This window comes from Protopterus annectens, chromosome 2.part1 (genome assembly GCF_019279795.1).
Source record: "Protopterus annectens isolate FY-2018-M chromosome 2.part1, PAN1.0, whole genome shotgun sequence".
In the NCBI taxonomy this organism is placed as follows: Eukaryota; Metazoa; Chordata; order Ceratodontiformes; family Protopteridae; genus Protopterus; species Protopterus annectens.
In genome coordinates, this window is record NC_056729.1 from 1,374,083,168 (window position 1) to 1,374,227,346 (window position 144,179).

Sequence of the window (144,179 nt, forward strand, 5' to 3'; positions counted from 1 at the left end):
AAAATATTGGTCATACAGTGATTTGACATGGAAAATTGAATGTGCTGCAGTGGAACATGAACCGGAAATGATTGCTTGTAAGGCAAATGCTCTGCTCACTATACTATTAATATACTGTTTTGTTTGCATATATCCTGCTTTTTATCCTCTTGTGCCATTTAAGCTGCATTAACTGTAGCTAAGCGATGGGCAAACCCATGCACCTACGGTTAAATTTCACCTGCTTCATAAAAAAAAATATCTTTATTTTTGTTGTTTTAAGTATTGCTCTTGTACACGTGGGGGGATGTTGCTGGGGGTATGCATACACCTATGAGCAGTCTCGCTCATTCTTTTGGGACTTGTCTGCTGTTCTTCATTGCAGGGGCATGCATATTCTGAGAGCTTTGCTCTCAAACATGCCCCCTGCACTCTTACATGCTCAGTGTAAGATTAAGAGCTCAGGCAGCGTGCCTTCATTAATATACATGGCGTGCTGCCGTCATGCTCCTAAACTGTGGCTTCTGTGCAGGACTAAGCTAGTCCTGCATAGAAAGTTAGTAAATCCAGGGGAATATCTTTAAATTATTCCTTCTGATCTATTTTCAGTTATTCTATTATCAACAAGGTGTTTTGGTTAAGAAAAAATTCAATCTGATTTTCATCTTCATTAAGGTTTAATACCATTTAGTTGCTCCTTTTGTCATTGCAACATAGACCTCAGTCACTCAGTTTGTTTTGCTCAGTTCTTAGGAATAAAATCCAGGATTGAAGATACCACTTGCTGCATGCCTTTTATTAAGGAATGCACTGTTTGAAGAGGTGTGAATGATCTCATTGTTCTTCTGATGAAATCTTATATAAATGAAAAAAGTTAAAAAGATATAGAAAAATGTCAGTTTTTAATGCAAAAGAGCCTTGTAGAAAGTTTTATAATGATGATTAGAAAATTTCAAGCATTCCTTATAGAACTAATAGCATCAAACAGGGGCCTTTATTTTACATCAGTCTTAGATATGTATCTTCCTTCCATTTATAATAGTTAAACTAACTAGGAAGTTTGAGCCCACTAACCATCTTTCTTCAAGATTCTTCAAGATGCTTTATGCCTGATGTGTAAACACATTGTACTCTAACACAGACTGGCTATAGCTCTGGTCCAATGTTTCTTATGAATTGCTTTCGAGTTTTCTTTTTTTCTTTACACTTCCTATAGCACTAGCTCTCTGTACAGTATGTACTGTATGCTTTGTTTAGTTACTTTCTCCCTTAATCACCACTACAGAGTTTCAGTAGGACATACAATTTGATCAGCTCATATTTTTATGCTTTTACACATTTTAAGATAATTTTTGATTGCACTGTGAGTGATAGTCAAAAGTTGGAATTGTTTTTTTATTTATCCTCCAGCCTAGAAACAATTGATTACAAGTAACTCTAAAAAAGTAAAAAGAACCACGCAGCTGGGATGAAGTTGTCACACCAGTATGCATGAAGCAAAACCAGAATAAAAACTGAGTGAAAACAAACACAGCTATGTAAAATATACCAAAAAATCTTTTATTATACCTTAGTAAGCGCTTTCGTGTTGACCTCAGTGCTTCATCAGACTTTAAAAATACACAGATTAACACTCACTATTTAAAATCCAAAGAACAAATCAGAGACTGATTCAAATTATGAACTTCTAGTATAACTTAAATATGTATAAAAATCACTTATCTACTCATCACCTAGTTCTAACACTATGTATGTGCTTGGTAATAGCAGGATATGTAAGTCCAAAGCCATTAAAAATAGTTCCGTACGACTCAGAAAAGGATCATTAGACCAATCGATTGCCATAATTGCATAATAAACTGAATAAATATTTGATGTCTTGTCTATACTTCCTTAATTTAGCTGTCTACGTAAAGAAAACATATAAAAACTGTAGGTTCATATCTGTTAAATTGCTAGGCATTTTCAACATACAAAGCTTGCAAGTGGCTATAACGCAAAATTAATATAATAAATAAAATAATGTAATTGTACTTTTTAATGTATTCTGATGACGTCCTGTATTGGATGAATGCTCTAAACATTAAAGAGAATTTCAATTTCTCCTTCACAAATAACATAGTTTTGGGGTGATTTATAATTTGTTGAAGTCTAGGAGAAACATTATCTGTCTCTCCAACATGTCCTATTTATGTTGCAAGCAAATTTTGGGCCTTTTGATCTAGTAGTTATGATGCTGTTTGTTTTGCGGATATCCAGAACGCTCATCATAGCAGGGTCATATTTATCTTGTAGGTCAGGCAAAGATCAGCTCTCAGTAGTCTGAATAAGGTGATCAGTGCAGGGCATTTTGTCTACTCCTCCTATTCTTTTTGTAAAGAACCTTTTTGGATGTTCCAGTTGTTGAATATATGTGGTTAGGTGCATACCAAAGGGGGCATTATATTCTATGATGAGTCTGATGAAGACCAAGTATAGTGGTATGATAACCTCTCTGGACCTAGATACCATATCCTTACTTGCAAGTTGAGCAACACAGAAGGATTTTTTTACTATTTTGGACACACATTGATAAATGTCTAATTTATTATCTACATGAGTTCCCAGATCCCTGACTAGTGAATTAACTTTTAGGGGCATTTTATTGATGATGTATTTACCTGGTACAGTTGACTTCCCAAAAGGTACTATAATGCATTTCTTGGCATTGAGTTTTAAGCCATGGCTTTGGTACCAATTGTTTGCCTGTGTTAGACCCTCTTAAAAGGTGTTCTTTGGGGGGTTCAAAGATTGCTTCCAGTTTGCAATCATCTGCGAACATGGTCAGCCAGTGGCCTTTCACATATCTTTGACGTCTGAAAAGTAGATGCCAAAGAGAAGCAAGAACAGAAAAAAACCACGAAGGACTCCCCTGATGACTAGCCTCTTTGTGGAGATGGTGTATTGGATCCTATCCTCCTAGGTCCTATCCATGAGTCAGCTAGATATCTGGTGTGTTGTAAAGGGGTTTATGTCTAGTTCCATTAGTTTGTTGACAATGACAATGTGAGGTATTATATCAAATGCTTCAGCCAGAACTAGATAGACAATATACACAGTTTTCCCCTCATCCATTGCCTTACTAACCTTTTCAAATAAGTTTTCCGGATTCAGTACACATGACCTTCTTTTGACAAAGCCAAACTGGGATAGATCCAGTGTCTGCAGGTCTCCTATGTCCTTGTTTATAATTTCCATGTTAATTCTTTCCATAACTTTGCAAATAAGACTAGTCAGACTAATGGGGATCTGTTGAAGGTTCTCCCTTATGAAGAGGGATGACCATTACAGTCCTCCATTCTCATGGCACAAAGCCTGGTTTAAGATTATAAATAGTAACTCCAGGGTTCCCGATAAGTCATCTTTTAGACTTGTTCAGGAGCCATCCCGGAATGGTATCAGGGCCCATTGATTATGTGCTATTGGCTTTAGTAAGCACAACTATTACATGCTCTCTAGTTATAGCTGGAGGGGTTATGTTTGAGGGTGTCTCTTGGTGGATGGTTGATGGTGAATTTGTCCACTATCAGGTTTGCTATATCACCAGGTTCAGTGAAAATGGCACCATTAACCACCAGTTCTGCACATTGCTGTGTGCTGCCCTTAAGATTTCTGATATACCTGTAGAAATCCTTATGGTTATATTTCACCTGGGAGGCTGTTTTAACCTCAGTGTTGGCTTTGTTTAACCTAATAAGCACTCACATTTGCCCTTTTAGGTAGATGAGAGAGATTTTATCTTTATGAGAACTACCCTTACTAATTTTTGCCACATTTTGTTTCCTTTTGTTTCATATCCTGTTTTATTTGGCATGCCACCATAGGTTCATAGGTAGGTACTAGGCTATTGGCCCTAGGGCCTATATAAGCCTAGCCAAAAAGGTACCCTGGCTTTCGCCACCCAAGAAAATTATTTTCCTGTGCCCCTGTTGAGCAGAGCCACAGAGGTGATCCCTGGGGTGAATATCCTATTTCCCATCCAATTATCAAGGTTTTTCTTGAAGAGTGCTAATGAGGAGCTTTGTTTTATATAGATAGGTAGTTTATTCCAGAGTATGGGAAGTCTCTGGGACAGGAATCTGTCCCTCCAGCATGTTCTGTTTATTGTACTGACAAGGTTGAGGTCCCTAGAGCATGTAGCTTAGAGGGATTGGGATTTCTTTAAGTAGATCATGTCCAACAGCTCTGGGTTTGACATAGCTTTGTATGTTAGGCAGAGATCACCTCTGAGTAAGCGATATGTGATGGAGTAAAGATAGAGTTTTTTGAGATGGTCTGCTTAGGGCATCTGTTTGAGGCCAGTAATCCTCTTTGTGAGGTATTTCTGCAGCCTATCCAGTTGTTGTAGATGTCTTCTGAGGTACATACCAAAAGGGACGTTGTACTCTATAATGGGTCTAATGAGTGACGAGTGGAAGGGAACAATGACCTCTTTTTTCCTGGATGAGAAACCTTTTGTGATGAGGTGTGCCATGTAGAAGGATTTCCTGACTACTGTGGCGATGTGATTATCAAAGGAGACTACTGTCCAACTGTGTCCCAAGGTCTCATCACACTTTTGATGTTAAGTAGACTACCACCTATGTGGTAGCTCATGGTTACAGAGTTTTTAACAAAGGGGATGACAATGCACTTTTTGGCACTGAGCTTGGGGCCATGGCTTTGACACCAGGCATCTGTCACCATGAGGCCCTTTTGTAGGATGTCCACATTGTTAGGAGTTTTGATTATGGCTCCTAGTTTGCAGTCATCTGCAAACTTTGTTAGCCAAAGACCTTCTGTGTTAGCCTGTACTTCAGGAAAGTAGGTACCAACCAGGAGAGGACCCAGGACTGAACCCTGTGGTACTCCACTTGTCACTGGTCTGAAGTCGGATTTGGAGTCTGCTACTTTCACAATGTGGGTTCTGTCAGTGAGCCAGTTGGCAACCCATCTTGTGACATAGGGATGTATACCTAGTTTAATGAGTTTATCTATAACTCCAGAGTGGAGGATGGTGTCAAAAGCCTTGGCGAGATCTAGATAGGCTGTGTGAACCACCTTACCCTCTTCTACAGCTTTGGTGACTGCTTCAAAGAAGTCTATCTGGTTTAGGAGACATGATCTGCCTTTTACAAACCCAAACTGAGTGGGGTCCAGAGTTTGGAGATTACCAATGTCTTTGTGTACAAGATCCATGATGATAGGTTCCATGGCCTTGCAGACCAGGCTTGGTAGGCTAATGGGGCTGTAGTTCCCGGGGTCCGTGGTGGCTCCCCCTTTGTGGAGTGGGATAACCATTGCTGTGCACCATTCAGTGGGCACAATGCCTGAGGTGAGGCTATGATTGAACATGGTGCTTAGGTGTGGTGCCAGTTTATTCAGCAGTTCATGTAGAATGCAGCCTGGGATGTTGTCAGGTCCCATGGATGCTGTGTTCTTGGCTTTGGAGAGTGTAGTTTTTACCTGTGCAGCCATGATTACAGGAACTTTACATTCTTCCAGTATAGAGATGGGCCCTTTAGGGGGTGAGAGGGGGGGTAAAGTTAGCACTGAACCTATCTGCCAGGGTGTTTGCAATATCAGTTGGCTCTGTATATTTAGTGCCATTGTGCTGTAACTCAGAGCAGATCTGAATGTTGCCATTGAGATTCTTGACATAGCTATAGAATGCTTTGTGGTTGTCTTTAGAATCAGTGGTGATTTTGTTTTTGCAACTAACTTTGGTGGATTTTTATGAGGGATCTCAGCTTCTTACTGAGGCTGATCAGGGATTTCCTACAATCATGGGATTTTACTCATTTTTGCAACAGTTTCTTTCTTTTGTTGTAGAGTTTGTTTATGGCAGGGGACCACCAGATTGGCTTCCTTATTTTGGAGGATAGCATCTTGGTTCTGTTAGGGATAGCATGGTCCATGCACTCATGTAAGTGTTTATAAAGTGCATTTGTGTAGGATTCAGCAGTCGTACCTCTATTGTCCATCTGCAGGGGTGTCGTAAAGTTTGCCACTTCTGTCTTAAGAAGCATGACGTTGGCTTTGGAGAATTGTTTTATGGTGGTTTCCCTAATGGGGAGTGGGGTCAGGATGTGGATGTCTAGGGTGATTAACTTGTGGTCAGATCTAACCAACGAGGAATTGACCTCTGGTGTATCGCTCATGTTGGTAATGACCAAGTCTAGGATATTGCTGCCCCTGGTGGGGGTGTGGATAAGTTGATCCAAGGAATTGTCATTTATGAATTCCAGAAAACGTTGAGCAAAAGAGTTGGTGCATGAGTAGTTTTCCCAGTTAATGGTGGGGTAGTTGAAAACACCCATTATTAGGGTGTTGGGTTGTACCCTAATATTTTACAGTGTATCAAGGAATGAGGGGTGGGAATCCTGGGGCATGGTGGAGGATCTGTAGCAAGTTACAATTTAGATTGCTGTCTTGCCCAGAGTTAGTTGCACTTGGATAATCTCAGGTGCATTATGTTGAGCAACTAGCCTGGAGGTGTGGATGTCCATAATGAATATGGGGATGCCTCTGCCTTTAATGTTTTGGTCCAGGTTAGGTGGCTGAAAGGTGTGTTATGAATTATTAAATGGTAATGCAGGGGTGCTCTCTGGAGCCTTGAACCAGATCTCTGTCACTGCACAGATGTTGATGTTCTCCATTTTAAGGAGTGCCTCAAGTGAATGCATTTTGAGGTTTAGACTTCTACCATTGAGTAGCATTACCCTCAGATTTTGCTTGCTTGTACCAATTAAGCTGGTGAATTTGTCATTTGAACCTTGCCTACAAAAGGCACTTTAGGGGTGGCAAGAGCCTTAGCCAGTATCCAGAGGTGGTTTGTTTCTGGGGCTAGTTCTGGGTTTACTTTTGATAGGTATAGCAGCCTCCATGTAGCCACTGACATGGCTGTACAGAGTATCTGAGAGCAATTCAGCATAGGCTGGTGTGTTTTCCAAGTTTCCAGCGGCAATGAAGTTTGACAAACCATTACTTAATGAAAAGTAGTCTGCCTTGGAATAGTTCCTAACTGTTACTGATTTGCTGGGGTGACAAAGTTGATTTTGATTTCAAAGGAGACAATTTTATGGTCAGCTCTTACTAGGGAGAACAAAACATCGGGGGGGGGGGACTGCATCATTCTCACATATTTGTGAGTACAAGGTCCAGAATGTTAGAGTCTTTAATAGGTATATACAATATTTGCTTAAGGCTGTCTCTGTTCGTTTTTGAAGTTCAGGAATCTCTGTATTTGTAATTCTGAGGCCACCTAGGATACCCAGTCTATAGAAGGGTGATTAAAGTCTCCCATGAGTAGGGTGTTGGGTTGGATAGTAAGTGTCTCCAGTAGGTCCAAGTATGCATTGTGAACTTCTTGGGACATGGAGGGTGGCCTATATCTGGCTAGGATATAGTATGTCATTTTGTCTTTGGTGATCTATGGCATAGGTTCATAGGTTCATAGGTTGATACTAGGCTATCTGCCCTAGGGCATTTATAAGCCTAGCCAGAGTGTGTTTGGCTTTCGCCACCCTTTTAGATTAGTTGACTGTGCCTCTGTATAGTAGGTCACAGAAGATAGCCCTTTTAATGTTAGTTTACTATGCCTCTATCTAGTAGGGACACAGAAGAGATCCCAGGGGTAAACCTATGATCTCCCATCCACTCGTCAAACTTTCTCTTGAAAAGGGTAATTGAGGGGCTCTGCCTAACATGGATTGGAATTTTTTTCTAGAGTGAGGGGAGCCTCTGGGATATGAATCTGTCCCTCCAGCATGTCCTATTTATTTCTGTGCTGAGGTTTAAGTCCCTGGAGTGTGTAGCTCTAAGGGATTTGGATTTTCTGAGGTGGAGCATGTCCATTAATTCTGGGTTGGACATGGCTTTATACGTCAGGCACAGATCGCCTCTGAGTAGGTGGTAAGCAACTGAGTAGAGCTGGAGTTTCTTTAGCCTAACTGCATAGGGCATCTGTTTGAGTCCCTTGATCCTCTTGGTGAGGTAATTTTGGGGTCTTTCCAGTTGCTGCAGGTGTCGGGTAAGGTACATCCCAAATGGGGCATTGTATTCAATTATGGGCCTGATGAGTGATGAGTAGAGGGGCACAATGACCTCTCTTGATCTAGATGTGAACCCTTTCATGATAAGGTGGGCTATATAGAAGGTCTTTCTAACCACTTTGGCAACGTGATTGTCAAAGGAGAGATTGCTGTCTACTTGGGACCCCAAATCCCTAATTACTTCTTCCGTACTTAAAGGATTACCACCTATGTGGTAATTTGTGGGCACTTTGTTTTTCCCAAAGGGGATGACTATGCACTTTTTGGTATTTAGCTTTAGGCCATGGCTCTAGCACCAGTTATCCATCTCTGTGAGACCCTTTTGGAGAATGCTTGTGTCAGTCGGTGAGTCGATTATGGCACCCAGTTTGCAGTCATTTGTGAACTTGGTCAGCCATAGTCCTCCGTGTTAGCCTGTACCTCAGAGAAATATATACCAAACAAGAGAGGTCCCAGGACTGAGCCTTGAGGGACGCCACTTGTAACTGGTTTAGAGTCTGACATGGCACCTGCAATTCTAACCATGTGGGTTCTATCCCTGAGCCAGTTTGCAACCCATCTTGTGACATAGGGGTTGAGATTTAAGCTGGTGAGCTTATTTATGATGCCCGAGTGGGGTATTTTGTTGAAGGCTTTTGCGAGGTCCAGGTAGGCTGTGTGGACTACCTTCCCTTCATCTATGGCCTTGGTGACTGTTTCAAAGAAGTCGACCAGGTTCAAGAGGCAAGATCTGCCCTCAACAAAGCCGAATTGGGTAGGATCCAGTGTTTGGAGGTTCCCAATGTCTTTGTTTATGAGTTCCATGATGATACGCTCCACAGCTTTGCAGACCAGGGTAGTCAGACTTATAGGGCAATAGTTTCCAGGGTCCATTGTGGCACCGCCTTTGTGGAGTGGGACCACTGTTGCTGTACGCCATTCCTTGGGTACATATCCTGTAGTAAGGTTGAGATTGAACAGTGACTTTATGTGAGGGTTCAGTTCTTCTTGGAGCTCATGTAAGATGCAGCCTGGGACACCGTCTGGTCCCATTGATGCTGTGTTTTTTTTGCTTTGGAGAGGGCAGCTCTCACCTGTGCATCTGTGATGTCAGGGAGGCTACACTCTGTTGGGATAGACATTTGCTCTTTTGGGGGGAAGGGAGGGAGAAGTTCGCACTGAACCTGTCTGCCAGGATGTTGGCAATGTCTGTGGGTACAGTGTATTTTTTGTCATTTTGCACTAACTCAGAGCATATCTGGGAGTTGCCACCCAGGTTCCTGACATAACTAAAGAAGGCCTTGTGATTATCTTTAGTGTCTTGTGCAATTTTTCTTTTGAAGCTGGCCTTAGATGATTTTATGAGGGATCATAGTTTCTTGCTAGTACTGATCAGAGATGCCTTCCCTTTTTGGGATTTTGCTCTATCATGTAGTAGCTTCTTCCTTCTGTTGTATAGCTTATTTATGGCTGGGGTCCACCAGGCAGGTCTCCTGCCTTTGGAGGAGTGAGTCTTGGTTTTGTTTGGGATAGCACTACCCATGCATTCCTGTAGGTGTCCATAAAATGCGTTTGTAAAGGATTCTGCAGTTTGGGCCATATTTTCCACTGGCCTGGGGGCCAGCATGTCATCCTGTTTGACCACCCCTAGAGTTATGCTTGTTACTGATGTATATCAAGTCACCTCTACCTTTAATCCTTGTTTGTGCAGCTGCTTGTCTAAAACTGTGGAAGGTAGTGAAACTTTGCACTACCAGGGTACCCTCTGCTGCTTTAAGCCATGTCTCAGCAACTCCACAGATCTCTATATTCTTGAGTCCTTCAAGGGCTAGGAGGGAGTGTAGTTTATATATATATATATATATATGTGTGTGTGTGTGTGTGTGTGTGTGTGTGTGTGTGTGTGTGTGTGTGTGTGTGTGTGTGTATATATATATATATATATATATATATATATATATATATATATATATATATATATTTTCAAATCTAGGTGCTTAGGATTTCCTTCTCTCTTCCCCCCTTGGCTGACCTGGTGTGACTTAGTTTGAACTCTACATTTACCTACAAAACGGAGTCTACAGGACTGCAATTGGTCACCATAACAAAATCAGTTTCTCTCAGCATTTAAGCAGATTGAACTCTACATTTACCTACAAAACGGAGTCTACAGGACTGCAATTAGTCACCATAACAAAATCAGTTTCTCTCAGCATTTAAGCAGATTGAACTCTACATTTACCTACAAAACGGAGTCTACAGGACTGCAATTGGTCACCACAACAAAATCTGTTTTTCTCAGCATTTAAGCAGATTGAACTCTACATTTACCTATAAAAAGGAGTCTACAGGACTGCAATTGGTCACCATAACAAAATCAGTTTCTCTCAGCATTTAAGCAGATTGAACTCTACATTTACCTACAAAACGGAGTCTACAGGACTGCAATTGGTCACCATAACAAAATCAGTTTCTCTCAGCATTTAAGGAGATTGAACTCTACATTTACGTACAAAACAGAGTATACAGGACTGCAATTGGTCACCATAACAAAATCAGTTTCTCTCAGCATTTAAGCAGAGTAGGTTGCACACAAAAAGCATTTGTTAAGCTTTCACTTACAGTGCTGTGTAATTAAGCAGGTCACCATTTTGGTCAGCCATAGGGCTCTTTTTTCTACTTGAGTGTTTACTTCCTTCCCCTGTAACTTAAGCAAACTGACTCTTACATTAAGAGCTATAATACCTACCATATAGCTTTAGGACGCCTTAGGAAACCTTGTAAACTGCAATAGCCCCGCTACGTAGTACCTCTAAATTTAAAGTACTATAGCCACTCCCCCACTTTCTAGATCCTATCTGCTTTCATCTGGGATAATTCCTCCCACCCCCATTCTTCTACCTACATTTTAATAGCACCTATTAGCTTTCATCTGGCATTCTCCCATCCCCCTTCCAGTACCTTTACCTCACCACTCTATCTTCTGGTGTTGCATCACCAGGTAAAACAGTTCCTTAATTCACTAGCTGAATCACAAATAATGATGCACCCCTCTTTACTACCCCTCTTGTTCACACCATAACTCCTTACCTTGTATGAAAACCAGTTTCTCATGGGATTTCAGGTCCCGAAAGGTCATACTATCACCCCAGCTGTAAATCCTCTCACCTTCAACCATACTTACAGTACCAGGTCCTATCCAACATCTTGTTCAGTCTATCAACATCTCAACCCCAGGCATATTAGCTCTAGATCCAAACACTGCCACAAACTAATAAACAAATTCCTGAAGTTCATCACCAAGTATAGACTTAACCTAATACTTGGTGGTGATATTCACCCCAACCCTGGCCCACCCACTTCAGATACACATACCCCCTGCACTTGCAATCTAAGCTACAAACCTACAATTAGTAGGCCAACTAACTCTCTCCTAGCCTGTCATCTCAATATTAGAAGCATTAATAACAAGGTACATGAATTGCATGCACTTCTGGATGTCCACTCCCCTGAGATACTCTGTTTATCTGAAACCTGGTTAAAACCTAACACTACAGACAATGAAGTGTTACCACCTGGGTACAACATACACAGGCTGGATCGTGCTTCCAGGAAGGGGGGTGGGTAGCTGTACTCTATAAATCTGAGTTGAATGTCACCATAGATGTAATACAACCACCTCAGATTAATAACTCAGAGATTCTTGCCACCAAATTGCAACTTAATAAAAATAAATGCATTAATATCATCTGTATGTACATTCCCCCAGGTAACAATATATCTACACTTGAAGATATCCTGCACTGGCTATCATGTCACTACCCCCAAGAAACCCTACTACTTGGAGACTTTAATATAGACTGGGGCGCCTGTTCCTCAGAATCCCCACCCACCCATATTAACCTGCATGCATTTACACAAATCATATCTACCCCTACCAGGATAGGTAAAGCCAACCAAAAAGAAAGCATACTTGACTGGGTACTCATAAATAGTCACCCACAACTGTACACCTCTGGTACCCTCCTTGATGGCCTAAGCGATCACCTTCTCACATATGTAATTAAGCACAAAGCCATTAATTCCCAACAACCCTTACTCAGAAAGGTTAGAAACAATAAAAACTTTGACCCTGCCAAATTCCAACAAGAACTAAACTCATGTAATTGGTCTATTCTAAAACACCTCCCCTTAGAGGAAGCAGGAGCATACTTTAACAACAAATTCCTTGAGATCCTTGATTTGCATGTACCTGTTCTTTCAAAGAGAACCAAGGCAAAAACTGCACCATGGCTTTCTAAAAAGTCTAAACTCAAAATTACCATTAGAAACAAAGCATGGGCTTTATGGCATTCTTCTAAAGACCCCCAAGATCACATTAAATACAGGCAATCCAGGAACAAAACTAAAAAATCCATTTTACAAGACAAAAAACAATACTGCTGTAATTTACAGGCAGTAAATCAAAATAACCCTCAGAAGTTTTGGGCAGGTTTAAATAATCTACTACATCGTGGACAAACTTCAACCCCAATCCCTGCTGCTACTATTGATAAAACCCCTGAAGATGTTTCTGACAGTTTTAACCGATTCTTTACTGAGACAATTGAAGCCCTAGCTAGCCAAGTACCTCCTGGCTCCCCTGGTCCTGAATGTACCACCCCTAGAAACCTACTCACGTTCAGCTTCCAACCAGTCATCACTTCACTTATCCGTACCTTGATCAAAAAAATTAAAACCCACTACACTTTCTGCTGATCAGCCCCCTGCCGAGTACCTACAAAAATCAGCTGATGCTATTGCTTACCCCGTCTCAATACTAATCAATTGAACCATAGTAGAAGCTAAAATTCCCACCATCTGGAAAATATCCTATGTAATCCCACTTCACAAAGGAGGCAGCTCTACTGAATTATCCAATTATAGGCCAATAGCTATACTCTCTCCACTTGCAAAGATTATGGAAAAATGTATTCATAGACAACTCATGCAACATCTAATCCAGAATCACCTTATGGCAGACACTGAGCATGGCTTCCATCCTCATCACAGCACTCCTTCAGCCCTCCTAGTCTTTACCAACAACATAAACCATAATCACAACAATAATTGTATATCCTTAGCCCTCTTCTTGGATCTTTCCAAGGCATTCAATATGGTTGATCACCAATTTTTAATCCACACCCTGCAAACATTCTGTCTAGATACTAGAGCCCTTCAATGGTTTCAATCCTACCTGAATGGTCAACAGCAGGCTGTCCTCTGGCAGAACAAACTCTCTAATCTTCTACCCAACACCCTTGGAGTACCACAAGGCTCTATACTAGGGCCCTTGCTGTTCTCCATCTTCATTAACAACCTTTATACTGTCATCCCAAAAGTCAGCTGTATCCAATATGCTGATGACTCTACTCTGATTTGCTCGGCCACATCTCCAATAGATTTATGGTCAGCTACCCAGACCACCTTTAATACAATCGAAAACTGGCTTTCTGAACGTCGTCTGATCCTAAATCCCCAAAAAACTAAAATGCTGTTAATTTCACCAACATGTAGTTCTACCACTTTCACCTTTACCATAAATTCAAATGATGGCACAACCCCTCTACAAAACTATTAGGTGTCATCATAGATAATAATCTAAAATTCGACCTACATGTTAACCAAACTATCAAAACCATCAATAAAAAACTAGGGTCACTTTACAGAATAAAAGTCTTCCTAACCCCTCCAGCTAAAATTGCCATAGCTCGCTCTCACCTTTTTTCAACCCTTCTGTATGCATCCCCTCTACTCTCTAATTTAAACAAGACTGTCCTTAACAAACTCTCAATTTGCTACAACCACAATGCCAGGTTTGCCACTGGGCTGCCTTTTAGGACACATCATTGCATCAATCTAAATCAGCTTGGGTGGCTTGAACTACCCAGCCTAATCCAGTATAACCAACTGATTATGGCCTATAAAATCCTCTATAATCCAGATAATACTCCTGCACTTAAAAATATTATCACCCCCTATAACAATCCTAGACCGCTTTGATCCTCTAACAAACTACTAATTCAGATTAGCAAAATTAATAACACAGCCGGTGACTCTCTCTTTGCAAACTCTGTAAGTAGACCCTGGAACTCTCTTCCAGCTGATATTACCTTACTTTCTACCTTAGGTCAATTTAAAACTAGACTCAAACAACATTTGGTACTTAACTGGCTATGTTAATGTATCAAGCCTGGCTAAATCACTCTAGAATGTGTAAAAATCTGTTAACCAGCTTACTGTGTAAATTAATTTAATCCTGACTTATGCTCGAGATTAACTCTAACCTGTGGAACTTGTTTAACTTGCTTACTTATGTAATCACTGTAAATAGTCTGCTTGTATTATGTAATGCTGGTATTATGTAATGCTGTATCTGCTTACCCTTGGAGCTTTTCTCCCCAGGCTTCCGCTGAAAATGGACATGCATCCAATCGGACTATCCCGGTCAACAAATGCAAAATAAATAAATAAATAAATTAAAAAAAAATATATATATATATATATATATATATATATATATATATATATATATATATAGGTCTACTTTTATTAATTTTAAGTACAGTCTATCGAAACTCAAGAAGCCGACTCCATTTCAGTGAAAGTGCAGTTTCAAGAAAACGCACTTTTGTGAAACGTACTTTAATGAATTAGGTGTGGTGGTTTGAGGATCCTGTAGAACAACAGCTAAGGTATTATTTACTTGTTATCTACACTTCCAATGAGAATGGAAGATGTAGAGCATTTGCATCTTGGTTATGTAGATCCCAGTACAGTGTGGATAAGGAAATGTACCCTTTGTTTTCCCCACTGTAGTGCAATCTCGGCATTATTATATATAATTAGTGGGGGTGTGGGGGGCACATCCCCCCACATTGGAGGCGTGGGGATTGAAGCTCTCCACTTGGGTGGGATTGACATGGTTCAGAGTGTTTGTCTTTTTATATTGGTCCGGTCTGTGAGCCAGCTCACTATTCACTGGTGACCTAAAGGTTTATACTTAACTTGTTGAGTTTGTCAACAATGCCTAGTGGGTTATAGTGTCAAATCCTTTGGCCAGGTGAAGAAAGGCAGTGTGAATTGTTTTGCACTCTTCCATTGCTTTGGTGACTTGCTCAAAGAAGTCCAACAGGTTGAGTAGGCATGACCTACCCTTCTCAAAACTAAACTGGGTTGCGTCCAGTGTCTGGAGGTTTCCTATGTCATTATTGTTCATTTCCATGGTATTTCTTTCCATGGCTTTGCAGATGAGGCTAGTAAGATTCACAGGTCTGTAGTTTTCATTCATCAGGCCAATAATTGAGTACAATGCCCCTTTTGGAATGTAACCTGCAGCAATTGGAGAAACCACAAAGGTTCCTCACAAGGAATATTTAAGGTGTTCAGTATCTTTCCTATGTGGATCATCTAAAATCACTTTATTCTGTTTCATACAGACTACTCAGGGGTGATCTCTGCCTTGCATATAAGGCGATCTCTCACTCTGCTTTATTGGAAATTCTGCATATCCACAAGTCAAATGGTACAGAGGTTACTTGCTCTAAAGACCTTAACCTGGTATGTGAAATAACTAGAACCTGCTGGAGGGACGGATTTGTCTCCCAGAGGTTGCCAAACCTTTGAAACAGACTCCCACTTCATGTCAAACAGAATATCTCATTTGCACTCTTCAAGTGCAATCTGGATGATTGGATGGGTAACCAGAAATTCACCCCGGGGGTTCCACCTGTGTCCCTTTTGGACAGAGACAGTAGGTGCTGATCGTGGAAATAAGGGTAGAATTTGACAAGGTTTGTAAGGGCCCTAAGGCCATTAGGCTAGTAGCTTCCTATGATCCTGTGATCTTATAGTGTTTAGGAAGACTGCATTTAAGTACCTCAGCATATGTGGGTCTATGTGTCTGCTTTGAACTGTGTGTGATGGGCACAGTGTGTATACTACTGACAACTTGAGTTACATTAGGAATGCTTTTATGTGAGCTCATTGACTCCAATGACATTGTGTAAATACATATCACTCACATACTATATCAGTTTGTTTGAGAATTAGCTGGTTGTCAGTAAACACAAGGCAATTTCTGTATTGTCTCAGGATGCCTATATCCACCAAAAAGATAGTGGGAAAGTTCATATCCATGGCAACAGGCCTTTTTTATTGATTAGACAGTTGCAGTGAGAGAATAAAGTAATGTCAAGAGTAACTAGTTTGCAACTCTGAGGGCAGTGTTTGTCTCTGCAAGCTAGTTACCCTGTGTGCAAATTTGTGGTGAAATTGCAAGGGTGCTTTTACAGGAAAAAGTGTCATTTCCAGGTGTCTGTGTCTTATACAGGGCACTGCCAAACACTTGAAGAAAAACTAATAAGTAGACTTTGATGATTTTTGGATGAAATATTTAGGAAGATGTTCTGAAGTTAGGTTAGACAGCAGCTAATCAAGCAGTACTTACTGCTTTCTCAAGAATGATGAAAAGAGGGGATTCACCTGATTGACTATTGCCTGGCTACTACTAGTGGTGGTCTCACCAGAATTTCACACTGCTTGGGACAAAATGCTTCTTTGCTTCCTCTTTCAGAAGAAGCAAAACACTAGCAGCAATCCCAAGATGAGAAGCAGGCAACAGGCTATTTGGTGATCAACAGTCTTGTCCCAGATGTTGCAGGAGTCTCTAGGCTTTTTGTAGCATTTTCATGATAGATGCCTTGAATAGCAACTAGACCAATCAGGAAGGTCAAACACAGACACTCACTGACCAATCCGAAACAGTCAAGAATCAATGCACTCTTTTCCTGCTTTCACCAGGAGCAAAATATAAGCACACATTCCAAGTTGTCACCTGCTATGAAACAGTTATTAGGATTTCTGGTGGTCAGCAGTCTACAGGAAATATGCACCATCTTTCACCAGGAGTAAAAGAGAAATGTTAATTCTAAGATGACTACTGAGAGGCAGAATGTGGGCTCTTCAATAACTGGTGGTCTTGGACCAGATATTTCGGATTTTAAAGATAAGATGGAAAATGTGTTAATAGCCTAAGCATTGCAGTGTGCACTAATCAGTTAGATAAGAGAAGGAGTAACTTAAGCTTTAGCTACCTAACTGGAGAGCACCTACTTTTAAAAGAGCAAGATGGAGTGGAAGGGTGTGGGCAATTAGTATTCCGGCTTAATGGACTACAGTGAGATGGCCAATAAATGTAAATTTAAATAGCTGAAGGAGAGTTATTTTACAAAATGATAATTTTGTGCTTACTGACAATAGCCAATGAAAGGGGAGAGACTGAGAGAGAAGGAAATATGTGGTCAAATTAACATAAAAGGCAGGCAACTTGAAAAACAGTTGAGTTTAAAAATACAACCACCAGTGTGGGAGATTAGGGAAAAATTTACGTTCTGTGTGACTCACAAGTGACACAGTCTCTTTTCTAGTGTAAATATGCAATTAAAAGCAGAATAAAAGTAAAATACAATGTAAAGAAAATACACCACAACATCCAAAATAAAAGAAGACAGTGAAGCACTATGAATACAATAAAGCAAAAACAAAGTAACCTTTCCTTCACATCAGTTTATGGCAGAGTCTGAGTGAGCTTCTCCAGAAAAGCCAGATTTGAGAGGAACAATATCGACCAAGTTGAGACAGTAGGAGGAAGGATGGTTAAGACTGATACAGACATCAGAGAAGCTCTTAGAGAGCATTATAACATTAGGTATGCCAAACAAGGCATGGCTGTTCCATGCAATTAGGAGTTTGTTACAGCTAAGGAAAGATATTTAACAGAGGATTACAGAACCAGACTACATTGGAAGATCTCAGTAGTGAAATTAGGACAACTATACTAACACTGATGGTGCACATGGCAGCTGGAATTGATGGATTTTCAGCAAAATTAAATAAGCAGAGTAAGAACTAACTAAATGAGAAGTTGAGGGGTCTAGTTAACCAGACGGGGGATAATGAACTAATAATGGTGTAATTCAAGCTATAATTACAGTAATACCAAAAGGGAATAAAATACTATTTACAGTTATGGATTTTAGACCAATATTACTGGCAAATATGGACCTTAAAAACGTTAGCAAAAATTCTGGCTGGGCATCTGGACAGCCTGCTCTGGAGTAGTTATAAAAGGCCAAAATGGATCTATTATGGAGAGATCCATAGCTACTAGTTGGTGGAGGCTTTCTAACATTCTTGTTAAGTATGGAAAGGGACATACTATCACTGAATTGGTATTGTTTGATATTAGAATGGGGTTCAATAAAGTTAAGTGGGACTTCCTGTTTTTGTGCTTGATTGAAAGAGGTGTGGGTGAAAGGTTCATATAGTGGACAGGGGGACTATATACATTCCCACTTTTAGGGTATGTGTGAATGGTGGACTGTCAAAGGCAAGGAATATTGCAAGGAGAATGTGACAGGGATGTCCACTACCCCTGTAATTATTTATTCTTTTGATGGAAGACTTGGCTATCTGAGTCTGGTGGCTAATATCTGAGTTACACCAGAGCATGGTAGAAGAAGAGAGCTTCTTGATGTTTACTGATGACTGTATCTTGATGGGTAATAATTTAAGGATAATTATAGAAAAAGTGTTATGCAAAGTTTTTAGGAGATTTGGTGAGGTTTCAGGTCTGCAATACAATATGCATAAAATGGTTGTGGTTTACCTGGGGAAAGGGGGAGAAGTGATTCGGGCTATATTCCACAAAGAACATTTTTCTGAAATATCTAGGGCTAGTTTTAGGTCACTCATGGGGAGATGCTTTCCTGGAGAGTTGGAGTAAGTTAATAGCAAGGATGAAAGGAGAGTGGGAAGCCAAGATGTTAATGCTGCAATCAATATCTGGGAGGGGTAGAGCAATAATGGCAGTGGTCTTGCCTCACAATTTTTTATACTTTGCAGTGTCTCTCAACAGTCGTGATACAGCCAGAGGTTGCTTTGACCAAGCAGATGCTCATCTCATGGCTGACAGGGGTAGGGAGATCAAGAACTGCAATAGATAAGCTCCAGATACCTAGTTCTGTGGGGGGATGGGGGCTTACCCATATAGTGATGTATGCAGTGTCTTAGGATGTGCATACCTCACTATATGGGAAAGGGGTATACACTGTCTTTTGATGTTGTATATTTGCTACAGGAAATGGGTGTTTAACAAATTAATTCAGAGATAGTAGGGATGCAGAGTTGACAATGGATCCCAGATAAAAGGTTGAGCAGTTTGTTTGCAGATAATATGAGAGTGGAAGATTATTTCTGTGGTAAAATACCTCTTGACAAGATTTGACTACACCTAGAAGTATCTAAAATAATTTCTGAATAACATAGGGGATATTGGCAGAAGAAAGTAAATGAGCAGTGGTCACAACTGAGGGGATATGGAGGTGAGGGATGGAAGTCTTTTTAACAGCTTAAGGATGAATATGGACTCTGGGAAGGTAAATGGTTCATGCAGAACAACTACATAGTGTCTATAGAAAGGGATGGATGAGAAAGTGGTTTGAAGTTAAAAAAGGAAGACCTAGTCTAGTGTTCAAGGAGTTGTGGATCAAGAAAGCTGAGACATTACATTCTAAATTACAATAGAGTTAAGAGAACTAAAACAATAAGTGAGAAGGTCACTAAAAAACAATCAGTAAAAACAAAATGAAAACTCCAAAAAGGCTAGAACCTCCACTGAGTGACCTCCCAAACCTCTTTTATCAGAAGCACATGGGATATATACAAATGACCCTTATGAGCATCAGATGTTTCAGCTAATTGGCGATTTTGAATCCCCATGGCTTGTTTCATCATTTTAATAGACAAATTCAGGAAAAAAAAAAAACACTAGCTGTGGATATGCATATTTCGGCCTTATTATGACCTCATTAACAAAACACAAGCAGAGTGCTTGACTAAGTATAAGAAACACAGGGCTGTTATACCCAGCTGATGTCCGTTAACATTAGGGTCACTGCAAAAATATCACAAACAACAAATTACAACAATAAGTGAGAAGGTCACTAAAAAAAATCAGTAAAAACAAAATGAAAACTCCAAAAAAGCTAGAATCTCCACTGAGTGACTTCCCAATCTTCTTGTATCAGAGGCACGAGGGATATATGCAAATGACCCTTCTGAACATCAGGTGTTTCACCTAATTGGCGATTCTGAATGCCCATGAATTGTTTCGTCATTTTAATGGACAATTTCAGGCCAATAAAACCAAACCCCACTAGCTGTGGATATGCATATTTTGGCCTTGTTATGACCTCATCAGCACAGCACAAGTAGAGTGCTTGACTAAGCGTAAGAAACACAGGGCTGTTATAACCAGCTGATGTTGATTATCATTAGGGTCACTACAAAAATATCCCAAACAACAAACTAAAACAATAACTGAAAAGGTCACTAAAAAAAATTAGTAAAAACAAAATGAAAACTCCAAAAAAGCTAGAACCTCCACTGAGTGACCTCTCAAACCTCTTGTATCTGAGGCATATGTGATAGATGCAAATGACTCTTATGAACATCAGGTGTTGCAGCTAATTGGTGATACTGAATGCCCATGACTTGTTTCATCTTTTTAATGGACAATTTCAGGCTAATAAAACCAAACCCCACTAGCTGTGGATAAACATATTTTGGCTTTGTTATCACCTCATCAACACAGCACAAGCAGAGTGCTTGACTAAGCATAAGAAACACAGGGCTGTTATACCCAGCTGATGTCCATTACCATTAGGGTCACTGCAAAAAGATCCCAAACAACAAACTAAAACAATAAGTGAGAAGGTCACTAAAAAAAACAATCAGTAAAAACAAAATGAAAACTCCAAAAAAGCTAGAACCTCCACTGAGCGACCTCCCAAATCTCTTGTATCAGAAGCACATGGGATATATGCAAATGACCCTTATTAACATCAGATGTTTCAGCTAATTGGCGATTCTAATTTCCCATGACTTGTTTTGTCATCTTAATGGACAATTTCAGGCCAATAAAACCAAACCCCACTAGCTGTGGATATGCATATTTCGGCTTAGTTGTGACAAAGTCACAAACATCCACTGAGTGACCTCCCAAACCTCTTGTATCAGAGGCACATATCAGTTGGGGAGGTCACTCAGTGGAGGTTCTAGCTTTTTTGGAGGTTTCATTTTGTTTTCACTGATTGTTTTTTAGTGACCTTCTCACTTATTGTTTTAGTTTGTTATTTGGGATATTTTTGCAGTGACAGTAATGATAATGGACATCAGCTGTGTATAACAGCCCTGTGTTTCTTATGCTTAGTCAAGCACTCTGTGCTGTGCTGACAAGGTCATAACAAGGCTGAAATATGCATATCCACAGCTAATGGGGTTTGGTTTTATTGGCCTGAAATTGTCCATTAAAATGACAAAACAAGTCATGGGCATTCAGAATCAACAGTTAGCTGAAATACCTAATGTTCATAAGGGTCATTTGCATATATCTCATGTGGCTATGATACAAGAGGTTTGGGAGGTCACGCAGTGGAGGTTCTAGCTTTTTTGGAGTTTTCATTTTGTTTTTTCTGATTGTTTTTTTAGTAACCGTCTCACTTATTGTTTTAGTTTGTTGTTTGGGATATTTTTTCAGTGGCTCTAGTGGTAATGGACATCAGCTGGGTATAACAGCCCTGTGTTTCTTGTGCTTAGTCAAGCACTCTGCTTATGCTGTGCTGATGAGGTCATTACAAGGCTGAAATATACATATCCACAGCTAGTGGAGTATGGTTTTATTGGCCTGAAATTGTCCAGTGAAATGACATAACAAGTCATGGGCATTCTGAATCGCTAATTAGCTGAAACACCTGATGTTCATAAGGGTCATTTGCATATATCCAAAGTGCCTCTGATACAAGAGGTTTGGGAGGTCACTCAGTGGAGGTTCTAGCTTTTTTGGAGTTTTCATTTTGTTTTTACTGATTATTTTTTTTCGTGACCTTCTCACTTATTGTTTTAGTTTGTTGTTTGGGATCTTTATGCAGTGACCCTAATGGTAATGGACATCAGCTGGGTATAACAGTCCTGTGTTTCTTATGCTTAGTTAAGCACTACTGCTTGTGCTGTGTTGATGAGGTCATAACAAGGCTGAAATATGCATATCCACAGTTAGTGGGGTTTGGTTTTATTAGCCTGAAATTGTCTATTAAAACAACGAAACAAGTCATGGGCATTCAGAATCACCAATTAGCTGAAATACCTGATGTTCATAAGGGTCATTTACATATATGCACTGTCCCTCTGATACAAGAGGTTTGGGAAGTCACTCAGTGGAGGCTCTAGCTTTTTTGGAGTTTTCATTTTGTTTTTACTGATTTTTTTTGTGACCTTCTAACTTATTGTTTTAATTTGTTGTTTGGGATATTTTTGCAGTAACCCTAATGATAATGGACATCAGCTGAGTATAACAGCCCTGTGTTTCTTCTTCTTAGTCAAGCACTCTGTTTGTGCTGTGCTGTGGAGGTCATAACAAGGCCAAAATATCAATATCCACTGCTATTGTGGTTTAGTGTTATTGGCTTTAAATTGTCCAATAAAATGCCGAAACAAGTCATGGGCATTCAGAATCGCCAATTAGCTGAAACACCAGATGTTCATAAAGGTTATTTGCATATATCCCATGTGCCTCTAATACAAGAGGTTTGGGAGATCACTCAGTGGAGGTTCTAGCTTCTTTGGAGTTTTGTAGTGACCTTCTCACTTATTGTTTTAGTTTGTTGTTTGGGATATTTTTGCAGTGACCTTAATGATACTGGACATCAGCGGGTATAACAGCCTTGTGTTTCTTTTGCTTATTCAAGCACTCTGCTTGTTCTGTCAAGGTCATAACAAGGCCAAAATATGCATATCCACAGCTAGTGGGGTTTGATTTTATTGGCCTGAAATTGTTCATTAAAATGACAAAACAAGTCATGGGAATTCAAAATCACCAATTAGCTGAATCACCTGATGTTCATAAGGGTCATTTGCATATAGCCCATGTGCCTATGATACAAGAGGTTTGGAAGGTCACTCAGTGGACATTCTACTGATTTTGGAGTTGTCATTTTGTTTTTACGTATTGTTTATTTTGATGACCTTCTCACTTATTGTTTTAGTTTGTTGGACATCAGCTGGGTATAACAGCTTTGTATTTTTTATGGTTAGTCAAGCACTCTGCTTATGCTGTGCTGACGAGGTCATAACAAGGCTAAGATATGCATATCCACAGCTCCTGGGGTTTGGTTTTATTGGTGTGAAATTTTCCATTAAAACAATGAAACAAGTCATTGGCATTCAGAATCGCCAATTAGCTGAAACACTTGATGTTCATAAGGGTAATTTGCATATATCCCATGTGCCTCTGATACAAAAGGTTTGGGAGGTCACTCATTAAAGTTAAGAGAGGAAAGATGAGGTCAGGCTAAGCTTTAATGGATGGATTTGGGCTAGGTTTATAGTTCAACTGTTAAATAAGTGGAATAATATGAAGGACCAGCAAATGAGGATAATTTACAAATGGACCATACACCAAAACTTTATATACAGAGGAAGCTGCAGCATAGCAACCACTGGAGGTGTGGGATAGAGATGGGAGGGATTCTTCACATTTTTGGAGTGTGTGATATCCCAGGTATATCGGAGGCAACTGTTAAGTATAATAAAAAAATGTATTTGGGGAACTTCCTGACCAAGGCTTGGGCTTTTGACTCTTTAGTATAGTTGATGATGGTGACTTTAGGGGAGATCATAATATACATGTTATATGGATTATGGGGTATGTACTCAAAATGCAATTGTAAAAAGAATGTAAACAATTAGTTCCTTCTCCTTAAATGCCTAAATTACCTCTTGTGAGGAGGTTTGTTGGGAAAATTGTACCATCATACAATCATTTGGGCTATGGACAAAACTCCCTAATGGATGAAAATTATTTGTGTGGAAGCTGGGATGTAGTTTCAATTAATATTATTCTTGGAGCAACTATCTGAAGAGTTGAATGGAATGTGGGTTGACACTGCTATGTAAATATTGTAAACATTACATAGAGTTTTATATTTGTGATTTAATGTACAGTTATAGGGTCTTAATTATATTTATTTGTTGATGGATGTGGGTCGATAGCTGTTCCTTTAAAATGTTAATAAAGCATGCAATGAAAAAAATGGTGTGTAGTGGTATGGGTAGAGTGAATTCCTGTAATTTGTGTACAGTGATCACTGAAGGTGTTTTTGTTCTCTAAATCAGATACGCAGTGAATAGAGTTCAGATCATAATTGTTTTATTTCTTTTGTTAGCTTAGTTAGTTAGGGAGAGCAGGCAGCATGTCAGCAGAGGAGTATGGAAAGCTGACAAGGAGCGAGCTGGCTGAGATGTGCTAGGCTAGGGGACTGGTACATGGAAACCTGACTAAGGCAGGCCTGATTGCAGCCTTGGTCACAGCTGCATCAGAAAACAGCAACCAGAAGGACGATCAGATTGGCAGTGGAGATGTACCACTTTCAGAGAATGGATAGCTCAACCTTTCTGCAGAGGACTTAAAAATCCATCTGAAGCTAAAGAGACTTGAGTTGGATGCCAGGCATTTGGGAATAGAAACAGCTAAGAGACTGAGGTGTCTAGAGAGTGAGAACAATGAGAAACGGAGATGGTTGCAAGCTGAGGAGAATGAGAAACTGCTATGCCTGGAAGCTGAGGAAAAGGAGAGGCAGAGGCAGCATGAGAAGGAGATGCTGAATCTTCACCAAAGTCATGGAGGTAATGGGGAATGGAGTAACTGGACCCCAGAAGTACAAAAGGTCAGTAAATTTTTCAACAGTTTAAAGAGGGGCATAATTTTGATAGTTTCATTCATATGTTTGAGAGGGTATGTAAACAGTATGATGTTGACCAAAGCCTCTGGGTACGGTTCCTGACCCCCTTACTCCATGGTAAAGCTACAACTGTGTTGTCTAAACTTGCTGATTGTAAATATTTTGATTATACTACTGTTAAAAATCCCTTGTTAGAATGTTGTAAGCTAAACATGAAAAGTATAGAAAAATGTTTCGTGAGCATAGACGCAAGGCAGATGAAAGTGTGTGTGAATATGTCGCTGAACTGACAACTTATTTTCATAGGTGGGTGAGTCGATATCAGGTCACCACTTTTGAAGGGTTGGCAGACCTTTTGGTGTGGGAACAAGCCCTTAGCACTTTGCCTAAGGACATAAGGATCTGGTTAGCTGATAGACAATGTGCTACTTCAGATGAGTTGAGAAGAAGGGAGACCTATACCTAGCAAGCATCGCATCCCTGCACAGAAAAGGGGCTCCCAGTATTGCTCATGGGTCTAAAGAAACCCATGGTAGGCAGCACAGACTGCCCCAACAGAATCTGCCAGTAGCAAGGGAAGCCACTTGTCCAGTTACATATCCATGACCTAGGGTAGATGTTCTGAATGCAACCGATGGGGTCATGTGGCATACAGATGTCCATGGAGGCAAAGTGGGGGGCAAAAGGTGAGAGAGCCAGTAAGTGGGAAAGACAAAATGCCAATAAAGGTTGTCTTGAAACATTAGGATACCAAACTATCATCCTGCAAATGTCCTGATAGGGAAGGATTTGAATAAGGCAGTACCATGTGCTTATGCAGTTACACGCAGTCAGGCTAGGAGGCAAGCATGTGGGTCTGGTAGCCTGGGGGAGACCCAGACAGGCTGCATGCTTGCAACCAGGACTGGTGAGGTGGTTACTTCAGGGAGGGCGATACTCTGTAGCAGTGAAACTGAAGGTGAGCCACAGCTGCTTGTGGGTACTGATGATCCCTTGGATAGAGGGACTGCAAAGGCAGAGGTGAGTAGTAGTAGTACCCAGGCTGGCAGTGAGGCACCACTGTCAGAGGATGCCAGACTTCCTGTTGAAGGGGAGCTGGGAAGGGTCACAAAGAGAGAGATGAGACAGGCTCAGCTCTCAGGCCCTACATTGCAAGGCCTGAGGCAGGTAGCTAGTGAGGCACCTGATTATCAATGGAAGGGGGAATCTGTATACTGGGACATAGGGTTACTTTATAGAGAGAGTGGACCCCTGAGGGAGGGCTAGAAGGTGAAAGAATACAGCAGTTATTAGTACCTAGAGCCTACTGTCTGGCGTTTCTAGCCATAGCCCATGATATTCCCTTTGCAGGTCATATGGGCATAAAACGTACAAAGAGACATATTATGCAGAACATCTACTGGCCTGTAATTTCCAGAGATGTAACAGGGTACTGCAAGACATGTGAGCAGTACCAAAAGGTAGGCAAGAGACAAATTGAGAGCTCCTTTGAATCCTTTGCCTGTGATTAAGGAGCCATTTTAGAGGGTAGCTATGGATATTGTGGGGCCTCTGAGTACCCCAAGTTCCACAGGGAAAAATTATATCCTAGTGGTAGTGGATTATGCTACACGATACCCTGAGGCAGTGGCTTTGTCCTCCATTGAGGCAGAAAAGGTGGCAAATGCTTGTTAGAGATTTTCAGCAGGGTAGGTTTTCCAAAAGAAATACTGACTGACAGAGGTGCCAATTTCATGTCAGACCTGCTGGCTTGTCTGTGGAAGTCCTGTGGGGTGAAGCACCTGAATACCACCCCCTACCATCCTCAGACTAATCATCTTGTTGAGAGGTTAAATTCTAAAATCAAGTCCATGATACGGGCATTTGTAGACCAGTTTAAGAGGGAGTGGGACAAATATCTGCCCCATCTGTTGTTTGCTTACAGAGAGATTCCCCAGGAATTCATGGGTTTTTCACCCTTTGAGTTGCTGTATGGGCATAGGGTGAGGGGACCTCTAGATTTAATTTTGTTGCGTGGGAAGGTAAGTGCGAATCTCACAAGGAGTCTGTTGTGGCATATGTCCTAAACCTCAGGATAAGGCTCATGGAACTCATGGGCTTGGCCCAGGAGAACCTGGCAGAAGCCCAACAACAGAAAAAGGTGTGGTATGACAGGAATGCTCGAGCTAGAGAGTATGCTGTGGGGCAGCAGGTAATGGTTCTCATTCCTGTCAGATACAATAAGCTGCAAGCAGCTTGGGAGGGACCCTGAAAGGTGGTAGGAAAGGTAAGTGATGTTAACTACATGGTGGAACTGCTAGGCAGGAGACAGGGCACAAATTGTGCCATGTTAACATGATGACACCTTACCATGATAGGGTGGCCCTTGTATTGAGGATTTGCAGTGGATTGCAGGAGGAGTCTGAGGGAGATCTGGTGACTGATCTCCTCAGTGAGGCTCGAACTGACACCTTGGTGGAAGGGGTAGCGATGTCCCAGCAGCTATCTCCCACCCAGGTTTGAGAAATCCGAGCAGTGTTACAGGAGTTTGGGGACATGTTCACTGGGAAACCAGGGTGCACCCACCTGATGCAGCATCAGGTGGATATAGGAACCTAAAGGTATATTAGACAGGCCCCTTATAGGGTGCCTGAGAGAGGCAAACAGGCCCTGAGGGAGGAGATACAGGAGATGTTGGCACTAGGGATGATTCAAGAGTCCAACAGTCCCTGGGCCTCCACAGTGGTGCTGGTGCCATAGGAGAATGGCAGCACCAGATTCTGTGTGGACTACAGGAAATTAAATAGTCACACAGAGTCAGATGCTTACCCTATGCTTAGGACAGCTGATGCCCTAGAGCAGCTGGGTGGGGCTAAGTATCTTACAACCATTGATCTTACCAAGGGTTACTGGCAGGTGTCCTTGATCCTCAGTGCTAGAGAGAAGTCAGCCTTTGTAACTCCTTTGGCTTGTATGAGTTCACAAAGATGCCCTTTGGGATAAAAAATGCCCCAGGGTTTTCCAGAGGCTGGTAGATCATATCCTAGTAGGAGCAGGAGGGTTTGCCCTTGCATACCTGGATGATATTGCCATCTACAGCCATTCCTGGCAGGAGCACCTTCAACTTGTCTGGGAGGTGCTGGGCAGGCAACAGAGGGCAGGGTTGACCATTAAGCCCAGCAAATGACAGGTGGATATGGCAGAGTTCTCCTACCTAGGACATAGAGTGGGGAGTGGTAAGATCAGGTCAGAATCTTCCAAAGTAGAAGCCATTCAGGCATGGCCTGCACCTATTACCAAAAAGTAGGTAAGGGCATTCTTAGTGACAGCAGGGTACTACAAGAAAGTTTGTTTCCAGTTATAGTACCATAACTGCTCCCCTCACAGACCTGACAAGGAAGAACAGGCCAGATAAGGTAGCATGGACCATAGCATGTGAAAAGGCATTCCAGAAGCTTAAAGAAGCTTTGGGAGGACCCCCTGTGTTAGCCAGTCCAGATGATAGCAAAGAATATGTTGTGCAGGTGGATGCTTCAAACCATGGGGTGCGGGCTGTACTTAGCCAGATTTCTTCAGAGGGAGAAGAGCACCCAGTGGATTATCTCAGTTGTAGGCTCCAACCCAGGGAGGAATGCTATGCAGCTGTAGAAAAGGAATGAGTAGCCATAGTGTGGGCAGTGCAGAAACTTCAGCCTTATCTATATGGAAGAAAATTCACTGTAGTGACAGATCACAACCCCTTAACATGGTTACACAGAGCCAGCCAGCAAAATGCCAAGTTGCTAAGATGGAGCCTAGGCTTGCAAGCATATGAAATGTCAGTGCAGCACCGCAGTGGGATTAACAATGCCAATGCAGATGGGATCTCAAGACAGGGAATGGGGTAAGGTATACTCAGATAGACCTAACCCTCTTAAGCAACATTTCTCAAGGGTCACTTGAAAAACTAGCTTGAGTTCTCCAGGGGGGAGATGTGTGAAGATAGGTGAAGGCTGCCAGCCTACCCAGATAGAATTTTGTAGATAATGCTATCATTTGTAAATATTAATGTAAGCCACAGGCTTGTTCTCTTAAATGTGAAAAGACTGCAATTGATATTGAACTGCAAAAATGTAGCAACTGTGCACTCTGCTGTAAAAAAGCTAAGTAAAGCATTTTCTGACTGTCTTTGATGTCAAAATTCAGCGCTGATATGTCTGGAAGAAGGAATTCTGCCTATTGTTTTGAGGCCAGAATTAATGGCTAGAACATGCATGTATAATTTATTTTATTGCTCTGGTTCCAGACCAGCTGCAAGATGAAATGTCTATTAACCTCTGTGAGTCTGTTAGCATGGGAACCAGTAATAAATGATGTAATCTGAAATGAATCAGTGGTACTGTGTTATCAATTTAAGGACAGAAAGAATCAAAGCATGAGAGCATTTTGTCTTCAGAACATCCAACATCACCAGCACTGCCTGTATTTACATGTAAGTAGGATCTTAGACTTTAGTGTTCCTCTTAGAAATAGCTAGGAATTAGGAAGATTAGACTAAGTGTTTTTCTGTGATGGTAGAACTTTTCTACTGTGCTATTTTAAACATTTCTTTGTGATCTCTGAACTATTGATTAGCATTGTGTAGCAAGAAGTATTGCCTTGGGGGTTTATTATTTATTATTAAATATTTTTAAACCTTTCAACTGTGTCTGTTTTGTGTAGAGATAATTTAAGCTCTAGAGTACATTGCATATATATATATATATATATATATATATATATATATATATATATATATACATATATATATATATATATATGTATATATATATATATATATATATATATATATATATATATATATATATATATATATTTAGTGGTACTGTACCAAGTCACTCAAAATAAGCTTTGCTTTTTAGTCACACTTACCATTTGGATAATAATATTGCACAGTAATAATTGGGCACCCTTTAATAAGGGCCTTTGAGTAGCTGATAAATATTAGCTGGGTGGTGGCAATGATTTCTACTGTATAGTCTGGGTAAAAGGGGCACAGCTGGAGAACCTGTGCCAGCCTTCCCCACGAGTGTCTGTGTGGTTGTATATAACTCATCTCAAAGTGTGTGTGTGTGTGTGTGTGTGTGTGTCAGCTACGTGGGCAGGAACACAAAACATTGGTTGGACAGAGAGGGTGCTGGAGGTTTTAGCTTGCCTGCTAGGCTGAGATCTGGACCATATAGCTGTGCCAGTTGGGAGTCTTACTGGGGACCTGGAGAGAAAGGGAGAAGCCAGCCACAGATGTCTGTGTGCTCTTAAGGGAAATTGTACTTTACTGTGTGTGTATTTATTATCCTTTCTTTATATGGGTGCCCCTCACTGGGGTTAATGGTGAGGAATGAGACTCCTTGATTGTTGGCCACTCAATGGGATTGATGGGGTACAGGAGTCACATGGTGTAATCAAGATAGTCTAGCCTCAGAAAAGCTACTTGTCAAATTTGTTTTAGGATTAAAAAGTTAACTGTTAAGTATGTATGGTCAGGTTTAGAGTACTTTACAGAGAAAATGTGGCAATGATTTTGCTGGTATCAGTGGGAAAGCCCTCCAAGGTTAATTATGCTACAGAATAGTACCTGACTTAATTTGGTCTTTCAACAGTGTGTCACTCTGTCATCAATGAAGACAGAATGAAGAACAAGGCCCATGAACAGAATTCTGTGGCACACTAGGAATTACAGATAAGGTAGAAGAGAAAGTGTTAAACTGAATTAAAGATCATGGTCTCTGTTTTTAAAGTAATTTAAAAAATGTATGTGTTTAAACAAAATTCATACATTGCAAAAGGATCGTCACATATCATTGTGATTGTGTTATTATTCTAGAGAAACCTACAAAGTTACCTAAGTTAAGGTCAGTATGAATATGCCTACAACATCAAACAATGTGGTGTTAGTCCCCAGATTTGATCTCAAGCAATGCTATACATCAGAAATTACACTATTAATGAATTAGAACTGCTGTAGCTAAGCATGCATGCTTTTTCTAAGATCTTAGACAGATGAGAAAGGAGAGCAGTGATTATTAATTATTTAAGTTTACAATGATGTGTTTACTATGTACAAGAAAATAATCACAGTTCACCAGAAAGAAAGCATGGATGTTCTGCTACTTGGATGGCCTGTGACCTCATCTGAATTATTCTGAAATTGAAGGTAGTTTATCAGGAAATAGTGAACCAAGTTTCAGTTTGTATAGAAATTTGTATAAAATGCAGAGTGGGGACTATGAAAGGTAAGAACTTCAAGTATACTTTGGCAGGGATTAGATCTAGTTGAAACAAACTTTACCATTAGGAGTCTAATAAGTAACACTCAGACACAGCAGAGAGGATTATGGTCAGGCCTCCGATTATAATCTGCTTATTATGTGTTCAAGACATGGATGCCAAAGAATTCAACTCTCCATGTCAAAAACACATAATATTCAGTTACAATTGGAGATGCAATCCTAATTCTTTGTAGAGCATGGAGATTTAATGAAAAAAACCCACAAAGTGTTGCACCAGTAAAGTACTTGGGAAGCTCTGTCAAACAGACAGAAGTCCTTAGATATTTCACACACACACACACACACACACACACACATATATATATATATATATATATATATATATATATATATATATATATACATATACACACACAGATATATAAATATAGATATATAGATATAGATAATAGATATACAAAACATATTTCATATTTCATATATTTCATAGGTGCCATTTTTAAATCTCTACTTGCTTCTGACCTTGTTCTAGCCCCTTAGAAACTGAGAAATAATGCACAAGTCATTTGTTTAATCGTGGAAGATATCTTTCTTCTTTCATCCTGATTTTTTTTTTCTTCCTGCATGACTGCCTTCTAACAAGAAAGTGACCTAAGTATTGACATGCAGTTACTTAAGGACTGTTACAAATCCTTCTGAAAGTGCATCATACATCTCCTATTGCTCAACCGTCTGTGATTTTTTAAGTTTGTTGCCTTAGTTATTTAATGTTAGGCTGTTGCTAGCACTATCTTCTTGGTTGCCTCACCCTCACTTCTTTTACTGCTATATTGCTTGTCTATATACATTTCTCAGACCTAGTTGCTGCATCTCCCCTGCACTCAAACAATTGCAGACCCAGTGCTTTGACTTTTAGGACTATACTTTGTCTTTTTAATATTGATTCTCAAGGTCTCCCATAATTTCTCTGCTGCCATAATAATTTCTCTTTGTGTTTCTCCTGTAATTTTAGTGGTACTCACCTTGGAAAGTCTTGGCTTATTGGATTCACTGATTGTTTTTTGCGATTCTATCCTCATGGATCTGCCTGCTCCATTCACCCTCACTACACTCAGGCTCACTTCACTCCCCTACCCTACCTCCTTTCTCACCCTCCCCTGTATAGTCTGAATTTATAGCTAATTGTTTCCCCTCCCATCTTTACCTCACACTTTCCTGTTATTCTCAACCAATTAAACTCTCTAATTTTCCTCTCATTCCTTATTCTCCATTTTTTCATCACTTCTTATATTACATTTCCTCTTCACTCCTCCTACTTAATTACTATACAATTTTCTTCTTTTTCCATTCATTTCATTGTATACCTTATTATCACTGTCTAGTTTTTCTTGGCAGTACACTAAATACTACCATACTCCTCCTGCACCTTCTCATCTTTTATTCTAACCACATCCCTCTCTTTATACCTTCTCTTCTACCTTAAACCATCCACTTTTTCTTTTTTCTCTCACTAACTTACTAGTTGTGTACAGGACGTCTTCCTACATTCTCTTATTTTCATTATCTCTTTATCTCTCCCACCTATAAGCCTGTCTCTTGTGCTTATTATGTTCTTCCATACCTCTATCTGAAACATTTTAAGCTTTCCATCTTTACTATCTCAGTATGTTGTTTCCTGTCTTCTACATACATCTTCTTTTCTCCTAAATTATCTTTCTTCATATCATACACTTATTAATCTCCTACATGCTCCACCTACCTCTGCTGACTACTCCTTTCATAGTAGAACTCAACATTCTTTTAACATATCTCCCACAATTTTCTTTACCTCTAATTATATTCTCCTTAAGATTAAAATATTCCTTCACATCGCTTTTCACCTTAGCACCAAACTAAAGCATCACTTCTATTACTTCTCACCTCCAAGTCTTCACAGTCTTTTTTTTAGCTTACTACTTTCTGGTGATGTACACACCAATAATGGTCCATCCAGTGACTCTTCTATTACCAATCCAAGCACACTATCTATGCCACATCATTCTGACTCCCCTTCTAAAAATGTAACACTTTTTTCACTCAATATACACAGTACCATGAATAAAGTAAGTGGATTCCATGCTTGGATGGCTCAATACTCTCATGACATAATAACAATTACTGACACTTGGCTCTACCGCACATCTCTGACAAAGAATTTCTCCCTACTGGATACAACATCCTTTGCCTTAATCAACCAAACAAAAAAGGTGGATCCATAGCCATAATTTACTCTGCTTATCTGAAAGTTTCCCCTGTATTAAACTCTCCCCTTATGTTTCATCCAGTCAGACACCTAAATGCTAACTTTAAACTTAATGACTTTTGTAGATCAGAGCATGTGTGTGCTATGTCTTTAAGAAGCATGCGAGGCTGTGCGTGCATGTATATAATCCAGACACGTGCAATCCCTAGTACCATTTTGTAGAAGCAGACAGTGAGTGAGCATGTATGATTGCAGTAGTTTGTATATAAGTTACTTAGTCATAGTCAATAAGCCTTTACAGTGATTTGTTTGTATAGAATAAAGCTGCTTAAACAGAACCCATGAAGACTCATTAAGTCATGTACTAATACAAAAGTGACATGGTGTCAGAACTGTGATGGAGAAGAGAAGAACATTTGGAGCCATGAGATGTAAAGACAACAGATAAGTTAAAACCGAGAGAAAACAGTGCTAACACAACCAGAAAGAATCAAAGGTAATGAAAAGTAACATGAATTATTTACTCAATGCAAAGAGACAAGAAAAGGCATTACAAGGACACAAACTGCATTATCAGGTAAGCAGAGAGTACAAAAAGTTTGTTAACTAAAGAAAATGTTTAAGATAATAGTACTTGAAGAAACAAATATGTTTAAAGTACAAAATGAACATGTTTAAGGTAAAACAAGCATGTTTAGGGCAAAACAAGCAAGTTTAAGGCAGAACATGTGTGTTTAAGGCAGAATTGGGCATGTTCAGTGTAAAACATGCACAAAGAAGGTACACTGGGCATAATAAAGCTAAAACAATATAATAAAAAAAGAAAAAGAGGGCAGTAAGCAAAAAGAAAAAAAAAAAGGTAAGACAATGGGTATGTTTGGGCAAAGTGCTGTGTTTGGGCATAACTCTGACTTTGTATTGTATCAGGGGCATAACTGAATTTATTTGAAGTATCTCACAGTTTGTAAAAGTGCTTAGAGTGTGTGCTTATTACTGTGCATGTATTTTAAAGAGTTCACTATCCCCCAGATTCATGAAGCCCAGAGCAAGTCCGGTGTAAGGCTTGCGCCGGCAGTGCGGCGTAGATGTGGAGTAGATGCGCCATATGCATATTAATGAAGGCACGCAGCCGCCACAGCCACGTGCTTAGGAAATGTGTGTGAGTGCAAGGGGCGTATCGAAGTTGCGCAGGGAAGCGTGTCAATGTCGGCTTACGAGGAGCAACCTAAACTGCTGAATACTATATTCTGCCAGCAATAGTAATCGTACCTATCAGTGTCTGTGGAGACTGAAACGTATGCAAAGCAGAGTCCCTGCGAACAAAAAATGAAGAGTCAAACACAAATGCACGGTAGGGAATAACGGGTCCCTACCCATGAACAAATGACAGGAAAACCGTGTGCCTGTAGTCCAACGTAGTGTTGATAGCTATACCATGTGGAAGTGAAATATATCAGATGTTAGCACGACGCCACTAGGTATGTCCAGTCTGACGGAGAGGGTCACCAGCCAACCCATAATTTGAGGGAGGGAACATAGCTGTGCAGATGTGTCCATAACAAAATACACAAGGAGAAATGTAGATATAGGTAGTGACCGTATGTCTGAATCATATCCCGCAAGCCATGTAATAGTCACATACAAAATGCATGTCCGTGTTTCACATACCAAATGTGATAGGAAATAGCATATGCATGTAAGCGAAACAGAAGGAGCATATAAACGAGCCATAACAACATGGACACATGTAGGCCAAAAGGAACAGTATGATCTGTACCGTCGACCAAGATTACCACCTGTCCCACTTTGCGAGTGACAGTCCCTCTGTGGGCAGATGTGTCCTGACACAAACATGTAAAACTGTCAAATGTCCAGAGAATATAGGACATAATCCCTCCATAGACATCATGCAATAGTTGCATTAAACATATTTCACTGGACGTATAATACATAAATGTCATAACAAACAGAATAATATACCGAAATGCTACAAGAATAAGCTTAGATATAGGCAAGAATTGTAAGTTCCATCTGCCGAACTGACCGTGGGTATGTGTCGGCCTGTAAAATATGCTGTGTTCACCGCAACTGTCACAGTAGGGTTGCCACCCTTACAAATGGCCAAAGTGGGACATGTTTGGTACAGACATCAGACTGTACAGGCCGACACATACCCACGGCCAGTACAAAGGACAGAACATAACTGTTTTGCCTACAGAAAAGCGTATTCCTGTAGCATTTTAGTTGCTTATTCTGTTTCTCATAACAGTCAGGTATTTCAGATACAGAATTAACTGTTTAATGCAACTATCACATAAAATATAAGAAATATGTTTGTCCTAAAATCTCAGGACTTTTGCCATGTTGACAATTACATGTCAGGACACAACTGCACAAAGAGGGACTGTCCCTCGCAAAGTGGGACAGGTGGTACCCTATGTCACACTGTGGCCAATTGAAAAGGTGGAAACACAACCATTGACTGTGGGGAGGCAATGTCCACAATGGTCGGACATCTGTAAGGAATAGCTTGGACATAGGAAAAGGTGCCATCCTACCAATGAGTAGAACAGGCTGGCAAATTCCGGAAGTCAGCTGTATAATCCGAACGTGTATGTGACACAGTCGAATGGGTAGTACCCAGATACACCAACCAAGTAATGAAAGTGAAGTAAGGGCGTGTACCTATGTGCGTGAGGTATAGCATGTGGAAAGCAAACATGGCAGGGTAGTCCACACAACCATAAAGGTACCCGACACATGTAAGGTAGTCAATATGTAACTCTGGCCGTGTCATGGGCCAACAACCAAAGTTGTGCTCTTTGGGGTGTGAGTAATTTGTGTGTGAGGGGTGTGTGTTTAATGGTAAATTCCTCAAAGGCGATACTTGTGTCGTATGCAGAAAAGGTGAACCGAAGGTGTATGAGGGGGCAGCGGGTGAAGTGGAAAGAAACACAACCTCAAGTAGAAACAGCTGCAAGACAAGCAGACAGACCATAGTGTAGAACACAATCCCACAAACATATGAATATGGAAATATGCGAGACAAATGTATAGATACGGCACCATCACATACCCATAGATGGGTCCTGATGGAACTGGCCATAACAAACGCAACACACCTGGATGCATAATAGCCTACCCAGCGTACCCTCTACAACACACAACCTGCCACCATACCAGAACGTCCACCAAATCCAGCCGTACTTGGTCCACTGGTTTGTTGCAGAAACAGCTACACACAGTGACCCCTACGCATATGTAGTAGGTATTGTCACCCTAGGCAGTGTCAGGATTGCAAACCATGTATCCCCTGCAGGTAAAACCCCCTGCACATTTTCATGCAGCCATAAAAATCTTTGTTATCTAACTTGTTTTGGTTTTGACCAATTTTTGGGATATTCCTCACGGGATGACCAACTTGTGTAAATAGTAGAATGGGTATGACGACATGATGTCCAATCCAGTAGATATCTGGACACAAGCCAGAACATGCAGTGGAGGTCTATGACACTGTCCAGCCCTAAGTGGGCATGCATAACCTACCACCCAGGATAAAATACCTTCCCGTGATGCATGTGTCCAGACACGAATAGGAGGGAGAATATAATGCACACATTTGCAGAGTGGAAAACGGCATGAGGGCGAGGAAGACACTACGTAAACAGGTCAACCCTGATCAAGTGTGAGGGACACTGACTGTGCACAGTCATGACTGACCATACCTGTCAACCTGTGTGAGCAAGATATCTGGACAGAGCCATGAATATAAGTGAGACAAAGGTCCAAAATCAGGGACAATCTATAAACATATCTCTTAGAAACATAGAATTTGATAGAATAACAGTTTGCACATTGGCATTAATGTCTGGAGTATGAAGTCTGAAACCCAACTGTCTGTCAGCACGTTCTGACTGCAGTCTTTAATGCTGAGCTACTGCCGTGCCAGAACACAACAGCGTATTACAGAGGTCCGTGCCATACCACTCAACTGTCCGGATATTCGCAGAGCGACTAGGGTCACCACCTGTCCCACTTTGCGAGTAACAATCCCTCTGTAGGCAGTTGTGTCCTGTGAAAAAAATCAAGACATAGCAAATGTCCTGAGAGTTTATTTCCTAATTTACTTTAATAGTCGCATAAAATGGTTATTTTATATATGAATCCTCAATATGTTATGTGAAGTAGCATAAGCAATTCAAATGTTACTAGAATAAGCTATTATATGTACAAAAAAAGTTAAAGTTCAATACTATGCACGGCTGTAGGTATGTTTTGTCCTGGAAAATCTGACATCTCTACAGAACATGTCCCACTTTGGGCAGTCAAAAAGGTGGCAACCCTAAGAATGACCACAGGTTCGCCCCATAGTGTTGTTGTGTGCCTCCAACAATCTGCACCAGTGTGGTAAATAGCTGAGGATTGACGTCACTAAATAATGAGAAATATCCTGAGTATAAGACTCCACAACCTGCAGAAAAGTCATGCTAATGCAAAACCTAGCATTCTATCAACGTTCTAAGCTTGTAAGAGCAATTGATAAAATGTGTGCCTAATTGTCCCCCCATCGTGTAGGTTTTGCACAGGTTCGGTGCTTTAAGAGGTTGAGAGGTATGGTCCATACATATTTACAGGAACAGCCCTTCACACTTCTGTAATGTACAGCTGCATACCTGTAGTCACTTCATGTCCAAAAATAATAATCCCCGTATGACTGTTTACAGGTAATAGTCAAATGTGAATGGGAACACCCCTCACCGTGGAGTATGGACTATAACAACCCCACCCATAATATGTAATGTCAACAGAATAAGCCACTGACAAGTGCCCAAACACCTGTGTCTATAAACACAGGTAAAACTTCAAAATAGGGAGATAATCCCTGTCCATATGCTTCGTCTGACATTTGACCTCTGCCAGGGAAGTTCCGTTCACCAGGTGGACAAGCCTAAACCCAGATCACTACATGAACACCCTGACAAACAAAGACCTGTATGTGGCTAGACTATATGCCTTGGTGTTCTGCATATCCTCAGAGAGATTAACAATGCAGCCGGAGTCCACAGCAGTAGGCAATAGGGAATGTGTAATATGTAGTACTGCCTTCTTCCCAGCAGGAGAATGGATGCCTGTGTCATAGGTGAAGCGGTGAGGCGTATGTTGATGTAGCTAAGTACTATGGGTATGTATATCAATGAGGGAGAACACCAATAGAATAGTGGTTCCAGTATCCGGCCAACGTGAATGCAGTCCCGGTTGACCTACGACCACTGCACATATAACTTGAAAATGTAATGAAAGCGTTCGTGCAGTACACACATTTAAATATGTAAAGGTGAATGTGTGTTTCGCAGTAGTCCGTAAACTGGAATACAGATATGTAACTGTTACGGTCAGAATTATGAAAGTTCACGGGAGCACAATTATCTATGAAACACATGTAACCCACAATAAGAATATGCAAGTGCACCTGTGCGTGTGTAATCTGCTCACAGAATAGAAAATGAATAGTGTTTTCCCCACGTTCTATGTACATGGCTCATACCTGTTAAACCCGTAAAGTACAAAACCGGACAAAGCCATGACAACAACTGGTGCAAATGGGGCCAATCCCCAGATATTGCCCTAACAAACATAAAAAGTGGATAGAATAACAGGTGCGTCACTAGCATGGATTCTCTGAAGGGTATGAAGTCGTAACCTAAAATGTTTGTCATTATTTACCAACGTCAGTCTTTAATGATATGCCGCTAACTTGCCAGATAGACACAAGGTTATGAAAAACGGACCAAAGATAAGAGGCAAACAGCTGTACATGCAGCGGAAATCTGTACAGTTGAAAGGTATGATATGGAGATATATATACACATATATCCACAGACATAATCCAAAGCAAATTACGAGATGAGGAATGTGCAGACATATGTATATACGTACATATATAAATCTATACACACACGATACATGAATAGATATATACACAACAAACATATGTCCCTGTACATATAACACATGTACATAAATAGGTTACGGTATAGCTAATATGGATAGACAGACAGACATGCATGAAAGGAGAATACACCGATGGTTTCCAAACCATTGCCCGGAAAGTACCAGTGTGACAGGGCCTGCAAGTTCTACACGTTAAACATGAATATAGGTGTCCTTTGCAGGACCCTAAAAATTGATCCTGTATGAAGTGCCAACCATCATTGATGCAAAAGAAGTCACACCTGCAACTACGATATAGGTGTACATGCAACAGTAGCAGGTGCAAGGGTAATAACACATGGGTCGATTGAATGTATGACGTACGAGCTGATATCCGCAGAGTGGGGAGTGCTAGGAAGTGTCCTCACACTTTATTATCGCTCACATTAAACATGTCTAATGGGTACTGTGGAGGTGTGTCAGGTATGGGAATCATGGGTATGCAGAATTGGGCCAAGGTGTTGGTTGGCACAGATCTATTAGGTACACCCCATGGGAGTGATCAATATACCTATGTGGGTATAGCACACGCCTACATTCTCTAAAAAGGTGCAACCCATCTACTGGATATTGTGTAAACCATTGGGGGAAGACGTAGGGACCTATATCAGTGTCATGTAGGCGATTATCATGGATGGACACTCGTATGACCAAAATGGTAACCATACCTGCCAGAATGTCAGAATAAGACAGCTGGACTAAGGCATAGTACATGACAGACAAATAGGGACTATATTAAATATACCTCAGACAAAGTCAGACCATTGATAGAATAATTGCGTAGTCAGGAATATGAATGTTATGAGAGTTAGTAATCATGAAATAGAAATGTCAGTCAGGATTACCTAACCGCACAGTCCGTCATGGCTTGCCAGCAATCTACCAGAAAGGCACATTATCATGACAAATGTAACAGAATCATAGGTCAAACCCCAGGGCGTATACCCATAATGTGTACAGGTGAGAGGTATGAAGGTAACCCGTCCTAATGAAATGTACAGAACTAGTGATACTAGGTGGACAGGTGAGAAGAAAGATGTCAGGACAAATGACAAAACATGTACAAGTCATAAGCATGTTTGTCCACAAATGTGAATTACAATGTATGGCCTGTGAAAGTCAATGTGGAAGGTTAATAGACTCACAAGACATGTGTCCCTCAGGGTGTCATGCAGTGTCCCCGATACAGTGTCCTGTCCCCCATACTCGTACGTGAGCTCTGCCACTGACAGAAAGCGCAAATACCAGCGTACATATAAGGTACATGATGGAATAATTAGTGTGGATAAGCACCTGTTGGCCTGTGTGAGGAATATAACCCAGTGGGTGGGTGTGTCCTGCAATAGGAATGTAATGGTCACTGGCCTGTGATGGCACCATGTATTGTGTGTATTGGCGTAAGGAAATTGATATCCAGTATCAGAAACATACCTCACAACTGTATGAATGTGCAGATGTATGCCTCATATGTGTGGTGTGTTCCTCTCACAATCTGTATGTCATTAAATAATGATAAACATATGTGTTTAAGACCCCAAATCCCTCAGAAAGGTCATACTAATGCAAAACCTATAATACTGTCAACTATCTACATTTGTAAGAGCAATATGTAGAATCTGCCCCTATCTGTCCCCCCCATCATGTTAGGCTTTGTACAGATGTTTTGCAAGAGAAGGTTGATAGGTATGATCTGAAACAGATACATGTCTGAGGAAACAGCATTATCAACTGCAAGATAACTCAGAAGGTATGAAAAGCGCTGAAGAAGGAAGTTCATCCGCAGGTATGTGCTAACATGTCAAATGACACAGCAGTCTACAGGAAGTACCTATAGGGTGTCACCTTTACCAGTGATGACAGTGGGACATACCCACAGCCATGCATACACCACAAATAGACATAGCACACTGCAAAGCCTAGGCCATGATACATGAAGCTTCAGGCGTGTATGGATTGAGTGAGAGTACAGCAAGGAAAGATGACTGCCAGGCTATTCAGCAAACACCTGCAGGGGCTTGCAAGACCGCCCATAACACGAACATTGCAAGGACAATGTTGGGATTTGCAACATACCCCATTTGTATGTGTAAGCTATGCAAATGATGTAATGATAGGGTTGCCACCTTTCCAAATGCCCAAAGTGGGACATTTGTGCTACAAACATCAGATTTTGCAGGGCAAAACATACCCACGGCCAGTACAAAGGACAGAACTTCATTTTTTTGCCTGAATAAAAGTCTATTCTTGTAGCATTTTAGTTCCTTATTCTGTTTCTTATAACATTTAGGTGTTTCAGATACAGAATAACTGTTTTATGCAACTATGACATAAAATATAGAAAATAATTTGTCCTAAACTCTCATGACATTTGCCACTTTTCTCACATTTTTTGCAGGACACAACTGCCCAAAGAGGGACTGTCCTTCGCAAAGTGGGACAGGCGGTAATCCTACATAATTACGCGATACATGAAACAGTAAGCTGTCCGTGCAAGAGCAGAGTTATGTGCAAAAATGTACCCGGATGTTATGCGACTAACTAATTGCTAAATGGAGCAATGACAGCTGCAAATACAGTATGAATACAGTCGAAGAAGCATGCCAATGTCCAAGTCCAAGGCCAGTGGTGGATTTGTCCATTGGATATCAATGAACCAGTAGTTGTCCTCCCCCGATCCCTGGTGTGGAAGCGTAGCGCAGTGCCACGAGAACGCGCTGCACTTCAAAACAAGACATATGGGTAATATACATACAAAATGTAGGTTTAGTTAGATGTTAGTATGCCATGCAGATGAATGGCAAGCTGGAGACAACATGGCTACTGTGTACTGGTACTTATGTGTGGAAGCGCTCTGTCAGAGATGTAACGAAGCATTTGTAAGCAATGTGAGGCAAGTGAGGCTGAGGATAGTGAATCACAACATGTCATGCCATATGGGCCAAGCCTCTACAGTGTAGTGTAGGTTAAGGGGACTATTAGAGTAGAAGATAGGTGACAACATGAGTGTGTATGTACAAAACACTGTAACCTCACCGGAGCAGTGTCACATATGTGCTGTCAGTACTCAGTGGAAGAGACATGTCATGAGCTATCCTAGGGAACGTCAGAAGACTGATGGCGTACGCCATGGATACCACCGATGTGACCAGCAAACCTGCCCACAGTGTGTCCGCGCCCATGCTTGCCAGTAAGCCTGAGTAAGCATGTGTGCGCACGTGTTAGCCTGTGTGCACGTGTGGAAGAACGAGTAAGCTAGTGTACGAATGGTGAAGCCCGTGTAATGTCGTGTATGCATTTGTAAGCATGTATACATGTGTACTGCACACATCACACACGTGCTGCACACACAGACACACATGCTGCCAATACTACACACACCAGTGAAATGGCACATGGATGGAGACTACATCATCAGAAGTAACAGTGCTGTAAACTATGCTAAAGTGATGGTCATAGCTGCAATGCATCATGCCTGCTGAAGTACACCTAGAAGTAACACACTGTGTGTTAACAGCATGCTAACATCAATACAGTGGAATAAAGCCACCGTGTGCAGCAGCACCAGGTTAGTCAGATCCTGCATCAATGTTACACATCACAGGTGGTGGCACAAGTGACATCATATGCACAGGGTGTGGTGTTAACATGTCCAGAGCTGTCATAGAGCCATCCAATGTACACTTAGGTGTGTGTGTGTGAGGGACAATGGTTATTGCATGGCCCAATGGTGGTGCAATGGGTGTGTGTATGTGATAGCCGTAGCTGTTTGTGGTAAGTGTGTGTGTCTGCATATACACAGGTACAGCATGTGTCAGCCATATACAGGAGGTTGTGGGACAGTCACAGACTGTACCTGCCAGGATGTAGAGATCCCCATTACTGGCCATGGACACCCCTCCATGCATCCAACACAACTCAGTCCGGCACCTGTCAATGTCTACACATACAGTCCACGGATCTGTACCACAACCTGTGGATAAACGTGCATCTGTAATGTTAACCTGAGGGGCATAGAATTGACAGTTACTACAGATGGATATGAGCCATACTCACACTCCAATGTAATAACCTCTGCTGACTGTTGCCGAGATCTGCATACGACCAGTCAAAGATGCTGCACTAACATTGTTTCCAATGCCCGTGTAATACCTAGCAACACAATAACCGGTCACTACACATGTATAACCCACGATCACTACAGCACACTGTATGTGCACTATCACAGAGCCATAGCAGATGTACATACATCCATGGTGCTCACGTACAGCCAATGCAGCAGAGTCAAGAGTGATAATCCCAACATACATATCTATATACAATATACATTTTATATATATATATATATATATATATACACACACACACACACATATATATATATATGTGTGTATATATATATATATATATATATACATATATATATATACATATATATATATATATATATATATATATAGCCATATATATATATATATATATATATATATATATATATATATATATATATATATATATATATATATATAGATAGATATATATACATATATGTAGATAGATACATACACACACACACACACACACACACACACACACACGTGGCAGGGTTGGGAGCAGAACATAAACGTAAGCACTGTACCACACGACAGCATCACGCAGTTACAAAACACGCTACCGTGATCAGTGGATCACATGATTCACACAGGCACATGTCTAGCCTGCAGACAGCGGCATCAAAGGCAAAGACGCCGCACGGATGTTATGGAGAGTGATTACTGTAAAAGCAATGTACTGTTGTCATGCAGCTGGAAACACACACACACACACACACACACACACACACACACACACACACACACACACACACACACACACTTGGCAGGGCTGGGAGTCGAACATACACCTAACTACCCTAACACACTACAGCATGATGCATTTACAGAACGCGCTACTGAGATTACTAAGCACAGCAGTCCCAGAGGCAGTCATCTAAGTGCGTGTCATCATCCGCAAAGGCAAAGATGTTGGCAGCAAACTGCTGTGGTGTGCGGCGTCTAAAAGCAAGACTGTGTCCCCAGGCGGACAGGAGCATGCGCGCGAACACACACACACACACACACACACACACACACACACACACACACACACACACACCTAACTACCCTAACACACTACAGCATGACGCATTTACAGAACGCGCTACCGAGATTACTAAGCACAGCAGTCCCAGAGGCAGTCATCTAGGTGTGTGTCATCATCCGCAAAGGCAAAGACGTCAGTAGCAAACTGCTGTGGTGTGCGGTGTCTAAAAGCAAGACTGCATCCCCAGGTGGACTGGAGCATGCGCGCGAACACACACACACACACACACACATTTGGCAGGGCTGGGAGTCGAACATACACCTAACTACCCTAACACACTACAGCATGATGCATTTACAGAACGCGCTACTGAGATTACTGAACACAGCACTCCCAGAGGCATACTTCTAGGTGGGTGACATCATCCGCAAAGGCAATGACGCCGATAGGGAATGTATGTGGTGTGAGGGATCTAAAAGCATTACTGTGTCCCCAGGCAGCTGGAAACACACACACACACACAAACACACTTGACAGGGCTGGGAGTCGAACATACACCTAACTACCTTATCACACTACAGCATTACGCATTTACAGAATGCGCTACCGAGATTACTGAGCACAGCACTCCCAGAGGCATACTTCTAGTTGGGTGACATCATCCGCAAAGGCAAGGACGCCGATAGGGAATGTATAGAGAGTGAGCAGTCAGAAAGCATATTACTGTCCCAAGGTAGACGTAGACAAACACACGGCAGTGGTGTGATCGGGGCAACCAAATATCTACAGAGCACTACAACAACACTACATAGATACGGGACGCTCCACAGACAGTACACCCTTCAAGACAGCAACCAGTGTGTTCAATGTAGGCATCCATCGTGACATTGAAAATGGACATCTGTTGCCTGGATGACCACCATCGCCATACAGGATGTCAATGGCCATGCCCACACACTTAGTATCACATGTCTGTTTGGAATGTACTGTGTGTCCATCTACACAATGGTGTACTGGGCATGCTCACACACTTAGCAGTTGCAAAGGGCCGTCTTGCATGCACATGGATTCTAAACACGGAAGGGCACAGTATGGTATTACTGTCCCCACGTACATGAAGGCCACTCACATATATTGACCAGTACACACTCAGGAGCTATCACAGATGTCTCAGGTGCATATCACAGAGGTACACACCACAATCTACAATGTAGCCCTCCGACATCACCATGTCATTGGACCAGCAATACACAGCCATACATTAACACAACACCATGTGACTCATGACCAGTGCACTGTACATAGGTCTACAGCAACTGTGCAGACTACACATGTACTGACAGGGTTCCATCATGTGTTATGCATTGCAATGATACCACTGTACATAACCAGGTCAGCTCTACACATACCAGGGGCCCTGGGTCTTACACAGCTGTGACAGATGACTGTCGCTGTACACCAACGAACACACATGTTTGGCTATGTCATACATGTAATTGCAGTGGATATGTGCATGGACCACACACACAACACATATGTACATAGCATAGCTTTTGCTGTCCTCCATGAAGACAAGTGGCTACAGCAATCATACGCACGCAAATGGAAGGTGGGTCCATGGCTGTTGAATGCTAACAGTACATGAGGCAGCAATGTTGACTGAGGACACATTCCATCTGTACTAGTTACCCATGACACCCATCATATCATACAACAGTCCATGTGTTATGTATGTCAACACGCATGTCCACCAATTGCAATGCGTACAAACATGGCAACATGACAGGCATGTAGGACCAACACACATGTACGATCTGTAGTGTGCATGCAGCTACCATGCATGTGCAGTAGCTGATGTAAGTAACTAATCTGTGCCTAACTACAACATGCAGTTGCAATGCAGCCCCATCATTGACACCTGTATATGGTGACATACTGACAGTACGGTAGGATGTACAGCAGGTATGGATGGATGTGTGTACATAAAGTGGTGATCGACCTGTGTAGATGGATGTTTGCCGGGGAAAGCTCACAGGTGTGTCACATGCCATCCTACCATTACATGTGCAAACAGTACGCTATGTTACCGTTACTTGACGGTGGAGACATAAAACCTACACAGCGGTCAGGTGTCACTGACAGTATGTCACTTGACACCTGTAACACTTACATCCTCCCATGTGCATATAGCAGCACAATTGCTGAAGGTAGCATTGATACACATAATGCGGCCAATACTGCTGCATGTCTGTCAAAAGTATCATCATATAGCAGGTGTATCATTCACAGTACTGCCATGTGTGTTTGCTTGTGTGACCATATATGTCACATATGGTGGGGAATACATCCCAATTGTTACACACCCCTGTACACTGTTGTAGAGATCTGTACATACTGCAGTGTGGAAAGCATGACGTAGGCAGGTGTGGTGTGTGTATCACACACATCAGCTATCCATATGTGTATGACATTTGTGGTCTCCACAGTGTGTGTGTGTGTGTATGTAGGTATGTATGGCTGTCTGGTGCATGGAGTGAGGGTGTATGCTACCATACAAAACACACAGGATCCCTAACCCCTCATGGTGATGCAGTCCACTACCCTGTTGATGCCATCGGTATCAGCCGCACTGGCTACCTTTACATGTTCTTTCTCTGTGTCACGTTGTGTGGGTTCACAGTACTGTGACGGTGATGACCACATATGCAAGGGTCCTCATCTCAACACTACGGGGTGTGCGTTATAGTATTGTTGACCCCGTGAGTGTGAGCATGTTCCTGTAATGTGACAGGGTATTACTGCTACACAGTGAGGCCTCATGCTATCAAGTGGCCTCTAACATTATCATTGGCCAGACCGCTGTGTACAACCCCTGCACCATGTCAACATACCTGTGATGTGACCTGGTTTGGATGTCACGTTTCTAGCCACTGTAGCCTATTAAACTGCCCACATGCTTCTGGATCAGTATATGTGCGGACATCTGTGTTATGTTAGACTTTCCAACAGTCAGGCTGAGGCCACGTTTAGCATGCTGATATTGCCATATGTGCCTGTGAGTACTCCAGAGTTACAAATGGGAGACTGCAAACAGTGCTACCTGTAGGCACATGCAAGTAGACCATAAGGAGGGAACCAGGGCATCATTATCAACATGCTGTTACTGTTGTTACCGAGACACATACTGTGAACATATAACAATGCATGCTAAACCTGTACTACATGGTATGTCTGGTGCATGTCACCAGTACACAACTAATGTAATATACACGTCTCTCACTATTCACACACAACTAATGTAATATACACTTCTCTCACTATTCTTACACAACTAATGTAATATACACTTCTCACTATTCTGTACACCCTGTGCATCAGACCATTTGAGCATGCCCCTGCACCAATGGTATGGATGACAGGGATGCGGCACAGGCTTCATCATATGCACAGGGTGATAATGTTTGCCAGGGGCATAGGCTGAACCAATGGATGACATCTTTTGTGCAGGTAAGGGCCAGTGATATGATTGGACATGTCCGTTCAGTATGCATGTGAGTGTTGTGGTGCCCTACAGATGTCTTTGCTGTGTGCGTGTATGTGTGCACACAGTTATGCCTTTTGTGAGGCCTACACGGAGTATTATTGACAGCTCCAGATTGTACAGACCAGGTTGTACAGCTCACTGTGTCCGGCCACGTGACCTGTGCCTGCCAGGGGTTGCACGGGCACTACCAGGCGGAGGTACAGCTTGGCTACTGTCCGACGACACATGCCCACTGGAACCGTGTCCCGCTGGGAACATCCAGGGCCACGTCCACGTGGCCTGGTGTGGACAGCACAGCACCAGCTGCACTGCTACTGCTACCAGCACTATGGGAGTGGGCATGTGAGGTGGCACGCTCATGTTGACCTGCACTAGGTGGTGTAGCTGGCCTACGTCCATGTGGCCTATGCCTCACTCCTACCAGATGTTCCAGCACAGACAGCTCACGCTCGCGGATTGCCATGCCACGGTCAAGGATTCCGACCATGTCACCCAATCGCCTGTCCAGAACATCAGCAATCAGCTGTTGAGCATTTGCCAATGCCTGGATGTTGTCATTTAGGGTACGGATAGCAGCACTCTGCAGCCTCTGCCCTTCTCTGTTCTGCCGTTCAGCACTTGCCTGTGCCGCCATTACAGTCTGGAACATGCGTCTGGTGATAACAGCTGCTGCACTCTGTCCTGCAGGTGCATGTCTGCCAGAGGTCCTCCTACGAGCAGCACCAGCCACATGCCTGTGTGGCACATCTGCAGTCATTACACTGACACCATGGTGTGTAGACACACCTTCTGTAGCCACCACACATTCCTGTTCCACGCTAACAGCCGCTGACTGTCCTTGCTCTATGGCCACTGGTGATGCGGTATGTGTTGGCAGCAGAACTGTGTGCAGGGATGAGGGGGGCATAGCTGGGATGGCAACCATTGGCACAGATTCAGCCCCTGACAACCCTGCCTGTACCTCATGCATATGTTCATCACTGCTAGTATCTGTGAGGACACTAACATCAGATGGACCGCAGGAGGGTAATGCACCTACATCACCTGTGAATGCAAAGAAAGACTCTAAATTACAATAGACACACACACAGACACACACACACACACACACACAAAGACACACACACACACACACACACACACACACACACACACACACACACACACACACACACACACACACACACACACACACACACACACACACACACACACACACACACACACACACACACACACAGACACACACACACACACACACACACACACACACACACACACACACACACACACACACACACACACACAGACACACACAGACACACCATGCATGTGATTTGACAGATGGCATGCAGCATGCCTGTGATACGGCAGAGGACATGCAGCTCAGACATTATTGGTGTTAGTAAGCATACCTCCCTGGGGTGCACACTACAGCAAGCAGGTGTCATATCAGTAGCCATGCAGTTCACATAATCATGGTAGTATGCATGCATCCCCGTGATACACCATGTGGACCAGAACAGGATAACAGTACACATGGCTGATGTGACCTTGACATGTAATCTGCTGACGTGTGCATTAACATGCATACATGTCTGACACAATGGTGTCCTGACACATGTACAGCATCGTAATGGGCATTACATTGTGGTGTTGTCTGTATGCCCTACAGATAGAATGCATGTTTAGCAAATGTGCATGAGCATGGAAGGGCAGTCTGAGCCGTCTACATTGCTATACAGTGTGAAGTACAGACACTGTGCCATTGCATGGCATCATGAGGCATCTATATTGCTGTACAATACATAATATGTGCACATTGCTTAGCCATAACTGCATGCATACCCATGACATAACTGTGGAGTGTGACCCACGATGCTGAGGTGTATACACACCAAACCATGCTGTGTCAAGTGACAGGTCAGTGGAGGACCTACAGATGACACCCCTGCACAACAACTACAGGGTCCTAGCTGCCTGGCAACCATGTCCACACATAGTGGACATGTCAATTCACCATTTCCCACATGACATTGATGTACCACACACACACGGGGTGCACAGCTAATGGTGATGTCCTACAGCAGCAAGGGAAATGTACAGTATCTGTGGCCTGATGTGGTGTCAATGTCTGTGGAAGCTGTACAGTTGACTACTGTCATGCTATGACACAGTCGTGATGTTCAATAGATCTTATATGGTAGACTTCAGTGACACCTCCACTAGCTGTACACAAGCTTTTAGGATGTCCAGTGTACCACATCAACTGTATAATCAGTCAACTAAGGCTGTAATTGGACCATGTGTGGACAATGTGCAACAGGGTGTGTACACATCACATCTACTGTGTGGCTACGTGTCTCTGGCCATCCCCCATGGCCATGTGTGCACATGTGTTCACCAAATGTGTGTGACGGCCATCTATCTCACATGTCTGTGTTGTCCCATATGACATACACCCATAGATGTCAGATATGTCACCGTCCACAGGGCTATGCAGACAACGGGTTGTATGTTTGGTATGTGGGATATGGGTCATGGGATAGTGTGACAATATTGCAGCCAGAACACTACGTGTCTGGGACATGTCAGATGGCACATCACAATGTGTGCACCCAATGCAGGGGCATATAACACAATGGTGATACCTGTGGGCTGCCCATATTACTGCTCACTGTGTGGTACTGTTTGCGTACCACAAATGTTGTTCCAGTGCATACTACATATGCCTCCATTGTAGAACACCTCCACCATTGTATGCACAGCTGACCACACATGTAGCAATGACAACTACTGTGGTTTCAAGTCGGTGTATCATTTCGTTTGTATGTATTGCACATGAGTGGCCTGTGTGAATGATGGGTGATGCGACCTGTATATCGTGACTGGAACAAACATCAAGTGTGCAAATGTTAACTGGTGACATGGCAAATAGATCTATGCTTTAACATGCCTGATACTGATGACAGTCTCACCTGCAACGGACACATGTCTGTGCGGCACACCAGAGGTACCTGTATAGGGGTGACACAGCAGTATGAACATTATCCCTGACTGTCTGACAGCCACAGGGTGCACTGTGCATGTGAACACATTCGCCTGTATAATAGCATATAGTATGCACATGTGTGCATACACAGGGTAGCATACTGTAGTATGCAGCATGTGTGTCCCCATACCTTGCATATGTTGTTACTTTACATAATGTACAGTGACACATGCAACTAAATGGGATATAATAGCCATATGTGCAGTACTGACTTACCAGGCAACTCCAGGCTCATTGGTTGGGAGAGACCTACCTCCACGATGGCAGCTAGTGTGTGTGGATGCTGTTCTGAGGGTGTCCCCAGACTGGCCAGTAGCTCCTCGGTGTGTGTGAGTGGGGGCTAGGTTGGTGGCCCACCACCTGTTCCACCTTGTTCCCTGGCGATTGCAGTGGCACGCTATTTTGCATGACGTATCACGTCCATGCAGTGTCTGTGCACCTGCTGGTAGGTGCAGTTATGGCCACCCACATCGTTCACCCTCCTGCGTAGATCCTGCCACAGGTTGTCCCGCTGCTGGGCATGCTGTGGCACATAGCTGAACAACACCTCGTAGTTCTCATGGAGGTATGGGATGAGGACATCATCTTCCTGGCGGCTGCACGCTGGAAGGCGTGTACGAGGCATTATCTGTAAGACATAATGATGGTGACAGGTCACAGTTTCAGAGATGTACAGAGATACTGCTGCACATACATTTCTATGACATCTAGTACATCTGCACAGTAATCTTTGCAAATCATCATGACACTGACACGACTGACGTGTTTGTGTCACACACATGTAACACCCGTTATGCATTGGATATCATCACTATATATGTGTGTCACCTCATTACAGTGTTCATACTCCATGTGAATGCTGTCTTGATGTGGGCATGTCTATTTTCTTGCACTGGTGTTCTTACCTATCTGCACATACCTGGATGTGTCCACAGTACTGCTGTTGACTTTGATGCTGTGTATATGTCACATATCAACACAGACACAGCCTTAATGGACTTGAGCAGTGACAATGCACACATACGCATGGACACCTGTACATGTATGTGTTTTGCCATATACATCTACACAGCACTGTACAGCTGTTCAACATCCTGCCACGGATCGCCTGTGTTGCACATGTGATAGACATGGGACAATGGCTAGTCGGACGTCATTCGCAGGGATGGTTATCAACCATAGCATGTACGGGCAAGGTTTCCTAGCTGTAACAGACAGCCAGTATGCCACCGCGAGGTGCATCAGTGCCACATTACTGATCCGGACAGTTGATACTACATCTACCATGCGGCCATCACACCATGTATGACTGGGATGACATGTGCAGCTTTGATGGACGGGGTTGCATGGTTTGGCGGGAGTATGTCACATGTATGGCACAGGGATCTGTCCAGCATGTGGCGATCCTAGTATTAGGATGGTGGCTGTCCATGAAGTATGTCTTACAGATCAGGATATGGACATGTAGCATGCCCATCATCATGGTGTAGCAAATGTCTTTATGCAAGGTAGACAGCATGCTGCATAGTGGAGGTGAGGATTGTGAAGGCTGGTATCGCCCATCCACGCATGGCCATTACCCCTTAAAGGTGATATGTGATCCAATATTGGTCACCCAGTGCTGTATATGCCTGTCCAATGATCTCCGTGCTCATGGATGGCACCATGTCATGACATGGGTACCTTGTATGACTACCCAAGGGGCCTGCAGATGTCACCAAGGCAGGGAGGTGTACTGCACAGCACCATCCCTTACACAGTGTCCATAATGTTTACCACAGCCTAGGTGGTAGTTAATGGGTACAGGGATGTTCACCTATCGGTGACAATGCTGATATCATCCATCAGAATGTGCACATATGTCACACACCTCACCCACACAGCCCATTCTGTATGTTGTTCACAACACTGACACAGCTATTCCTCATAGGTCATGGCCATTCACATCCTTACATACACAGATGCCTAACATTTGTCTGTGTGGTATGGGCTACAATGAGGGTTTAGTACAACACATTAACCCTGTTCTACTGTAGCTGGCACTGGTGTGATATGCACATGTCACTCTGGCACATTTTGTAGTTGTGAGTCTGTCAACAGGCCACTGGTAGAACACTCCTGTGACATACAAAGGTATTTGTAATCAAACATCCGTACTGTCTTGTACATCTGTACTGCTAACATCTACAGTGATAATGGTTCATGGACATGCACACCATACTCAGCAGGGTTATAGTGCGGTGCCACCCATTATGACTGTCGTCACCACTTGTGGGTTGATATTATCCAACACCCTATCTGTATTGTATGGTCATGCTAGGCACTTGTTCAGAACTTGTGAGCATGTCATGAGCTACTGATTAATATAGCACCCATTCCACACCATTTCCCACAGGTACATTGGCTGTCCTAAAATTTCCAGCTTGCTTATGGTACAACAGCTGTTGTACACACGTAATGCACATATCCTGTGAGACATGGTTGTATATGCAGGCATGTCCAACTGTCACGTACCAGTGTTATTGCCTATCTATATGATGGATATGTCATACATGTGGCAATAGAGCAATTGTCTCATGTACACATTCAATGCTCACCTCCCAACATACGACACTACAGCCTGTGGGGGATGCACTTATGCAGCCCTGCTGGGGGTAATGCTGTCAGCAACCCTGACTGCACCTGACAGTCATGTGGGGATGTGTAACATTTGCAACACACCCCACTCATCACATAGTCTCACATGATCTCCACCACAAGCCACACATACAAGGACAACTTGTGCAGTACCTCTCCATACTCTGTGTAGGCACCAGAAGCAGCCCCCATCATGGAACACAACATCACCAATGTATAGCCCACAGACTCATGTGTGCCCATCACATACAGCCAATAGGGTGTTATAACATACACAACACACCAGTCATAGGAGAGTCTGTAGGTGGTCACACTGCAGCTCCACACAGCAGGCTACACAAGGTGATAGTTGCTTACATTTTGCTGTTGGGTAACTGTTTCTGCAACATAACCTATGCACCCATGCCACAACTCACCAGGTATGATGTGACTGTCATTCTCCATGTTAGTGTGACTGCCCTGAGATTCCACTTCACAGACTACGTGTGCAGGGACATGCAATAGCTCACCAGTGTTGTAGCCCTGAAGGTGTAGGCCTAGCCTGGGGAGCATTATGCATTCATCCGGACCCGATTCCACTGTACAGTGACTGACTGTGTCACTTTAACAGTGGCCTATGCTTCTGCTGTCATTCCACAGGCATCTGGTATCTGTCCGCTTTGACTGACCTGGTCAAACACAATGCTTTTGCACAGATGACCTGCACCTGTCAGCTCTGGGAGTACAGATCACATGTAAGGCTCTTGCTGCTTCTATACTGCCTGTCATGCACAGTTTCCAATAACAGTCACCGGCAGAACAGGAACTGGCAAGCAGGACATGGGGTCATGTGACACATTGCTTGCATCTTCCTCTGTGACGCACACAGGCAAGGCACACCTTATAATGCACCTCTCCAATATCTCTGCAGTGACTGGGACCTGCCTCTAGGCTCTGCAGAGCACACCTGCAATGACAGGTTATAGACAGACCATACCTTTTAGGCACATACCTGGACCGGCACACCCACAGCTGAGGTCTTCCCATATCCCACTATGTTGTACACACATCCTGGCTAGTTACTTAGCACAATGCATCAGAGGTGCTCCACGTGCAACTAACTGTGTCCGGAACCGCTATACACATTGTAACAAGCTACAGATTCAACAACATACCCCACGGTTACCAGACCTCATTTGTTGGTGTACTGGACAGTAGGGCTCAGACAGCTACTACTGATGTGTGACTGACACTACCCCACACTTAACTGGGATAGCCACTCATGTACCAACACATCCATGAGTCATAACCTCCACTCGGCTGGATCAACCCATACACACCACCTCCAAGACCAACATTAACCTTGACATGAACACTACCAACATGTGACTGGTGTTCCACACCTGGGGTTATCCCCTCATTGGTGGATTCTGAACATATGCTAATCAACCTTGTTAGCCACATCCCGGCACCACACCCTTCACGGCATACACAGTACATGAGTACTACAACACCTACTACAGATGTCTTATGACAGCGGCTGTTAACGTCATGACACCCGTGCAGATGGACAATGCACTTACAAATGCTGAAACATACCCCAGTGCGCTTCATTAGCATGTACACGACTGCATGGATCATGCTATTCCACACAGAGCCATGATGGTACACACCAGATAACAGATGCCACTCTGGTGGTCAAGTTACATGGACATAATGTACAACAACAGGTGGAGGCTGTTGCACAGTGGTGTACAATCCCATGGGTGGGGTAGCTCACTGGTCAGCCTCGGTAGGGCCACGGGATCCCTCATCACATACTCCAAGACTAGCTACGTAAACATTACTGCGACAATTTCCGGGGTGTACCACAAGGCATTATAGTGGTATGTCAGTAGTCGTTGGCAACACCCACATCTGCTCTCACATACAACAGTCACTCAGGAACATTACAGACCCAGGTGATGTTGGCAACATGCTGGCGGATGGATTCAATGCTAACATTACACCCTCTCACTCACTACAGGGCCACAATCCATGCAGGAACATTGCGGTGTCCCTGCGGTCACACCTACATAGTACTAACCTGCACTCTATATGTCCTGGGACACTGGCCCCATGTCACCTTCCAAAGTCCCAGGCTGTGATGTCCACAAACCTCTGAATGACATGTCTCCCCACTAGGCCACCATATTCAGTAATAGCCTTGTATCAGACATTGTGGCCCCTGAATGGCACACAGCAACATTTATCACACTCTACACAGGTGGCACCACAATGCACGAGTGGGACTATAGTCCTACACACCTGAATGGACTGTTCTGCACGGCTATGGGGCACATCATCAATGACGTCATTCACAGAGACATTGTTGGGCTCCGGTCCTTTGATGCCACCCAGGTTGGACTTGTTAGGGCCAGAGCATGGCCCCTACACCTGGTGGACTCCTTTCATACAGTTACCTGCGTAGTTGATGATGGTACGGGAGTCCACACATCCTACATTATCCTCTCATTGCCTTTCAGCACCGTTCTCCATTCTGGTATTGACAACATACACATCCACCTGCACATCGTACCCTATGTCTCAGGATGTTATGCAACATGGCTCATGGACAGGACACACACAATGAGGGTAGCATACCATAGTGCCTACTGCATTTCAGTTATATTTGCCATACCACAGTCCTCAGTCATTGGGCCCCTCATGTTCAGTATATGCATCCCTGAGGTACAGGCTAGCACAGAGGGACTTTCCCTGCCTAGCTTTACAAACCCCTGCATACAAAGCACCATGATTGATCCACCAGCTGATACTGACTCCATCCATATGGATGTCACTGTGACAGATACCTGATATGAATATCATGGCCTCAAGCTGCATGACACAAGGTGCATGAACATCACCTTTGCATTACACCATTCACCCACTGACTATCACATAGGTGGTAGTCCCGTACATACATGTCACATTGTACATGTTTGTAGTACACACGTATGTCGCACCCACTACTGTGGTTACCATATTGCCACTGTGGCGTGGATATCCTTCTACGTGGCCACACTTATCTGTACTGGGTGTGTAGCTGGTACATAGGCACCCATTGTACCTCTGAACTCAAGACTTCTACACACATTCAAGGGTACACCACCCCATTTAGGGTGTACCTTACACAACAGCTACAGCTTTACATAGCACACCATTAACACGCCATGACGTTTATTGAGCTCCGACTGTTAAAGTATGCGGCTGAACTACGGACACCACGTCTGTACACATTTGCATACTACATACTCAGGGGTGACCTCTGCTGAACAGACAGGGCCCATGTCTACAACAATATTAATGGATATACTCCACATACGCGACATAAGCAAAAGCCACTGTGAGCAACATGCTCATGGATGTGTGCACACACGCAACAATGAGTGGGATGTGCTTGAGGGTTACATTCCCAAACCGGTCACTCACCATGCTTTGGAACATGAGTCCTATGTCCATCACGCAGGGGCACTCAGTAGCACTGTTCATGTGATACCTCCCTTGGTGGTTGGGAGACACATTTACACCAGGGATCACTGCAGTGGCTGTACTGTGCAGAGGTGCAGGTAACACATGGCTCTGCTGTTCACAGGACACTACCCCAGAGAGGTGCCACTGGTGTGAACACTGTAGTTGTGCTTAAACATAGACTTGCTAGACTGCATAGTACCTCACTATGAACCTGTGAAGCTATTACATGTCCTTTGTGCATGGTTACTTGGTAGCCCTTCCATTTAGATTAGCTATCATGCTATTGCAATGCCCCGTGCCTACAAGCCATATGTATCCTGTTATTGTACATGCCAATAGACGATACCTTTGGTATGCATGATATGCCTGTTATGCTGTGTAGAATATCTGACATATCTACCTACAATACTATACATTACACATAGTTCACATAGTATCCCATAATGCAAAGCATACTTGCACAGCGGGACCACCTTAGACATGTCATTGTCATTATATGCCCATACACATGCCTACTGTGACAGTATATCAACATATACTATCCCCTGCTATGGCACGTACTTGTTGGACATACCCTACCACTGACGGCGGGTTGTATGGAATTGTTCTGTTTAAAGCCCTCATGTAGCATCCCTTGTGGTGTCTGTGATGTGTACCTTGTGGCCCACTGCTGGACGCACAGTTTCTACATACGTTAGTATGCTCAGCAAGACATCACTACATAAATACCTTTTCCCACTTTATGCATTGCGGACACTTTTAATTAATGTAAACCAGGCTATACATACAGTAAACAATTAATAAAAAACGTGCTATACATAAACTTACATACTGAGTGTTCTACATACCTTGTTATCATTACGGACTTTCGTCTCTATCTGTCTCACACTGCTTAAACAGGTATTTTGTATGAGCATATGGTTTGAATGTCTAGCAAGTCATCCTTATATACGTCAATACCTGTAACATGTGGTTTCCTCCCGCCAATTGGTGTTCCTGAGTGACTAATTACTTGCATATCAGCTATGCAGCTACTCCATTCGCCAATTACGTGGCAACAGTGGGGTATAATTTAATTCTCCACTTGGGCGTTGCCCATTTGCCCTACCTTCGGGGAGATGGCCTGTATTGTGTTTTGTTATGTGTAATTGCAACTGCTATGCATAGAGACAATTATACTTTGGATTCATGTCCCCCGTGGATTGTGTGTGACAGCTAGAGTATGTGGTTCAACAAGTGGGTGTTCCTGTCATCCCAACGTCTGATAACAGACTATAGCAAACAAAACCTGTAACATCGCCGCTTTTTCCATTATATAAAGGCTGCAATTTTGCATGGCGCCTTTAATTGTATCTCTCACAAGGTATGTTGACGGTTTTGCAGATGTAATTGACTAACTGGATGTTTGTGCTGTTATTGCAGTCTGTATTGCTATAGTTTCTAGTGTGGGGGATGTCGGTGGGTGTACGTAGCATATACAGGTTTGTGGGGCTTGCATTTCTACATATTCCATATATATGTGTGTGGGCTCCGTCCCTAATTAAAGAGCTATCAGTTAGTAGACTTATGTTACGGGATTGTACATTGGGCCGTTGTTAATTGGTTTCTATATAGTATGCAGGTGAGGTTGATACTTCCATACCTCCAGAATTGCAGCGATATGTAAAGGGATATGTCTAACTGACAGCTATCCCGTGTATTTCTGTCCCAGATATTTGCAGTCATTGCGGTTGTGTTGGTAACAGAACCTCTTTGCCATGGGTTGCCACCTTTTCATATGGCCATTGTTGGACACTTGCGGGACACAGCAGTGTTTACAGGCCAACACATAGCCACGGGCAGTACACAGGTTAGCACATACTTTTATCCTCAATACATACCTATTGTGGGACTTTGGCTACTTATCATATTGCATGTAACATTTACGTTTCTTACATACAGGCATAACTATTTAATGCAACTATTACATTATATATGGGACATATTAATGTCCTACAATCCCGGACATTTGCCCTTTGTAATGTTTTATGTCAGGAAACACCTGCCCAGGGAGGGGCTGTCCCTCCTAATGTGGGACAGGTGGTAACTGTATGCCTACGGCTAGCTATACCCACACCTACCATAATGATCTACCTCTGAGTTGGCACTAACAGACACATGATGCAGACACACACACACACATTACAGTCACAAGGAGATGCACACGGCACCCTCAACACACACATACACAGACTATGGCGCTCACAAACACAGTTGAACACAGTACCTACGTGGACCGCAACACCGGCAGTGGTAACTAAATGTCTCTTCATATCATCATACTATTACTCGCGGTTGTACTGTTCCGGTACTGTGTTCTTTCGGTCTTTCAGCCTCGTGGTTACATATGTCGGTATGTTACACATTCCATAGTTGGCAGTATTCTATTTATTTGTACCTCCAAGGTGTTATGAATGTCGTTGACCTATCTATATATATTTTCAGATATCGCTGACTCCGTATATATCAACATATATCACTCTATCGCCCTTTCTATCTGTATTATATATATGTATATATGTGTACATATATATATATATATATATATATATATATATATATATATATATATATCTGATGGGGAAAGTGACAGGCAAGCTACACCTTTCATTGTGTACTTGTTGGTGTATACTGTTTCCTGAACTCCGCACGTTTGTGTCTGTACCTGTCACATTACACACCTGCCATAGGTTAGGGTTACCAGCTGTCCCACTCTGCGAGGGACAGTCCATCTTTGGGCAGTTGTGCCCTGCAAAATATTTGTGAACATGACAAATGTCCTGGGATTTTAGAACATACTTATTTCATATAGTTTATGTAATAGTTGCATAAAACAGTTATTCTGTATCTGAACCACCTATATGTTCTAGAAACAGAATAAGTAAGTAAACATTACAAGAATGAGCTTTTAACTAGGCAAAACAGTGAAGTTCTGAATTTCGTAGTGGCCGGGTGTATGTGTCGGCCTGCAGACATCTGACGTATGTCCCACATTGGTCATTTGAAGAGGTGGCAACCCTACCATAGGTACATCTTGCCTAGCAATAGTGTTAGGTGATTCTATACATGATTGCGTGTTCTACACCTGGCAGTGGTAGTTTTACCCTTCAGAGCAGGCGCTATTAGTATAGGGGTGAATAATGCTGGTTTCACCTGTTCTGGACATCATTGACCGTGATCTGCGCGATATTCGGTGTAGCTTATCCCTACTTTGCGCATATCCATATAGTCATATTTAAACGTCGCTTACCAGCAGTGGGCAATGCATATTCCCAGTAACGTGTGCTAAACATGATCTGCTGACCTGCATCCGACATGCATTACTCGTGCCTTCAGGATTACGTTACATCCCTTGCATGACGTGGGACCGGGAACATGCACGACGGTCACTGCATTTAACATATGGCCATCTGGGATTTGTACACATGTTATGTCATTTTGTACGTGGAGTATGCTATGGCTGTTACTCCATACTGCACTCACATGGGTAACTCAGTTAGTTTACATATTGATGAGTCCAGTTAATGGTATGTCCATGTGATGTTTACTGGATGTGCTCCGGCATTGGGTATGTATATCTCAGTGAGCCACACACGATACTGTGCTACACCTTCAAATGACTGTGGGTGGAGCATGCTGGGGTGACGAATACCTGTCATGGGTACACCCCATGCCTTGACACAACATCCATGATTATATTATGTGGAGCCCCTCATTAACGCAGCAGGGACTCTGTGCTGAGTGTGTGCAGAACAGTGCTTACACACATGTACTCCTACGATTGCCTCTGCTCCTCTATGCAACAGTTGGTTACTCAATGTTGTGGCAACAGCGGACACTGTTTGCCCCATTTGGTGTATGGCCTCTGACAGTCGGCCGTGAACCTACCGTTGTACCTGGGAACCTATACACACAGCACCACCATATGCTGATAGGCGCATGTACTGTTCAGGTGTTGACATTCCTTGTTCCTATAGCTGTTGTGTGCACAATGTTTGAGGGCTGCCTATGTGGGATTCACACAGTGGGCCACCTATACATTACAATTTACAGGTGGTCGTGCTTGTGTGCCATCCATTTTACTGTGTGTGCAAGTGGAGAGGTATGTCAGTCCATAGGGGCCTACACTGTCAGATTATGTGCTATACGTTCCCTCTTTGCCAAGGCGTAGGCATATTGGGCACGCCTCCGTCTGCCTACTGGGGCTGGCACAGTGTGTTCATGGTCTGAATCCCTCTGTGCCTGTGATGGCCTTGGCAACTGTGGTGGGCTATGAGGGCCTTCACCATTTTGTCCCTGCTGCAGCTGTTTCCGCAGGATCATATTATGTAGCATGGCACATACTATGACAATGTGGGCATACGTGCCTGGAGAGTACTGCAAGGCTCCACCAGATGTGTCCAAGCACCGGAACCATGATTTCAGCATCCCAGACACACGCTCTATGATGATTCTGGTTTGTGCATGTGCCTCATTATGGCGCTCTTGCATGGGTGTGTGTGCATTTCTGATGGGAGTCATCATCCATGGCTCCAGTGCATAGCCAGCATCCCCCACAAGGTGGCCATGTGTGATGTTCCCCCTGACAAATACCTGATACAGCTGTGAGGCATGCCAGATATGGGAGTCATGGTAGTTTCCAGGGCTGCCAGCACATACATCCATGATAATGCCCTGGGCATTGCACACGACCTGGCAGTTGATGGAGTGGAATCCCTTGCGGTTTATGTAGCGCCTACCATGCTCACTGGGTGGTGACTTGATTTGTATGTGCATGCAGTCTATCACACCCAGTACCTCCGGGTAGTGTGCCACATGGTGGAAGTGACGCATATTGCTGGCCAACTCCTCCTGAGTTCGGGGGAAGTATATATGCTCATTGGCATGTGGTAACATGGCATCCAGGAACTGGTGTAGTATCCTGGATGCTGATTCCTGTGAGATCCCCATTATATCTCCAGTTGGCCTTTGAAAGGTACCTGTGGCTAGTATTCGCATGCTTACACATACCTTCGTGTCCACTGGGATGGGTTCCCCTCTGTTATTTCTTGTTCTCAGGCATGGCCGGCACAGCTCCACTATTTGCTGTAAGATGTCCCTGTCCACCCTGTAACGCTCTACTATCTCCAGATCATGTAGCCCCTGGTAGGTTACCCTTGGTCTGAACACTCTTCTCCTCCTCTGGGGCCTGCGGTGGTTGTCGGCATCATCCTCCACAACACCGTCAGTCTCTAACACATGCTGATGAATCACAGCTATGGCAGCTCCCAACATGTACATTTAAAAAATTCCCCGTGTGTTTACACCTATGGTGCAGTGTTTGGGAATTCACAGGTGTGTGTAGGGTGCTGTCACACTTTATACTATTGTGCTGTGAACACCGATGATGTCATAGGGTGTATATGTACGATCGTAGCTACAGGGTATCTTATGTGTTTTACTACCGGAACTACTATTGTGGTGCCTTTGGTGTTGAATTACATTTGGCTGCTGTGGATTACCTCTTGACCTTCCCTTTACATTTCTGCACGTTCCACCTACCATTTTCTGGCATGCATCCAGCAGCCTGCTTTCATTTGTACTTTCCTAGATCTGGCGTATCTTGCGTAATGTGTGCTATTGCCGGTCTACTGTCGGTTTGCTTTGCTCTGCTATGACAGATCTCCTATCTTTGCAATCCAATGCCTCCCCTCCTTTCTTTGCATTCCGATGCCTCCCCTATCCTGTTTTGCAGGTTTCTGCAAGCAGACTTGACAGCTGCCGTCGATCGGCTGCCGTGAGTTGATTGGTGTTGATTGCTCATTAGTACGCCAATTACCCTACTTCGGCATTTCCTTCTTTTCTTCCCCTGACCTTCCTGTTTGTGCTATTGTTCGCGCTGCATGCATCCGCTTACTGTGTTTCGGGCACGTTTTCATCCCCGTACACATGCGCTTTTGGGCACCATGTGTGCTCTCAACTAAACAATTCTATACCTTCCTCCCCACCCCTGTCCTGCAGCTTTGCTTAGCAACAGCCAGGCCAGTTTGCATTGCTCCAATGTGCTTGCTGCTACGGTGGCACACCCCTCTGCTGATGTCATGAATCTCCTCTGAGCCACTCCTCGGTGTTATAGCGCTGCGCCATATGGTTGAACCTTCATCCGGCGGGACATTTGCGATTCAGTATTATCTGCCTCATTTGCATGGCATTGACTACTAATTCATAGTTACCGCGCCGAACACTGTTGTAGGCCCTTAGCAACCCTTGCACCTTGGTTGTGGTGTTCCATGCCTACTATTGTGTATTATGGTGTAAACCTGCTTTGCATTACATTGCGATTTTATGACATTTTTATATATTTTCTTTATGTTCCAGTTTGCGCACACATGCCCTGCGGTTGTATTGTTTGTTACTGTGGACATGACATTAAATATTGTTTTTTAGGTGTTGTGCATCTTTTCTTATGCCATTGGCTGTGTATTTAGCCATTGGCATATGTTAACTTTGTAATACATGAGTCTGGTCCGCTTCCATAGCTCCGATGTTCTGTTTGGGAAAATGTAAACCGTGTTTTTTGGTTTATATTTCCGTGGGCTTACGCTACACCTGCACCACTTTGTGAATCACGATCTGCCTTCATTTGCATGGTGCGACACTGTGCATGGGGTGATTAGCATACCTATGCCGAGGGCTACGCAGTTCTGGTGTAGGCCGGTAGTGCGTGTGGTATTGGATCGTACCTGAATCGCTCAACGGCCATATTTGGCATTATTCCACCTACGCTACGCCTGCGCCTGGTGCAAGCTTCATGAATCCTGGGGAATGTGTAAAGTGCAACTATCTTGTGTAATTTAGTCAAACCATGGTTATATGAGGAAAAGTTCTTGTGGGTGTGTCTGTTCACAAAGTGATGCCATTACAGAGTGCTTTTTGTACTGTAAAGATTTGCCTAGCAAGGTACTGCCATTTTGGGGACATTTTAGTGTATTGCATCTAGTCATTTTCAAAGTGCAGATACCCCAAAAGATATTCAATTTCAGCAACAAAAGTTTGATTATTCGCATTGTGCAGTTGCTTGATGTCTTTCTTGCATTAAGGAAAGGTGTTCCTTACAAGAGATTACAATAGTATTACACTGCTCGTTAATTGCTCAGTTACATTGTAAAGTTCTTGAATGTTTCTTAAAATGATGGGTTTGATAAGTGATGGTGCATGACTGTAGCATTCCTGCCTTTATCAATAATATTCCAAGCAATGACTTTAGCATTTCTGCCTTTACCAATTTTGCAAGCATAGTGAGTGGCGATCAATGACGTTAGCATTTTTCCCTTTACCAATTCCAAAAGTCAATGATTTTAACATTTCTGCCTTTACCTATTGAAGATTTCATAAGACATTGCAAAGTCCGACAAATTATTCTGCAAACTCTTTAAAGCATTAAAATGTTTGAAAAGCTATTCTGCAGAGTTTTGTACGGCATTGATAGCTCTAAAAAGTTATTTTGCAAAGCACAATAAAGCATTGAGAAATCTCAAATGTTATTTTGCAAAGTACAGTAAAGCATTGAGAAATATAAAATGGCATTTCGCAAAGCACAGTAAAGCATTAAGAAATCCAAAAAGTTATTTTGCAAAGTGCAATAATGCATCGAGAAGCCCAAGAGGTTTATTTTGCAAAGTCCAATTATCTGAAAGTACTATGAGGTTGTTCATTCACACAACTCCAATAAGCTTAAAGAGAAAGTACAGGTAGAGAGCACAAAAGCATTGGACATATTGTGTTTAGACCAATTACTTATGCACGTGTGTGTGTATTATTTGTACGCATTTGCAAGACCCTTCACTGGTATGTGTTAATATGGCAGATGGATTTCGAAAACCTCAACTTCTTGTGTTTGATCAGAATATTGCAGACAACTGGAGAATATTTGAAGAAGAGTACGAGATTTTCATACAAGCAGCTTATGCAGATAGAGATACATGCACAAGGGTGTTCATTTTGCTAGCAGGATCAGAGACCATAGAAAGAGAGTGTTCATTGTATATGCGCCAGCAGTATGTGAAGGTGAAGGTGCAGATCACCATATTGATGTGCAAGCTGAGTCCAGAGAAGACCCCGACTATTTGAAGTGTAAGTTCAGAGAAATGTGCAACCCCCCAGAAGAACATTACTTTAGGGAGGCATTTGTTTTACACAAGAAATCAGAAACCAGGGGAAACATTTGCAGTTTATATAACTGACTTGAGAAACAAGGCTAGAACATGTCGGTTTGGTGAGTTGAAAGATGAGTTGATAAAGGATAGACGTGTGTGGTATTAACAGGGCTGCAGTGAGAAAGATTTTATTTCGTGACAGTGATTTGACATTAAGCAAAGCAATAGAGATATGTCAGATCCATGAAGTGAGAGAAAGACATACAAATATGCTTTTGGGTGACAAAAGCATGGTTTCAGTAAGCTCTAGAGCAAACATAGACAGTATGCAACACATGGCAAACAGAAACAGGCCTAAGCAAAGGGCAGCGACAGGGTTTCCAAAGAAGGTACAAAGCTTTCCAGAGAGCTCCAGAAAAAGTGCAAGCTCCACTGCCAGCTCAGTGCAACACAAACGTTAGTCAGCAAAACCTAAGTCTAGCTTTATTGTTAACTGTCGCAATCGTGGTGCAAATTATGACTCTAAGAGAGAGAAGTGTTTAGCATATGGTCAGCAATGCCACAAGAGTAAGGAAAGGAACCACTTTCAAAAGGTTTGCAAATCAAGTAAGCCTCACAAGAAAGGTTGTACAAAAAAGCAAACTGATCAAGTAGAACTGAAACAGTCAGCTTTCTATGTGGATGGTGTATCAGTACTGGGAGAAAGAGATGATGCAGTAAAATTATTAACAAGGAGTGAAGTGTTTTGTACAGTTTGGATCAATAGGAAATCCACCGAGCTCAAAGCAGACACTGGATCTAAGTGCAATGTTATATCAGCAGACACATTTGCAAAAGTGAGAAACAAGGAACAACTTGATGTAACCAGCAGTGCAAGACTTGTTGGATATGGAGGTGAAGAAATTCAAACCGAAGGTTCAGTAATGCTTTCATGTTATTTGGCTGTGGACTGTTACAACTTATTATTCTAGGTAGTCTGATAACCAATGCAATCTTTACTGGGTCTCAAAGATAGTTTGAGAATGAATCTGCTTTCTTTTGCTAAAGAAGTTCTTCATGTGAGTGCAGCTCCAAGTTCAAATTTTTCAGAAGCCATTTTCTCAAGAGTATGCTGATGTTTTCAATGACAATTTGGGCAAACTTCCAGTTTTATATTCTATGAAGTTAGATCGCGAAGTCACTCCAGTAGTCAGACCAGCAAGAAGAGTTCGAATGGCAATGCAAAATAAAGTCAAAGCTCAGTTGGATAAGATGGTGCAACAAGGCGTGATTTGTCCAGTCACAGAACCAACTGAATAGGTGTCATCCATGGTAGCTGCTCATAAGAAAGGCTCAGATGAAATCAGAATATGCTTTGATCCTACAGATTTGAACAAAGCATTAAAAAGGCCATATCATCCAATGTGCACAGTTGAGGAAGTTGCAGCTCTAATGCCGAATGCCACTGTATTTTTTGTTTTGGATGCAAAGAGTTCATCTTGGAAAGTGATGCTTGATCGCAAATCCTCATTTCTAACTACTTTTGCTACTCTGTTTGGCAGATACAGATTTCTAAGTATGCCATTTGAAATAAATTCTGCAAGTGAAGTCTTTCAGTGTGCAATGGAACAATTTTTTTCAGGTTATCCTTGTGCCATAATAGTAGATGAATTATTAGTTGAGGGCAATGGCGAAGCAGAGAATGGCAGAAACTTTAAGAAAGTTCTAGACAGAGCATGTGATGTAAATTTGAAACTTAATCCTCTGAAGTGCAAATTCAGACTTCCAGATGTATCCTACATAGGACATTTGTTAACAAGTACAGGCTTGAGACCTGACCCAACTAATCAACTATTTTAGATATGTCAGCACCAGATAATGTGCAAGGTTTACAGAGTTTTCTGGGTATGGTCAACTATTTAGGCAAGTTTATACCAGATTTCAATGAGATGACAATACCTTTGAGAGTGCTAACATGCAAGAATGTTGTATGGTCATGATTGCAACATCATAAGGCATTTGATGCCCTTAAGCAGAAAATTGATACCCTACCTATGTTACAGTACTATGATGTGAATAAACCAGTTGTTCTGTCCTATGATGCTTCAAATTTTGGTCTTGATCCAGTTATTCTTCAAGAGGGCATACCAGTAGCCAATGCATCTAGGACATTTACTCAAACAGAGATGCATTATGCTCAAATTGAAAAAGAGCTTTTGGCAATAGTTTTCACATGTTCCAAGTTCCACTATTATATTTAAGGTCGAGCTATCCAAATTGAAATTAATCATCAGCCTCTAGTTACCATTCTAAAGGACCCTATGCATTTTGCTCCGGCGAGATTACAAAGAATGATGCCCAAATTGTAAAAGTACAATTTCATAATGATCTACACTAAAGGTAAATTGCTCTATCTGGCTGATACCTTATCCAGATCACCTAGAAGTACAACAGAACAGCTTGATGCTGAAACATTTGACTTTGATGTAATGTCAGTGCATAATTTTTTCACAACTAGACTTGATGAGTTGAGAGATCACACTATGACCGATCCAATTTCACAAACACTTAATCACTACATCAATGTTGGATGGCCATCTAAGCAATCTAATGTATCTCCTGAAGTGCAATTGTATTTCCTTGCAGAGATGAATCATTGATGGAAGATGGCAATGTAGCAACTGATATCTTTGAATAGAGCAATCAACACTATTTGGTTTTGGTAGACTCTTACTCGAATTGGTTTGAGATTGAGCTGCTACCCAACTTAACCTCAACAGCTGTTATCACTAAGCTAAAATGTCATTTCTCAGTTCATGGTAGTCCACACAAAATTTATTCTGACAATGGTACTCAATTTATTAGCCAGTTGTTTCAGAAATTTGCAAGAGAATGGGACTTTGTACATGTTACTAGCAGTCATGAATATCCTCAATCCAATGGTCTGGCTGAATGAGCAGTACAGAGTGCAAAGCAATTCCTTGAAAAGTCAAAGCATGACAATACCGATATATTTTTGAATTTACTTAATCTCAAAAACATACCTCGTAATGATATTCTTGGCTCAACTGCTCAAAGACTACTTTCCAGACAAACTAGAACTATGCTACCTATTTCATCAAGCGTGTTACAGCCTAACTCTAAGAACAATAAAACCATCAAGACTCGATTCTTGAAGAAAAGTATAATATTCAGAAATCTAGTTATGACAGATCGAGCAGATTAATTCGTTCATTGAGGGAAAGAGAAATGGTATTAATTCAGACAATGAAATGTTTTCATTGAATAGGACAGATAACAGGCATCTGTGCCAAGCTGAGATCCTTCTGGGTAAGCTCTGAGGGTGTGGAGTATAGGAGGAATCATAGTAATCTTTTTCCTGTACTAGAATCATCAGCATTGCAATGACAACACTGTATCTGTGATGCTGACTCTGAATCAAAGATTGAGTCAGACATTTTTTCCGGAACAGAATGCGTTCAAAAGTCTGATTCTGTTCCAGAAAGTAATTTGAACATTCCACAGGTCAACCATTTTGCACACACTTTTCCACCTGCTAAATCTGATTCTCAATTTTAAGTCACACAATATGGAAGCATTTCTAAGCCTAGTGTCGAATACACAGCAACACTGACTTAATTGTGTGTGTGTATATATATATATATATATATATATATATATATATATATATATATGTGTGTGTGTGTGTGTGTGTGTGTGTGTGTGTGTGTGTGTGTGTGTGTACTTAGTATTGTATAATGCATGCCTTTAGATTATCTATGATCTCTGCATGCTAAATAATCTCATGACAAATCGCATGATCTATTTTTCAAAGAGGGAGGATGTAGTTCAGAGTGTAGCGTGTGTATCCTATGTCTTTAAGAAGCATGCAAGGCTGCATGTGCACATATAAATTCCAGACAAGTGCAATCCCTAGTGCCATTTTGTAGAAGCAGCCAGTGAGTGAGCATGTATGATCGCAGTAGTTAGCTTGTATATAAGTTACTTAGTCATAGTCAATAAGTCTTTACAGTGATGTGTTTGTATAGAATAAAGCTGCTTAAACAGAACCCATGAAAACTTCTGTATTCATGTACTAACACAAAAGTGACATGGTGTCATAACTGTGATGGAAAAGAGAAGAACATTTGGAGCCATGAGATGTAAAGATGACAGTGAAGGTAAAACCTCGAGGAAACAGTGCAAGCACAAGCAGAAAGAATGAAAAATAATGAAAAGTAATACAAATTATTTACTCGATGCAAAGAGCCAAGAAAAGGCATTACCAGAGCACAAACTGCATTATCTGGCAACCAGAAAGTACAAAAAAGTTTGTTAACTAGTGAAATGTTTAAGATAAAAGTACTTGACAAAACAAATATGTTTAAAGTATAAAATGAAGATGTTTAAGGTAAAACGAGCATGTTCAAGCAAAACGAGTGTGTTTAAGGCAGAACTGGTCATGTTCAGAGTAAAATGAGCATAAAGAAAGTACGCCGGGCATAAAAAAGAAAAAGGGCTTAAACGAGCAAAAAGAATATAATAAAAAAAGAAAAAGAGCACATTAAGCAAAAAAAAAAAAAAAAAGGCAAGGCAACTGCTATGTTTGGGCAAAGTGCTGTTTTTGGGCATAACTATGACTTCATATTGTATCAAGGGCGTAATTAAAGTTATTTGAAGTATCTCACAGTGTGTAAAAGTGCTTAGAGTGTGTGGTTATAACTGTGCATGTATTTTAAAGAGTTCACTGTGTTTAAAGTGCAACTATTTCATGTAATTCAGTCAAACCATGGTTATTTGTAGAAAAGTTATTGCGCTGGGTGTGTCTGTTCACAATTGCTTCTTGTACTGTAAAGATTTTCCTAGCAAGGCACCACCATTTTGGGGACATTTCAGTGTACTGCATCTAGACATTTGCAAAGTGCAGATACCCCAAATTGGGCAACAAAAGTTTGATTATTCGCATCGTGCAGTTGCTTGATGTCTTTCTTGCATTAAGGAAAGGTGTTCCTTACAAGAGATTACAATAGTATTGCACTGCTCGTTAATTGCTCAGTTGCATCGTAAAGTTCTCAAATGTTTCTTAAAGTGATGGGTTTGATAAATGATTGTGCATGACTGTAGCATTCCTGCCTTTATCAATAAAATTCCAAGCGATTACTTTAGCATTTCTGCCTTTATCAATTTCGCAAGCATAGTGAGTGGCAATCAATGACTTTACCATTTTTGCCTTTACCAATTCCAAAAGTCAAATCCCAGGATTCAGCAAGTTCTGCACAGTGTGCAGGAATAGTGCAAGAGCTGCTGCAGGCAATATGGCCAATGAGTGATCCATGAACGAGCTCCCGGGACATGGAAGAGCGGTCCTACACTATTCCTGCACAGACACCACTGCTATATGCTAATTACCTCATTTGCTGGTGAAAACCATTCAAATGTGGTGAATTAGCAATCCAGGAAACAGGCAGGCATCTGTGTAGGAATAGTGTAACCTGCAGAAATGTATTAGGTTACTAACCAAATACATTTCTGCAAATTACAAAACGGAGGCATGACAGCTCCAAAGAAAGCATGTATTCAATGTTGTAGGCATGCCAATGGCCAAATATATGGCCATTGTCATGAGAAATAGTTGTAAAATTATAAAAATTAACTTCTATTTTTTTTTGCCTGATTTCAGCTGTTTAAGCTTAGGGAAGTGGCGCGCAAACACGATCGGCCCGAAAATAAGAAAAAAAGTTGGAAATAAGCTTTTAAACCCAAATCAGCATTTTGCCATGATAGTCAATGGCATGCATAAGACAACAGTACCAGGGAATAATGGTTGCTAAGGGGGGAGGCTCAGTGTGAGTGTGGTAACTATGAATTAGCATTCTGTTTTATGCAAATGAGAGGACTGATACTGAATCACAGAATTCCTCACAGTACTAGCTTGCCCCCAACCATGTAGGTGCAGCAACACCATGGTATAAGAGGTAGATTACCTCATAAGGGGGGATATCATGCATGCTGTAAGCTTATTGGAGCTCTGTGGCCTGTGTTTGCCTCTTAGCTAAGCACAGCTAAGGAAGGGTGTGTGTCTGAGGCTGCCTAGCAGTGTTTACATTGCCTAAACGGGTGTGTATGATGTGCACCAGATTTTAAACAAAAAAACAAAACAAAAAAAAAACCCAGCAAATAGCAGTTCTGTTCACATCTGAGCACTGGGTATGTGCAGCGCACCTCGGGACTTAAATGTAAAGGCAATGGAAGGGAAAACAGTAGTAGGAAGGCAATCAAGGAGAACAATCATAGCTGGCAGGTGAAATGTATCAGAATCAGCCAATTACACAGGCAGCAGCCCAGCCCAGCACACTACTATAAACTATGCAGACAACTTTCACTCTGGTTTTTCACACAAACACTACACCACTGGTGTACATAGCGGGGAGATTTTAACTGAAAAATCTAACAAAATGTTAGGGGCTGCTGTTGCTCTCATACCTCAATATGTAGAAGAGGCTGAGGGTGGTGTGAATGCTGATGACCAACTAACAATGAGGAGAGAGAGAAGAGTGTACAGACCTATAATAACCTACCAGGGGCTACATGACCTGGACATAGTGGAGTGCTATACGGTGGACAAGGGCATTCTGCAGCAAATGTTTGAGCTGTGTCGGCCACACCTCACACACAGAACCAACAGAGGGAACCCATCCCAGTGAATACCAAGGTATGTGTAGGCTTAAGAATAATAGCCACAGGTACCTTCCAATGGCCAACTGGAGATATCGTGGGGAACTCACAGCATCAGCATCCAGGGTGCTCCACCAGTTCCTGGATACCATGTCAGCACATGCCAGTGAGCACATATATTTCCTCAACACCCATGAGGCATTGATCAGCAATATGTGTCTCATCCACCAAATAGCAGAATACCCTGAAGTAGTGAGTGCAATAGACTGCACGAACATACACATCAGAGCACCACCCGGTGAGCGGGGTAGGGTCTACATAAACTGCAAGTGCTTCTCCTCCATCAACTGGCAGGTCATGTGTGATGCCCAGGGGATTATCTTGAATGTGTGTACTAGTAGCCCTGGAAGCTATCACGACTCCCATATCTGGCATATGACACAGCTGTACTAGTCATTTTCCAGTGGGGATATCCCATATGGCCGCCTAGTGTGGGATGCTGGTTACGCACTGGAGCCGTGGCTGATGACACCCATCAGAAATGCACACACACCCAAACAAGAACTCCACAATGAGGAACATGCACAAACCAGAATCATAATAGAGTGTGTGTTTGGGATGCTCAAGTCAAGGTTTCGCTGCCTGGACATATCCAGTGAAGCCTTCCAGTACTCTCCAGCTACATGTACACAAATGTTCATAGTATGTGCCATGCTACACAATATGATCCTGTGGAAACAGCTGCAACATGAACATCATGGGGTAAGGCCACACAACCCTCCACCATTGCCAAGGCCATCACAGGCACAGAGGGACTTGGAGGAGGAACAACTTGAGCCTGGACAGGTAGGCAGAAGGAGGCATGCTCAGTATACCCAGGCTTTGGCAAAGAGGTAACTCATAGCACATACACTGACATGGTAGGGACCCAGGGAATGACACCTCTCTCTGACTCGCACATACAGTAGAAGGAATGCCAAGCATGACACTACCTGTGCTTTACCATGTATAGGGAGTGTACTATGTGCGTCCAACATAATCAGCCTTCCAGCACCATCCTTAATACTGGAACAGCCACAAGGTAAGTCACTCATCCTATCAATTGCTGAATGGAATAGTATGCTCTGATAGTTGTATCTATAGTATGGACATGAGCATGCAAGGGTGGCTGAATGGTATGGCAGCAGATAGTGGACACCTATATCAGCAGCATGAAATCCATAACAAATACTGGTGTCAACATACTTGGCAGTACTAGACAAGGTGAAAAATCCCACTGCAGTGCATGTGGTGGCCCAAATGTGTGTCCATAGGACACACACATGCATGTCAGTGAGGCTCACATACACAACACAAGCATCAGCCAGCAGGACAGGTATAGATGACCATAAAGAAAGGCTGGGTTAAGGCCTCTAATTGATGGCAATGGTGAACAGTCCCCTCCAGACCTACAGAGAGAGACTACAACAGGTCTGGCAGTTGTATGTTAGTTCTGAAGAGTAAGAAGTCTGAAACTGAAATAAGTCAATAAAACCTAAGATCTGTACTCTATTGATATGCCTCCAGTCTACATGATAGGTCAAAATACAAAATGAAATGGAAGCCAACAGAGTACCTGAAATGCCAGTACAGTCATAGCAAATGTTTAAAGTCATCAGGTGTGCCCCCCTCCACAATCTTATGTAGAAATGCAGTAACAGTTACATGTGGGTTTAATAACAGTGGAGCACAGATTACCTGAGCTTGTCCAATTTACAGGATATATTGTTGCATGTGTACATTATGCAGGGATCCGTGTGTTAGATTGTTGTGTGTTTAATATTGTCTGGAAGTGGTCAACATGTAGGCATGGAGGGTTTTGTCTCGGTGGCCTATGGCCAGTACTGTTAATGACAGGGCCATGTTCCAACAACTGCAGTGCCAACCACAATGCTTCTCAGCAACACCCATGTCAGCAGTTGTCCATACTCACTGTCCACATGTCAGTATCTGTCACCATCTGAAAGATGGGCACGCCATGACTGTGGGCCCAGACATAGACACAATACACAGGTGGAAGTACCCTAGACAGAGTACATAAAATGTAACTGTCAACTGCACAAACCTTTGGAATTGTACATGCAGGTTAGCAGCACATTAGTTGTCTGTGTAGTATGGAATACTGATGTAGTCTGGCCAGTCATTAGCATAGGTTCATAGGTTTATACTAGGCTATCTGCCCTAAGGCATTTATAAGCCTAGCCCAAATTTTTGTGGCTTACGCCACCCCTTATATGAAAAAATACTGTGCCCATTAGTTTGTTGTGCCTCTGTCCAGCAGTGACACAGAGATGATTCCCGGGGTAAGACCACAAAAGGCACAGTTATGAAGTAATTAGAGACTGCATATGTCCCTGCACAAGGCAGCATAAGGGGAATGTCCTAGGTATATATGTGAGTCACCTGCAAGAAGCTTCCATATCACACATGCACTCAGCTCACCCCACCATCAGCCACATGTTTATCATAGGTCATATCCTTGCTGTTGGGAATGAGTACAATATGACCCCCACTTCTGTATGGGAATAACCACAGAATGCAGCATGCTGAAGACGTGTCCCATGCAGGTGTGTCCCTAGCTGTAAGCAGCACCTTGCCATCATCCAGACAAATTAATTAATATGGACAGGAACTATTGCCATTAACACCTCATACACTTACCCTGTCACCCCAGGGGAATCCAGTGTGTCCAAACCTGGGAATGTAGGACTGATAGAATGCACTGATCTGCTACAGATGGCCTGCATCACTACCGAATGGCCTACAGTCCTCTATCAAAGGCCTGTGCCTCACCCTTAGTGCCAATGTATGTTATCTCATGGGATCCCAACTAACAATATAACACAGTCAACAGAACATAAATGCAAGGCCGTGTTGAAAAATCCCAGTAGCATGCCCACCATGTCTTACTGCATAAACTGTGGACCAACCCCTAAATGCTGCTGGGATGAAGGGACAACTATAGGGATTCTTCTCAGATATCGCTCACATAAGGTTAGGAAGAGGATAGAATATCAGAGTGGGAGGGTGTAGAAGCATGGATGTCATGGAGTGTGTGAAGTCTGAAACTCTGATATGTGCCCATACTACCCCTGCCTGAAAACCCAGTAATGGGTGACTACAAACCTGCTCATAAACTACAATGTGAAGGGGAACTGACCATATATATAAGCCCTGCCTCTGGGTAACCTGGGTGAATCTGTGCAGCTGAGAGGTATGGCCACAGCAGGATATGGCCATTCTGTTACATTGATATATGTACAAACAGGGGACCCTCAGCCACCACAGTACCAAGATGTTGGACCATTTATACAGACCCATCAGCAAGTGTCTGCAGCTACCCCTCCAGAATGGCATGAGTTTGAAAGAATATGTAGGCTGCAAATCACAATACTGGAGACAACTTCATTCATCTTGTATTTCCCAGGAAATAACTGTGAGCAAATAAGTATATCTGTCAGCAGTTGATGACATAATACATCACAGTGTAAAACAGTACATATGTCTGAATATGTCTGTTAACACCAGCCATGTAACACAAGCAGCACAGACACAATAGTTACAGTATCCCACTATCTGTCACCCATTGTGACTCCATATTGTCAATTTATCTACAGATATCCTGCAGAAACAGGTTGCTAAATATCGGTGTAGAACACCAGACCCTGGACTGGAGTAGAACCTATGTGGAATAGATGCATACACTCAATGCAGAAGGTCATACTGGGCATGCCCCCACACTTTGAGAAATGAAGTCCATGTCTGACAAAACAGTGGACTATACATATCTGTCAGTCGCAGATGTCTGTGCACACACACTATATTTTACACAATTCATGCTTTGCACATACATTGGATAGGAATACTCACACATATCCAAGGCCAACACACTATAATATGTCAAACATACACATACAGAGATGTGGGGAAGAGCAAGACAGACAGTGACAGAGAGATTTCCATCATGAGGCCTGTCCAACCCACCACACATCCAATTGGTCAATATCACATGATGTGCTGATGTCAATCACTGTAGACATTGCTTTTTGCAGCCCTCATCCCTATTGTGTTTGTGGTGCTTATGATAACAGTGTAACACAATAGTACAAATCAGTATTCATCTAGCATTTGTATACCCAGTCCTGTCAAATGTAAAGTTGCGAGTGACTGAGTGTGTGTCTGTTTTTCCAGAGGAATGGTTTATGGCTCATTTACACACATACTGCACTTCCCATTGCCCATGTTAGTACTCCTGCTGATGTCAGTCACCTTGAATTAACCCTCTGGTCAAATCTTAGCTCAAAAAGCTGCATGGTGCTTGTGATGCATATGTAATACTGTAATACCATAACTTCCATGTCTGGGATTAGAACTCCTACCTAACTAGTTTTCTACACTACAGTATTGCATACTTATGTCCAAAAAACATCCAGCTCATTAAAAAAATAAATAAAACATGTTTAAAACAATCATTTTATTAAATAATTTAAAAAAGAACCATCCCCTATTTAAATGATTGTTTTAAACATGTTTTATTTCTTTTTTAGTTCATGAGCAGGATGGTTTTTGGACTAAGTTTTTAATTGTTGGATGAATATATATATATATATATATATATATATATATATATATATATATATATATATATATATATATTAGAGTGTTTTTATGATTTGTAAAAATGTTTCTTTAAGATGTTCTCAGAAGATTCTCTGTTAATGAGTATTGTTTTTTGATTGGTCTTTTCAAATAGTATTTATTGAAGGAGTATTGAGATGTATTTAGGATTGAAGAAGTAGTGTAGCTACACCACAAAAGCGCTTACTAGCTTTTATTGTTAATAAAAATTTACTGCTGTTTTATTTGAGACTGCTGTGCCATTGTTTGGTTCCTTGGATGCTTTTGTGGATTTGCTATAAACTGTTTTATTCCAACGGACACTTTATACTTGCTGTGACTTGTTTGGTGTTTTTATACATTATAAGGGATAGTGATATTGCTGACATTAGGAGAGCCCTGATAAACCCTCACCCTACTATCTCTGTGGCATGTGCAATAAATGTATATCCCCGTAGTAGCACTAATTAGATAGACAAGGGATTGTATTGCAGTCCTGGTCAATGTGTGATTGTGGGTATGTCAGAGCATTATCATGAGTTTCAGTGAGTACAATATCCAATGGGTGTGGGTGCTGGGTATACTGTCTTTACACCATGGTACCCCCGTGCATGTCCCAAGGTCCACTGTATGAGGACCGCTGTAACCATCAACCATACAGGTAACTGAATACACTATCCAGGCCAATGATGCATGTGCTGTGTACAAAATCTCTGTAACAGAATGGACTCACTGATAAGGTAGTTAACACTGCTTAACCCAGGTCTGTCAAATGTGTCTATGACTGTATGTGTTTGTCAATGTGTATATGACAGTATGTCATACTATGTATTGTTCATTAACACCCAGTACATCTCCCATTAACATACTATACAAGGCCTGGTGATGTTCTTCACTTAACAGGAAACTCGGGACACACCTCACTTTAAAAGCTCTCTGGTGTGTGCAATTAAAACCAAATACATTAGCAGCAATAAATACCTAGGTAGGGGTTTCTACTCTGAGTGTTGCCAAGTAAATGTATGAGTATGTGAAGGGATCTACTTCAGTTTGCAGAAAATATATGACCCAAGAGATCATTTTCCGAGAAATAACTGGCTAAAGGTAACATTTCAAAGCAATCGTCTTGTGGAAATACATTCAAGCAAAACTAGTAGTGGATGAGTACATGCCCTCCTCCCCACTGTGCAGCTGTACAGTGATACAGAAGTTGGCATATATACATGGGTGTGGTTATTGTGGCCACAGCCACCCACATTGGGGTTATTGTTGTGGGTATCCCCCCGCTTAGTGTGCTGTTATACTGTGCAGTTTATGTTAACAGGTTAAGTAGTTGTTAATCACACTATATGTGGTTCTACGCCCCCCCCCCACACCCTCCAAAGTGGGAAGCTGTGCCACACACACCAGCACACCTATGTTTACCAACTCCAGGATGGCACTACATTGGGGAAGAGGACATAAACCCTGCCAGCACCATCGTCAATGACATTAAACTGGTGAACTGATTATTTCCTGATGTGATGTTTAGGCAATTTGATCTGGGTGGAATTACATAGGCCAAAATGAGTTCACTGCAAAATGAAGTACATCCATGTGAACAGTATTCTCTGTGTATTGCATCAACACCAAAGCCTGTGTGTGTGTTTTATTCACGGACATTTGGTGTGTGCCACACAGTACACTTACAATTGTCCACTGTAGAAGAGCTGCTGACATCAGCCACCATGCACTCACCTGTATACACCTCTCAGACCTATCAGCCATGTGGCACGTGCAGTAACTGTTATACAGACCTGTTACCTGTGTTCAGCTGTACCCGGGATATGACATAGTCAATGTGTCATCACAGTGCTACACCCTTTGTAGGACAGGACAGCAGACCAACATCCAGCTGACACATAGACACCTAGAACACAAACAGAATACATTATGGGAACCACAATCATTCAGTGTTAATAACAGCTATAATGCATCATGGTTGGACAGCTGCACACCCTGACGAGTAAGCATTAATCATACCAGATGAAAACACGTTAAACAGCATTACATTTCTAAATCTTAGGACATTCACCACATGCATCAGAACCATATCAGCATGTCCCTGCATTGATGGTATGGATGACAGGGATGTGTCACAGGTATCATCATATGCACAGGGTGTGTTGCAGGTTTGCCAGAAGCCTAGGCTGAGCCATTTAGTTGACATCATGTGTGTGGGTTAGGGTGTTCTTTATTAAATGGGCTGTGCAGACGTGGGGTGTGTGTAGGTATGGAGTGGCCCCAGCTGTGTTGGTGAAGTGTGTGTATATGTATGCACACATGTCTGCCATGTGGCTGCCCAATATAGGGGTTTGTTGGACAGCTGCAGACCGTACATGGCAGGGTGTACAGTTCACTGTCTCTGGCCATGGACATGGGAACTGTGCCTGACAGCAGTTTCATGGGCACTACCAGGCAGAAGCCCAGATATGTTACTGTCCCCTGATGATGACAGTTGTGCACTGCATCCATTTCCCTGTTGGGACCGGTCAGGACCACGTGCACGTGGCCTGCTGTGTTGTGGTGTGGATAGCACCCCCCCTGCAGTATTGTTGCTTGTAATGCCACTACGGGAGTGGCTGTGAGTTGTTGCATGTACATGTAGACCTTCAACTGTTCGTGTTGCTGTCCTTTGTCCACGTGGCCACCACCCTACTCCCACTACATGCTCTACCACAGACAGCACACAGTCGAGGATTCCAACCATCTCACCCAACCATCTGTCCAGGACCTCTGCAAAATAACGGTGGGCACCTGCAAGATCATGGATGTTGTCACGTACAGCAGGAAGAGTAGCCCTCTGGAGCCTCAGACTCTGTCTGGTGTAACATTCCATACATGCCTGTGCCTCCATCATGGCCCAAAACATGTGTCTGGTGATACCTGTTGTGGCACTTCTTCCAGGGGCATGATGGCCAGCACCCCTATACATCCTCCCCGGTCATCTGACTATGGCTGCTGTGCACAGACACACTTACCATAGTCCCCACACTGTCCTGTCCTATGCCACAACCCACCAACTGTCCCTCATCTATGCCCACTGGTGATGGGGTATGTATGGACATCGCGACTGTGTGGCAGGATGGGGTGGATAAAAGTGGGATGCCAACTGATGGCAAAGCTTCAGCCGCTGACAACACTGCCTGTGCCTCACCATGCCTATCATCATTGTTAGAGTCTGTATGGACACTAACATCAGTTTGCCTGCAGGAGGGACCCTGACCCATCTCACCACCTGTGAGGGGGTAAACAAAAAATGTAATTTAAGACCTGTACATTATGGTTTACCTATACACACAGTCACACACATGCACACACACACACACACACACACACACACACACACACACACACACACACACACACACACACACGTGCACACATACACATATATACACTTACAGGTGAGGTGGCACAAAGATATTACACAGACCTCTCATTACCCAACAGTCAACATGCATGACATATGGCAATCAACAGCATGCACTGCAGCCATACTTAATCCTTGTTACCAACATTATACATCTCTGTGATACATGAGTTGTCTCTGTAGGTTATGCCCCTTCCCCTGGAACACACTGCACCCATGTACACAGTATTGCTGTGCACCTGTACAGCACACTGGCATGTACTACCTCACTAGTATACACACCATTGCTGAATGTGTATATGTGTGGCAGTTATGTTTACTCTGTTGCTCACAGCCCCTATGTGTTTGTCTGACACATACATGGGATGATATGAGGACTAATGTCAATAGTTAATGCCTGACCTCTGATTTGCAGATCTCATCATCAGCAGTGCATGTATGAGCAATGAAATCCAATTACACTAACAACCTTCAAAGCTTAATGTGGATATGAGGAATGTACACACCCTTGTTGACATGCCAGCCTCTTCCATTGTATGCAATGTGGCCACAATACTACATATGTTAACATTATACACACCTGATATGTGACATATGTCCTGTGCAATCCAGTACAGTATCAAACAAATGTGTTAGTCATGCAGATGGTGGATGAGATTCATACAATATGTGGGTTGCATAAGTTGCACACCCTTAACACAATGGTTTGTTGCAGCACCTTTTAAATGAACTACAGCAGTCACTATTCTTGGAAGGGGTATACTAACATGGCCCATCTTCACTTGCAATTATTTGGTCACTCCACCCTACAAATGCCCCCCCCCCAACTCTGTCAGATTGCAAGGTCAGCTCATGTGCACAGCCCTTGGAGGTCACATAGTGGCTTCAATATTGCTGTGGAGTCAGGGTTATGTCTTGGCACAGTTCATGACCTTTACTGTGTTCAGATACAGCAATTCTTAGCAAGCTTTGGATGTATGCTTCAGTTCACTGTTGTGTTTCAGTATGACTCCCCTCCCCATCCTCAGCCTTATTGCAGATGCTTGACAACTGTGGGCCACACAAGAATGCTATTTTGCAGTGTTCCAAATTCCAAACGCCATGTCTACCAGCCTAGTTCCTGCTAATGAACAGCAAACCTAAAGGTGTACACTGGCACCAGCAAGGTAAAAATGGGGATGGTGGCCCTGAGGTGGAGTGAGGTGTTGCTTGTGCACCGCATGAATCTTTATGAATACTGTCTATAGGTTTCAGCCTTGGTCTCATGACACCATTACACATTGCAACACATGCCTTTGGGAGACTTGATGTTATGCATATGCTATCTGTAGAGAGCCCTGGATGATGTTGCCTGTGGAACAACTCTTCCGTCTATTACCCTAACCTATAGGCTACACTTATGCAGATTCCAGGCAATTGTCAACACAGGTACTGCACAGGTAGTACTTGCTAGACATTCCTGCAAGTCCCTCAGTGTTGCTGCATATTTCTGGGCAGCCTCTGTGACCAGTTTGCGACATGTGTTGTCATCTGTTTTGGATGGGCATCTGTTTATTTTCTACATTAATGTTGTCCCATACTTCATGCACACATATATGACTGTCTGCACTGTCTGCTATGGTATATGCAATGGTGAGGTAAGGCTACTTTTCCCACTCCTGAATGCTACCTTTTAGATATGGGATCCATTTCATGGTTTGTAAGATGTGTGCAAGCCACGGCTGCCTCCATTGCAGGTGAGTGGGCAAATGTCATGGACATACTTCTTGGACAGCAGACCATTACTTGGTGTGACATTGAGGCCTTGTATTGATGGAAGGTGTATACTCAAGAAGAGTGAATGCTGTCAGTACCTCACAACCTGCTTCCACAATATATTATTTGGAGTGTGTGCACACATATGCTTCCAGTGTATGTTAAGGTATGTATTCCCCATATTTATTGTCCTAACATAGGATTCCATATTACACATCCATTGCTCATGTTAGGATCATATTACAGGTTGTAAAAGATGTGAAATGTGGTATTATGATTTGCCATTGTTTAGATCACGAACAGTTGCCATTGTAATAGTGGTGTATACACTGTTGCAGCCACTGTATAAGGGTAATGTTTCAGACATGTCCCTGCTGTGGGCCATTTGTCCCACCATTATGTTCATTTCTGTCCACAAATCTTGCACTGACAGGTTGATAGGTATACTGCAGGACTCTTACATACCCTTCAGATATGCCACCCCGGTGACCACTGTGATGCAGTGCAGTTAACAGCAACAATAAGTGAACATGTACAACATGCATTATGGGTAGGTGTGTTAAAGGTGTGCATGGCAAATAGCATGGCCATAACATGGCCAGTGTATTGGCAAACCTGAAGAAAACAACTCCATACTCACCAGCTACAGGCTGCTGCCCCAGTTGTATACCAGAGGGACCTAAGTAGTTGTGTAAGAGAAGTAATGTCAGTAGCTACACCTGTGGCATTGGTACAGGGTGGGAGCAGCATTTCAGCACATCAACAGTAAAACCCACAATACTAGAGATTATGCACATCTGTTCATTACTAGACTGCAGCAACAGACTATCTTATCTGACGTATGCATGTTGATACTTTACAGATGAAAATGGATAAGCAACAGTAGTCTACTAATGTACCCTGGGGCCTTTTCTGTATGCTCTTTGTCCATTGTGTGTGTGGTACCCACCTCCACAATGCTGTCTTCAACTTGTTGGCTTGGCTGGTGGGTGGGTGCCCCAAGGCTGATGAGGAGCTCCTCAGCATGTGTCAATGGGGGCTGGATGGCATGACCCCCACCTGTGGCTAGCTGGTCCCTCCTAACTGCAGTGGCATGCTGACGGGTGTGGTGGATCAGATCCATGCAACAATGCTACACATGCTCTTAATTGCAGTTGCACAGGCCGACATGGTTTACCATGTGGATGAGCTTGTTCCACATGATGGTCCTCTCCTGCAGATCCTGGGCCCTGCACCCGAAGATGATGGCATGATGGACTATGAGGAACTGGATTATAGCATAATTTTCCAGGGGTGTGTATGTGGGCAGGCATTCCTGGGACATTGTATGTGGAAGGCATAAACAGGAAAAAAGTCAGAGGACCTCATACAGTTATCCATGTGCACATCAACAGTGGATATTACTTGCAAATAATCCAGACTATACAATAACACTGTAAGCTATCATGGCTTGTACATCTTGTATTACACTCCTGGTCCTGACCTGTCCAGTTCCCTCAATGTTGGACACTTAATGGCATAATCCACTACACACCATTCATTATTGTGTAGAGGGATAACAATGGCCATCTTCCATGTGGATGGTGGCATGAGTGTGTTTGACTGTAGTGTATGATGGGACTGTAAGCACATGCCTGTGTTAATGTAGGAGGCAAACTGTGATGTTCTCATGCCCCATGGAGACTTGATGTTGTTACCATCAGTCAGCATTATGTCTTTGCTCACCACTGATGTGGGCAGGAGTGTGGGTGATGTGCATATCCCTCTGTACTACTGCTGTGGACAAGGTGCAGGTTGCCTGTATCCATGGGATGTATGTATGAGGTGTGCTTTACCCCCAGTACAGGTTGACTTGTGTTACTGGCTCTGAGACATGTTTGCAACTGGCCTTGGTGGTTTGCATATGTCTGATTTCTAGTCATAGTCAGCCTTACAGAAGGTCACCTGTGAACCTACATGCTTGCTCAGATAGAAAAGAGCTTACTTCCAAGTTGTGGTCTGCACCTATGTGTCCCTGTACAGCCGCTGTAGCAACCTATTATGTGCTTTATGTCTTGGTGGTGTCCACCAAGGGGGGATTACTCTATCATTGGTGGAGGATGGTTGTACAGGTAAGGTAAGGTACTGCTGATCAGCAAAGATGTGGTAAAAGTGCTCAAAACGTAACTAGTATTCCAAAATTAGGCACAGGAGACCAGCAGTTCCAACACACAAGTGATTTAATGTTCAAACAGCAAAAGGAACACACATCCACAAATAACATAAACACTGATAAAAACACTTCCCCTTATGTTTTCATCTCATAGAACTTCATCAGATCATCTGCTTGACATGTATGGCAAGTCTATTCCATGGCATGGGCAGTCTCTGGTTATGAACCTGTCCCTCCAGCATATGAGAAGTAATACTCAGTACAGTAAGCCAGTTGAATGTGTGTGCACACACTTATACTGTTATGTTGTGTAAATACCTGCTGAGATGATTATAGCATCCATTTGTCTTAGTTTATATTCTAACGTCATATAACATCTTCACTTGGCAATGGTTGCTTACCTTCCCTGAAACAGCTTTGTTTCTTTTTAAATAGGATTGTACAGGTTATGGGTCACGTATGAGGTGAGAAATGTTTTGACATTACTTCCTGTGGTCTCATTAGCATACAGCACACATACCTGGCATTCCAACAGGTGTGTGTACACTTTGATATCCAGTGTATATGGGTGTTGATATAGCTGCTAGTGGTAGGCATGGACAGTGGGTCATAACACAGTTGTACATTTCTCTGATTACTACATGATAAGCATGCCTGCTGTAGTAGCCATGTCAGTGTCATGGCAATGCAACAATCAGTAGCAGTACACGTTTTATTTTGTTGTATGAAGTGACAGTGGGTGTTGTCCCTTTATGTTTCCTGTATGGAAGACATCCTTCCTGTGTGTGGGCAGTGATGTTGCAGACAGCAGGTAGCTATACCTCTTACAACAGGACTAGCGGACACAGGCCAACTACATGTTTGTATAAGGTTCCAGACCTAGAGACAGTGTGTGAGTATTGCTGTTATATGCATTGAATACTGCTAGTTTTACAGGGTTTGTGTCTATATGCTAGTTTTGCATGGAATGCAGTCTGTCTGCACAGCTCTCAACTGTGGGCCTATCCACATGATGGCCAGAGGATTGGCTGTTATGTTTTCTCTGTCCCCACACAGGTCTTGTCCCTGTGGCATTCTCTCCCTTGATTGCTATCAGTACATGGCAACGTCCATTTGTGTTTCTGACTTCATATTCCTGAGTAAGATTATGTTGCAACCAATCCTGTAACACAAGAAAATTTCACAGTGTATAACAGCAATATTTCAAATATGGCCCTGTGTTTCAGCCTCTGTCCTGCACCTATATACCAGGCTTGTTCCAGATGCCATGCAGTAAGAGGTTGATAGTTAATGGTCTATAATTATTTAGTGCTGACATTCCTGCTATTATTCCAGTAATGTTGTGGACTCCCACACAAGTTGTGGGGTAGGGTCCATATATATATATATATATATATATATATATATATATATATATATATGAAGGCTACAGCTGGAAAAACATGTGTGACCCTGTACAGTCTGGAAGTCAGTGTATGGAGAACACTGTTATATGCCCTTGTAAGACATTTTATGGGGGTGGGGTAGTAAATGTTTTTAACCTAGGCTGTTACAACATGTGAGGAATATCAGTAATAAGAAACATTAAGGTATATGGCTGTACATTTTCATATGTTTCACCATGGGAACAGTGGTGGGATAGAGCTTACTGTCTTGCACACAGTTCTGTTTGTCATTGTGATAGTGAAGTTTTAAGATAAGCATTGTTATGTAATGGATACATTTATATTGTGACAACTGATACTTTTCCCCTAGGGTTTGAGTACAGAGTGTAATTGGAGGCTGTTGAACTACATCTGTAATTAAGTGTTGATTGATTCTCATCTTCAAGGCAAGTGTGTTTTTCACTGTTGTACTACTTGATGGCTTTAGCCTGGACAGTAAAGTATTTTATGTTTTGCAGATTACTGTATCATATGTTTTCTTTGAGAGTTGTATTAATCAGTTATTATGTATTTCAAACACCTAAATGCTATAAGAAATGGCATAAACAACTGCAATAGTACATAAATAAACATTTATATGTATGCAAACTGAGTGTGGTGTCATGTCCTTTGCATTGTGTGTGGGTATATGTTTCATGCAATAATTCTCATTTGTATAAGAAAGAATCAGACACTGGCCATTTGAAAAGGTGGCAACTGTAGGAATAATGGCTGTCTGAAATGCTGTGAACCCTCTATATATACTCTCTTTATATATATCTATAAGTATTAATATATTATATGAGTGTGTGTGTGTGTGTGTGTGTGTGTGTGTGTGTGTGTGTGTGTGTGTGTGTGTGTGTGTGTGTGTGTGTGTGTGTATATTGGGTGTATATTACGTCATCGAATACTAATGTATTTGAAAACGTAATAGTCGACCCATAAATGTCCAAGTCGTAAAACTTTGAACATTTACAAAAAATACAAAAACACGCCCAAGCAAATCATTTCAACACTGTAAGTCCACCTGCACCCCCCCACCCCCGCTACTTAAATATACCAACTCTGAGATTGCCGTGCAGTGTAGACAATGGAAAACTTCCATTTCTGCACTGTACTGAAATCTCCATTGAAATGTTTGACATTGTATGACTTTGACATTTACAGGTCAGCTATTATGTTTTCGAATACATTAGTATTTAATAACATAATATATATATATATATATATATATATATATATATATATGTGTGTGTGTGTGTGTGTGTGTGTGTGTGTGTGTGTGTGTGTGTGTGTGTGTGTGTGTGTGTGTGCATCACTAGAATGTTTAGTGCTTCCACATTGTACATTCCCTATGGTAGACTGACTGTTCTGCATGATATGTTAGAGAAATCATCCCACCATTTTATAGCTGAGATGGCTTACTGGTGACTTGTTGTGGCTATGTTGTACAGGGTTCTGGGTTCAAAATTGTAAGTGCTGGTTTGTTGCAAGGCAAATCAGTTCAGCTGTGGCAGAAGGGATAATTACAAGAGATCCCTATTCTGGGCCCCTTCACCCCCATTTACTGTGCCTTTGGTCAGATGTTTTGCAGTGAGAGGTTCAGAGTGTGGATCCGATGTCCGAATGCTATATATATATATATATATATATATATATATATATATGTGTGTGTGTGTGTGTGTATATATATATATATATATATATATATATATATATATATACACACATATATAAATACATTTTTCCTACAGTTGAATGACTGTGCTGCATGATATATTTGAGAAAACATCACACACATCTATGACTCAAATGGCTTAGTGGTAATTTGCTGTCCCTATGGTGTGCAGAGTCCTGGGTTCAAGTCTTGCAAGGGCTGATTATTTTGTTGCTGGGCAGAATAAGGGTTGTTGGATAAAGAGTGATTAAGGCACTTTTATGGAGTTGTAAGCAGGTTTGCGTGAGTTTGCATGGTGGTAAGCAATGCTAACCTCTTGTTAAATATGCTTGCAGACAGCCTGAAAATTGCTTAATCTGTGTAGGCATTGCTTAGCACCACCCAAACAGGTTTAAACCTGCTTACTACTGCTTAAATGTGCTTACTCCCACTTACCCCCACCCTAATTTCTTTAAAAGAAAAGAAAAAAGGGGCGATAGGAAAGTGGTGAAAATGGTGCACAAAGAGGGAAAGACTATAGGGAAAGTAGCTATAGATGTGCAGGATGGGGATAAGGAAGGTCCATAGCTGTCCATTTCTTCTACAGCAACAGCTGTGCATATATACTGAATTTGGATGTATATTTAGACACTCAAACCCCTGAGAGAGGGGGGAGGACAACAGTAATGTGTTGTGAAGCCAATTAGACCAGATTACATGTTTCCAGTTGACGTGTATGTGAAATGGACAACTATGTAAGCAATTCTTTGGGGGGGAACAGATTGCCCTTTTTTAACACAGTGGGATGTTGAGGAAGGATAGTAGGTACATTTGGGGAAATAGGTTGGGTAGGAAGGAAGACAAGACAGACAAGACAGCATGCAGGGGCAGTATATGACACATGTGGGGGTAAACACCTTGGACAGGGAGGGGTGTTTGGAAATTTGAAGCCCATGAGCCCCCAAATGGAAACAGTGGGACTGAGGTCCCCACCTATGGGCAGTCACCACTGAACCTTTATGGCCCCAAAGGTGACTGTGCTGGGGGCTGAGCAGGAGGGGCAGGCTGACCCTCTAAATGTGCCACGCGGCCCTTAAGCTGGCATAGCAGATCTCCAAACTCCCTTCAGAGCTCTCTATGCACCAATCCACGGACCTGACTTTGGGTGACAGGATCCTGTCTGCACCCACTCCCAGGGTGAAGACAAACCCTGTCCCCTGAGATGGTTTTACCTGAAGGTGGTGCAGGACCAGCAGGCGCGGAGGTCCCGAGATGGGTCCCAGATGTGCTGGGGCCTGGTGCCACGGCCAGATGAGGTGGGAGAGGTGGGTCTGCTGGGACCAGTCTTCCCAAATGTGCTATGGTGTTGCAGTTTTAGAACATATGTGGATTAGTAATAGTCAACACAATCCAGAATTAGTTATAACAGCATGCATAGATATTCCCATTAACTCAGAACACCAGATTTGGAACAGTTGCATAGCAAACAGAACACATTCATATATGGAACCACAGTGGTCATTACAACAGCATGCAGGTTACATTGATAACAGGCCACTAATGATTGTATTTCAACATGGAACATTAATAGAAACATATTTCAATATTTGTTGAACAATAGGACATATGTCCCAACAGTAGGTTTCATGTAAACATACCCATTGATTTGTGTGTTTAGATTATTGTTGTAGATATGGTGGGGGGGGAGATGTTAATTAACAACTTATGTATCCTTGCAATACTCACAACTTTAATGATAATTGCTCTAATCAGTACTCTGCAGGTATTATTACAATACCCTAAGGCCTTGGTTTGGGCAGTGGTATGTTTGTACACAGTGTATACTTCAACTGAAATAGTTAAATTCTGCTTCTCTTATCTGGTAGACCTGTGGAGGGATTGTTTGTTAACACTACCTGACTGTTTCTACACATATTTCCAGATTCCTAGTTGTAATTATGCACATACCTCTCAATCTCTTAATGCACAACATCTGGACTAAGCTTGACAACATGGGTGTAGAAATAGCAACATATTTTGAATATTGCTCTTATAACCTTTTAGATAGTTGCTAGAGTAACAGGATTTGTTTTAGTATACATTTTCTAAAGGATTTGAAGTCTGGCATTCAAATGTATGTCATTATTTGGTGACTACAATCCAGAGATCATCCCACTGATTTGCCAGGAAAAAAGAGGAACAGGCCAAAAATATGAGCCAAATATCTGGACAGTCTAGGAAAATCTGTACAGTTGAGAGGTATGATTTTGCATACAGCTTACTACCACTGCCAGAATTCGAACCATGGCTGTGTCTGCTTAAAGTACAACAATTTCTGTTTCATCAGAGTGAGCTATTTAGACCCTGGTGTCTGTTACTTCAGTGTTTTCTGTCTAAGTATATCTCGGTTGTACAATCTGACCTTGTAATTACAAGAGTCTTATACAGATATTCCTAGACATATTTTTATGTAGTACAGTATGAGAAACAGTGGTTGACACAACAGTACTATTCCGATATCAGATGTTGGTGAATGCTACATGTCAATCCATACAATACCAGAATAAACACTACCAGACAGGATTTATATCTTTATTGCCAGGCAGTTACAGTTTTCTCATCTGACAGACCTGTGGGGGGAATGTTTGTTAACACTACCTGACGGCTTCTACACATATTCCCTGATTCCTAGTTAATATTATGCACATACCATTCAATCTCTTAATGCACGCACTCTACACAAAGCTTGACAACATGGGGGTACAAATAGGGACATATTTTAAATATTGCTCTCATAAACTTGGAGAGTTGCTAGAGTAACAAGATTTTTTTTAATATACATTTTCTGATGGATTTGAGGTCTGCAAATCAAATGTATGTCATTATTCTGAGATCATCCCAGTAATTTGCCAGGGGGACAGAGGAACAGGCCAAAAATATGAGCCAATTATCTGGACACTCTGCAAAAATCTGTACAGTTGAGAGGTATGATTATGCGTACAGCTTACTACCACTGCCAGGATTCGAACCATGGCTGTGTGTGCTAAAAATACAACACTATGAGTTTCATCAGAGTTAACAATTTAGAAACTGCTGTCTGTTTCTTCAGTGTTTTCTGTCTAAGTCTCTCTTGGTTGTACAATCAGACCTTGTACTTACAACAGTCTTATACAGACATTCCTAGACATATTTTTTATGTAGCACAGTGTGGTTAACACAACATTACTATTCAGAGACTGCAACACTAAATGCCATACAATACCAGAGTAAACACAACCAGTCCAGGATTTGGAACTTTATTGTCAGGCAGTTATAGTTTTATAGAAATATCACCTATATGGGACTATTACTGTCATATTGTCTGGTTTATTCAGTACAACCCATACACAATTTTTATACTGCCAGGTGACTTTCTACTACTTTATATTTATTTGGTATGACTACTACAAGCAGGATTGTTACTCAAAAGCCTCGCAACACAGCCTTTGCAGCCTGTTGGCATGGGCTTTCTGATTTACAGCCCGCTCAGCTGCAGCTGTAAATGGAATAGAGAAATATTGAGCCATACCTATCCATCACATACACAGGCTGGACTTTGGTAAACATTTATTGATATGAATACTTATACACTGCTGGGACATCACCTCTCTGCCTTGCTTCTTGGATCCACTCATCCAAGAGCTTGCTCTTTCTCTGTTTCAAGTCAGCATAGTGGTAGCGTACCTGCTCACCAGTCCAAGGGATACCAGTGGCACTGGTGAGATCACAGGTGAGACGGTCCCAGGCTTCCACTTTATATTGGGAGACCTGGTACTGTCCCTGCAGCAATCTCTCATCATAGTTATTTACCAGGTGTCCTACCATGACCTTGGACTCCTGTATGCCCCAGCTCTGTGCCCAGAAGCGTATGCCCTTGCCAACACCTGCCATACTGCCTACAGTGGGAAACTGCATCCAGTTATGAACTGTATTCCCGCCTATAGGGTTTAAATACGGCCAATTTCCCACCCTTTGCCATGATTGGATGGTTTTGAATATGCTGAGCTAAGCTAAGCTGCAGACAAACCTGCTTAGCTAAGGTTGGCAGTGCTTAAAGGGACAGGTTCAGCACTGCTTACCAATGGGCAAATCCACTTAGCTGGGCTACTAATTGCTTAGCAGTCATATTTACACAATGCTTACACCCGGTAAGCAGAGTAGTACAATGCTTAGCATTGCTTATTTTTTTATTTTATAGACTATCTGCTGTATGAGATAGTTTCATCATTCATTACATATTATAAATTTGTTTACTGTCCCTGCCATCCCCCAATGTGATTTCATTACTTTTATTCACATGTGACTATACTGTATGGGACAATTGTGTTTATATGGGGGGGTTCACAACTTTATTAAACTGACACCTCACATCTGGACCTACTACAGTACTCTGGTTAACAAATATATGTTATTTAGTAGCTAATTATAAAAAAATGTTTCTGTACTGCTTTCACGTGTAAAATGCAAAATGCTAACAGTGGGGATCGAACTGGGAATAGTTGCTTATAAAACCTATGCTCTAACCACTACACGCAGTATTGTTTATGTTGGATATCTCTTAATATTTAACCTCTTGTGCCATTTAAGCTGGACTAAGCATCGCTAAGCAATGGGCACACCCGCACAGCTACACTTAAACTTTATTGCATTTATAAAAAAAAATACTTGCTGTGTTTTTTATTTGTACCCTTCATAATATCCCTGCTAATGCTGAACCTGTTATTCTATCAACTTTCTGCTTTGTGGGATGATTTTTCCTTTTGGATTTGTACACATTCCTTACTCTGACTGGTTGGGAGGTGTGCGCTATGTGCTTACGCTAATTGTGTTATTCTATCAACTTTTGCTTAGTAGGGACAATTGTCACTTATGGCTTTGGCCAGATTTCTTATCCTGATTGGTTGGGGATGTTACGAGTGTTCTCGCTCATTTTAAATTGCCGAAAGGCAATTCTGGAGTGCAGTGGTTGTGTATATTGTGAGAGCTCTCCTCTCAGACACACCCCTTGCTCTCATACATGGAACCATTCCTGTTTTAGAGCATGGCAGAACGCCTTCATACATATGCATGGTGCCCTCCTGTGCTGAACTAGAACGGCCCCTGCCATGCAGAAATAACTTATTCTTGCATGGCTGCTTGCAGAATCCGTGGGAATGATTTTAACATTTCTGCCTTTACCTACTGAAGATTTCATAACACATTGCAAATTCCGAGAAATGATTCCGCAAAGCTCTTTAAAGCATTACAAAGCTTGAAAAGCTATTCTGCAGAGTTTTGTAAGGCATTGATAGCTCTAAAAATGTATTTTGCAAAGCACAATAAAGCATTGAGAAATCTCAAATGTTATTTTGCAAACTACAGTAAAGCATTGAGAAACATAAAAAGCCATTTCGCAAAGCACAGTAAAGCATTAAGAAATCCAAAAGTTATTTTGCAAAGTGCAATAAGGCATCAAGAAGCCCAAGAGGTTTATTTCACAAAGTCCAGTTAACTAAAAGCACTACAAGGTTGTTCATTCACACAATTCTGATAAGCTTAAAGAGAAAGTACAAGTATAGAGCAGAAAAGCATTGGGCAAATTGTGTTTAGGCCAGTTACTTATGCACATGTGTGGGTGTATATTTGTATGTATTTGCAAGACCCTTCTCTGGTATGTGTTAATATGGCAGATGGATTTCGAAAACCTCAACCACTTGTGTTTGATCAGAAAATTGCAGACAACTGGAGAATATTTCAACAAGAGTACGAGATTTTCATACAAGCAACTTATGCAGATAGAGATGCATGCACAAGGGTGTACATTTTGTTAAATCTAGCAGGATCTGAGGCCATAGAAAGAGAGCACTCATTTGTATATGCACCAGCAGTATATGAAGTTGAAGGCACAGACCGCCATATTGTTGTGCAAGCTGAGTCCAGAGAAGACCCCGAGTATTTGAAACATAAGTTCAGAGAAATGTGCAACCCCCAGAAGAACATTACCTTAGAGAGGCATTTGTTTTACACAAGAAATCAGAAACCAGGAGAAAAATTTGCAGCTTATATAACTGACTTGAGAAACATGGCTACAACATGTCGGTTTGGGGATTTGAAAGATGAACCGATAAAGGATAGACTTGTGTTGGTATTAATATTGCTGCAGTGGGAAAGATTTTACTTTGTGACAGTGATTTGACATGAAGCAAAGGAACAGAGATTTGTCAGATCCATGATTTGACAGAAAGGCATACAAACATGCTTGCGAGCGACAAAAGCATGGTTTCAGTAAGCTCTAGAGCAAACATAGACAGTATGCAACACATGGCAAACAGAAACAGGCCTAAGCAAAGGGCAGCGACAGGGTTTCCAAAGAAGGTACAAAGCATTCCAGAGAGATCCAGGAAAAGTGCAAGCTCCATCACCACCTCAGTGCAACACAAACATTAGTCAGCAAAACCCAAGTCTAGCTTTATTGTTAACTGTTACAATTGTGGTGCAAACCATGAGTCTAAGAAAGAGAAGTGTTTAGCATATGGTCAGCATTGCCACAAATGAAAGAAAAGAAACCACTTTCAAAACGATTGCACATCAAGTAAGCCTCACTCAGTTGTAAAGAAAGGTTGTACAAAAAAGCTAATTGATCAAGTAGAACTGAAACAGTCAGCTTTCTATGTGGATAGTGTATCAGTACTGGGAGAAAGAGATGATGCAGTAAACTTATTAACAAGGAGTGAAGTATTTTTTACGGTTTGGATCAATGGGAAATCCACAGAGCTCAAAGCCGACAGTGGATCAAAGTGCAATGTTATATCAGCAGACACATTTGCAAAAGTGAGAACCAAAGAACAACTCAATGTAACCAGCAGTGCAAGACTTGTTGGGTATGGAGGTGAAGAAATTCAAACTAAAGGTTCAGTAATACTTTCATGTTATTTGGCTGGGAACTGTTACAACTTATTTTTCTAGGTAGTCTGACAACCAATGCAATCTTTACTGGGTCTCAAAGATAGTTTGAAAATTAATCTGCTTTCTTTTGCTAAAGAAGTTCAACATGTGAGTTTAGTTCCAAGTTCAAGTTTTTCAGAAGCCATTTTCTCAGAGTATGCTGATGTTTTCAATGACAAACTGGGCAAACTTCCAGTTGTGCATTCTATGAAGTTAGATCCCAAGGTCACTCCAGTAGTCAGAAAAGCAAGAAGAGTTCCAATAGCAATGCAAAATAAAGTCAAAGCTCAGCTGGATAAGATGGTGCATCAAGGTGTGATTTGTCCAGTCACAGAACCAACTGAATGTCTGTCATCCATGGTAGCTGCTCATAAGAAAGGCTCAGATGAAATCAGAATATGCATTGATCCTAGAGATTTGAACAAAGCTTTAAAAAGGCCATATCATCCAATGTGCACAGCTGAGGAAGTTGCAGCTCTAATACTGAATGCCACTGTATTTTTTGTTTTGTATGCAAAGAGTTTATTTTGGAAAGTGATGCTTGATCGCAAATCCTCATTTCTAACTACTTTTGCTACTCTGTTTGTCAGATACAGATTCCTAAAGATGCCATTTGAAATAAATTCTGCAAGTGAAGTCTTTCAGTGTGCAATAGAGCAATTTTGTTCAGGTTATCCTTGTGCCATAATAGTAGATGATCTATTAGTTGGAGGTAATGGCAAAGCAGAGCATGACAGAAACCTTAAGAATGTTCTAGACAGAGCACGTGAAGTAAACCTGAAGCTTAATTCTCTGAAGTGCAAATTCAGACTTCTAGAAGTATCTTACATAGGACATTTGTTTACAAGTACAGGCTTGAGACCTGACCCAACCAATCAAGTATTTTAGAGATGTCAGCACCAGATAATGTGCAAGGATTACAGCATTTTCTGGGCATGGTCAACTATTTAGGCAAGTCTATACCATATTCCAATGAGATGACAGTGGCTTTGAGAGTGGTAACATGCAAAAATGTTGTATGGTCATGATTGCAACATCATCAGAAGGCATTTGATGACTTTAAGCAGAAAATTGCCACCCCACCTATGTTACATACTATGATGTGAAGAAACCAGTTGTTCTGTCCTGTGATGCTTCAAATTTTGGCCTTGATCCAGTTATTCTTCAAGAGGGCAGACCAGTAGCCAATGTATCTAGGACACTTACTCTAAAAGAGATGCGTTATGCTCAAATTGAGAAAGAGCTTTTGGCGATAACTTTCACATGTTCCAAGTTCTATGATTATATTTATGGTCAAACTATCCGAACTGAAATTAATAATCAGCCTCTAGTTACCATTCTAAAGAGCCCTGTGCATTCTGGTCTGGTGAGATTACAAAGAATGATGCTCAAATTGCAAAAGTACAATTTCAGAATGGTCTACACTAAAGGTAAATTGCTGTATCTGGCTGATACCTTATCCAGATTCCCAAGAAGTACAACAGAAAAGCTTGATGCTGAAACTTTTGACTTTGATATAATGTCAGTGCATAATTTTCCACAATTAGACATAATGAGTTGAAAGATCACACTATGACTGATCCAATTTTACAAAAGCTTAATCATGACATCAATGTCAGATGGCCTTCTAAGCAATACAATGTATCTCCTGAAGTGCAATTGTAGTTCTTGCAGAGATGAATTGTTGATGGAAGATGGCATTATTTTCAAAGGTTTTAAATTGTTGTTCCCACTTCCTAATAGCAAGAATATATTCAGATTTTACATCATGGTCACCCAGGTTTATTATCCACTAAGAAAAAGGCAAGAGCACTAGTTTCGGGCCTTCATTATCAAAAGATGTTGATATAGTTCTTTCTTCTAGTTCAGTATATAATAGTATCAGAGCACATTTGCAAAGAGTACCACTTTAGCTAAATGTAATACCTGAACTACCTTGGTCTACTGTAGCAACAGATATCTTTGAATGGTGCAATCAACACTATTTGGTTTTGGTAGACTTTTACTCTAATTGGTTTGAGATTGATCTGCTACCAAACTTAACCTCAACAGCTGTTATCACTAAGCTAAAACATCATTTCTCAGTTCATGGTAGTCCACACAAACTTTATTCTGACAATGGTACTCAATGTACTAGCCAGTTGTTTCAGAAATTTGCAAGAGAATGGGACTTTGTACATGTTACTAGTAGTCCTGAATATCCTCAATCTAATGGTCTGGCTGAATGAGCAGTACAGAGTGCAAAACAATTACTTGAAAAGTCAAAGCGTGACAATTCCGATGTATTCTTGAATTTACTTAATCTCAGAAACATACCTCATAAAGATATTCTTGGCTTACCTGCTCAAGGACTACTTTCCAGACAAACTAGAACTATGCTACCTGTTTCATCAAGTTTATTACAGCCTAACTCTAGGAACAATAAAACCATCAAGGCTCAATTCTTGAAGAAGCATAATATTCAGAAATCTAATTATGACAGATGGAGGAGATTAATTCATTCATTGAGGGAAAGAGAAATGGTATAAATTCAGAGAACAAAAGGTTTTGATGTAATAGGACAGATAACAGATTCTGTGCTGAGCTGAGATCCTTCGGGGTAAGCTCTGAGGGTGTGGAGTATAGGAGGAATCATAGACAACTTCTTCCTGCTCCAGAATCTTCATCATTGCAATCACAACACTGCATCGGTGATGCAGACTCTTAATCAAAGAATGAGTCAGGCATTGTTTCCAGACCAGAATGTGTTCAAAAGTCTGATTCTGTTCCAGAAAGTAAGTTGAACATTCCACAGGTCAACCATTTTGCAGACACTGTTCCAATTGCTAAATCTGATTCCCAATTTTATGTCACAAAATATGGAAGAGTTTCTAAGCCTAGTGTTGAATACACAGCAATATGGACTTCATTGTATATATATATATATATATATATATATATGTATATATATATATATATATATGTATATATATATATATATATATATATATATATATATATATATATATATATATATATATGTGTGTGTGTGTGTGTGTGTGTGTGTGTGTACTTAGTATTGTATAATGCATGCCTTTAGATTATCTGTGATATCTGCATGCTAAATAATCTCATGACAAATTGCATGATCTATTTTTCAAAGAGGGAGTATGTAAATCGGAGTGTAGCGTGTGTATCCTATATCTTTAAGAAGCATGCAAGGCTGTGTGTGCACATATAAATTCCAGACAAGTGGAATCCCTAGTGCCATTTTCTAGAAGCAACCAGTGAGTGAGCATGTATGCTTGCAGTATTTAGTTTGTATATAAGTTACTTAGTCATAGTCAATAAGCCTTTACAGTGATGTGTTTGTATAGAATAAAGCTGCTTAAACAGAATCCATGAAGACTCATTTATTCATGTACTAACATGAAACCGATAACTGTAAAATATTCTTTAGCTCCATTATATATACTCTGTGGTAACAATATTCCCATACTTGAACAAATCCTATCCTGGTTCTCCCAAAATATATCCAATGAAACTATTCTATTAGGAGACATCAATTGGTTAACCCTTACTTCCAGTACATCCACTTCATTTTTAAACTTACATGGCATAACTCAACTAATCTTTACTCCTACTCACTACAACAAACCATCCAACTCTAGTTCTATCAGACTGGATACTTGTTTCTAAACCTGACCTATATCACCATCCTAAAATATTGCCTGATGCCATCAGTCACCCGGATTTACTAATCTTCCATGCAGGACTAGCTTAGTCCTGCATGGAAGTGGATGTTTAGGAGCAGGATGGTAGCGTGCCATGCATGTTAATGAAGAGGTGTTGCCTGTGCTCCTAATCTTACATGGAGCATGTAAGAGTGTAGGGGTGTGTGTCTGTGATCAGACCTTTCAGAATATACATGCCCCCACAATGAAGAACAGCAGAAAGGCCAGAGGAATCAGCAAGACCACTCATAGGTGTCTGTATTCCCCCACGTGTACAACAGCAATAGTAAATACAAATCAAATAAACAAACTTTTTTTTTATTATGAATCCGATTAAAGCTAACCATAGGTGCGTGGGTCTGCCCATCTCTTAGCTACGGTTAATGCAGCTTAAATGGCTGAAGAGGATAACAAGGAAGATATATGCAAATGAAGCAGTATAGCAATAGTGTAGTGGGCAGAGCAGTCGCCCTAAGAGCAGCCATTCCCGGTTCGAGTGCCACTGCAGCACATTCCATTTTCCATATCAAATCATGTTATGACCAATATTTTAGTAGCATAACCTACTAAATAACATATATTTGTGAATTGAAGTACTGCATTAAATGCAGATGTGAGGTGTCAGCGTCATAATGTTGCAAAGTCCACAGATAATCACGTGCCCCATACAGTATATGTACACAGGAATTATGGATATAAATGGAAGGTAAAATGTGTAATGAATGATAACCCCATACATCTTCCAAATCACCCTCCTTTCCAAGAACCATTAGATATTACTGTCTAAATCAGTGCAGTTTAAGTGGGAGTAAGCACTAGTAAGCAAGTGTAAGCAACAATAATCAGTAGTAAGCATATTTAAGCACTAGTAAATGGGTTTAAGCCCTTTTGTGTGGGGGTAAACAATGTGCACACTGGTTAAGCAATATTGAAGCTAACTCTGTATAAGCATCATTGACCGGAGGTTAGCATTGCTTACCCTCGCGCAAACCCACGCAAACCCACTTACAACTGCTTTAAAGTGCCTTAATCACTCTGTATCCAACGGCCCCCTTATTCTGCCAGCAACAAAATAAATAGCCTTGCAGGTCTTGAACCCAGAATCCTATACACTGTAATCATAGCAGTTAACCACCAAGCCATCACAGCAGTACAAAAGAATGATGTATCACCAAACAAATCCTCACTATAGTAAAATCAAACTGAACCTGTGAAAGGAATCAGTATACAGTCCTATGTTCTATAAACCCACTACATAACATAAATATGTGAACTGGAGTACAGCAGTAAGCCCAGATGTGATGTGTAATTGTAATAGAGTGTTGAAGTCCCCCATATAACACAAGGACCCCATACAGTGTACATACACATGAATCATAGATTCCAGACATCTATATAAGATGTAATGAATAATAAATCAATGTCAAAAAGAAAATATAATGCAAAGCCTATTGTAAGCAACGCTAAGCATTGCACAGGTGAGCTTAGGAGGTGTAAGCAATGTGTAGGCCAGCTAACTCAATGTGCCCAGTGGTAGACCCCTTTAAACAATGCTAACCTTAGGTAAGCAGGTTTGCCCATATCTTAGCCTATCAAAACTGGCCAATCATGGAAAAGTGCAGAAAATTGGCCCTACTTAAACCCAACAGGTGGTCCAGAGTGATGACAGGACTCCTTGTCCATGACATGAGACTGCTGCAGGCCCTGTACCAGGGTTTCCAATATAAGGCAGAAGCCTGGGACTGTCTTGCCCGTGACCTCATCAGTGCCACTGGCATACCTTGAACTGGTGAGCAGGTCAGGCATCACTATGCTGACCTGAAGTGGTGTAAGGAAGACCTCTTAGAGCAGTGGATCCAAGAGGCTAGAATGGCAGGGGCTGTCCCATCTGTGTGTAAAAATCACTCCACTATGTGTGTAATAATTGCCAGCTCATGTATATTGTGGATAGGTAAGGCTAAATATTCCTCTTATGGCCTTCACAGCTGCAAGTGAGTAGGCCACAAACCAGGAACCCTATGGCTGTCGCCTGGAGAGGTTGTGACGTGAAGCAGGTTAGTAATACACTTGCATGTACTGTCATAGGAAATAAATCTAAAAGTATTAGTAAATTAACTGCCAGTACAAATCCTGTATTGTTTAAGGCAAATACGTCATACACCGGAGAATATGGCAGGAAGAGTCTCATATAGTTTGTATGTAAATAAAAGCATAATAGCCTGACAATAAAGGTCTAACTGCTGGACTGCATGTGTATACTCTGGTATCATATGGTAATGTAGATTTGCAATCACGTAATAGTACCGTTGTATTAAGCGCTGTTACCCACATTGTGCACCATAAATAGAATGTGTAGGAATTCCTGTATATGACTGGTGTAATCCCCAGAGTCATTTAGTACAACCTTGAGACACATAGACAGAAAACAGTGAAAAGGCAGACAACAAAATCCAAATAGCAAAGGCAACTGGCACGTGAACTATTTTTAGCACTCAGAGCCATGATTCGAATCCTGGCAGTGGTAGTAGTCTGTATACAGAATCATACCCCACAGCTGTACAGATATGTCCAGAATGTCCAGTAAAGTGGCCCATATCTGTTGCCTGTCAACCTGCCCCCTGTGAAATAAGTGGGATAATCCCAGACGTATAGGCAGCAAACAGGGACTACAACCGATTGTCACACATCTATGAGAATAAACCTGTCACTCTAGCAACTCCTGAAACTGTTATGAGAGTAATAAGCCAAGTATGACCTAGCTACACACCCATGTTGTCAAGCTGTGATGAGAGTGTTTACAGTAACAGAGTGAGATGTATGTGCATAATACTAATGTGTAATCTGGTACTTTGTGTGGCAACATTTAGGTATTGCTAACAAACATTGCTCTCACAGGTACGTCAGATACAAACACTGTGCCAAGAAATAAAAAGCTTGATACACTGTACTGGTTGTGTTTACTCTGGTATTGTATGGAATTGTGAGTGTTGCAGTTGCTCTGAATAATAAGGTATCACTGATCACTGTCACCCACACTGTGCTACATAATATAACTGTGTAGGAAAGCCTGTATAAGAGTGTGGTAAGTCACTAAATGTTGAAGAGGGCAATAGTCTAGATATGTCCTGATTCACCTGCATGTGATCAAGACATGGCCAGAGTCTGTGCAGAAAGAGATGGACAGGTATGGGCACAACATCAACCTGAAATCAGGGAGTATGTGTAGAAACAGATAGTTAGTGTTAAACATTTCCTCCACAGGTATACCAGGTAAGAGGTGTATACTGCAGGTAAAACCAGTAAATGTGTAAAGATGATGACAGCCATATCACTGTCCAATCCTAGGCAATAGGGTAGTGTAGTAATATTTGTAAGGTGCAGATAACAGCCATGACTAGGAAAGTAAATTGAACTACAGGAATATACAAGTTGTTAATTGACATCTTTCTCTCTCCCCACCATATCTCCAACAATAAACTAAATATCCACCTCAGATGGCATATAATTATATCAGTGTTCTGTTGAGACATATGTCCTATTGATTGATTATTATTTAAATCTGTTTTCATGCATGTGCTATGTTGAAATACTCCAACATTGGTGGCATGGTGCCATCAATGTACCTGCATGCTGTTGTTATTAACACTGTGATCCCATATATGCATGTGTTCCGTTTGCTATGCAACCATTGCGTATCTGGTGTCTAGGTTAATGGGAATATCTATGCATGCTGTTATACCTAACCCTGGAATGTGTTGACTATTACTAACCCACATATGTTGATACACCATAAACAGCTTAGCACGTATGGGAATGCGGGTCCCAGCCGACCCACCTCTCCCACCTCAGCTGGTCATGACACTGGGCACCAGCACATCTGGAGCCCAACCCAGGACCTCCTCGTCCATTGGTCCTGTATCACATTCGGGTTGAACTACCTCAGGGGATTGGGCTCACCCCCCAGGAGTGTTCGAGGACAGGAAGCTGTCACCCATCACCAGGTCCGGGTCGTGGTGTGTAGAGAGCTCGATCAGCAGTTTGGAGATCTTCTACACCAACTCAAGGGCTGTGTGTTGCAACTAGAGGCTCAGTCTGGCTCTCCAACTCAGCCCCCAGCACAGCCACCTTCGGGGCTGTGAAGGTGCAGTGGTGACTGCTCATGGGTGTGGATCTCAGTCCCACTGTTTCCACTAGGGGGCTCATGGTCTTCTGATTTCCCAACACCCCTCCCCATCAAGGTGATTTACCCCTCACATGTGTCATATACCACCCCTGTATGCATCTTGTTTGCCTTGTCTGTTAACCTACACAACCTACCTCCCAAATATACTTACTATCCCTCCCCAACATCCCACTCTCACCTGAAAAAAAAAGATAAGGGCAAACTGTTCCCCAAAAAAATTATCGCCCCATACATAGCTGTCCATTTCACACACCTGTCCACTGGACACATGTAACCTGGTCTAATTGGATCACAATATATTAATGTTGTCCTCACACCTCTGTCAGGGATTTGAGTGTCCAAATCTAGCTCCAAAGTCAGTGTATATGCACAGCTGTTGCTGTAGAAGAAATGGGCAGCTATGGACCTTCCCTACACCCTCCTGCACATCCCTAGCTATTTTCCCTACTGTCTTTCCATCTTTGTCCCCCTTTTCCACCACTTTCCTATCAACCTCTTTTTATTTTCTTTTAAAGAAATTAACGTAGGGGTAAGCAGGAGTAAGCACTTTTAAGCAGCAGTAATAGGGTTTAAGCCTGTTTGCTCGGGGGTAAGCAATGCCTACACAGGTGAAGCAATTTAGAAGCTGAGTATAAGAAACTGTAACCGGACGTTAGCAGTGCTTACCTCCATGCAAACCTGCTTACAACTGCTTAAAAGTGCCTTAATCACTCTGTATCCAATGGCCCTTGTTCCGCCCAGCAACAGATCAAACAACCTCTGCAAGGCTTGAACCCAGGAACCTGCACACAAAAACCAAAGTGATTTACCACTAAGCCATGTCAGATATACATAACCCTGATGTTTTCAAACATATCATCCAGCACAGTCATTCAACAGTACAGGAAATGTATTTAAACATATAGCTGCATGTGTGTTTGTACATATATTAATATCTAAATAGGTAAAGATACATATATAGAAATATATATAGATATATATATATATATATATATATATATATATATATATATATACAAACATACATATATACAAATGCATACGTCTATAGATATATATGTCTACATCTATATGTATATATATATATATATATATACAAACATACATATATACTAATGCATACGTCTATAGATATATATGTCTACATCTATATGTATATATATATATATATATATATATATATATATACATTATTTTTATATATATATATATATATATATATATATATATATGTATATATATATATATATATATATATATATATATATATATATATATATGTATATCTAGGTTCATAGGTTCATACTAGGCTATCTGCCCTAGGACATTTATAAGCCTAGCCAGAGTGTGTTTGGCTTTCACCACCCATTTTAAATTAATTTTGCTATGCCCTTTTTCGAGGTTAGTATACTGTACCTCTGTCTAACAGTGACACAGAAGTGATACCCGGGGTAAACCTACGATCTCCCATCCACTCATCAGGATTCCTCTTGAAGAGAGTCAATGAGGGACTCTGCCTAACCTGGACTGGGATTTTATTCCAGAGTGAAGGGAGCCTCTGGGTTATGAATCTGTCCCTCCAGCATGTCCTATTTATTTCAGTGCTGAGGTTCAAGTCTCTCGAGTGTGTAGCTCGATGGGATTTAGATGTTCTGAGGTGCAGCATGTCCATTAATTCCAGGTTGGACATGGCTTTAAATGTCAGGCACAGATCGCCTCTGAGCAGGTGGTATGCCACTGAGTAAAGCTGGAGTTTCTTTAACCGGGCAGCATATGGCATCTGTTTGAGCCCTTTGATCCTCTTGGTGAGGTACTTTTGGGGTCTTTCCAGTTGCTGCCCGGTTAAAGAAACTCCAGCTTTACTCAGTGGCATACCGTCTGCTCAGAGGCGATCTGTGCCTGACATTTAAAGCCATTTCCAACCTGGAATTAATGGACATGCTGCACCTCAGAACATCCAAATCCCTTCGAGCTACGCGCTCGAGAGACTTGAACCTCAGCACTGAAATAACTAGGACATGCTGGAGGGACAGATTCATAACCCAGTTAGGGTTAGTGAGAGTGGTAACAAGTTGTTCCATAGCATTTGAGTTTATAAATTCTAGGAACCTTTGGGCAAGGGTGCTGGAGCTAGAGTAATGCTCCCAGTCTATGTTTGGGTAGTTGAAGTCGCCCAATATAATGGTGTTTGGAGAGACCTTCATATTTTCCAGTGTTCTCAGGAAGGCCGAGTGGGGTTCCTGTGTTTGGGAGGGTGGTCTGTAGCATGCTATAAACTGGAAGGCAGTTTTACCCACTGTTAGTTGCACATGGAGAGTCTCTGATGCTTCGTGCTGTGCCACCAACCTGGAGGTGTGGGTATCTTTGACGAATATTGATAGTCCCCCTCCTTTTGTGGTTCGATCCAAGTTTTGGCACCGAAAAGCATGGTATGAGGTATAACCTGGTAGTGCTGGCGTGCTCTCGGGAGCCTTGAACCAGGTTTCATTTCCTGCACAGATATCGATGTTCTCCATGCTAAGGAGAGTTTCGAGTGTATGTATCTTGAGGTTTAGACTTCTGGCGTTGAGTAGCATTACTCTTAGTTTCTTATCCCTTGTGATACCTATGGAGGTGGGTTCATCTTTTGAGCCTTGCCTAAAAAAGGCACTATGGGGGAAGCAAGAGCCTTTGTCAATATCCGAAAGCCCAGGGGTGACAGGTGCAAGCCGTCCCTAGCGAAGCATCGTGGCTTGTCGAGCATGTCATCCCAGGCTGACAGGCACTGGATCCCCTTTGAATGACACCAATACTTAAGCCAATTGTTGAAATTGATCATCTTGTCTTCATATTGTGGCATCATTCTTGGTGAGGGTAAGATGCTACTCAAGGTTAGGGTCATACCGGCCTGGGCTACATGCTCAGAGAGCTCCTCTATGTCTCTTTTCATGTAGTCCAGGGAGGTACGTCTCAGGTCATTCACACCAGCATGGACAATGACCGAGTCATATTTGTACTTGCCTTGGAGTCACCTGAGTGCTTGTGTTATGTGGCGGATCCTAGCGCCTGACAGGCAGCTCGCCGTGACCTTCTCCTTGTTCAGCCTGGTGAGCGAGACATCAGTGTGCCTGACGATAGAGTCACCTATTACAAGTGTATCAGGTGTGTTGTTTAGCCTTAAGGGCTGTGACTGTTCGGCACACTGGCTTTGTGAGCTATGTGTTGCACGTGTTTTGTTTTGGGGTAGCGGTTGCTTGGGTGTCTGCTTTAGAGGTCTCTGCTGCTTAGGTAGATTTTTATTTAGAGCCTCTGAGTATGTTTTTGTGTGTTTATGTGTTTGGTTTGCTGTCATGGTAGGTCTATGTGAGACTGGAATCATAGTGAGTGTGGTTTCCTTCTCCTCCTGACTGGTTACGCCAGTACTGAGTTGAGAGAGCTTAGCCTCTAGTTTGGCTATATGGTTGCATCTCTCACATGTGTTGGAATTTGTTGGGAGGTGGAGAGTGTTGTCTGTGTACATGAGGCAGTTGTAACTTTGCCTCAAGATTCCCAGATTCACCAGCTGGACCGGAGAGGAGATTGACAACTGACCTTTGGACATGCTAGAATAGTATTGGGAATTCCTTTATAATTGAAAAAAGGGCCAATGGGGAACAAGGTACTCAAGGGGAGTTTGTGAGGGTGTAGTGCTTTTAATTTTTTAGTGCTGACTTATATAATTGCTTTAGTGAGCAAGTGCCAGGTAACTTAAATGCAATGTGTTACAGGTAACTTAAATGCAAAAATGACAAACAGTAACTTTCTTTCAAGTGAAACAAGAAATAAGTACAGTAAGCAATGCAGATATCACTAGGTATCCACAGAAGCACTGAAAAGCCGTGTTTTAGGTGGAATTAGCATTTCAGGGAAATAACAAGCAAACAAACAAGCATACAAACAAAGCTAGATTCAGCAGGCCTGGATCTAGTCTATGCTACAGCAAACAAGGTGTACCAATTTCAGTAAGAAACAGTTCAAATATGCAGGCACTATAAGCCTTTAACCAGAAATTCCCAGCTCAGAAGGGCAGAGTCCAGCCTCTCCTCCCACAAGAGTGCAGACCACGAACCTTCTTAATGTAAAATAACTGGCCTGAAGCCCAAGTGCTTATACCAGAACTAATACACTTTTAGAATAACAGACACTGAACCTCGTTAGTCAAGTCTGACCATAAGCTAATCACCCTTAACATCCACATCTCACCCCCACCCCCCAGTAAAGAAACCACCATAAAAAACTTCTCCAAAGCCAACTTCATGCTACTCAAGTCAGAAGTGACAAACTTCATGACACCCATGCAGACAGGAACTGAAAGTTCAACTGCTGAATCCTACACTAAGGTACTGTACGAGCACATCCATTCATGCATGAATCGTGCCATCCCAAATAGAACCAAAATGCTCTCATCCAAAAAAAGGAAGCCAATCTGGTGGTCCCCTGCCATAAACAAACTTTACAACAAAAGGAAGAAACTTTTTCAGAAAAGAGGAAAATCCCAGGATGCAAAAAACTCCCTTACTAGCCTCAGTAAGAAACTGAGATGCCTCATAAAATCCTCCAAAGCTAGTTATGAAAATAAAATTGCCAAAGATTCCAAAGACAACCACAAAGCATTCTATAACTATGTCAAGAATCTAAATGGCAATGCTCAGATCTGCTCTGAGCTAAAACAGAATGGCAATAAATATACTGATCCAAAGGATATTGCCAATATCCTGGCAGATCGATTCAGTGCCAACTTCACCCCTCTCACCCCTAAATGGCCCATCTCAATACCGGAAGATTGCCAAATTCCAGTAATAATGGCCACACAGGTACAAAACGCACTCTCTAAAGCCAAGAATACAGCATCCATGGGACCAGATGACATCCCGGGCTGTGTACTACATGAACTACAATATGAACTGGCACCTCACCTAAGTGTCATGTTTAGTCATAGCCTCACCTCAGGTTTCGTGCCCACTGAGTGGCGCAGAGCTACAGTTATCCCAATCCACAAGCCGGGATCCACCTTGGATCCCGGAAACTACCGTCCCATCAGTCTGACAAGCCTTATCTGCAAGGCCATGGAGCGTATTATCATGGAACTTATAAACAAAGACATTGGCAACCTTCAAACACTGGACCCCACCCAGTTTGGGTTTGTGAAGGGCCGATCTTGTCTCCTGAACCTGATTGACTTCTTTGAATCAGTCTCCAGAGCCATGGACAAGGGTAAGGTGATCCACACAGCCTATCTAGACCTTGCCAAGGCCTTTGACACCATCCCCCACTCTGGAATCATAGATAAACTTACTAAGTTGGGTATTAATCCCTATGTCACCCAATGGGTTGCTAAATGGCTTACTGATAGAACCCACACTGTAAAAGTAGCCGACTCCAAATCCAGCTCCAGACAAGTGACAAGTGGAGTACCTCAGGGTTCAGTCCTGGGGCCGCTCTTGTTTGGCATCTACTTCTCTGAAGTACAGGTCAACACTAAGGGACTCTGGCTAACAAAGTTTGCAGATGACTGCAAACTGGGAGCCATTATTGAATCCCCAAATGATGTGGATACTCTACAAAAGGGCCTTACAGAAACAGATGCTTGGTGCCAGAGCCATGAGCTCAAGCTCAATGCCAAGAAATGTAATGTTATCCCCTTTGGGAAAAAACATGTATCCATGAATTACCATATAGGTGGCAGTACACTAAACACAGAAAGTGTGATAAGAGACTTAGGGACACAGGTGGACAGTGGTCTCACCTTCGATAACCACATCGCCACAACAGTCAGGAAATCCTTCTATATGGCACACCTCATCACGAAGAGCTTTTCATCCAGAAAAAAGGAGGTCATTGTCCCACTGTACTCATCCCTCATTAGACCCATTATAGAATACAACGCCCCATTTGGTATGTACCTCTCAAGACATCTGCAACAACTGGAAAGGCCTCAGAAATACCTCACTAAAAGAATCACAGGCCTAAAGCAGATGCCTTACGCTGACCGCCTTAAAAAACTCCAGCTATACTCTGTCGCATATCGTCTACTCAGAGGCGATCTCTGCTTAACATACAAGGTCATGTCAAACCCAGAGCTGTTGGACATGCTACACTTAAAGAAATCCCAATCCCTCAGAGCTACACGCTCCAGGGATCTAAACCTTGTCATCACATTAAACAAAACATGCTGGAGGGATAGGTTCCTGACCCAGAGACTCCCCAGACTCTGGAATAGATTGCCCATACATGTCAAGCAGAGTGCCTCTTTGGACCTCTTCAAGAGGAACCTTGATGTTTGGATGGGAGAAAGGAAATTCACCCCAGGGATCACGTCAGTCACCCTGCTAGACAGGGGTCCAGGAAAGTAAATAATGTGGGAAGAAATAGCCAGGGAATTGTTATGGCTAGGCTTGTATAGGCCCTAGGGCTGATAGCCTAGTACCAACCTATGAACCTATGAACCTATGAACCTATGAACCCTCAATCAGCAGTTCCCAACTTAGAAGGACGTAAGCTACCTGTCCTACCACCACAGTGCAGGCAACAAACCTTCCTAATGTAAAACAACTGGTCTGAAGCCCAAGTGCTTAATCCAAAAGACTTAGAATGATAGCTACACTTTAATCAAGTTACTACCAAGCAGTAATAAATACATTTGAATACTTTAAAGAACTTTGTTTGTTGGATTGCTATTTTGTATATATATATATATATATAGCAACATATATATATATATATATATATATATATATATATATATATATATATATATATATATATATATATATATATATATATATATATATAAACTTCTTGGTGTCACAATAGACCACAACCTCAACTTTGATTCCCATGTTAGCTTAACTATCAAGTCAGTCAATAGAAAACTTGGATCTCTCTACAGAATTAAACCCTTCCTCACTCCCTCAGCCAGAATTACTTTAGCACAGACCCACCTACTCTCTACCCTATTTTATGCCTCTCCAATCTATACAAACCTAACGAAAAGTAACCTCAACAAACTAGCAACAGCTTACCATAACATAGCCAGATTTGCAACAGGAGCCCCATTTCGTACCCACCATTGCTCTAATCTCAAACAGCTAGGCTGGCTAGAATTACAAAATCATATACGACTTCTGCAACTGACCATTACCCACAAAATCTTTCATCAACCCACTAATATCACTATACTCTGTTCCTTATTACCCCATATAAAAACATCTCTTCCCTACTCTGCTACCAAACTACTAGCTGCCTCCAACAAATCCAACAACAAAGCTGGGGATAGTCTGTTCTCCAACTGGACTGCACCCATCTGGAACAAACTTCCAAGTGAACTTATGTCTGTTACCTCTTTACCTACTTTCAAGAAGCATATAAAATCATGGCTTTACTCCCAGTGGCTCTGCCCTTGTTCTAACCCTGACTAATCCTTGTTTGTTCCATGCCTTTTCCTTTCTCCTGCTAGCTATAACAAGATATTCTCTTACTGTTTCTTTACTTCTCTTTTAATCTTGGATTCTCAATACCACTATGATGGATGGATGTTTAAAAGAAGAATCTAATGTACTTTTTCCTGTTGATGCTACTAGTCATTTTAGACTTTTATGAAAATGTTATGTACTAGAGTCTGTCTTTAAATACACCCTCTGTACAACTATGTTTGTAAAATTATGTCTTACTGTGGAGCTTTTCTCCCCGGGCCTCTACTGAAAATGGACATTGATCCAGCTAGACTAGCCCGGTCAACAAATGTAAAATAAAATAAAATAAATAAATAAAATATAGCAACATATATATATATATATATATATATATATATATATATATATATATATATATATATATGCAAGCAGATATATATATCTATATAGATATATACAGACATACATCTGTAGATAAAAATGGGAACATAAAAACATATATGTCCACATGCACCTTTAATGGGGTTGAGGCCCCAAACAACATATGTCTTGTACGAATAGGTATTACTCCCCCACAGCTACACACATCTGCCTTGCAGTACACTACCAACTGTTGCAGATCCCATAACCAGGACCTGACCTGACATGGGCACAAGTTGTTAACAGTACACCATCCCACCTGAATGATGTTAGGCTGGTATCAGTAACATATCATGCAGTACAGTCTGGCTCCTATAGCGAATGTACAATGTGGAAGCAATCAACATCCCTAGGATACATATACACAGACACATATATGCAGACACAGATATACATATACATATATATATATATATATATATATATATATATATATATATATATATATATATATATATCACACACAAGCAATCCAACAAACAAAGTTCTAGTGCTGTGACTGAACGATGACACAATTGTAGAATAACTTCTTTATTGAACAAACTGGACACTGTATGAGCCACCCATACAAATGTCAATCGTTGGCTGCAACATATACGTAAAGAGAGGTCAAAGGATATAACATCACACACAGGTTTGCATACATGGGAAAGCTTTATTTGTGTACTATTACAGTTGTATATGCCATGTCATATAGCTGTTTAGACCCTGGCATCCGTATAAACAGAGTAATGCAACTGTGAAATAGTTATTCTAATACAGTAGTCTGGAAAGGTTTACATATGTTGCTGTCCAAGCCGAGGCCTTCAGGTAGTACAATAGTAAAGACAGACTGGGCCACAGGATACCAAACAATCAACAGTAAGTAATGCAGATGTATAGTCCAGCAGCCTCTATCTACACTCTGTACACAATCCCTAGGGGGTAAAGACCTCAGTTGACACAATGGAATGTATCTCTTACATAACAAGGCATAACTGACACCATCACAATCACACTGACAAACAGAACAGTCTGCATGGCAGGAGGCAGTAGGCCTGCATTTACCCAAGGTGGATTGTATGGTGGTGTACATCCAGATACCTTAAGGCAGCTTACCCCTGATATCCCCACATGTTATAACAGCCTAGGTTAGTTATGCTGCATCCGCCCCAGACTCAATAATACAGGGCCATATACCACTGCTACATACACTGGCCTCTGGAGTGCATAAGGGCACACATGTATTGTGTAGGTTAAGCCCACACATATATTGACCCAACCCCACAGTATGGGTGTGGGACACAACAGCAGTGGACTTATGGCAGGAATGGCAGCATGACATACTCACAGCCCACTACATAACAACCCCTGACAGCATGTCATATGTGCAAAGCCTAGTATGTAGCTGGAGGACAGAGGCTGGAACACAGGCCCATATGTGTAAAGCTGTTGTCATACACTAAGTAAGTTGCTGGTGTTTCAGGATAGTCTGCAACATACCCTTAGTCGGGAATAGAAGTTAGAAACAGAAATGGATATAGCCATATGCTGATAGCACTCAACACACACACTGCAAGTGATATATCTCACACAAAACCTTTGTGGTGGACAAACAAAACATAATAGGCACATCTCTGGTCATCAAGAGGATAGGCCCACAGTTGAGAGCTATGCAGACAGACTGCATTCCAAGTTAAACTAGTATGTACTCACAAACCCTGTAACACTAGTGCTATACAATGCATAAAACAACAGTACTCACACTCTGTAGTTCTGGAACCTCCTACAAATATGCAGCTGGCCTGAGTGTGCAGGTATTCCTGTAAGGGGTAATGCTACCTGCTGTCTGTAACACTGATGCCCACACACAGGAAGGATGTCCATCATACAGGAAAGGTAAAGGGGCCATACCTTCATGATGTAGATATTTATAGTAGTTGGTTGCCATGACAGTGGTAATTGGAAGTACTACACAGCATGCTACATGCTGGTAGCAAGTGGAGGACACTTATTGGTGCAGAGGTCATTACTTGATCATGTGCATCACCTACAAATTCCATGCTGTAATCTATGCAAAGCAGCTCATTAAATTTACATGAGAGAGACTGAGAGTGTGTGTGAGAGAGAGAGAGAGAGAGTTTGTATAAGGCACAGAACAAAAAAAAAAACACCCAGAAGAGTCTGCATTCTCAAAACAGGTATGTGAAGTATATATGTATGTAATTGACCATAGTACTTGGTCCATAATAATGGGATAGATGATGTTCCTTCAGGTGTTGTTGTTGTAATTATGTTCAGCTGAACAACTCCTAAGGACAGTAGAGTCCATCCCTGTGGGTAGTGGGCCATATCCTTCAACCATGTAGAGCAGCACTGACTAATAAGATGTAAGCCATCATAGTGTGTGTTGTGTAATGGAAAGTATGTATATTACGTGGCCAATAGCTGGTGGTGGAAGTAATGCCATTATGATGGACACATGGGATCCACAGCCCACCCCTTGCAAGATACTCAGGTTCATCTGTATTGTAGCATGCAGGAATGCCATAGCTGTGTAATAGGGTACCTGCAATCTGGCCCTACATATACACCCCTTATGTCAGGCTGTATCCATATGTGGCACCTGTCTGTGTTGTAGCAAGGCAGAACAGTGCAGATGTGCAGGAAGGTGTTGTGAGATTGTGGACCTGATGTCTAAATGTACCCCACATATAGGTATGCATATGTGTAGATATATACATATATATAATATATATAATATAATATATATAAAAAAAAATATATATATATATATATATATATATATATATATAGATAGATAAATAGATATCTACATGTATTTCCACAAATATACATATACCCATGTGTAGACAGATATATGAGCACATATATACATCACATATATCTACACATGTATAGATATATACCTATAGGCACATGTCTACATATATACAAACACACACAAACATATATGTATGTAAATACATGTCCCCTATATTACTACCACAGTGCTGCATGCTATGTGTGAGGAAACAGCACACATAGCAAGATACACAGATATCTACATCTGTCAGTGTGTGCAACATGGACGGGTATGTCACATGTGATCCCCTTGTTGGGACCACATTGCCCTTGTCTGTGAAGTATGAAATGGGAATATGGGGAAGTATGGCAGGTATAGTTGTGGAGGTGGTCAGGGTTGGTAGATATAGAGGACAGCCTACAGGGGTGGTATGTGACACATGTGGTGGGTAAACACCCTGGATGGTGTGTGTGGTCTGTGATGTGGACTGCCCATGGTCCCCAATATGGACACAATGGGAACAAGCCACCACCCACTGCTACTCACAACAGCAGTCCACGTCCTAAAGGTGCCTGGCCTGGAAGCTGAGCAGGAGGAGCATGTTGGCCCTGTGAATGTGTACTGGTTGCCTCAAAGTGATGTAGCACATTCCACATGTGCCTGTGGAGTCCATTATGGAACAGACCCTGGACCTGACGTAAGGGGAGAAAAGCATGTCTGTGTGTGCCCCCAGGGGGAGGACAACATTCCCTGGGTTGGTTCCACCTGACAGTATTGCTGGACCAGTACATGAGGAGGCCCCAGGGTGAGACACACATGTGATGTGGCTGGGTAACAGGGACAGATGAGTTTGGAGAGGTGGTTCTGTTGGCCAGTAGTACATCATCAGGGTGAGAATGACATGCATCAGCCAAACATCCAGGTGCCTCCTGCAGATGGCCACTGAGGTGATCAAGCTGACATGTATGCAACATGCATTACAACACATGGTTAGTGTCTGTAATGGAGACCTGTACCCAGGCATGTTCTGTTGACTGTGGTAGTGTACTGGAGGTACCCGTGGCATGTGGTGCGTACAGGGTGACATCTCCTATATGTGCCAGTTCTTACACAGCTGGACAAAAATGTCAGTGTCAATCAAGCTTAGGTCATCTGTACATATCTGTAAAAAACCAAAACCTTGTAGAAACGAAAACCACCAAAAAGAGAAACAGGAGCTGGATGCAATCAGGTTTATTCTGGTACCTCGGCTTACACAGCCTTCAAAGGAATAACCTTTTCACAATTAATGCATCTTTTTATACAAAAATTTCATCCTTAATTAATTGAATAATAAGACAATTGCTTAAATAAGTCACAAGGCTTCAGAATAAAAGGGACCATACACTAAAAAATACTGATACATAGTCAGGAAAAGTACTTATACAAAAACATTAGTACATTAGTATACAGTAACACATAATCTAAAGTTTTATGTGTATACAAATACCTAAAGTAAAATCTCAAATAGTCAGATTAATTTCCAGATTTAGACCTTTTGGTTTTAATGTACCAAAATTTAAAATAAACATACTTTCCAACTTTAGCAGTTTCTGTAAGAAGTTCCCAGTATTATAAGTATCAGGCCTAGCCAAAGCACAAAAGAACAAAGAATCCAACACACCATTATGTGAACTATTGAAATGCTCAGAAATTGGACTTTCCATCCTGCCATTTCTAACGTCACCCATGTGTTCCATGATTCTTATCTTTAGCTGACGTTTAGTTTGCCCTATATAATATTTAGGTGGAATACACCCACAACCAACAATATAAACCACCCCACAAGATTTACAATCAAATGTATCCAAAGCTTGATATTTTATGCCATTTATACAACTACCTGTTAGATTCTTAACTTTAGAACAAATTCTACATTTTCCACACTTGAACATACCTTTTAAAGTTGAGCTCCCATTAAGTATGTTAGTCCTAGCTTTTGGTTTGAACTTTAATAATTCTTTTAAATTTGCATACCTGCCATAAGAAAAACATACTTTGTTTGGAAATAAATGACCTATTTCATCATTTTGACAAACAATCTGCCAAAGAAAATCCACTATACTTTTCATAATTGGTGAAACTAGTGAATATCTGTTGACTAAAAATATTCTATTCTCATCATTCAAAGGGAGCATATTCACCTTATTGTTGTCATAAGTTTTATCCTTATTCCTTATATATGAATCAGGGTTAAGTAACCTATCACTACTATTCTTAAATGAAAATTCAGAATAACCTCTTTCCAAAAGCCTTTTTCTAACCATCCTGAATTCAAAATCCAACAAATTAATCTCTGAGGTATGTTCAAAGGTGCGTTTGAACGCACCATAAGGAAGTGCTTCAATCAAATGTTTTGGGTGAGCACTAGTGGCGTGTAAAAAATTATTAGTTGCAGTGACTTTTCTGTATGGTCTATATTGCACTTTATTATTAGAATCCACGTATAACAAAATATCCAAAAATTTAATAGTACTGGTATTCACTACATATGTAAATTCGAGACCAAATCTATTACTATGTAAACTGGCATTAAATTCATCAAATTCCATAATATTGCCAGTACATACAAAGATCAAATCATCAATATACCTATAATAAAGTACAACATTTTTTTGAAAAAATTCCAACCTATAAAGAAAACTAGTTTAAAAAAATGACATAAATAATATCGCGTAAGTAGGGGCAAAATTAGCACCCATTGCAGTGCCTTCTTTTTGTAAAAATATTTTATCTTCGCAACAAAAATAATTATGAGTCAATGCGAATTCCAACAGTGAAATGATAAATGAAGTACGTGGGCCCTCCCCAAAAATATTATAGATAGCCTCTAAGCCAAATTTAGTCCTAATGCTGGTGTATAAGGCCTTTACATCAACAGTGGCCCAATAATAAGTGTTGTCCCATTGCATATTCTTAACCTTGTCACAAAAATCATTAGTGTTCCTAATATGTGAAGAAACATTACCTAATTATTTTTTAAGAAGACTATCCAAGAGTATGCCAACGTGTTCAAGAAAACCCCCACAACAGGACACAATAGGGCGACCAGGAAGGTCACAAAGCTTTTTGTGTATCTTAGGTAGAGCATAGAAACCAGGGTCTTTAGGATTAATAATATAAAGTCTTTTAACATCTTTATTAGTTAGAAACCCTAGTCTTTCACCCCTCTCCAGCAGTTCCAGAAGGGCTCTGTTAAATTCTAAGACAGGGTTTCTCGATAACTCAATATAAACTCGTTCATTCGATAGTAAGTCAAAGACCATTTTTAAATAATGTAACCTATCCATAATCACCCAGTTCCCTCCTTTGTCTGCCTGACAAAAAGCATACTTATCATAGACAGCCTGCATAGCTTTTAAAGCTCTCCACTCATTTTTGGTAAGATTAAATTCAAAATATTTTTTCAAAAACATTGCATATTCAGTTTCAATTTTACCAAATAATACACTCTCGAAAGCTCTCAAAGTAACAGAATTTTTAGGTGGACAAAAGGAACTATGGGTTGGTAAAATAGGTACCTCAAGTTTGCCATACCCTGTTACAAAACACCAAGAATCCATCATACAAAAACCTGACTCAGACTCATCCATGCCCCCGTCCAATAATGCAGAACTTTCTGAATCATAATCATATACAGAAAGGTTAAGCAAAGAATCAGAAGAACATGAAAATTCATCAGAAGCATTACAATTATAAGAAGTAGTCTCAACATTGTTCATACTACTTGATATATTAATGGTATGACAATTCTTACCTTCAAAAAATACTTTCAAATACAATTTCCTACAAAAACGCTTAACATCAATTAATAAGTCTGAAAGAGCTGGTATTTTGGTTTCTCTTTTTGGTGGTTTTCGTCTGTACATATCACCAAAAATCACCACAAACTGCTAAAAACAGTTTGTAAACTCCAAAACACAAAACTCCACAGCAACGGATATAACAGCACAGACTAAAACTTATTTTTACTTTAATAAATCTGATTCTGGTACCTCGGCATTCGCCTTCAATGGAATGAATTACAACTCAGACATAGTCCTATAAGTACCATCTTGAATTAACATTAATTGAAATCAATTAACAATGAATAAATATTTAATTAATAATCAATATTTGAATTATAAAGTCACAAATACTGAAAAACCTCTGTTGGACAACCTTATAACATATAACATAGTAATTTTACAATACTAAACACCAAATATTCGGTATCATATTCAAAAAACTCTTATATTTCCAGATTTAAACCATTAGGACAGAGTGTATTATAATTAATAATATATCTTGATTCCATCTCTAATAACCTCTTCAGAAAACTCTTGTTTGACCCCCCCCTCCCCATGAGGTCTGGCTATGACACTAAAAATTAAATCTCAAACTGAACCCCCATGTTCTTTACAAAAATGATTAGCCACCGGACTATCTAATCTTTCATTCCTGATGTCCCCTAGATGTTCTAATATTCTTAATTTTACCTTTCGCTTGGTTTGTCCAAAGTACCATTTGGGTGCAGAACAATTGCACCCACTAACATAAATAACCCCTGAAGAATTGCAATCAAAATGATCAATGGCATTATATATAATGCCATTGATCATAAACCTATCCAAATTTTTAATCTTATCACAAACTTTGCACCGACCACATGCATATGCTCCTGCATTAGCCAATTTCTTTCTCCTACCTTTGTTTCTAACTAACTCCTTCAAATTTTGAAATCTACCATAAGAGAACACCACTTCCTTAGGAATAACCTGATTTAAACTATCATCATGACTAATGACAGGCCACAGTGCCCTCACTAGTCTTCTAAGAATGGGGAAAAAGGCTGAAAATCTATTGACAAAAAAAAATTCTATCTATTTCATCACTAAATTCCTCAACTTTTAAACCCCTACTACCATAACAAGTATTTCCTAGATTTTTTTCTCCAACTATAAACCATTTTTGAGCATGCAAAAACCCCAATTCTTTCTCTACTTTCATTCTAGCTGTCTTTATGCTATCGTGAGAATACCTTCTAGCATATAATTTGTCATACACTCTATCAAATTCCACTAGAATGAAGTCCTTCTCAGAAGTATTTCCTGCTATATGTTTAAATTCCCCCAATAGGCAATGATTCTATCAAATGGAAACTATGCATGCTTGAAGCATGCAAGAAATTGTTAACCGCTGTAATCTTGTGGAAAGGTTTGTGCTGGATTCTACCATCCAAACCCACATAAAATTCCACATCTAAATAACAAATACTGTCTCCACTGACATTAAAAGTAAAATCCAAACCACATGGATTGGATTTCAAGCTGGACAAAAACTCTTCAAAATACTCGGGGTCCCCTTTGCACAAAAATAAAAGGTCATCAATAAATCTTTTATATTTGATCACCCTCTTTTGAAAAAAATCTTTGGGATACATAAAAAGGTTTTCAAAATACCCCATAAAAATTATGGCATACGAAGGGGCAAAGCAGGCACCCATCGCAGTGCCACTTCTCTGTAAATAAAATTTCTTATCAAACTCAAAATAATTGGGCTAATAATAAAGGAGGTTTGTGGACCTTCCCCCAACAGTTTTTTAACTGCTTCCAGTCCCCAAAAAGTGTCAATACAAGTATACAATGATTTAACATCCACACTCACCCAAGAAAAATCCCTCTCCCATGTGATACCCTTGAAGTAATCACAGACTTCCTTAGTATTTTTAACATGTGAGGGTATTCTTGATAAATGTTTTTGTCAATAGATTTTCAGCCTTTTCCCCCATTCTTAGAAGACTAGTGAGGGCACTGTGGCCTGTCATTAGTCATGATGATAGTTTAAATCAGGTTATTCCTAAGGAAGTGGTGTTCTCTTATCGTAGATTTCAAAATTTGAAGGAGTTAGTTAGAAACAAAGGTAGGAGAAAGAAATTGGCTAATGCAGGAGTATGGTCGGTGCAAAGTTTGTGATAAGATAAAAAATTTGCATGGGTTTATGATCAATGGCATTATATATATAATGCCATTGATCATTTTGATTGCAATTCTTCAGGGGTTATTTATGTTAATGGGTGCAATTGTTCTGCACTCAAATGGTACTTTGGACAAACCAAGCATAAGGTAAAATTAAGAATATTAGAACATCTAGGGGACATCAGGAATGAAAGATTAGATAGTCTGGTGGCTAATCATTTTTGTAAAGAACATGGGGGTTCAGTTAGAGATTTAATTTTTAGTGTCATAGCCAGACCTCATGGGGAGGGGGGGGTCAAACAAGAGTTTTCCGAAGAGGTTATTAGAGATGGAATCAAGATATATTATTAATTATAATACACATGGTTTAAATCTGGAAATATAAGAGTTTTTTGAATATGATACCGAATATTTGGTGTTTAGTATTGTAAAATTGATATGTTATATGTTATAAGGTTGTCTAACAGAAGTTTTTCAGTATTTGTGACTTTATAATTCAAATATTGATTGTTAATTAAATATTTATTCATTATTAATTGATTTCAATTAATGTTAATTCAAGATGGTACTTATAGGACTATGTCTGAGTTGTAATTCATTCCATTGAAGGCGAATGCCGAGGTACCAGAATCAGATTTATTAAAGTAAAAATAAGTTTTAGTCTGTGCTGTTATTTCCATTGCCTTGGCGTTTTGTGTTGTCTGTACATATCTCAGTTGGATACCTGACATCTGCACATCTGTACAGGGACTGACAGTCATCAGTTTGGCAAGTAGCTATGCAGTAGGATGAGTGTGTTGACAGATAGACATTTGACAACAATATGTATGCCATAACTACATGTCAGAAGCCCTCACTAACATGTGCTGTACAGACAGTAGTCTACAGTTACATTCCACATGTCAAATTATTACCCAGTAAGGGGTATATAGTGTGACACAGCTCACACACCAGGGATACAACAGGGAGGGATCAGAGTCCAGTTACACCTGCAGGTGTGCCTGTTGTCAGTACTACATTTAACACTCTGCTTTTGCCTGGATAAGCACTGTCAACAGTAGTACTGCCATGATACACTACATGCCAGTGTGACAGCATGTACCCTGGGCTATTACCCCTGTATGTAAAGCATTCACATGGATAACAGTGCTGTACAGGCCCCATATACATCTGTATCCCACACAGGACACTCAAACCACTTGCTACTGTAATGACAGCACATAGACGCATGTATTGTACATGGCATTACTTACACTTATTACAGACTTCATGACCCTGCTATGTTATCAGACTGGGTGGTGTGAATTGATTACAGGGGCTAAGCCATACTTAGCAGATATCAACATTGCTGCAACATAACAGCTGAGCTGATTTGCACACTGGTAAGCGAAGCCTACACTGTGTAAGTGCCCGTACATTTACCCATAGCTTAGCACTGCTTAGCGTCACACAAACCCATGCAAACACACTTAAAGCTGCTCAAAACTGCCTTAACCACTCTGCAACCAACAGCCATTGTTATGCACAGCAACAAAATCAACAGCCTTTGAATCCAGGCCCCTGTACACTAAAGTCACAACACTTAACCACTAAGCCATGACCACTGTGAAGGCAGCTGTTGTTTTACCAATATAGCTGTCAATACACATACTGAGCAGTATTGAGCAATTGCCTTTACTTCCACAATTGTGTAGTACTTGTTATTAATATGACTGTTGCATCACATGTGTTACTTTATCATAATGTGCACATAGCAGATACATATGGCGAGATACATCTGGGAGGGTATACACAACCGTGAGGTTTACACATGACAGGAAAATGGATATATACATATCATAGGCCGATATATGTCTACATGTACATACACATGTATACTAATACTTATGTCTCTATACACATCTGTATAGTGGAACATATACATTTATATATATATATATATATATATATATATATATATATATCTATGGCCATGTGTACATCTGTTTGTATCTACACACACACACACACACACATATATATATATATATATATATATATATATATATATATATATACACACACACACACACACATATATATATATATATATATATATATATATACACATATATATATATATATATATATATATATATATATATATATATATATAGTATATATAGCTATATATTTATGCACATCCTATGTGTACAGATATGCCTATTTATGTGGGTATATATGTAGATATCTATAACTATATGCTATCCATATCTATTCTGATATACTTATTACTGCCAATATATATGTAGATATCCATATGTATATGTGCATATGTATCTTTATCTGTATATGTGCAGACATATATTGCTCTGTATATGTATATATCTGAGTGTTTATATGTGTGTATATATATATATATATATATATATATATATATATATATATATATATATATATATGTCTGAATATATACATATCCTTCTATATATGCCGATATGTATATGTGTATATATATCTATATAGATATATGGATAATTATAGATACATATATGTTCACCATATGTCCTGAACATGGAGTTGAGCCCTACCTCAGCCCCAGTAGTCCCAACCTCTAAGTGCAAGGGGATGTCAGGTATGTATTGCAGGTATATTTGTAGACTATTGCTACTGTAATAGGGATTGTCTTTACAGACATGGTGTATGTGGGAGGTCATATCTGCTTTTAACATGTGCGCCACTGGCTAACGACAAACATCCTAAGGATATCATAGTACAGTACCACTGCTAGCACAGTGATGCTCCTGTGGACTACAGCAGAGATATGGCCAATATATGTGGACAGTCTGACACACTCTGGTCAGTCCAGAGGTATACACAGAACCCCTTAGTGCAAGACATGTGGACCAAGCCTGACAATGTGGATGTTAACAGCCATGTAGATTGGTATATCACGTAAATACTGGTATACATTTGCCCCCATAGGTTATGCATTCACACACCCATGTCTGTCTTGACACATAATAACCGCTGGAACAGAGGTGCCATGGCCACATACTACCCACTAGTTAGTGACATACATCTGTACACAATCCCACTGCTTTGTCTGATATACATGAATGTTATGGTGGCCCGGCAGCAGTACATCTGGCAAGTATCTGGACATGACATCGCACTGGGTAAGTACACTAAGCTGCTAGGCATGTAACAAAGCACTGTGCATGCTACAGGCAGACTGCCTCAACACTGGCCTACATTTCCTATGGAGGAATACACATGTACCTGCATATATAGCAGGCTCTACAGGTATGTCACAGCACAGTGTAACAGACACCTGTGTGAAAGTGCATAACCACACCCAATGTGAACACAGCCACATATGGTAAACTAGTGTAATATTACAGTATATGGACTATCTGATCAACACCATCCTCATATGTGCCACTCACACACTACCCCTACATATACTGGGCCACCACACAGTGTGGTCAGATGCCTGTCTGTGGCATGGGACATGTGTGTGTTTGCCCCTACAAACATGTAAGCTGATAGGGTAACATACAGTGGAGCAGCATGTAACATCAGATAGAACAGGACCAAGAACAATGACATCTACCACAGTCTGTACACAGGCCAAGGTACATATTCACAATACACACACTGTTGACAATCACCGTAAGTACACAGACCTCAGTACTGTACACACAACCACAGAATGCTCAGGTAATGTCCTCAAGTATAACCCTTACTACACATAATATGTGTAGCAGTCTGATATCTCACTGGCTCAGATATGATGTCAATAAATATGGTGTACAGAACATGTGCACCTCTTACTGCATGACATATGTACAAAGGTTGACAGAGTTGTGGCTAGAGGCAGAAACACAGGGGACAATATTGACATGTTGTTGTGATAACCTCATACATTTACTGTTGTAGCAGAGTTTGTTGCAACATATGTCCTATGAGGGATATGAAGTCAGTAAATTTCACAGATGTCACCATCTACTGACTGCAATCTTCACACTACCTTCTGCAGTTCACAGATAGGTGCTTTGTGGGTAACATAAAAAACAAAAGGTACCACGCATTGCCCAGTCTGCAGATGACCCTACAGATGGGGTTTCCTCATAAACATAGCACTGACATGGCAGGTATTAAAACATGTAGAACAGCCATATCCACACACACCCTGTTAAACCAACATTACTCCAAATGCAGTATAGCAGCCCTTAAAATCTGTAATCAAGGCAGGTACATCCTCCTCCTGTGTGTTGGCCTATTTCCACAGTGCATGTTGTTAGATGTAAATCTCCAATCCATCTGTGATGCTGTTTACCAAACAACTGATTTAGTTCTGGTCACAGTGAATGAAAAGGCCCAAAACCAACATGATGTTCCTAGATATTGGAGTGTGTTTTCATGCAATTAGCTATGGGAATGTTACCACAGCTGTTCCACATGCAATCAGCTAGAGGAGGGCTACAATTTGTGCAGAGGCCATCAACTGATCATGAGCATCACTTGCAATACACATGCTGCTGCCTAAGCAAAGCAGGTGTAAGTCTCCACATCCACCAGAGAGGGAGTGAGAGAGGCAGACAGAGGCAAAGATATGTTAGGGAGGGGTGGGAGAATGAAACTTAAGCATGTTTGTGTCACACACTTACCAGTACAGGGTATCAAATCCCTGACTGGCTATATATGGCTATCCCATGCCTATGCAGTTATTGGATGCACCACATAAGTTACATATTGTGGAGCCCTCCAAACGTATATGTGATGGTGAATGACATCTTCAAAAGTGATATGGTTGCTATACGGTAGGTGAAGTTCACATGCCTGTCCGCATGAACAGGTGTCAGCATCAACACAGCCACACTGTCTCAGGGACCCACATGCAGTGACACACTTGGCAGGGTCAGGAATAAAACTCATCACTAGTTGAATTGCCACAACACAGTACTGTGCAGGTATCACATGCATCACAAGGGTTATATGGAGGTTATATGGGCAAAGGATATGTGGAGGTGTCTGACATCAGACAGCATGCTTCAGTATGCCAATGTGGGTTGTAGTGAGTGCAAATGTGGTCATAGGCATCATACACCACACAAACAGACACAGGGTGCCAGTACTGACATGCATGTGTGCATTGCTTCATGGGTGTTTAGTGGCCAACTGTGTCCGATGGCTATACAAGGCTAGGTGATGGGCATACCTTGGCATCAGGCCACATGACAATGGTATGCAGTGTGGCTCAGGGGAGTAGTGTCTGGATTTGCCCACACAGGTGGGTATTGTATTCACCATCCAGTCAACTGGGTAACTATTGTGTGTGGCCATTGCTGTGCATAGCTTGCCATGTATGTGTTCCTTAGTCCAAGACATGGATGGTATCTGGGATGTGCACACATCCCACATTCATGTACAGTGACATGTGGAACTGTACCTTGGGTGTCTGGCCTATGTTCTGTACACAGATTGTTATCATCAGGTGTGCCAGTCCTGGACTCATGTGGTGGGAACAGTTAATGGACAGCAGGTTGACCCTGCACCTACATTGATAGCATGATACAGGTATTCCCTGGTGTCAGTGGCATCTTTCCATACAGGGCATGAGTTTCAGGCATGGTATGTCCTTTGTGGGTCACATTTAATGGCACCACAGGTGTTGCAGGTGTCCAGTGGGAAACATAGGGAAGGTGCACTGTCTGCATGCACATGCCTATTGGACTGATGGACAGGGTGCCATGCCCTATGCAGCCCACTGCAATCACACCATGGTTGCTATCAGTGGACAATATGCATGGTACTACCAACATAGCGGTTGTTACCTAGGCAAGTGTGTGTGTGTGTGTGTGTGTGTGTGTGTGTGTGTGTGTGTGTGTGTGTGTGTGTGTGTGTGTGTGTGTGTATGAGACATGGGTTGAGAGTGTTTTCTGGGTAATACAAGGGTTGCTAACTTTGTTCACCTGGCCTTGATGTCACATGTAGGGGTATGGATTTGCACCCCAGCCTCTTGACTATTTCACATCTGCTATATCTGTATGGTGGACATTGTGACATATACTAAGGCCACCATATAAGAAATTTGCAAAACCTACTCCACAATGACTCCAGTTGTTACACACTCACAGCCACCTCCACACAGGATACAAATGACAAACACAGACACACACACACACACACACACACACACACACACACACACACACACACACACACACACACACAAACACACACACAAAACTGCCATGTCTGGGATTATAACACCATATCTAACTAGTTTATTACAATACAGCACTATGCAGTTATAGGACACACCATGGAGATTACTGGAGTACTTGTTCCCCAAAGTTGTATTTCACAGTAGGGCTTTTGAATTGTAGTGAGTGTGACTAGCCTAAAAAGCATTGCTGTCTACACAGAGACACACACACACAAACACACAGTTGCCATGTCTGGGATTAGAACTCCTAGCTAGCTAGTTGATCATACTACAGCAGTACAAAGTTATAGGGCATGCCATTGAGATTACTGGGCTACATCTTTCCCAAAGGTGTATTTCACAGTGAATGACATCAGCAGCCTTGCCAAAGTAGGGCATTTGAATTGTAGTGAGTGTGACTAGCCTAAAAAGCATTGCTCTCTAGACAGACAGTGACACACACACACATGCACAGTTGTCATGTCTGGGATTAGAACTCTTACCTAACTAGTTTATCACACTACAGCAGTACACAGTTATAGGATGCACCACACAGATTACTGGGTTACACCTTTCCCAAAGGTGTATTTTACAGTGAATGACATCAGCAGCCTTGCCAAAGTAGGGCATTTAAATTGTAGTGAGTATGACTACCCTAAAAAGCATTGCTCTCTACACAGGCACACACACACACACACACACACACACACACACACACACACACACACACACACACACACACACACACACACACACACAGTTGCTATGTCTGGGATTAGAACTCCTACCTATCTAATTTATCACACTACAGCAGTACACAGTAACAGGATGCACCATGGAAATTACTGGGCTGCACCTTTCCCAAAGGTGTATTTCAAAGTGGATGACCTCAGCAGGCTTGTCATAGTAGGGCTATGGGGAGGGCAGTGTGTGTATGGGCCATAACCCATTCATCTAGAGGTTGACACATCACATGTGGGCACACTCAGGGTTATATTCCACAGGTACGTGTATACAGCTGCTAAATGACTACTTGCTTGTACAGTCATGTTGCACAGGTAGCACTTGCACCACATAGTCTGTAATGCTTATGGATACCAGTGGCTAATTCCTACAGTGAGTGACATTTACACCTCATGTGGTTATAGCCATTTTGCTGTGTGCTGAGTGGGACAGGTCTCATAATGGATGGCTCCTTGTCACAGTCACTCTCTTCCACACATCTATGTATGTCTATTTTTGGCTTATTATAGTGTGTTGTCCTTGGATATATGCCTGTATTCCTATCCACTGTGTGTCAAAGCATGACTGGTGTGTACTGAGGAGTGTATGCATTAACATCTGCAATTGCCAGATATGTATGGTCCACTGTTGGTTGCAGACATGGGCATTGTTAGTTTAAGTGTGCAAGCATGCTCAGTATGCCCTTCTGTATTGAATGTATGGATCAATTCCAGATAGTTTGTACTCCAGTGCAGACATTTGTGTTGTACACCTACAGCTAGCAAACTGTTTCTGCAGGGTATCCGTTGATCATTTGGCAATATGGGGACAAACTTTGCAGGGGATAGTATGTACTGTAGGTGATTGTGTCTGTGATGCTTCAGTTACATGGTACTGCTGTTAGCAGAGATATTCAGACATGTGTACTGTTATACACTGTGATGTTTTCTGTCCTCATGCACTGTCAGGTGGACATTCTTGCTCACAGTGATGTCTTGCGGGACAAGGGTGACTGCAGCTGTGTCTGCTATTGTGGGCAGATGCCTACATATTCATGGTAAGTTATGCCATTCTGGAGAGGGAGCTGCAGACACTTGCTGCTGGGTCTGTGTATCCGGTTCAGCACCTTGGTACAGTGCTGGCACAGGATCCCATACTAGTACATCCATCGACATGACAGTATGGCCTTATCTTGCTGTGGCAATACCTCACAGCTGTATAGCTTTGCACAGGTTACCCAGAGGCAGGGGCCACGAGTCAGGACATTACCCATATTGTGGTGTACGGGCAGGTATGAAGCCACCCATTTATGTGTTTGCAGCCGGGGATAGAGTGTGCACACAGCTTTGTGTCAGACCTTGCACATTCCATGCTGCCCATGCTCCCACCCCCCCTCTGTTATTCTATCCTCTTCCATACATTATGCATACATTCTCTGATACTTTCCCTATGGTTATCACCCCATCACAGCTGTGTGTTGGTGTTGGTCCACAGTTCATGCAGTGGGACATGGTGGACATGTTACTGCTGTTTGTCCACATGGCCTTGCATATGGCTTACGCGGAGTGTGTTATGTTGTTATTTGGGTGTTCATGACATAACATGCATTGGCAGTACATGTGAGACACAGGCCTTTGGCAGAGGCCTGTGGACCATTAGGTGTTTATGCAGGCTGTTGCATTCTGTCAGTCCTACACTCTCAGACTGCCATACAGTATATTTCCCTGGGGTGACAGGGTAGGTATGCTAGGTGTTCATGCCAATACCTTCTATCAGTCCTGATCAGGTGGTGTGAATGCTGGCAGGGTGCTACCTATGGCTAGGGACACACCTGCATGGGACACCTGCACTGCATGCTGCATTCTTTCGCTATTGCCATATACAGGTGGGGCCATATTGTACCTATTCCCCACAGCAGGGATATGACCAGAGAGGTACCTGTGGGTGGTGTTTGCATGAGCTGGGGTGCATGTGTGCTATGGACACTACTTGCATGTGACACAGAGATATGCATGGGGCATTCCAGTTATGCTGGCATGTGTAGGTACATCAGCTGTTTCCCAATACATCAGTCCTACCTCCTTTGTGATCTGCAAGTGTTCGGGCAGACAACACTGGTATCCCCTACTATATGACCAGATAATGTGATGCATACCTGTATGTACAATTCCAAGGGTGTCTCCATTTCACAGTGACACAATATATACTGTATGTCTGGGGTAGTTTCCTCCTGTGTACTGCTTGTATATCTAGCCCAACAGCCATGCCATGTCAGTCTTTCAGATGCTGACACATATTACCACCATACATTTACAATGACTTACTGCCAGCATGTGTTATACTGGTGGGAATTGTCTTTGAAACTGCAGTTGTGAGGACTTGTCCCTGTCATCAGCAGTAGTGGGCAATGGCCACCAGGTCTTACCTCAATATGCATACATCCTGACCACTCTATGTGCAAATGCTGCAACCTATCCTGCTACTTTGGCTACCCCTGGGCATCTGTGCTCCACTGGTATTATATCTACACATACATGTTACTACATTTCTACATAGGGTTGTGGGGGAGCACACCTGACTGTTACAACGTGTGTACATCGGAATGGGGGGCACACCAGACCATTACTACATTTCTAAATGGATTTTGGGGGCACATCTGACTGTTACTATATTTCTAAGTAGGGTTGGGGGGAGCACATCCATGGTCGGCCTTAGGCATAGGCAAACTAGGTGACCGCCTAGGGTGCCGTACAGCCGGCCTCGTATAGGGTGGAATTTTATGTATTTATTTTAATTAATGTACTTTTGTTATTTTGCAATCTTCTCAGCACCTTGTCTCTGAGTGAAGGGTGCCAAAAAGATCACAAAATAACAAAACCATAGGGTGAAGGGAACAGGGAAGCACCCTCCCACTTTTATAGCTTCAGGTTGGCCAGGAGGCTTGCTTCAACAAGTAAGAAAAAAAAAAAAAATTCTATTGTCACACACGGAACTTAAGCTAGTTCAGTGAAGAGAGGGATTTAGGTCATGCGTGCACGTGTGGCCATTCAGATTGAATACAAGGTAAGTATAAGTGTGAGTCTATCCCAAGGATTCATGAAGCCTGCGCCAGGTGCCGGAGTAGTGTCACCGGTCTAGCGACAAATATGGCCACGGAGCAATTCAGGTATGAGCTGTTTCCACATGCACTACCAGCGTACGCCAGATCTGCGCAGCTCCCGGTGTATGTATGCTAATTACCCCATGCGCAGTAGTGTAGCATGCAAATGAAGGTATATAGAGATTCATGATGTGGGGCAGGCGTAGCATAAGCATGTGGAAATGTAAACCAAAAAAAATGGTTTACATTTTGTCAAACATAAAATCGGAGCCATGAAAGTGGACCAAACTTACATATTATAATGTTAATATATGCCAATGGCTAAATATGTAGCCAATGGCATAAAAGAAATGCATAACATATAAAAAATAACATTTAATGTCATGGCTACACTAACGCAAAGTAAAACCGCAGTGCATCTGTGCACAAACGGGATCACAAGGAAAATATATTTAGATGTCATACAAGTGCAATGTAATACACTTCATGATATCCCCATAATAGTCAATGGCAGGCATGCTACACCACAACCATGGCGCAAGGGTTGCTAAGGGTCTGTGACAGTGTTCCGTGCAGTAACTAGGAATTAGCAGTCAATGTCATGCAAATGTGTCAAGTAATACTGAATTGCAAACACCCCACCGGCGTAAGGATGTACCACATGGCATAGCAGTACAACACTGAGGACTGGCCTGGAGGTAAACATGACATCAAGAGAGGGGCGCACCACAGTAGCTGTAAGCACATTGGATCATTGCTAATCCGTGTTGCCTGATGCTAAGCAAAGCCGCAGGATAGGGGTGTGGAAGTAGCCATAGCTTTGCTTAGCTGAGAGCACACAAGGTAACCAAAAGTTCATGTGAACGTGGATGAAAACGCACATGAAACCTGGCAAACAGCTGTGCTCAGTGCGCACCACAGCTGAAACAGGAAGGATATAGGAAGACAATAAGGAAATGCTGCAGCATGGTAATTGGAGTACAAATGAGTAATTAACACCTAAGAACTCACAGTGGGCCATAGACAACAACTAACAAGGCTGCTAGCAGCTACCTGCAGAACAGGAAAGGGGAGGTGCCGTACAGCAAAGAAAAGAGAACTGTCACAGCAGAACAAAGCAAACTTGCAGTAGATCAGCTACCTAACACATTCTCCAACACAATCCTGGGTTGTGAAAGTACAAAACAAGAAAGCCGGCAGCTGGATGAATGCCTGACAATGAGAGGGGAATCGGGTTGAAAATTGAAGTAAAGGCCAATAGATGAATCACAGCAGCCAAGCGTAAGTCAACACCAAAGGCCCCACAATAGCAGTACCTGCTGTAAAACCAATAATTAAGATACCCTCCAGCTGGAATAGCACAAACACACCCAATTACACCAACATCATCCATTGCACAATAGTATAAGGTGTGAAAGCCCCACACACACACTTGTGTATTCCCAGACACTCTGCACCATTGGTGTATACAGACAGGGAACTTTTAATATGTACATGTTAGGGACCACCATAGCTTTGATTCAACAGCATGTGTTGGAGACTAACGGTGGTGTGGAGGATGATGCTGACAACCATCTCAGACGCCAGAGGAGGAGAAGAGTGTTCAGACCCAGAGTAACCTACCAGGGGCTACATGATCTGGAGACAGTAGAGTGTTACAGGTTGGACAGGGACATTATACAGCAAATTGTTGAGCTGTGCCAGCCACCCCTCAGAGCCAGAGGTAACAGACACGAAGGTATGTGTAAGCTCAAGAATATTAGCCACAGGTACCTTCCAAAGGCCAACTGGGGATATCATGGGGATCTTACAGGCATCGGCATCCAGAGTACTCCACCAGTTCCTGGATGCCATGTTACCACATGCCAATGAGCACATTTACTTCCCCCGAATGCAGGAGGAGTTGGCCAGCAATATGCATCTCTTCTACCATGTGGCAGACTACCCAGAGGTACTGGGTGCAATAGACTGCACACACATACACATCAAGTCACCACCCAGTGAGCAGGGTAGGCGCTACATAAACCGCAAGGGATTCCCCTCCATCAACTGCCAGGTCATGTGCAATGCTCAGGGCATTATCATGGATGTGTGTGGTGGCAGCCCTGGAAGCTATCACGACTCTCACATCTGGCATGCCTCACAGCTGTATCAGGTATTTGCCAGCGGGGACATCCCATTTGGCCACCTGGTGGGGGATGCTGGCTGTGCACTGGAACCGTGGATGATGACTCCCATCAGAAATGCACACACAGCCATGTAAGAACACCATAATGAGGCACATGCAGAAACCAGAATCATCATAGAGCATGTGTTTGGGATGCTGAAATTACGATTCCATTGCTTGGACATATCTGGTGGAGCCTTGCAGTACTCTCCAGGAACGTGTGCCCACATCTTCATAGTATGTGCCATGCTACACAATATGATCCTGTGGAAACAGCTGCTGCAGCAGAGACAGAATGGTGAAGGCCCTCACAGCCCACCACCATTGCCAAGGGACCCACAGGCACAGAGGGACTCAGACCATGAACACCCTGTGCTAACCCCAGTAGGCAGACGGAGGTGTGCCCAGTATGCCCATGCCTTGGCAAAGAGGGAACGTATAGCACTCACACTGACAGTGTAGGCACTCATGGACTGACACCCTTCTCCACCTGCACACACAGCAAACATGGATGGCACACACACATGACCACCTGTAAATTGTCATGTATAGCTGGTCTACTGTTTGCATCCTACATAGGTAGTTCTCAACTATTGTAATCACAACCACCATTGGCACAAGGTAAGTCAATACTTCACAGTAGATTAAGCTATTAGCATGTGTCCATAGTGTATGTAGAGGTTCATAGATACATAGGTAGGTACATGCCCAACTGCCAAGGCTACTCATAAGCATAGGCAAAATGTGTCTGCTGTCTCCACCCCATCAATTAACTAACTGTCCCTCTGTGGAGCAGAGCCAATTGCAGGATCCCTGGGGTGTAGCCACTGTTCCCCACCCACTCTGCAAGGATTCCCTGGAATGTTAGTGAGGGGTTTTGTATAATGTAATCAGGGATGCAGTTCCAAATAATGGGGAGAATCCCTGACAGGAATCTTCACAGATGTTTACATGTTACATAGTATACCTTAAACACAGCTTGCATATATAGGTAGTTCTCCACCGAATAATAAACATGTGGAACACACAACTACTGAAATGTGCGTTATACCACTGCCAGAATTAGAACATGCAACCATGTACACATTCATCACAATAACATACCACTAAGCTACATGAGATGTACCAATGGCAATCATGTATACTGACAGGATAAAACACAAAAGGTAGGAATGTGTTGAAATAGAACAAACCGGCATGTACCCAATGAAAGGTGTATATTAGATATATATATATATATATATATATATATATATATATATATATATATATATATATATATACATCATCATATATATTTATAGAGAGAGAGAGAGATGTTGATATATTGGGATATACATATATGTGTAGATATATAGATAGGTTAACAATATCTACATAACCATGGAGGTACATATAAATGGGATACCTACCACATACCAACTGCTTTACATACCGACATGTGTAATCCCGAGGCTTAAGGTCCGAAAGAACACAGTACCAAAACACCAGATGCACGAGGTGTAAAATCAAGATGTTAAGGGACAGTTAGTCAGTGCTTATGGTGTTGTGGTTCAGGTAGGTTACTGTGTGTGTGTTTCTTAGGGCTGTAGTGTGTGTGTGTTCTGGGTGTGGTGTGTGTTCTTGGGGGACTGTAATATGTGGGTGTGGGTTAGCTTTGTGCATCTGTTTGGTGACCTAGGAGGTAGAATATTATAGTAAGGGGTGGTGTGGGGGGTGCAGACACCTACATCGGGGGTGTAGGGGGGCTTGGCCACTTGCTCATATGTAGCGTAGGATGGTTTGTTTGGATGTGGTGGGTAGCAGTGTGTCTGTGTGTGTGTGTGTGTGTTCCATGTTCATGTTACTTTCATGAGTTACTGTCGCTGTCAGTAATGTGGGGTATGGGAGTCTGGGCCCGGTACTGTCTGCTTCGGAACTCTGTGGTTTTGGGATTCCATAGGTAGTGTTCATATATGTGTATAACATGGACCATAGCAATCACACATTCTGCCACTACCAACCTTTATGAACAAAGGATATGGAGAGTATATGCCTATACACTATTACAAATATGTGCTATGGACCTGAGCCAATGATAGTGTTACCACCTGTCCCACTTTGCGAGGGGCTGTCCCTCTTTGGACGGTTGTCTCCTGACCAAATATATTAAACGTGGCAAATGTCCTGGGATTGTAGGACATATTTATGTCCCATATGTACTGTAATAGTTGCATACAATAGTTATTTATGCATCTAAAATACCTACATGTTACAAGAAACAGGGTAAGCAACTAAACTGCTATAAGAATAAGCTTATATTTAGGCAAGAAAGGAAAGTTCTATCCCTTGTACTAACCATGGGTTTGTGTCAGCCTGTAAATTCTGATGTGTGTCCCGAAAATGTCCCACTATGGCCATATCAAAAGGTGGCAACCCTAGCCAAAGAGGGTCAGTCACCAACACAACTACGATGACTGCAAATACCTATGACAGAAATACACAGCTTTCATGTAGCAACACTTTATTACATTCAGATGTATTACCGAAGGGATTCAAGGACTAACATCACCTGCATGCTATACAGGAACCACATAACAGTGCCTTAATAAATCAGCCTGCAATTACCATTGTATTAGTCCACAAAAGGATAGGTGTTCAAATAGGGAAGGAACCCTCACGCACATATCGATTATGTATAAAAGCAGTTCCTACACACCTGCATCTGCTATGCACACCCACCAGCATCACCCCCACACCCAAACATATTACAATATAAACTGTAATAACATCACAAATCATTCACTCACTGTACAACATCTGCAGAAGCCTTACCATACCTTTTCAGAGACACACTAACATGGCCCTATGTGAAATAGCTGCTGTTATACAATGGAACATCTGCTGATGTTACAGGGTTTGTTTGCACTAATCCCATTTCAGAGGGTTGTGTGTACACTGGGATGTGTTAGCAATTACTGAGTAACAGCACAATATGCTACACTTGTACACCAAATCAAGGATGTCTGGTGAGTACACTGTAAACCGCATAACAGTTCATGCATAGCCATACAGACTTGAGCTGCCCAAACATCCTTGCCAGACTTAAACATCTGCAGAAGTATCAGGTACAAACAAACCCTACATAAGTAGCAATGTTCAGAAATATAACAGCTATACTCATATGTACAACAAAATTGTCTAGCCATTACACACAATCCATGGGAGTCATGAAGCTAATTTATCTCTGTGTGTCTCCATATAGCTGTTGAAATATATCACAAACAACACATCCAGGCCGTCTTCCTTGAAAGTAAGGCAAATGGACAATGCCCTAAAGGAGTACTCAGTTATACACCACTGTTGCCATGGTATCGGCGAATGGAGTAGCTGCATAGCTGATGTGCATCTAATTAACTACTTTGGAATAGCAATTGGTGGACAGGACACCACGTTACTGATATGTAACTAGAAAAGGATGTGTTATCACACATTCAAACCATCCATATATACCAGCAGAATGTTACAAAGAACATTTAAACACAAACTGAAAAGGATTGAATCAACAGCTAACGACACCTCAGGTTACTAATAAGTTACGTAGAACAGTCATTATGTCTGTGTATGTAGTACCTTTGTGTAGTATTTAAAGTGCACACAATCCATATAATGGAAACAATCTTGTAGTGATGTATTGTTGAGCATAATAATGCTTGTAGTATTCGTGTGTTCTGCTGTAGGTCACAAGGCAAACACTGCATACACCACAAGGGATGCTATATAAGGGCTTTGAACAGAAATACTCCTCACCAGCCACTGTCAGTGGCAGGGCTGGTCCAACAAGTATGTGCTATAACAGGGGATAGTATATGTTGATATATTGTAACTGTAGCCATATGTATGGGTGTATTACTGAAAATAACATGTCAAAGGTAGGGCCACTATGCAATTATGATTTGCATTATGGGATATTGTGCTAATAACTGTGTAATGTACAGTATTGTAGGCAGATATGTATTACAAGCTACATAGCATTACTGTTATGTTAGGCAAACAGTTATGTCTATTGGCATTTACAATACACAATAACAGGATACATATGTCTTTTAGTCACCCAACAGTTTATCAGCATGATAGCAAAGTAAAATGGAAGAGCTAGTTAACTATCCATGCACATAAGACATGTAATATGTGCAAAGGTAGATACTAGGCTGTCTTACCAAAGGTATTTATAAGCCTAGCTAGAGTGTGTTGGCTTTCGCCATCCCCATAGTTTGGTTCCCTGTGCCTCTGAACGGCAGAATCATTAGTTCCCTGTGCCTCTGTCCAGCAGAACTTCTGCAGTGATCCCCGGGGTACATGTCTGTCTCCCATCCACACGTCAAGGTTTCCCTTGAAGAGTGCTAGTGAGGGGCCCTGCCTGATGTACATTGGAATCATGTTCCAAAGCATGGGGAGTGTCTGGGTCAGGAATCTATCCATCCAGCACATCCTAGTCATCATTGTGGTTAGGTGTATATCCCTAGAGCAAGTGGCTCTCAGGGGCCTCTGTTTAGGTGGAGCATGTCCAGCAATACAGGGTTGGACATGGGCCTAGAATGTCAAGCAGAGATCACCTGTGAGTATGCGGTATGCAACAGAGTACAACTGGAGTATCTTAGGTTGGGCTGCATAGGTCATCTGTTTGAGGTCAGTAATCCTCTTGGTGTGGTACTGTTGTGGTTTTCCAAGCTGTTGCAGTTGTCTTGTAAGGTGTATCCCAAATGAGGTATTGTATCCTTTAATGATTCATAAGTTCATAGGTTCATAGGTTGGTACTAGGCTATCAGCCCTAGGGCCAATGCAAGCCTAGCCATAACAATTTCCTGGATATTTCTTCCCACAATATTTACTTCTCTGGACCCCTGTCTAGCAGGGTGACTGACATGATCCCAGGGTGAATTTCCTATCTCCCATCCAATCATCAAGGTTCCTTTTGAAGAGGGCCAATGAGGCACTCTGCTTGACATGTATGGGCAGTCCATTCTAGAGGTGAGGCTATGATTAAACATGACACTTAGGTGAGGTGCCAGTTCATTTTGTAGTTCATGTAGTACACAGCCTGGGATGTCATCTGGTCCCATAGATGCTGTATTCTTAGCTTTGGAGAGTGCGGTTTCTACCTGTGTGGCCGTGATTACCGGAATTTGGCAATCTTTTGGTATTGAGATGGACCATTTAGGGGGTGAGAGGGGGTGAAGTTGGCACTAAATTGATCTGCCATGATATTGGCAATATCCTTGGGATCAGTATATTTAATGCCGTTCAGTTGTAGCTCAGAGCAGATCTGAGCATTGCCATTTAGATTCTTCTCATAACTATAGAATGCCTTGTGGTTGTCTGGAATCTTTGACAATTTTATTTTCGTAACTAGCTTTTGAGGATTTTATGAGGGATCTCAGCTTCTTACTGAGGCTGGTGAGGGAGTTTTTTGCATCCTGGTATTTTCCTCTTTTCTGCAACAGTTTCTTCCTTCTGTTGTATAGTTTGTTTATAGCAGGGGACCACCAGATTGGCTTCCTTTTTTGGAGAAGAGCATCTTGGTTCTATTTCAGATGGCACGATTCATGCACGAGTGGATGTGCTCATACAGTGCGTTAGTGTAGGATTCTGCAATTGAACGTACAGATACAGACTGCGTGGGTGGCATGAAGTCTGTCACTACTGACTGCAGTAGCATGAAGTTGGCTTTGGAGAAGTTTTTTTAAGGACTTTTCCTTACTGGGGGGTGGGGGTGGGATGTGGATGTCAAGGGTGATTTGCTTATGGTCAGACCAGACCAATGAGTGGGTGACCACTGGTGTGGAGCATCTATCTCCCATGTTGGTAATGACAACCACGATGACTGCAAATACCTATGACAGAAATACACAGCTTTCATGTAGCAACACTTTATTACATTCAGATGTATTCAAGGGATTCAAGGACTAACATCACCTGCATGCTATACAGGAACCACATAACAGTGCCTTAATAAATCAGCCTGCAATTACCATTGTATTAGTCCACAAAAGGATAGGTGTTCAAATAGGGAAGGAACCCTCACGCACATATCGATTATGTATAAAAGCAGTTCCTACACACCTGCATCTATGCACACCCACCAGCATCACCCCCACACCCAAACATATTACAATATAAACTGTAATAACATCACAAATCATTCACTCACTGTACAACATCTGCAGAAGCCTTACCATACCTTTTCAGAGACACACTAACATGGCCCTATGTGAAATAGCTGCTGTTATACAATGGAACATCTGCTGATGTTACAGGGTTTGTTTGCACTAATCCCATTTCAGAGGGTTGTGTACACTGGGATGTGTTAGCAATTACTGAGTAACAGCACAATATGCTACACTTGTACACCAAATCAAGGATGTCTGGTGAGTACACTGTAAACCGCATAACAGTTCATGCATAGCCATACAGACTTGAGCTGCCCAAACATCCTTGCCAGACTTAAACATCTGCAGAAGTATCAGGTACAAACAAACCCTACATAAGTAGCAATGTTCAGAAATATAACAGCTATACTCATATGTACAACAAAATTGTCTAGCCATTACACACAATCCATGGGAGTCATGAAGCTAATTTATCTCTGTGTGTCTCCATATAGCTGTTGAAATATATCACAAACAACACATCCAGGCCGTCTTCCTGAAAGTAAGGCAAATGGACAATGCCCTAAAGGAGTACTCAGTTATACACCACTGTTGCCATGGTATCGGGCGAATGGAGTAGCTGCATAGCTGATGTGCATCTAATTAACTACTTTGGAATAGCAATTGGTGGACAGGACACCAACGTTACTGATATGTAATAGAAAAGGATGTGTTATCACACATTCAAACCATCCATATATACCAGCAGAATGTTACAAAGAACATTTAAACACAAACTGAAAAGGATTGAATCAACAGCTAACGACACCTCAGGTTACTAATAAGTTACGTAGAACAGTCATTATGTCTGTGTATGTAGTACCTTTGTGTAGTATTTAAAGTGCACACAATCCATATAATGGAAACAATCTTGTAGTGATGTATTGTTGAGCATAATAATGCTTGTAGTATTCGTGTGTTCTGCTGTAGGTCACAAGGCAAACACTGCATACACCACAAGGGATGCTATATAAGGGCTTTGAACAGAAATACTCCTCACCAGCCACTGTCAGTGGCAGGGCTGGTCCAACAAGTATGTGCTATAACAGGGGATAGTATATGTTGATATATTGTAACTGTAGCCATATGTATGGGTGTATTACTGAAAATAACATGTCAAAGGTAGGGCCACTATGCAATTATGATTTGCATTATGGGATATTGTGCTAATAACTGTGTAATGTACAGTATTGTAGGCAGATATGTATTACAAGCTACATAGCATTACTGTTATGTTAGGCAAACAGTTATGTCTATTGGCATTTACAATACACAATAACAGGATACATATGTCTTTTAGTCACCCAACAGTTTATCAGCATGATAGCAAAGTAAAATGGAAGAGCTAGTTAACTATCCATGCACATAAGACATGTAATATGTGCAAAGGTAGATACTAGGCTGTCTTACCAAAGGTATTTATAAGCCTAGCTAGAGTGTGTTGGCTTTCCGCCATCCCCATAGTTTGGTTCCCTGTGCCTCTGAACGGCAGAATCATTAGTTCCTGTGCCTCTGTCCAGCAGAACTTCTGCAGTGATCCCCGGGTACATGTCTGTCTCCATCCACACGCCAAGGTTTCCCTTGAAGAGTGCTAGTGAGGGGCCCTGCCTGATGTACATTGGAATCATGTTCCAAAGCATGGGGAGTGTCTGGGTCAGGAATCTATCCATCCAGCACATCCTAGTCATCATTGTGGTTAGGTGTATATCCCTAGAGCAAGTGGCTCTCAGGGGCCTCTGTTTAGGTGGAGCATGTCCAGCAATACAGGGTTGGACATGGGCCTAGAATGTCAAGCAGAGATCACCTGTGAGTATGCGGTATGCAACAGAGTACAACTGGAGTATCTTAGGTTGGGCTGCATAGGTCATCTGTTTGAGGTCAGTAATCCTCTTGGTGTGGTACTGTTGTGGTTTTCCAAGCTGTTGCAGTTGTCTTGTAAGGTGTATCCCAAATGAGGTATTGTATCCTTTAATGATTCATAAGTTCATAGGTTCATAGGTTGGTACTAGGCTATCAGCCCTAGGGCCAATGCAAGCCTAGCCATAACAATTTCCTGGATATTTCTTCCCACAATATTTACTTCTCTGGACCCCTGTCTAGCAGGGTGACTGACATGATCCCAGGGTGAATTTCCTATCTCCCATCCAATCATCAAGGTTCCTTTTGAAGAGGGCCAATGAGGCACTCTGCTTGACATGTATGGGCAGTCCATTCTAGAGGTGAGGCTATGATTAAACATGACACTTAGGTGAGGTGCCAGTTCATTTTGTAGTTCATGTAGTACACAGCCTGGGATGTCATCTGGTCCCATAGATGCTGTATTCTTAGCTTTGGAGAGTGCGGTTTCTACCTGTGTGGCCGTGATTACCGGAATTTGGCAATCTTTTGGTATTGAGATGGACCATTTAGGGGGTGAGAGGGGGTGAAGTTGGCACTAAATTGATCTGCCATGATATTGGCAATATCCTTGGGATCAGTATATTTAATGCCGTTCAGTTGTAGCTCAGAGCAGATCTGAGCATTGCCATTTAGATTCTTCTCATAACTATAGAATGCCTTGTGGTTGTCTGGAATCTTTGACAATTTTATTTTCGTAACTAGCTTTTGAGGATTTTATGAGGGATCTCAGCTTCTTACTGAGGCTGGTGAGGGAGTTTTTTGCATCCTGGTATTTTCCTCTTTTCTGCAACAGTTTCTTCCTTCTGTTGTATAGTTTGTTTATAGCAGGGGACCACCAGATTGGCTTCCTTTTTGGAGAAGAGCATCTTGGTTCTATTTCAGATGGCACGATTCATGCACGAGTGGATGTGCTCATACAGTGCGTTAGTGTAGGATTCTGCAATTGAACTTCCAGATCCCGTCTGCGTGGGTGTCATGAAGTCTGTCACTTCTGACTTCAGTAGCATGAAGTTGGCTTTGGAGAAGTTTTTTTAAGGACGTTTCCTTACTGGGGGGTGGGGGTGGGATGTGGATGTCAAGGGTGATTTGCTTATGGTCAGACCAGACCAATGAGTGGGTGACCACTGGTGTGGAGCATCTATCTCCCATGTTGGTAATGACCAGGTCTAAGATATTGGAGCCCCTGATGGGACAATGGATTAGTTGATCCAGGGCGTTGGAATTTATGAATTCCAAGAACCGTTGGGAAAAGAAGTTGGTACCCGAGTAGTTTTCCCAGTTAATGGCAGGGTAGGGTCTAATAAGTCATGAGCAGAGAGTCACAATGACCTCCTTTGTTCTGGATGTGAGCCCATTAGAGATTAGGGGGGCCATGTAGAAGGATATTCTAACCACCTTGTCATTATGGGTATCGAAGGAGAGATTGTTATCTACTGGGGTTCCCGGATCCCTTATTACCTTTTCTGTATGTAGGGGAATAGCACCTATGTGGTAGTCCGTGGGTAATTAGTTATATCCAAAGGGATTACTATGCACTTTTAGGCATTCAGCTTGACGCCATGATATTGACACCAGGTATCCATCTCAGTGCGACCCTTCCAGAGGGTGTCTGTAACAGCTGGGGAAACAATTATGTCCCCTAGTTTGCAGTCATCTGCAAACCTTTTCAGCCAAAGCCCTCTTGTGCTTGTCTGTATGTCAGAGAAGTATATACCGAACATGAGGGGTCCTTTAGCCCTGGGGTTGCCACTTGTAACTGGTATACAATCAGACCTAGGGTATGCAACTCCCACTGTGTAGGTTCTTTCTGTGAGCCACTTTGCAAACCATCACATGACATAGGGGTTAATGTTCAGGTGGATGGGTATGTTGATAATACCAGAAGGAGGAATGGTGTTGAAAGCCTATGAGAGATCTAGGTAGGCTGTGTGGACCTCCTTACCCTCATTTAATGCCTTGGTAACTATCTCTAAGAAGTCCACCAGGTTTAGGAGGCATGATCTGCCATTAACAATGCCAGATTGGGAGGGGTCAAAGATTTGGAGGTACCCAATGTCTCTGTGACTGAGATCCATGATGTGCACCATAGCCTTGCAGACCAGGCTTGTCAGGCCTATAGGGAAATAGGTCCTGTGGTCTGTTGTGGCACCACCTTTGTGGAGTGGGATAACTGTTGCTGTGTGCCATTCAGGGGGCACTATGCCCGATGTGAGGCTATTATTGAATATGAGTCAGTACGTTTTGAAGTTCATGTAAAACACAGCCTGGGATGTTGTCCGGTCCCATGGATGCTGTGATATTAGCTTTAGAGTGTGCAGCTTTGAGAGGGAGGAGGGAAAGGTAGCTCTGAACCTATCTGCCAGGATGTTGGCAATATCAGTTGGTTCTGTAATATTCGTGCCTTTGTGCTGTAACTCAGAGCATATCTGGTTGTTGACATTGAGATATGTGACATAGCTATAGAATGCTTTGTGGTTGTTGTTGGAATTAGTGGCAGTTTAGTTTTCATAGCTAGCTTTGGAGGATCTTATAAGGGATCTCACCTTCTTACAGAGGCTAGCCAGGGAGCTCCTCCACACATGAGGTTATACTCTCATTTGCAACAGTGTCTTCCTCCTGTAGTACAGTTTGCTTATGGCAGGGGACCACCAGATTGGTTTCCTTACTTAGGAGTATAGCGTCTTGGTTCTGTTTGGGATAGCACAAGCCATGCACTTGTGTAGGTGCTTATCGAGTGCATTTGTGTAGGATTCAGCAGTTGTAACAGTATTGTCCATTTGCATGGGTGTCATGACGTTCACCACATCTGTCTTAAGAAGCATGTAGTTGGCTTTGTAGACATATTATACTGTGGTACCCTTAATGGGGGGGTGGGGGCGGGATGTGGATATCAATGGTGTTCAGCTCATGGTCGGATCGGACCAACGAGGAGTTGACTTCACGTGTGGAGCACCGGTCACTCATTTGGTAATGTCTAAGTCTAAGATATTGTTGCCCCTGGTGGGTGTGTGGATAAGTTGATCCAGGGCATTGGTGTTTATGAATTCCAGAAAGCGTTGAGCTAATGAGCTGGTACACGAGTAGTTTTCTCAGTTAATGGTGGGGTAGCTTCGTTGAGACTATGTGATAAGTGTGGTGTGGTGCGAATGTTTACCTTCTCCACATGACTGTCAGGGTCAGGCTTGGTTGGAGAGAGCTTTACCTCCAGTTTGGCTAGATAAGTGCATCTTGCACAGGTTGTAGTGTTGGGTGGTAGGCAGAGATGGTCGTCTGTGTACATGAGGCAATGTCTACATTGCCTCAAGATGTCCAGATTCATCAGCTAGACAGGAGAGAACACTGGCAGATGACCCTTGGACATGCCTGCATATAAAACTAATTTCCCCTAGATAAGTGAAGAAAGTGAGTACAAGAGCTATTTTACTCTAAGCAAGTGAGAAAAGTATTTACAAAACGTGTTTACCTCTAGGTAATGAGGAAGATTGAGTGCTATAGTAATTAGTAGCTTACATAGTGCTTACAAGTTTTGAACAAGTGGTGCTGAGCATGAATAAGCAATCCAGATAGGGTCTTGGATAACATAAACACACTGCCCCCCCAACAGGTACACAATCATATATCCATGTACACCACAGAGCCCTTGTACCCACAACTATGCAGGTACAAGCTGCACTCAGGCTGCATGAGACCTGTCCACATCCCAGGTTGTATCATACACATATGGCAACACAAGCTGCTCTCCACATACACATCATGTAAAACATAGCTTCATGTCAGGCTGTGTACACACTGAGTGGTGCACACCAACAAGTATCATAACCAACAAAGGGGGAGACACCACTGATAATTGGAAGTATTGCACTACTACCCTGCTGAGTCTGGTCTGAAAGGCCATGAACCTTGAACAAATTATTTGATGTCAGCAGTACAGATGTAGATGACAGTAAGGTTGATTTCACACTGCATATCATAACCTTGCCAGGTCATAGGACATCATCACCCATACTGTGTTCCACCTATACTCGGTATACTAGATGTACATTCCTGTGTCACAGGATTGTTTTGCAATGGGACTGCTGGCAGAACCAACACTACAGAAGGTGTCTGGATAATATATGCACATCACACCAGTGCCAGCTACAGTAAGACATGGTTAATTAGTTGTATTCCCCCTCACTGTAGCCCATACCACATAGACTAACAGAAGGCATCTGCCTATTGATGTATGCAAATGACTATGACCTAGGAGCAATAGCCGACTCAGAGTGTTGTGGACAGCATACAGAAGGGACTTTGTGGGTGAGATGTGTGTGACATATGGCCACAATCTGACAGCTACATATTACATTGTCACCCCCATGTTAGTAACCCTGTACCCCTGAACTGCCACCTAGGCAGCGGTCAACATAATGGACACTGTGTGTAAGGGATGCAGCTGGGCAGTTGTCTTTCCTGTGATAGCTACGTCACCACACCTGTCAGGTAGTCGTATGTGGCAACCCTAATCATGACAGGGTGCCATCCATGAATATAGAGATCATTGTCCAGTGATACACAACACTCAAGTGACCCATATCAGATCACATATTTCCTTTAAGAGGTATTGGCCATGTGCAGATGACCTACACCAGCCTTCCCATTCCCCATCTCCACTATGTAGCATGATGCATACCCTGAATAAATCCATGTCCAACCCAGTGATGTTGGACATGCTACACGCACCCATCCTGATCTCGAACACATACTTCATGGACATCCACCTTCCACATGCTGGACAGATCCTTGTCCCATACACTTTACGTAGTCCTACCATACTATGCATTCCTGTCTGTCAAAGCTGCACATCGCTCCCCTCTCAGACATGGTGTGATGACTGCATGGTAAATGTATCATTAACCCTGTGGATCAGTAATGTGGCACCGCTCCACCTGGCCCCACAGAACTGCCTGTCGGCTACTGCCAGGTAACCTTTCATCCTAGATTCATACATGGCCCATGGCATATAGCCCACTAGTTGACTTTGACTGTACATGCTATAGTTGATATCCATCCCTGAAAATACCATCTGGCTAGCCAGTGTCCCATGTGTATCACATGTGCAACACAGGTGATGCATGGCAGGATGTTGAATTGCTGTACAGTGCCGTGTAGATCTATATGGCAGAACACATACATGTAAAACCTTATGTGAGCAAGTCTGCAGGGTCACAGGTCATGTCTGTTAAGGCAGTGTAAGTCCTTATATGTGACATATACACAGCATCAAGGTTGACTACATTAATGTGGACACATCCAGCCATGTGCTGATAGGTAGGGACACCAGTACAGGCAAACAGACATGCCCACATCAAGACAGCATCCACATGGAGTATGAGCAATGTA